Source organism: Cheilinus undulatus, linkage group 19, assembly GCF_018320785.1.
Source record: "Cheilinus undulatus linkage group 19, ASM1832078v1, whole genome shotgun sequence".
Classification (NCBI taxonomy): Eukaryota; Metazoa; Chordata; class Actinopteri; order Labriformes; family Labridae; genus Cheilinus; species Cheilinus undulatus.
Window position 1 is genome coordinate 18,814,232 of NC_054883.1, and position 116,822 is coordinate 18,931,053.

The 116,822-nt window shown below is 41.5% G+C and overlaps 1 protein-coding gene across 2 annotated transcripts; it reads right to left on the bottom strand.

Moving 5' to 3' along the window:
- Nucleotides 1–518: 518 nt before the first annotated feature.
- Nucleotides 519–85,136, bottom strand: zeb1b (zinc finger E-box binding homeobox 1b). Of its 2 annotated transcripts, XM_041813937.1 has the most exons (9): nucleotides 85,047–85,129; nucleotides 37,767–37,858; nucleotides 30,023–30,178; nucleotides 18,724–18,885; nucleotides 17,063–17,265; nucleotides 14,493–14,598; nucleotides 12,376–14,081; nucleotides 6,589–6,769; nucleotides 519–4,710 (listed from the first exon to the last, which is right to left on the bottom strand). In XM_041813937.1, the coding sequence occupies exons 4-9, from the start codon at nucleotides 18,821–18,823 to the stop codon at nucleotides 4,088–4,090; spliced, it is 2,919 nt and encodes a 972-aa protein (XP_041669871.1). In that variant the 5' UTR covers nucleotides 18,824–18,885; nucleotides 30,023–30,178; nucleotides 37,767–37,858; nucleotides 85,047–85,129; the 3' UTR covers nucleotides 519–4,087. The 2 variants fall into 2 exon arrangements, with proteins under 2 accessions (XP_041669871.1, XP_041669870.1); XM_041813936.1 differs by lacking the exon at nucleotides 37,767–37,858 and having other exon boundaries at nucleotides 85,047–85,136.
- Nucleotides 85,137–116,822: the final 31,686 nt, after the last annotated feature.

A 116,822-nucleotide genomic window follows, 5' to 3' on the forward strand; every position in this document is an offset into this window, starting at 1 on the left:
TGTCCTGGGGGACTCTCTCACTAGTCTCCTTCTTGCACGGTCACTCAGTTTGTGAGGACGGCCTGATCTAGGCGGATTTACACATGTGCCATATTCCTTCCATTTCTTAGTGATGGATTTGAATGAACTCTAGGGGATGTTCAGTAACTTGAGACTTTTTGTATCCATCCTGACTTGTACTTTCCAATAACTTTTTCTCTGAGTTGAGTGTTCTTTTGTCTTCATGGTGTAATGGTAGCCAGGAACACTGATTAACCAGACTAAGTGCTCAGTTGGTGAAAACAACATCATGTTTAAATGTGCTACTGTTCAATTACCTTTTTGATTATATTACCTTAGGGTCAATCTAATAAAAGTAATCGAATTTCAAGTTGAAAAAATATAATTAAGGGGATTTTTTCTATACACAGTGGCGGGTCTTTTTGCCTCGAGAACAACAGAAGGGTTATATTTAATGTAGAGTGTGCAATAACTTTAATTTTAAATGCATTCAGTAATGACACCAGAGGAGACCTAGCCATTTGTAATTGATGTATTTTATTGTGAGATGGGGAGTCATAAAAAATAACAAAAAATAAAAGAAACAACCAAAAAAAAAAAAATCACTATAAAAAAAGATGATGGTGTTAAAGGCAGGGGGCATATAAAAGTGGGCATGGTCTTGACACGGACATATAAAGTAACAAATTGGCACAAATAAAAACATAACAACATACGTCAATATTATTTTGGCTTGGCAAAAAAGGACAGTTTGTGTGGTTAAGGATAATCCTTCAATAAAACAGCACACACTCATGCTATTAGACATACTATTAGTTTTCAAAAGTTCAGTAGCTTCATATTAGAGAGGGCAAAGAAAACTAAACTAACATGAGTATGGATGCAGAGGTCACAGGTTCCAATTTTCAGGCTTTCAGGGAGTTTCTTTTTTCCCAAGGAAAAACATCATTTTGTTTGTTCGAAAAACATACTTCAGTACACCGGAGTCTCATTTTCCAGGCCTGCAGTTATTTGCCTTTGAATGTTTTTTTCCATACTAAAATATATTATCGTATTAATACAAACTACAGTATTGTACACTACATAGTGTAATAAATAACCATAAAGAAATATAAAAAAATAAGACACATAAATATAAAAGTTCTCTAGGACTAAACAGACATACCCATCTCTGTGTGGGCGGGGATAATACTGCCATTGCTGAAAACATACAGTACACACACTGAAACAGAACAACAGAAGAGACACAAAAATAATACTGACAGGTAAAAACAGGTTGAATTAAACTCCTGGGATTTTAGATTTGCCTTCATTTGTTACCTGAAGAGACATCAGAGCGTGTCAGGGTGCATTAAACAAGTGCACTGAATAAGCTTTGAAAAGGCAGGACACAGAAATCAAACTTCATCCATTAGAAAAACATGTGCACTGAGATTCAATAGCCGCTCAGATTAAGAATAAAGAAGCTCTGGTAAAATCTATGATACATGAATACGTGGTAAGCCAGACTCTGCTCTCTCAGGTGCAGCGGCGAGCCAAAGACGACAGTATTTCGGCTTATTGGTTGATCTGGGACCCGGCGATTCCTGATAACAGCTGCTAAGCTTCAACAGCAATATTCAATGGCACTTTGATATGCATGTTTCTCTTGTATTTTTTGCATACGACTCAGAGTGGGGGGAAGGAATAGAGAGGGTTGGCGTTTTTAAATCCCCTTCATGCTCTCTGTGAACGTTAATAGTTTGACAGTTTGGGAAAATAAACTTATGTTACTGAAAGCTAAAAAGATGGTGAGCTATTGTTGCATCTGTGAGAGACAATTTTCTCTAACACCTGTTTTTGAAACCAGAAAAATAAAACTGCACAGGGACTTACACATAAAACAGTGAACGTAAATGTTAATGTGTGATTTAAAAAGGTGTTTTTTCACCTAAATGGATATAAATCTAACAGGGTTTTCTAATGATTAAAACTTTTAAAGGCAATTCATCTCAGAAATTCTGCAGTTAATTGTGATTAATCTCTTCTTTTTGCTGCGTTTTGAGAATCCAAAGTTTTTTAACTGTTTTTGTTTCATTTTGGATTTTTACTGTTTCACACCAAGGGAACTGACTTCATGTTTGGAAACAGGCCTGCTTTTATTTTGAAAGAAAATAAGGAACCATAGCTCGATTGAAGATTTTGACATTAGCTAAGCCATGGGAGAAAATACTTGTTCTGGATTGGAAAGGAAAAAGGAAAAAAATTAACACAGATGACTTTTGAGTGTTTTTAAAATGAAATAAGGCATTTAGGAGCACTAGTGGACTTGTTTTACATCCCCATGGCTGCAGGGACATGCTGCAGTGACCCAATTAAAGTGTGCTGAGGGAACAATTAAGCATGTGATCGATTCCATCCATTCATTATCTACACCACTTATCCTATTCAGGGTCAAAAAATGGGATACATGGGTAGAGAAGGTATTTTAATGGCAACATCTATTATTTACGTGTTGGTGTAAAAAAAAACAGAGGGACATCTAATGCTCTCCTATGGGGTCAATTTTACCCACTTGGCAGTTCAAGGTATAAATGACCATTATTAAAATTTGGATTCATGCAAGCAGATTTTTTATGTCACTAGTTGCTACACAACTAACTTGTAGGAAAACTCTTTGAAATTTTACCACTATGAGGTTGGACACAATTAATGAATGACCTCAGGTAAATTTGACCTGATAGCAGTTCTTGTATTTGAACCATAAATCTTAAACTCTTACACGTGTTTCCTCTTGGAGCTAGCCATTGCACCATCCCAATGATGCTATCCATGCCTTCATAGGAATGATTTCTCTCAGGCCTTGAACTTGGGTGACTTTTCAGGGACTTAAGAGATTGAATCCATGCTGGTTCATCCAATATTGAACTTCTTTTTGTCTTTTTGTATTTAACAAATGTGCAGGCATTCCTTCTACTTTTTGCTGCTGTTCTGAGTTGCCCTGCATCTATGTGATGTGCCTTTCTTAATCTAAATATTGAGCTTCTTCTTGCCAATGGTAAGCCTAATTAATCAAAAATCCTAAACACTAGTAAATAGATAAGCCAGACTCACTCTCAAAGCTATGTTTAGTCCAAAAAAATCAAAACCACTTATTTGAACCTTAAAGGAATAGAAAATCGAGGGTAATTTCATAAAATAACTGCTTTATTCCGCTTTGACTGGCTGTTTGCCTCATCCTGGTCCTCATTTTAAGCCCAAATCATCTGCTAACTGTATCTTTACTGTGAGATAGAAGCGTGGTATGTACCTTCTCAACTCTACCAAGAGAAGAAATAAGCAAATTTTCCCAAACTGTCAAACTTCTAAAAACACGGTATGAAAAGAAACTCAATGTGTCTAAAAGGAACTAAGTGAAAAGACCCCTCCTCACTCTGCTTTGTTTTCTTCTTAAGGCTCGCAGTCCAATCAAAAAGAACACAAAAAGAAATGTCATGCTAACATCAGCTAGCGTGATGGCGTGGTGTATCTAGTGCGGTAATACTGAAGGGTAGAAACACAACTGTTCAATCCATAGGTAAACCAAGCCACTTGTAGTGCACAGGATTTTTCTTATTTTCCTTCCAACTTAATAAAATACTGACTTTTTTTGTTCATTGGCAATAAAAAGGTATAGAAATATCTCCCAACTGTACAGCTTTTAAAGGTTAAAATATGAGTGATAAAATTAGTAACACTGATAAAAAGAAATGATCCAAGGTGTTTTAGTAATAAAACATTATCTAAAACGTGTCGGCTCTAGCTTCCAAAGTCTGTATAATGCATTTCCTTCATTTGTTAAAATCCATGTTCGTCTCTATTTTTTTTTTTTTTTTTTTTACAAATGGATTCTTCTAACAGTGAGACATCATTCTCCTGTGGAAAAGTCACTAGTATTTTTTCAGGCACACCTGGATTTCTACACAGTAGTGAACTGAAACGAACAGTCAGAGCGACCGGACATCATCTCCTGCGTTCCTCCTCTGCGTGAGGAGAGGAGGAGTCTGATTGTGTCTCGTGGAGAAGTCTGGTTCCTCTTAAAGTCTCCTTCTTTCTGTGATGTCTCCTTCTAGTCTTCAGAAACCTTACTGTTTGTTTCCCCTGCACTCTCCTCTGTCACTCCTTCCTCTGCATCCATCGTCTCCACTTCCTCCCCCAGCACCTCCTCCTGCCTCGTGTCAACTTCTTCTTCCTCCTCTTTTACTTCCATCTCTGTCTCCTCCTCTGCTCCTTCCTGCACCAACACTCTCTCTATCTCCTCCTCATTTTCTCCTCCTTCGTCTCCTATCTGCACCACCTGGATGTCATTCATGTCCACTGCACTGTCCTCCATCTCCTCCTCTTCCTCGCTCTCCTCGTCCTCTCTAGTGCTGCTCCCACGTTCATCCGAGTCCAGCAGAGAGGGGCCAAGGAGCTGGCTCTGCAGCCGACTCAGAGCCTCCATCTCTGCCTGGACCTCTGCGTCATCCTCTGGGGGGCTCCCTGGACTCCCTCCCTGGCCCTGTGTCTCCTTCTTGCAGTAGGAATAGCGGTGGTTCATGTGCTGCGAGTAGGAGCCCGAGTGGGAGAAGCGCTTGCCACACTTGTCGCATTGGTACGGTTTCTCCCCCGAGTGGAGGCGCATGTGTTCGATCAGGTGGTGTTTGTGTTTGAAGGCCTTGCTGCAGATGCCACACTCGTGTGGTCGCTTCCCTGCAGGGAGAGAAAATAAATATGCATCAGCATCTCTTTTTGAGGGAAATGAAATAATGCTGAGTGAAAAACCACAGACATGAGAGGAAAACAATAAACACTGCAGAGTGATGAAGTTCAGGTATCACTTCCATATGTCGGACTGCTGAAGAACAGGAGTTCAATAGTTTTGACAAACTATGCCAGACATATGGGTTTGGTTGGTAGGACTTTTAGTGGATTTTAACAACTTAACATCAAAGGTCCAATCAAAGAGGCCTCATTCATCAACATCTTCATAAGACTTTCCTCAAATGTCTTCCCAAGAACATTGGGCCTCATTCACCAACTGTTCTTAAGAAGAAATTTCTTCTTAAAACAAAATCTTAGAACAGTCTAGAGCAGGGGTTTTCAAAGTGTGGGAGAGTGAGTCTCTCCTAGGAGAAAATTACTCGTTTGGTGGACCCCCACCCACATAAAGATTCAGATTGAAAAAAAATCAAACAACCATATTTTTAAACATTTATGTCTAATCTTTAAACATTTTTAACATTAATATGTGGTGATGGGTGAATCCATCTGCTTTGCAAGGTTAGTTAAAAGGGTTTTCAGAACTAACTCTTCTTTAGAACGGTTGGTGAATGAGGCCAAATGCCTCTAAATCAGGAAATAAAAACGAAGATCTCCTGGTGATCATGTACGTAAAAAACACGACAGACTATCTGAGACAACAATGGCAGAAAGGGCTCAACATTTACCACTAAAAAATAAAACTAAAGTAAAGCACAGACACTCTAAAATTGTACTAAAGCACAGTGCGCATTAAATTTGCTTTGCTACTGTCCAGTGCTGGGAAATACAGTTGTTCTTCACTTACTTTGCTTTTATTTTGGAAAAATTAGATTTTTTCCTTATCACACGTGAATAAAAATGCAAGCAAATATGCACTCAGCGCTGCTGTTTGTGGAAAAATTTGACTAATAATGCCTGTAATACGTCTTTTGTAATAAGTATTTTGGTTTTGTTCTTCAATTCAGACTTTCCAATAAACAGTGGCAATAATTCTCTTTAGAAATAGATTTTTCATAACAGTAGGATTAAGATCTTTATTGTCAACCTCTCAGCCATCAGCACTTCTACATGCCATGCTTTAAATGAGCTTATTTTCCCTAAATATACTCAGAAATTCTGCTATTTCTATAATTTGCTGTTTTCTTTCCTTCCTGTTTGGTGTCCTGTCCTGTTTAATGTAAAAAAAGTGAACAATAAGTAGAAGGAAGACCAATCACAGTAGTGCAATCAGTGAATCCCCCCACACTGTTGTGTAAAAGGTTGAGGCTAAGGTCCATGACAACATCTATCATCAATGTATCCAAGGAGAACATGTCAAAACAATACAACAAAACACAACAAATGCACTCTAAAACCTTCAAGGAAACTTTATCCAGGCAGGGTGCAGCTAGTTTCACCTAGCATGAGGTCATTTGGAGCTGAAAACTGTGTTTGCAAGCCAGGTATCAGAGCAATAAAGAAAAAAAAAACGCCTCAGAGAGCGTTGACCTGCACTTGGCCACAGAATCATCGTCTTAGAAAATCCAAATCACTACCAGAGCTCGCCTCTTGCAACATTTGGTGCTTCACATGAGAAGCTGGCAGTGCAGAGGTGGGGAGTTGGCGGAAAGAACTTCTCAGACCTCTTCTGTGCATGTTGAGTAATACCTGCTGGAATGGAGGTGTCCACCCTTCGTTACGCTGAAGCTCAAAATCCCCTTTTTGCTCACGCTCTGACTCATCATTCCCAGGAGTGGACAGTACGTGATGGTGAGACAAGTTCCGGTTCTGATTTTTTGGGCCATGTTTTCATGTAGGGCTGGGAAACATGCAAGAGTTTGTATTTACCTGTGTGTTCGTATTTGTGTCTCAGCAGCGAGCTGCTCTTCTGGAAGATCTTGTCGCACAGGTCGCAGGCGTACATGCCGCTTTCCGTCTTCTTCATCTTCTTCCTCTGAGGGCCTGAGTCCGAGTCGTTCTGCTCCTCCATAGTGGATACGCCCTCTGAACCCGTGTCCAGCCTCTCCTCCTGGAGTAAAATGAAAAATCATAGATGAATGAGTAGGAATTCAAAATCAAGAAGTGATTCAGAAGCGCAGTTAACTTTTAAACCTACTCTAAATTTAGATTAGATTAACATTTCTTTTAGTTTTATTCACATATTAGTCATTTCTATTGTTGATAGTCATACTCTGGTTTTAGTCATTAAAAAATCCTTATATTTCTATAAAAACTTAAAGTGAAAATTAAGAACATATTCTCTTACTAGAAGAGCTACAGAATCACCCTACCTAACAGCTTGTGCTCTCTCATGTAAGCTTAAGTGTTTTCGGAGTTTTTGTCACCAAATATCTATTTTTAGCTAGTCTTCATCTAGTCTTCCCCATGGAAAAAGGTAGTTGACTAAGATTTTAGTCACTCCTCAGAAGAATGTCCACAAAATGAGACACATATAGTCCTATCACTACTCTTTTCCCTTATGTAAGCCAGAATGAAAATGTATTTTACTGAACATATAATGAAGAAAGCCTTGCTGGGTTTGATTTAGAAATGTTGTTACACGTTTTTGTGAAGAGGAGCATGCTTTCACTCCATCATTTAAAACACTAGGCACTAGTGGTGTAAAGACAATCCGATATGGATTGGTTAACGGATTTTGACATCAGCGGTCCGAGTGCATCGGTCCGTGGAGCCCTGGATCTGTAAAAATGCGGCACGAACCAGTCTTTGGACCAGTTTAAACATTATAGATCGGTTCATTGAGGCTCTGCTGCTTGGTTTGATAGCTCGTTCTGCCATGCTCTGGCTCAGCATCTATGATGTCGTGCAACCCGCGGTGACCTTTTACCTTTAAACAAGAGTTCTGTTTGCCATAGGTGCTCGCTAGGTAGCTGGATGTGTTTCACTGGTTGTTGCCTAAACGAAAAGCGATCAAGGTCTACGGCAGCTCATAAATTTCATCTGTTGAGACAGCGGAGCCAAAGTTTAGCCAAGATGCTAAGACTAAACGCAGCAAAAACAGACCCGAGCATAAACAATTTTCTGAGTTAAACTCAGGGGAGTCTTCATTTACCCTAACAGCCCCTTTATTCACAGGGTTTAAAACTGTATTGGTTGTTGGGGGTGATTGATTTGGTGACATAATCAATGCGTCTGAGCCCACTGATATGATATTAAACAGAGAGGACTTCAGTGAGATGGAGATCAGCTGTTCTCCAGTGAATTAATTCAAGAATGAAAACAATCAAGAACGGTCAGATACACAGAGAAAGAAAATAACCATGTTTTTGCAACATGTACTCACATGAAGAGGAAACATGAAAGGAAAAAAATGTATAGACAGCTGTTTTAATTTGACTGTTTTCAATATTATTTTAACCCCTTGTTCTCCTGTACTAACAGACACAGAACTCTGTCTATCCAAATCTGCTTGTGACTTTAAATTCATTTTAATTTGTGCTTCTTGGAAAAAGGTGTACTGTTATTGAGATTAATAATGCTAAGGAAGTTACAAGTACAGAAGGACAAACATGTACCCAATTTAATGTCAAAGTAAGACACCTGGTCACCTGGGTGTGATGAAAACTTTCTTCAACATAATTTCAGAATGTTAGCACAGGAAGCCTGGCATTTAGTCTGTTTTATAAATAAGATCGAATAAACTTCGATTATTATGAAATTATCTTGTTTGAATTGAATCATAGTCTGTGAATCGAGATTTGAATCAAATTGTCTTGAGAAGGAGAGATTCACACCCCACCTAGGCACAGTTTGCAGCAGAGCTTTACAGCTGAGCAAACTGTCCGTAGAATATGTGTTTGAAATAGGGCTGTAAAAAATAAGGAGAGCCAAAAATTAGAGTGAGTGATCTGCTTTGCTTTTATACCACAAATGAACGGAACCAAGGTTTGTTTGGAAACAAACCGAGGCCCCCCCCGTTTAAAGCGGACTAGAGGTCACTTGTTTCGTCTCTCTAATGAGACCAAAATGGGGCTTTTTGGGCATCAGACAAGATGATATGTTTGCCTATGGTGGTTGCAGCATCATACTGTGGGGATGCTTCTTGGCAGTTGGCCCTGGAGGGCTTGTAAAGGTACACAGAAAACAAATGTGGCAAAATATAGCAAAATCCCGGAGGACAATCTTATTCAGTCTGCAAGAGAACTATGACTTTGGAGAAGATTTATTTTCCAGCAGGACAATGACCCGTAGTACACAGCAAAAGCTACATAGAAATGGTTTAAGGACAAGATGAATATTCTGGAGTCAGAGCCAAGGCCTCTATCCAATAGAGAATTTATGGCTGGACATCAAAAGGGGTTCACCACGATCCCCGTTCAACTTGACAGAGCTTGAGCAGTTTTGCAAAGAAGACTGGAGTAAAATTGCAGTGTCCAGATACTGTATGCAAGCCTAATTGGACGTATCTACACAGACTCACTGCTGTGATTGCAGCCAAAGGTGAATCTACCAAATACTGACTTGAAGGGAGTGATTATTTATTCCGTCACTTATTTTACATTACATTTTTATATTTAATGGACATTACTTTGTAGAAATCTGTTATCACCTAGACATTAAATAAAAAATATTCTGTCAAAAAAGCCAAATCAAATTGACCATGAATGATTTACAGAATTAATAAAAGGGTGAAACATCCAAGGGGGTAAATACTTCATATAGCCACTGTATACATGTAGGAAAAGTCTGCAGCAAGCAGTCTACACTAGATCTGTTTGAAAATGTTCCACACATTAAGTTATTAGTAAAAAAAAACCTCAGCAGCTCCATCAGTAACTCAGTCTGGCTGTGACCAAAAATCGTTCACATCTTCAGCATGTGTACTCCAGGAAATGATGCCCTGTCATATCCTACTCACAGCTCTCTCTGGAGGGAGTTGTGAAACAGCACTTAACCAATATTTTCCTTGCTCTGAAACATATTATGAGCACACCTACAGCCCCCCTTCTCTCCCTGGGCTTGTAAAACTCATCACTGCTGCAGTCAAAGGATGTGGGGCGATATTAAGGAGAAGATATATAATCCACAGTGCTCTTTTTTATAGGCCAGGTCTATGCCAATCCACTTAACACAAAAGTATAATACAACAACAATAAATCAATGAGGCCAGCAGAGGTGTGCAGTTTAAACAGATTCCAGCAGATCAATAGGGGCTCTGCAGCAAAGTGCAGCCTCACGTCCTCCTGGTGACAGCACAGGAAGATCACTCACATGCACACGGATCTACATCCATCATTACAGGCCCATTAGGTGTCTCCACAATGAAGAACTATTAAGGGCTATCATTTTTACAAAGCGCTGAATTCTGACATTTCTATATATGACTTATTGATTAGATTTTAGATGCTTCAAGACTATCTATCATGTTCTGTTGCCTCTAAACAATAAGAAGTAATGATCCGGACTGAAGGCTTTGACTGATCACTCCCAAAAGAGAAAAGCCAACTTGATTCCAACCCACTTACTTCATAAAATGGCGACCAGATTAGACACTGAACGGCAATTCATTTGTTAAATAAGTTTTCTGAGTAAAAGTGGTTTGCAGGAGCTGGACCTCTGAAAGGCTAAGGAAGCTAATGAAGATGCAGACATTTTAAACCAAGTATTTTCCAGACTGTATTATAAACAGTGACTAGTTATGGACCAATTACCTACAGTGGTCATGCTGCGTACGAGGTCACATGGTTATATTCCAGGTCATATGTCATAGAATCATTGTACTTTGGACTACTGTTTTAATGTCCTGATTAAAAAGCGACCACAAAGACGGTGAATGCTCAAAATCCAGAAGGATAAGACCACATTTATGTTAAAAACATGTTTGATTAGACCCATTAGATGGATGCAGTATACTCAGAAAAACAGTGGAGCTTGAAGAAGCACAAAAACATCAAGTGAATTTTATTGCGGGTTTACTTATGTATGAAATGAGTATTAATGTCTTTGCAAGCCTTGAATTAGTTCCTGAATGCTAGCATGGGCATCAATCTGATGGTAGCTAATGGTTAATCAAACTCCTTTTTCCTGTGAAATGGGGTTGAAAAGCGACCAGTATTAACACCTGCACATTTATGCACACAATTGGAGTGGCAATATCTTGACTTTGCTTAAATCTCTGCTTAAGAGGAACCAGCAAACGATAGATCTTGGGTCCTCAATACTGACTTTTTCCCAAGTTATATGTAATTTTTGAACCAAAAAGCATGGGCATTTACTACCAAAGACAGTGCAACATTGGGGTGCAGATGGCATAGCACAGGGGTCAATAACATATTGACCCCTGGTGGTGTAAATAACATATTTTTGTTGAAATATTTTTATTTTCTTTCAAATGTATATCATCTTTGGGCTCTAACAGTGAGTTCAGTCCCTATATGGCAGTCAGCCACAAGGGGGCGAATGAGATATTTTAGGGGAATATTTCTGTGGCCGCCATGTTGTCCATCACTGGGTTTGATGCTAATATGCAAAAGCTGACATAGAAAACAACCATTTTTTATCATGAATGGACTGGTAAATACATATTAAACATATATCGTATTTGCTAATAATGGCTGACAGGTGGATTTCTGAAAAATGGATGAAATATAAAGCCATTCCTGATTAAACTGTTTCAAGCTGCAGGGAGTTTATTTAAAGAAGAAGGAAAAAAGATACCTGAAATACCATAACATATTTTTTTTCCTCTGCACGTGCTCTGAATTTGATCATTTTCAGGGGGCCCAATGGGAAGATGTTGAGGGCTTGATGTGGCCCCTAGGCTGCTAGTTGATGATCACTGGCATAGCGGCTTGGTCGTACTCTGTGTGCGTGGCAACCCAGCTTAAAGTCTGGCCTATTGCTTACTGGCATGTCTCTCCCCAATCTCTCCTCCCTGTTTCTGACATCATCCACTCTCCTTCTCTATGAATAAAGGCATAAAAAGCTGAAAAGATATATCTTTAGAAAACAGAAAAACATGTAAAACGTTATTTACACTATTAACCTTTTAAAGCAGATGGACAGGCTATATTTTGAATCTGTTTTCAGGCAGATAATCTTGCAAAGTGTCAACCTGATGAGCTCCTGGTGGAGAAGGACTGGACCTATCAGCATCACTTAAGGAGAAAGAGGCGGTAGCTACAAGCATTTTTAGTTGTACTGCAAGCCTGAAAACAATGGTCTTTTAAGTCATACTTTTTGCTGCTTTGATTAGCCTTTAATGAATGGGCCAATCATAGCAGTTGGAAAGTTCATCCAATCATGTTCCATTTTAAAAAAAAAAAAGGTTCTGCCCTTCCCAAACACCGTCTTTGGGGTGTTGCCCAGGTGGATGTTCCATGAATATGTGAAGAAGTCTATCTGACCCAGCAGGTTAGTAAACATCGTCTCTTTCCCTTATTATGCTAAGCTAAGCAGTAAGCAGACAGCTATCCTTAACTGGTTTTAGTCTAGTCGTCCTCATGATAAAAGGTAGTCAATAGACCTTTTTAGTCATATTTTTAATACAAAATCACACTGATAAGAATGGCATGAAGCTCCTGATCTAACCCCAAAGGATATCAACATATTTGGAAAATAGTCATCAAAGAAAGAGGAGCACATCTGCTACTTCGTAAAGAATAAACTGCTCACCTTGATTCCGTTGAGGTGGATGGTTTCCTGGGTCTGGGTCCCTGCTGGACTGCTTGCTGTAGTGGTATAGGAGTAAGCCAGCTGGGGAATCAGGATAGTCTGTTTGTTGTTAGTGGATAGTGCCCGTAGGCATTGCATTGTGGTCACAATGTCGAGGGGTTTGGCACTTGGCTGGCTGGCGTACAGTGCGATGGGGCTGCTGCCCATGGCTGAGAGTGGCGATGCCTCTTTCTTTGTGCAAGTTAAGTTAAGGGGTTCATCTGCATTGGTACCAGAGCCAGAGGGAGGGGAGGGGTAAACACGGGCTTTAGCCACCTCTCTCTCCGCCTCCTCCCTGGCGGGCTTTGGCAGCGACAGGTCGAGGGGTCCCTCAGTGCTCTGGGAAGGCTTGGCTGGGATGGGACCTCCAGCTGTAAGGTTTAGTGGCGAAGGGGAGGCTGGCGTGCTGTGACTGCCGTTGACCTCTGCTGGGGTTGCTTCTGTTGGACTGTCCTGGTTCACAGAGGGGCTCATGGCCGTGTCCTTCCCTGGGACCAGAGACACCACACTACTAGCCTCACAGGTGTCCTCCTCCTCTGAGGGAGGTGTAGGTGCGCCCAGGGATATCTGGCCCTCCTGCATTTTGTCAAACCACTTCTTAACCACATGGATGGGTAGGCTGACTGAGTCAGAGATCTTAGCAAGCTCATCCTTGGTGGGTTCTGCGTTTAAGGCAAAGTAGGCCTTGAGCAGGGACAGAAGGTTCTTGGGCTGATGGCAGAGTCCTCCCTCTGACAGCAGAGCAGCAACAGCAGACTCAGACTTATCTAGTCCTGCTCCATTTAGCCTGAGACCGTCCTTCTTGCAGTGCTTGAGGGCGTGGAGAGCTTCCAGCCCCCCGGGACAGTTATCACACAGGAGACAAGTTTTAGTGGTCTTTTCCTCTTTTTCTTTAGACTCTTTGGGCCTGGAGCCTCTCATGGTGAGATCTTCAGGGAGTTTCTGGGACTTGAAGGTATCTGTGGCCTGAGTTAGAGAGATCGGCTCAGGCTCTTGCTTTAGGTTTTGGGCTGTGATCTGGCCCTGGTTGGGGTCCAGACTGTAGTTTATGATGATTTTTGCATTTCCATCCTGACCCACGATGGGCAGACTGATGGCTGAGATGAGTTGCTGCTGTGGGGGATGGAGAGTTCCAGTGGTTAACCCCGAGTTTATCTGCCCTTGTCCTTTGACGTTGCTCTCTAGCACCTGGCGAATGACATTTCCATCCACCGCCACTTTCAGTGCATTCTGCAGGTCTGCCAGGTTGATGCTGATGGGCGACACCAGACCCACAGTTGGCAGGACCACTGCTTGCACTGTGCCCTGCAGAGGGGCCGCTGCACCTCCATTGAAAATCCCTCCATTCATGGCGGTCAAAGGTGGAGATGTGATCAACGCTGGCTTGTACTCGTAGTCCACAGGTTCAGTCTTGATCTGGTTGAGGGGCAGCTGCTCCTGCAGGGGCTTGCTGTGCTCCAGCTTCTCTCTAATCTGGGTGCGTAGGACTGAGGGCGGCGTGGGCAGCACCGGTGATGGACCCTGGTTTTGGGCTTTGGTGTTCCCCGAGCGTGGTCTGCCGTTCACTGAGATGACGCTGATGCACTTCTTACTGCTGATGTGGGAGCTGTATGAGCCTGAGTGGGAGAAGCGCTTCTTGCAGTTGGAGCACTCGTAGGGTTTCTCTCCTGAATAAAACCACAAAGAGTAACAGATAGATAGAGGGGGGAGAGAAACAGATATCCATTAGTGAATGAAGCTAAATGAGCAAGCTGGGCTATGAGCAGGATGGCAGGAAAAAGCTCTAATGCATTTCAATGATGCTTAAACGTTGATGTAATGGCACCATTGGGAAATGCCCTTCTCTAATTGCTGTCCCTTAATGCCAAAAGAAACACAATTATGGTACATTAAGGAAAAGCTCACAATGCACTGAAACACAATAAAGGAGATCTAACCACAGAGACTGGTCAAAACATAAATAAAACACAAATATTGGCTCAATGGACATTGAAATGTCAGTCCGGCCAGGATTAAACAGTTGTACACACAAACCCATACACAGTATGCTGCCATGGTGACAGAGGTTGTCCACTCACCGCTGTGGATGCGTAGGTGCTCCTTCAGATGGTGCTTGTATTTAAATGCTTTGCCACATTCAGTGCACTTGAATTTACGATTGCCTCCCGACTGTGTGATGTGTCTCTGTCAGACAAGGAGAGAGAGAGAGAGCGTGGACGTTTAGTGAGCTACACAATGAAAACACAACCTTTGAACTGCTACTAATTCATGTCACTGTGTCATTAATCAATCGGGGGCAAAGGCTCATGTTTATTTATCGTGTTTGGAAGCGAGCTGCTGAAGGAACAAGACTTAAGCATCCGTGTAGGTTTGCATAATTTAGAATCACTTTCTCAGTGAATAATTACTACAGCGCCACAAGTATGCCACTGAAACTAATCACAGGTAATGAAGTAGTGCTAGAATGTTTGATAGAATACACGTGTAGTGTGCACTGAAATGTTAGTGATACTACCATATTACTCCGAGTGGAGCATAAATGTTAATGTTTAAGAAGAGACAAAAAACATGGACATAATCACGCTTTCATTAACTTTTAAGTAAATACCATAAAACTTCAAAAAAAAAGCCCCAGCCCAATTTGAGGTCCTGTTTTATCCGGAGGGCAATAGTTTTTCAGGACTTTAGTGCCTCTGCTGGAGAGATAGGACTGTGGATAGAGTCCAAAACCAGGGGAGCTGGATGACATGCAAGTAAAAACTAACCCTCTTTACTCAAATTTCACATGATAATTTTTTAGCAATGTTCCAAAGATTTTGAGAAATAAGCATGTTATCGTGGGAAAAGAGGCATTGTTATCCCAAGCCAGGGTCACTGATAGTTAACATAATGAATTGAAAACATCTATTCCAACCTATTATGAAGGTAAAAATATGTCAGTATGCTTTCTAGGGGCTTTTCTGCCACATTTTCCCACATGCATTCACGACCCACTGGAAACAGGTTTGCAACCCACCTTTTGGTCACCAGTAGAGAACCACTGGTCTACACCAAACTCTCTGTTGTGGCCTATTATAATTAAAAGCAGCATTAATCATTATACCTCCAGTATTATTCGGGCCATTTTTGTACAAAAATGTGAGTTTTTCACTTTTGCATTGTGATAATTTTGTCTGTGTTGCTGCAAATGACATGGCTTTTTAGTCGGAAGGTTGTTTCCTCGATACATTTCAGATTCCAATTTTTCAAAGTTTACTCAGTAAAAATGTAAAACCCCAAAGGTCCACTGAAAAAAAACGCCAACCAAAAAACTACATAAAAATTATTTTCCTTCAACTTCTTTGACATATTTGGGCCTGATCTATGCTCTAATAACCACTAATCTGCACATGCACAACATTGCAGGATATTTTGACAATTAAAGCTAAGTCTAACATAGAGGTCTTGTTGCATTTACAATTGAAATAGTTTTGGGATCAAAAATAGAGGGAAAATGCATCCGCACACAAAGAATAAACATGGACTTCAAAATCAATCAAAGAAAGACAAAATAAAGCTAGTTTACATGACAGCTGTGCAGTGGGTTCTTGTATTGATGCACAAAGCAAGATCAGATGAGTGATTTGTAATTTGATTTGTTAGATAAATTACCAGTTTCCACACAGCTGAAAGTTCTGTTTGTTGTACATTATAATCTTATTATCTTCCACATCTTTTCCGTGCACATGTTTTGTTTTAAAAAATAAAGGCCCCTCTCATATTATATGTCCCAAATAAAGGCTGGTTAGTTTTCTGTTTTAATTTGTAAACATCTTCCTGATTTTATTTTGTAATCCTGTTTCCAAAAAGTTAGGATGTCGTGTAATTTTCTGTTGCATTTTTACGGGCGTATCAGTTAGAATTTAAAATATATATGCATATAGTCTGTTGTGTGGTGTTGAAACCCCTTTATGTCTTTACTTCAGAAAGACTTGGCCTCTCTGGGATGTTCTCTTTATTCCTTGTCACATCGCTAACCTAAGTCAAGTTAACCTAATTTTTCCCAAAATTGTATCAATATTTCATTTTCCAGTCTTTTGTTGCCGTCTGTTCTTTGCAGTTGTTCCAACTATTCTGGACTGTGTTTCTGGCATCAAATTTAAAACAGACATACATTCACAATAATGAAAAAAAAACCCCACCATATTCTGATTAAAAATAGCATTTCAATGTTTTGCATATCATCACATTCTGTGTCGCTCTGTTCTTTGTAGTGTCCAAATTTTTATGGAAACAAGGCTATAGTAAGTCGTTTCATCTGAATTTTTTTGTGCGCTCAGTATGTGTTGCCTTCAGTAAAACCATTTAAACCCCATTGGTTTGTTTAAAAAACCTGTTAAATAAATAAACTTTGATCGTAATAATTCCATTAAACATAACATTTTTGTTTATGTAACCCTATTTTAAAAGCATTAGAGCAGTAGTTTGCTCTCAAAAGAGCATTTAAGGTTAAAGATAAATTTACAAACATTATTAATCAATGAGAGCAACATCAAAAATGTTTAAATCATTAGGATATCAGAGGATATCAGAGCAGTAGATGTTCAGTTTAGGGGATTAGTGAAGGTGATTCATTTGTTTACAGCCCTGATTAGTTGGTTTTATCTACCTGATCCCGTCCACTCTTGTGGACTGTCATGTGCCTCTCCAGTTGAGCCCGGTATGCGAAGCTGTAGCTGCACTCGGGGCAGTTGAAGCTCTCCTCGGTCCTCTCGTGCCGGTACTTTATGTGCTCCTTTAAGGAGCTGTAACGCTTGTAGCCCCGTGCGCAGTACGGACAGGTGAGCAGCTGTGAGAATGAATCAGGGGTTCCTGGGGAGAGAGAAAACATAGAGGAGATAATGACTGGTGATGATAATGACATGTGTGAAAGTAAAAGGGGGCGGGAGAGATGAAGGGGTTAAAAACACACGAACGCTCTTTGATGTCACACAAGGTCGGCCACAGTAACACTCCTCTGCTTTTTCACCAATCTGTGACGGATCCACCCCCACAGGTAAATAACACCCAGTTAACCAAGGAGATGAAAGCTGATTAGTGATCCATAGTAACTCCTTCCTGTCATTTTATAAATACAACTCTGCTGCTGAGCAATTACAGCCTTTACTAGTCTGATATCTCATCATTTGATTGCCCATTGTGCTTCAGAGATGTTTTAAAAACACCCACGCATGTAGGTTAAAGTGAGCTTTGTAAACATCACAGCCTGTGTGGATCTCTGTTGGTTAACAGAGGGTCTCAGTGGCTCGGCTCCCACACAGGTAAAGCATTACTGCGTTAACAGGTGATGTATTAAGTTCCCTTTGGTACAGGTGAGGGCCTGGGGATGGGAACGCACAGACATTATCGCACAGGTAGCTGTGAGTCAGAGCTCACACTGACGTGACAAATTTACTCAGGTGTTGCTCTTTCTCCTCCTCCTCCCTCTCTTTTTTCCTCTCTCTGCAGCAGCAGGTAAAAGCCAAGTGCCCTGGAGCCATAAAGGCCCAGTGTGCTGCACTTAACAAATGGTAGTGTGTGTAATGATGTCGGAGAGTGGCGTTAATGGGGGGAGTTTACACCTGAGGTGAGAAGGGGCGCAGGTAGAGCCGTTCCCGCGGGGGGCAGTAATTACCAGGTAGGTGCAGTAATAGTGTGAGAGCTCAGTGACTGTGAGCTCTCAGCTGGAAATAGTCTGTGTGAAATTTAGGTACGCTGTATGCTGCCTGGGTGGAGGCATCATGACATTTAGTTTGTCTTTTTGATGATTTTTACATGCATCAGTTAGACTTAAAGTCAGTTCGACTGTCCAGAACAGAAGGTTTTCAGTGACTGTACTTTATATGTCTGTAACACTTTTCTCCTCCCTACATTGAAAGAATTAAAAATTTGACCACATTTTTAGTGTTATTTTGTTTTTGTTGACTTAGACTATGACTTAAATGTTCTTTGGTGATTAAAATCTGATGTAATGTAAGTTTAGTTTTCAACAGAGAGACAAAATGAGACTTAAATGTCAGTTTTATCAGTGTATTTCAAATCAATTAAAGTGATGATAGGGAACTAAGATGGTTCTATGGATGGCACTTACTCTGATGACCATTCAACAGTCAGAGTTTCCCTGATGACCATTCAACAATCACAGAGTCACTCTGATGACCAGTCAACAGAGTTACCCTGATCACTGAACAGTCACAGAGTTTCCCTGATGACCATTCAACAGCCACTGCCACTGAGTGACATGCAGATGACGACAGGCAGAATTCAATAGATATATAAAAACCAATGTACCATTCTCATCATGGATGCTAGCATCAGGCGTGTCCTGGCGTAGAGGCTCATCTTCCGGGGCTTCTGGGTAGATGACGGCCGTGTCTCCTTGCTGGAGCATCTCCTCCACAAGGGCGTCTGTGCTCACATCATCCTCAGGGTCTGACACACAATCCTCCTTCACTGTGAGGCAGCAAACACACTCTCATTACAGTCGAAAAACTATCATTGATTACCCTCTTGCATGTTCTTCTATTGATACAGGCTGTGCATATGAAACTAATACCTTTGACCATGAAATGTGATCATACAAAAACGTCTCAGAGTCATTGTACTCATATATATTACGATTCTCGTTGGTGACAGGTTCACTAAGCTGGAATGAAGCTGGGAGTGAGATGCAAACATACTAAATGCTGCTGTTCACAATAGGATGAGGAGACTAATTACCATCATAGGCCACAGGCTACTGATTGAGCATCATGCTCTTGGCGGTAAGCCTTTATTCACAATGTTAGGTAAGCTACTTGTTAAAACTAGGACTGATAATAAGCTGATGTATCCTGTCCTGATATGTTGCAGAGGATTGATATCACACACCAGGCTTTGCTCTCAGGAGAGGCTTGGCCTTCAGACTGTGCTTAATATCCCAGCAAATGAGAGGCTGCATGTGGGAGCTGAGCGTGTTCTTTCTCCTCATCACATGAGCCTGGCTAGCAGGCTAACGAGCACTAATTACCGAGCTGTGGATTATAGGAAGTGTAACCTGAGGATGGAGTTTAGGATACAGGAAAGCTTCCTTCCCTCTTTCCGTCCCTGCTCGCCCAGAGCTTCCTGAAGTAGACACCGGAACCAAAGATTGTGTTTCGAGCTGTATTCCTCTATGGATACGTTAGTGTGCCTATGTGTATCATTACAAAGGATAATTACCAGACTGAGCTACCAGATAAAAGCAGAGTTAGGCTAATGTAGAAGCTGTGGTGCTGTTTAGTGTGCAGATGTTGGACAGATTGATTTAAAGTCCCTCCTGCTTAGAGGAGATTTGAGAATTGTGTTTTGTGAATTGTGTGTGCTGAAAGACGGGGCCAGCTGTGTTTTCCTCAGAGAGGGGAACAGGTGTAACACTTCATGACTCACCGACCCACACTGAATACCAGTACTCTTACATACAGCCCTGCTCCAGCTTCCTCTGGTGCACCTTAACAAAGCTGTGAAACAATACGCACAGTCATTTGTTGCTATGGTTATTAAAGACCTTTAACAGAAACCCACTCGACTTCAACAAAAAAAATCAGAGATAATTAAGGATGTGTGTTCAGGTGCTGAGAAAGTTGAATTTTGGAGTTCCCGTCCTTGATTTGAAGGCCTTGGTTTTAAAGCTTCATATGGATGAGCCCCAACCTTTAAACTGTTTTATACTCAGTGTTGACATGCTTTATGTATGAAGCTCAGTTAGTGGCAGAAAGTTAACTAGTGTTAGCTTGTGTTCAATTCACATGATAAAGTTACAAACCATCTGGATTCCTTCTCCATCTATTATGATAGTTCATCAGGACAGGACAAGTTGTCCTTTAGTGAAGATCTAACCCCTAGTGATGAGCTGAGGTGTCCGGTCATGTACTCACTGTCAGCTCAGTGGGTCAGCTATTCAACCAAACAGCCAGTTACACAGATCTGTTATTTGGCCCCTTCTGTGGTACTGTAGAGACATGCAAGATGCAAAATTCAAGATAGCTGAGTCTGTGGTGGGGGATACTTACTTACTATACTTACTTATAACTACTTATAAATATTACGTTTTATATCTTACTATGTTTGTTTGCTAGATGCTACTAGGCAATAAATTACAAGCTTCACCTTTAATGAAGAGTTTAAAGCAGTGGTTTTCAACCTTGTTTTTGCTCAAGGCACACCTAAGATCAAGCCAAAATTTCAAGGCACTCCAAATCTGTATCTAAACAAAATGGCCTAAAACAGTAAAGCAAGCATATAGCATTAGTTCAGGCAGGCCACGGAGTCAAGCACTGCTATATAAACCAGCTGATTTGCTTTTAAGCACGCTATTGGCTAATCCCACTCATGCTGTTGTATTTAAACTGTTCTAACCTGGCTATGCTTTGCTGCTTCCTCTGCAAGCCACTTCTTACAACCCTCCTCCACCCCAGCTCCTCCTTCCAGGAACAGCCACATATGAATAACAGCAATAAGTGCATGTGTGTTTCTTGACAAAATGGTCCTGACTGAAATTAAGTTATTGTGTAGTTGCAGTAATTATGTATGATTGTACAAATTGCTACGCCACATTAAGACTTGGCTCCACCATTTGAGAAACACTGGTTTAAAGTATGTTAGAAAGATCTCAGTCTTTATTAGTCCTGCTTTATACATTATATATAAAATTATCAACTTCTGAGTTATGAGTCAACAAGCATCTTTGACAAGGTTTTTCAACAGAAAGCTATACAAGAACTATACAAGCTCTGTACAGCTATCTACCATTTACAAAAGGTGACTAAAAACTGGAGTTCTGTGGTCTTTAATGACTGCACCATGTCGGATTATGCAACAAATATCTTGTCCCTTCTTGGCAGACAGCCTTGCCACACTGGTGGAATTACTTTAGATTAATATGGCTGGAGGGAAATGCTGATGTGACTTGACCAAAGTGGGCTAAAAGGGACAATAAACATGAGGGTGATGGGATAAAAAGATAAATTCAATAATTATGGACCCTCATGATTAATGTATTAATGCTGACAGTATTACTTTTAACCATTCTTGTGAAATTCTTCATCAGGTTTCTAATGATATATGTATGTTTAATTGATTTTAGGGTCTTTGCTTGTTTTGTTGTAAGACACTTTAATTTATTTTTGAAAATTCTATCTAAATCAAGTATTATCATCATAAGTTTGTTCCTGATATCTATAATTTTCAGTTGGCTCAGATGAAGCACAGTATTGATGTAATAATGATTAAAAATAAGAAGTAGAAAACAAGCGAATCCTGGTTTCTGAGATGCAAAAATTTAGACTGGAAACTAGTTTCTAGTGGCTGTGAAAACAGAAAAGTGATACTGGACAGTTTTACTAACTATTAGAGAATGCCACTGGCCAAAAAACTGCAATCAAGTGGGCATTTGTGAGGCATACATTTCAGAAGTTACAGCTTGTTTTTTTGGCTGCCTGCTCTGATAATATGCTGGTGAAAACAGTTTTATTCTATTACTTATTAACCCACAAAAACAACAGGAAAAGTATGAAAAAGGAGGGAGAAGTATAGTAATCCCTGAAGCAAAGCTTTAATATGAAGTTGTGTGCTAGTGTTAATGTTTCCAGTGCAAACAGAGCAAAAGTGTTGCTCCGTCTTTATAGGACAAAAAAACAATCCATCCTACTACAAACTTCTCCTCTTCATTTTCAGACAAACAGTCTACCAGCTGTAGCCTTGACTTTAAAAAAATGAGAAAGCTTACAAAGACAACAGATAAATGTATATCCAAGCTTGTCAAACCCTCCGCTGTCTCATATTTGACCCGGTTGTCTGGCTTGTTTACAAGCTACAAAAATGTTGACTGTAATAAAGTGCTGATCTGACACTGTCTGTCTCCGATCCCCTGCTCAAAGGCAGCATCCAGACACTCAAACACACCTTTAGGCTACTAAATGTTGAGCATGTGTGTGAAGTAGAGTCCCAGTCGGGGGCTTTTGTGTGCCAAAGGTATGACAGGCTGTTGTTTCCACTCCTTGTGTTTGTCTCTCTCAGCTCTTTGGTAAGTAGAGAGGGGCCAGAAGGGTTCTCTCTCTCTCTCTGAGGCGGCCCCGTGTTATCAGGCTGCTCCCCTGACATGAAACATCACACAGGCCATTTATGTGCTGACGCAGGGATGTGAATGCACCACTGCACATGAGGAAAATCAGTTCAAAGCGCCCCACAATGAAGGCCCCCGGGAGGCTGTCGGAGGACATTCTGTTGTTTTGGTTTGAAATAAGGAGCGATTTTGGCTAAATTTGCAACCCAACTTAGGTACAAAAATCACCAGACCACCCACTCACTTCCTGCCCCTTTCTGTCATTCCTTCCCTCCCAAATCTCTGCAACATTATACAACAGTCTCCCATGTTGCATTTCCTGTCCTAGCTGACCTGTGCCCCTGCTGTTTCCTGTAGTCGTGCATCAGGACTTGTTTGTAGATTCAATCTCAGACTAGAGACATCAGCGACAAAACAGCTTAAATATTCCTCAGTCGTTCAGAAATGTTGTTTCTCTTTATCTCCTTTCATCAGGAGGTGAGGTGGATGAAACATGTGAGGTATTTCCAAATCCTCCATGGTTTGCTTATCCTTCACTATCATGAATTTGTTCTGTGTGTCGCCGCTGGACAATCACTCCAGCTCTCAGGGGATTCCTCCTTCCTGTGCAGAAGGGAGGGTCACTTTAAGTGTCACACCATGACATATAGAATGCAGGAATGTAGGTGTTTCTGATGCACAAAAGATTTCCAAAAAACATCAAATCTCATCGCTGCATGCCAGGGCATAGGTGAAATAAGCTGCATTGCAGCAGGGTGGAAAGAAGGATGGATGGGATTGATGGAGGGTTGGGTGGGTTATTGTGGGATAAGGGAAGGGAAACGTAAAATGCTGTAACTACCTTAAAGCAGCAGCTGCTCTATGTTTACACTTTTGCTTGCGATGTTTGCTGCAAAACAATGTACGATATGTGTTCAAATCAAAATTCAATAATTGTTAAATTGTTAAACAAAAAATAAGCTGCATTGCATGGGAGAGGTTGGAATATTAAAGTGCAGCACAAGTGCCATCTAAAATGCTTGAGAACTACCCAGCCCATCTTCTAGGCTGTGTTTCTTTGCAGTTAAACCCAGCCTTTCACTCTCATTAAGTGCAACCTCATGGTATCAAAGCTCTCCAGCCCAGCCCTGCCTTTTCTGAGATGTAATCAAGCTTCACAACTCATCAAATATAAAGGAGACGCCCTCCCAGGTCAACACTCTCTCTACCTTTTCCTCCCTCAGAGTTATTTAGCCTGTTTAAGAGGAGTTCAGGCTGCAGATTACTGCACTGACACTGCACTGTTCTACCACTACATAATCATTTAGGAGTGAATGAGTAATGACAGCGAGCAGGGGGCCCATGATACTGTATAATCAAGAGGAATGATTCACAACAAGAGGAGCAGTGAGAGGGAAGAGGAGCATAACAGAGAGAAAGGAGAAAGAGCTGAAAAAACCACCTTCCCCTTTTGGAGCGCGGCCGTCCCAGGAGACGGGGTTTCAAGGTTTTAATTTGAAGAAAACTGGGCTCTTGCTGAGGAGAAGATTAGTGGGTGGTGGTCACTTTTCATGGCTGCTCCAGAGACTTCTCTGTTCTCAGGAGTGAAACCAACACAGAGAGAGATGAGAGACGAGTGTTTGTTTAAAGGACTGTGGCTTTCTCCATGTTTCAGCAGTCCGATCCAGAGCAGAAAGCATAGTGTGTATGATAAGAGACGATGGATGGAGATGGTGGGCCTCATTCAACAATATCGGCATAAGATTTTCCTTTCATTTGTTCTAAAGAAAGTTTTAAGAGACACATACAAGGGATTCATGACCCATTCTTAATCTGCTGGATTGTTCTTACCTGTGCTCTTAACATGCTGAATGCCAGGTGCCTATAAGCTGGAAGCTTTGCTACATTTCTTCTAATTAGCAAACACCCCGTTTATGCCTATATAAGTGCGTAATGTGGCAGGGCAGTGTACAAACACAGAAGGCACACAGGAGTGAGAGGAGAAGCAAGCAAGCTGTCAGGTCAGGTATGGGAGCATAGTTGGCACTTAGCTATGCCAAGCTTGGTCCTGTACTGCTGTACTGATAGCCATTGTCCAGGTCTGGGCCAGACCCATGCCCCATGTCTCCAGGTATTCTCCCAGCTGCCCTCTCCTCGACTCACATGGTCATCCCCAGCATCTGGACCCGCCCAGCAGGTTCTTGGCAACCAGTATGCAATGAGCTGCATCAGGCCCAGTATTAGCTTACTCTTCCAGCATTAGACACATGGTCTGGCAAACGATACACAAAGATGCGCCAGAGGGAAGTTTTCACAAAGGAGTCCAGTTAGCACCTCTAGCCATCAGCCAACATCCTCACAAGAGTATTTTAAGACTGGAAGGACCAAGGGTCAAAAGGCTCTGACTTCCCTCCACATGCTCAGATACCAGGAACGCCACACTGTCTTGCTCAGTGAACCCATCAACCCATGTGCGAGTCCAAGCCTGCGGTTGATCTCTGCAGCACAGTCAGCGGATTGGCAGTGCCAATCTAGATGAACTGCTCTACAACCTTCATGCTCTCACGATTCACAGACGCAGATTCTTTGGCAGCATCCAAGGCATCCCTAAATGCCTTGATCTTTGTTTTGGCCCAGGAGACGCGCATTCCCAACGTTTCAGCCTCCTCATTTCGGCAAGTTAGATCCTCCACAAGGACATTTACAGTCTCTGCAAAGATCACAGCATCATCAACAAAGTCAAGATCAGTCATCTGGACATCGCCACAGTTTGCCACCCCTGTTACCTGCCCCATCACCCAGTTCATACAGGCACTGAAGAACCTATACATCGGTAATGTTTAAATTTTTTTTAACTATTAACTTTGAATTTTAATGGAAGTAGTCCCAGGATGCACATGCATATTTTCAGCACTTTCAAGTGACCTATTTCAGTGCATTTCTCCCTCATTGTGAGAAATCCATCCATCCATCCATTTTCTATACCGCTTATTCCGTTCCGGGTCGCAGGGGGGCTGGAGCCTATCCCAGCTGTCATTGGACGAGAGGCAAGGGCAGGGCTTACATATAGAGACAGACAACCAGGCATGCTCACATTCACAACTACGGCCAATTTAGAGTCACCAATTAACGAAGGATGCATCAATCCACTTTTTTTCAGTTCCGATCCAATAAATCTGTGCTGATACCGATACTGATTCCAATATACATATATATATATATATATATTTTTTTTTTTTAACAATTATCATTGTTGTTGGTATAATGTGTGAGGTTACATGAGGCTTTAGTAAACCACCCAGCTCCTCTTATTAAAAAGCAAAAAGAAAAAAAAAAAAAAAAAAAAAAGAAATGGATTTAAATGTATTCCAAACAAATTTATTTGAACTACTACTAAAAATAAATATCAACATTATCCAAAAAACAACAACTGATTATAAGTTATAAATCCCTGTCTATAATGCTCTATAATGAACCTCCCGCCACTAGAGACCACTGTAGCTTCAGTCAGATATCTGATCTATTAATTATGTCCATATCGGACCCGATACCGATATTGGAGGGGTCGGTCCCATCCCTACAATTAACTTAATGAGCATGTTTCTGGTGGTTGGAGGAAGCCGGGATACATGGAGAGAACCCACGCGTGCACAGGGAGAACATGCAATCTCTGCACAGAAAGGCCCTGGCCCTGACAAACAAGCGACCCTCTTGCTGTGAGGCAACAGCACTAACCCCTGCACCGCCATGCCGCCCAAGCACAGCGTGAGAAATCTATGAATGAAAACAGAACTCCAGTTTTCTGTTTAGTAAATACGTCTTACAATGTTCCATTTTTATAAAACAGCGGAGCTGGGCAGCGCCGCACTGTACTTGTCATATTGTACTGTTGTTTTGGTTGAGAGCCTCCTGGTGGTGGAATTTTACACACTGTATGTTTAAGTCATGTATTTTTGCATATCGTTTAATTAAATCAAAAATGTCAACTTGATACAAAATACAGTAATTAAAATCTCAAAATATCAATTTTATTGTGTCATTCATAATCTTGCATATTTGAGTGCTGCTGAGTGCAAAATTTATGATTTTATCCTGTAAAATCGACAATAAAATAATTTTTAAGATTGCTCTGGAGTGTTTTTTGATTTTTCTTATCTAAGAACAAGTCAGAGATAAGAAAATTTTGGTGAATGTTAGAATCTTCTTTTTTAAAAAAAAACAGTAAAAAGAGGGTTTTAAGAGCACATTTCTTTTAAAGAACAGTTGGTAATGAGGCCCAGGGAAAGAGCAAGAAGGATGATATATAGCAGTGTTAACTGTACTGAAAATAAACTTTAAAAGTTAAGGAGAAAATAAAAGTGTATAAAGATATATTCAAGCAGTAATTTAGCTTAAAATTAAAAGTAAAGCTTCAAATGAAGATAAAATCACAGTCAAAATCTATAATCACTTGAGCTATATGAGCTAGAATGTAAACATACTAGGATGTTGTTTGAGTCTGCAAAAATACTGATCACAAGTGTAGATGTCCACTCACATGAATCTTAACTGTTGTGTGCTTTGCAGTGATCAGGCATTTTAAGTACAAATACAGTGTGCTGAGGTATTATCAAGAGGGCTTTGCGTGTTTTCATGTGTGCACATGAGTAAGAGCTAAAGAAAATATGCCGGATCAGGCATAGCTGTGGAGTGCAGCCAGCACCCTGAGCTGTTTCAATGTAACTCACGCTTTGAAGTGTTTAATGTTCACGAGCCGAGGCCAAAACCAATGACATTCTTCTTCCTCCAACTTTCCCTTAATGCTCAGAGGTACAGCTGGAGAGCAGCGCTGAAAATGACAGCATGGTCTAGGGAATAGGTGGCTACTCCATCCACAGGTCTGTGGTTAAAGTTTGTGTATGTGCATGTGCAAATGAAACCTTGCAACTGAAACTGACTGAGGTCATTTCATAGGAGAGGAATTTCCAAAAAAACCCTCCCTAAACTGAAAGTAATCGTTTGCAGGACATTTTTGCATGTGCTAATTTGACCTCTTGCTAAATCAGAGCCCCCCTTGGCTTCACACATCTCTCAGCCATGAACACTCCAGCCAAATCTGCAAAGAGCAACACCCTAAAACAATATTCTTGTGGCTGAATATCTCACTGCATCAGGGCTTGTCATAGTGTTATAGTACATACTGTACTTGGCACAGACCTGAAACTAACACACAGAGATTTACACATGCAGTGTGAGGTTAAAAGAGCAGAGAGGAGGCCTTGAGCTCAGATTGAAACACCAACATCCTTCAGCACCTGCGATTGTTGTTTGGTGGTGGTGGGGGGTGACATTCGCCCTTCCTGCTGCAGTGGGCTGCCTCTGATGTCACTTCCACACAGTTTGAGGTAAAAAGAAGTTCACGGTGGCCCCTCCAATGCCCAACCGTGCCATAAAGCTCTCTGGCTGTGGGGCTATTTTCTGTGCTTGAAGGTCTCTCCCTCTGCTGGCATTGTCTTTGTTTAATATCATGCTTCCTGCCTTAGTTGGAGCCTCACCACGTGTAGTACCTGTTTCCTTACGCTCTGTGTTTCACAATGAGACAAAAGCCTGGTACTTAGTGCACAGATGTCAGTGGGACATTTCTGAACTTCACCTTAATCTCGTCAGCCAAGATCAAAACAAAACAGCAACAGTCAGAATACTGATGTCATAACAACATAAGGAGGCTGCAAGACACATTTACACTTATGCTGCAGGCATCTCAAAGTAATACTTTTTTCTGAGCTGAGAAATGAGATAAAAGCCACTTTTCCAAAAGATGTGGGACACTTGCTATAAAAATATACATCTTAAGAAGTTCTGATACTTAAGATGAAGTAGAAATCTGCCAGAGTAGTTTGAATGATTCTTTGAGCATCAAAGACTTTCTTCATCTCGATAAACTGGCACATATCTAAGAAAAATATCTGGCACAAAGTGAATCAAGAGCTGTTATCCCCCAATGGCATCATTTCACATTCTAGGAATATAAAGACTTTAACACTGAGCTGTTCTCTCTCTCTATATATATATATCTGGGGTAGACAACTTGGAAAAAGCCTCATTAAGTTTGGTGGATTATAAGAGTATTCAACCAAGAAAATTTTCAAGCCTGCAAGCTTTGGCTCATAAAGAACTCTGCTTATGCAAATAAAGCACTAAAAAGGCAGACAGAAATGCAGATGAGGATGTAGATTATTACTTTAGTTGCAGTATTTGCCAACTGTTTTTTAAAGCCAGCCATTCCTAATATTTATACTTGTAATGGGACAGACAGACACAACTTCTTTATTATTACCATGGAAATGTTGGATGTTACATACTGCAGCATGAGCTGCTCCTAGAAGCTGCTGTTCTGTTGCTGTACCTCACTCATGTTCTGTGTTGCTTACATGTGATGGACCACAATTATTCTTACATCAGTAGTGAGTTAAATCACACAAGCTCACCCCCGTAACGCCAGAACTCCAACCGGTGGAGACCAGGCCCACCGCTCAGCATTCCAACCTCTGCCGCTTACTTCTCATAACAGTCCAAGCTTTATGTCTCATAGATGAAATTCTCTTCATGAAGGGGAAAAGCTATAAAAAGTGCCTTTACTGGATTGTGCTGTGAGCAGAATTAAAATGCTTACATCACTTACCAGGAGGACCCCTATAGAAGATATATTGAGTTATGTGGATCTTGGCAGTGCTGGTTTCTATCATCATATTTTGTTATTGTTTGATTGAAAAATCTCTGGTGCATACAGTGCATTTTCTTACATTGTTATGTCTAAATAAAATGACTTACAGATTTATCAAAGGCAAAGATATTTTGTTCAAGATCTTTATTAAATTTATTTCTGTCCTGGCAAAAAGAATTTTGAAAGCTTTGACAATGCCCAGGCAAGGTTTCAAGTTTCAAAAAAATCTTTTTTTTTTTTTAAGGTCACAAAATTTACCCCTCTTAGACAATTTTATATTGGTCTCAGAGGTCCCCAAAACATGCCTCTGCCTGTTAAGTTTTCTGCTGAAAAAACACTCCATTTTTGCAAGTCTAAAAACCCCTGTGTTTCAGCCCTGCTCAGAACAAGCTGTTTCTGTGTTGGTGGATTTAAATGTTAATGAGCTGTCTGACTCCGCCCTCTCATGAAATGGATGTGGCTCAATGGATGTGACTCTCCTGACCCTCCTCTCACCTGGCAGAGGAGAGAAGGACCTAAATTGGCAGATTTCCTTTGAGACAAGAGTTGACAAAAATGGATGGCCACTGCTGAGGTCTATAGTCCTCTAAGTCTAACCTGCAGCTCCTTTCCTGAATGTCCTCACCTACTGCCTCTGCCCACTTTTATTTCTCCACCCACTATCTGATCAAAAAGGGAAAAGATTGGATGATAATAATTTTCTTCCAAACTAAATATCCATCATTGAACACAGAACGTTGTGGAAACAGAGGGTAGGAAGATAAGGTGTGGGTTTTCAGTGTGTGATAAGGAGATAAATGTTCCCTTGAGTGTGAGTCTGGTCTCACCTTCGTCCCAGCAGTGCTCCCTGGGGTGCTCTTCATCTGGCAGCGTGCTTTCGCAGTCGGCCCCCTCGGCCAGATTGCCCTCCTCCTCCACGATGTGAAGCTTGTCCTCATCGTCGGACTCAGAACCGGCCTCCACCACATTGTTGTAGTTTGTCACTGTGAGAGAAGAGATATAAGGGACAGAGGTTAGAGCGGCTCAGTCTACTCCTTAAATAAGTCTTTATAGGGGCGGGATAAGGTTACGCACATTCAGTATCATTTCATCCTTTAATAAAGATAATGTGGGCTGTTTTTCATGCGTGTGACCGTTAATTATAAGCTCTGAATGTGAAAGGCCAGGAGTCAGGGAGGTTAAATATGTGTACAATGTCATCTAAATGTCAAAACTATTAAAGAGAGAGAGGTCAAAGAAGGAGATGGTAGGAGCTGTTTGCATCAATTAATAACACTGCAGAAAAGTGAGCAGTGTGCAGAAAGCCTGAGGGTTTGGTTTCAGAAGAAAATGTTGTGATCCATTTATGATGCCTTATCTAACTGATTCTATCCATCATGTTTGTGACTAAAGAAAAGGTGGGAAACCAGCCTATGTCAGCATCATATTCAATGTTCCTTAATCTTTCTTCAACCCCTAAATAAGATTACAAACAAATCATTTTCTTTGAAAATTTCCAGGTCAAATTTTGCATGATTTTTTGCAGGAGTAAATGCTGTATGCAAACTGATTCTGAGGCTGTGTCTCCCACTTCTAGTAGGATATGTTACAATAGCTGATCCTTTTTCCTCACTGACAACTTATGGTTTCATCATCAGATATTAAAGCACGAAAGGATAAAACAATGATGGCACTAATGACAGAGAGAACAGTGAACGGTTAAAGAGATACAACAAGTGATATTTCTGCTTCCTCTGTGCGGCAGAAAATAAAAAATCTGAGAAATACATGAATCAACAGTGAAAAAACTCTGGAACAACAGGCAGCATGTTGAAACAGAGAAAAATCACACATCCAGTATCAGTGTGTGAGATCATTAGAGAGCAGGCTGGAATGGTCTGTGTTTAGTGTGCTACGTGGGAGTCGGTGTGACCTGGTCGGTGGTGTTATGGGCTGAAGGAGCCAGGAGACACAGAGACAGCAGCCTACAGAGAGGGTTATTACAGGGAGTAAATTTCCCTGACTGACTGTCCGCTTCACGTTTGTGTGTTTCTGTCTTCTTTTCATTTCCACCCAGTTCCTCCATCTCTCAATTCCACCTGTGCTACTTCCACCCACTCTCCTTCCATCTCTCCCCCCTCCTCCATCCCTCTGTTCCACTGAGAGCTACAGATCCTCGCAGAGGCCAAATCAATTCTCCAGTGAGAGCAGCCCAGTCAGCACTGAAAACTAGCTCTCCAGCTACTTTATCCCACATCACTCACACCACCTGCATTCACTCTCTGAATATGCACCGACAGTACAAAGCACCTGAGCTGTTCTCTCTCTTTCTCTTCCCTCACCCCCCAGCCCCGCTCGCCCACCTTTTTCTGAAGTGGCTGCTCAGGAGGTGTATCTGTGGGAATCACGATCCTCAGTCTCAATCAATGAGGATTGTTTCTCCCTCTTGCTCCTCATTGTGTGGGTCATTACAACCGCTGGGTATTCATGCAAACTCGGTAGACGTGCAATAGGGTTCAGACTGAGAGGAAAGGTGGGGGGATGGGGGTGTGGGGAAGGAGCAGGAGGGAGAGGGGCTGTTATTTGGTGATTCATTCTCTGGGTTGGCACCACTGTGCCGCAGCTGAAAATCCTATCGAGATCATCAGGAGGGCTTTTTCATTCTCAAACTTATTTCTCTTTCACACTTTTTTCTCACTCCATAATATTGTCCAATATTTCCCCCAAATGCAGTGTCAAAATATGCCACCAGAGGGCTCTAAATCAAACCAACAACAAAAGATGACACCAAGGGTAGCAGTAAAAGATGGGCAGAGTTATGCCTGAATTTGTTTATATTAGAGGTGGAGTCAGTCATATTAGGAGTAGATATCCATGTCAATGTTGCGTAGCTCAGCCCACAGCTCCTGCAGACACCAGACATCCATGAACATTGGCCTAAATCAGCTATAAATACTGGCCTTTATCAGCTGTAAATATTTGCCTACATCAGATGTAAATATTGGCCTTTATCTGCTGCATGTTGGACTATATCTGCTGGAAATATAGGCATATGTCAGCTGTCAATATTGGCCTATATCGGCTTAAATATTGGACTATATTTGCAGCAAATATCTACCTATATCAGCTGTAAATATGGGCCTATATCAGCTTTAAATAATGGCCTGTAACGGCTGTAGATATTGGTCTAAATCTGCTGCAAATATTGGCCTATACTAGCCATAAATATTGGCATTGACTGTAAATATCAACCTATGTTGGCTGTAAATACTGTAATATCCGCGATGGCACTGTTACCAGCTAGCAATCGTTAAAAAAAAAAAAAAAAAAAAAAAAGTAAATATTTTGCTACAAAAAGGAAAAAAAAAAAATCCATAAAATAACATTAAGCTAAGATATTGGAGTGGTTTTTGTAATTTTTAGATCTCTATTAACAAAGAAATTTACATTTGTAGCTTGATTTCTTCCCTGCAATTTGCCACCATACTTCTTTGAGTGATAACCCTTAAGGGAGCTCCAGGAACATCTCAAAACTGAGGGAGATAAAGCCCTGGAACTCGCTCCTCAACTCAACTCTCGAGAGAATTGGGATAGCTCTCGTACTTCGCAGAAACGCGCATTTTGAGACTGAGGGTTAAGATTGAGGGTTAAGGGGATTCAGCCATATTATTCCCTTTAAGCTTGATGAGAGTGCTCCTTATTTTAGTTTTAAAGAGGCACATTCCGTTCAGGGTGGGTGACGTTCATCTTTAGCAGTCTGTTTGAAGCTCTTAACAAGCAAAAGAACAACTGGGAACCTGGGAGCCACAAAGTGGGGCTCTCATTCAAATAAAATGGAAATTAATTAGATTTATAAAGCATTGTGAGACTGAGTAAAACAGTGTGTCCTTGTTCCTCCTCTCTCCCTCCCCAGTTCTCTCCATTCTGTCACTGCGACTCTGCCAGGTGATGTATTGTCCGTTCAGAGCCCAAACAGGGTGCAACACTTCATTCTGAAACAGAGGGTGCTTTAGGATGAGTTTTAGAGGCTGTTTGGGGCCACAGCCACTCAGGTGTGGAGCTGAGGTCAGCAATTACAAAGGCAACACTCTCGGCCAGCAGTGTCAAGAGAAAATGATCAAATATAAAGCTGTAAAGAGAAAAAAAATCAATGCGCTGGTGTGCACAGGCGGGAGGTGGCAACCGTCAGCAGGACAATAAAAGTTGGAGCTGCGAAGTGGAGCAAAGGTTGGATGGAGGGAGACAGAGTGGAGGATCTGTGCTGGTGTGGGGGGTGAACAAAGATTGGTCTCTTTGTGCCAAATGGTTGGCTGTGTTGAAACAAGACTGTGTGTTCCAACAGGAGATGTAACACCTAGCATCAACAAAGGCTGCGCTCCCTTCTGGCTGACCGGCTGAGCGTTTGGACAGCTGGCCTCATTAGCGCTAGCATGCTAGCACACAACAGGAGGAAGACTCCTACGCAGCCGAGAGATCGAGCATGGGTAGGTGGAGGAGGTGAAAAGCTTACTTCTTAAAGTTTGCTCTCTTTCATAGGTTGCAGAGTGTTGAACACCTGAGAAAATAAGAGGCTGAAGCTGTGGCTGTGGTTTAACGTTAGTCTGTAACCCTCAGTCGTAGATCACACCTTCACATTCCCCTCCTACACAGAAACTGTCTGTGGATCTAGGTGATAGGACACAATCAATGCAAGCTCAATAGTTTCAATTTTGCATGCCTGATTATGACTTTCTCCACCACAAGCAGGCATGCTGATTTCATGATTTGTGCAAAAAGAGCTGAGCCTTCACAAAATGCAAATGTGGATCAATATTTTCATTAAACACAAAGGTACCAGCCCTCCACAGATAGAAACATCTATTTTGCAGCTGGCTGTCTGATTTTATGCCCCAATAGTAACATATTAAATGACTGATGCCAACGCCTCTTCAATTTCTCCACCCTACACCATCACTCATCACCCTCTTTCCTGTTTTCAAACTTCTCAGACTCCACTGAAAGATGGTGCCAGACACTGCACGTCAGCTACACTTGAATATTTCTGCTAGATGGAGAGCCGTGTTGTTATGACACCTGCCAGGCTGTATCAATTACCAGCAGATGAATGGATGACTGGTGGGTTACTCCCAAAACAAGCCCAGCGTTCATCTACTGAAGGAGGAATCACCTGAGCAGACTCATCATCAATGACCTATCAGAACTGAAGAAGACGTGCTGCACATTCTTGACACTCTTTAAAATCTGGAGATCATGCTGAACTCACCTTTACATTCATGCTATAGATCCTGACCTGGGTGATGAGTAAGATACATATTCCGAACTTCAATCAATCTAAACTGCAGCCAAACACAAGCACCAATATTGATTTTAGAGCAGAAAAGTGAGGATGTAACTTATATGGTGGCTGATAGCATACATTTTTAAGCTGGAATAACACATTGCATAAAACATTGGTTATTGTTACTTTTCTACCAGGCCCCTCTTTGGTAGATACACAGTACTGTGCAGAACTTTTAGCCATGCTTTGGCCAAAAATTGAGGCTGAAGTAAGATGTAGATGTGGTGAATAAGATGCCTGAAGGCACTGTTGGGCAGGAAGGAGGATTGACACAACCCATGTTGTGCTCTGGGTGTCCTTGTATATTACCAAGTGCATGGAAAAATAATTTGTTGAAAAAATAACAATGTCCACACCTTTAGGGTTGATGTGGTTAGTGCAGTGGTTTCCAACCTTTTTCTGTGTAGCACCTCTTACTTGTATCTTAAAAAATGGTAAGCTACCTGCTGTCAAACAGTAATTATTTACAGTGCTAAAAACCCCAGTAAACCTGGTCCATACACATTTACATTAACCAAAAAACCTCATATAACCCATCTTTTAAGTGTGTTACAATGATTTGAGTTAGTAAAAGCAAACCTAATGTTGACAACTTCAGACCAGAAAAAGCCCTAACATCTTTGGCGCCCCACCTAGCGGGGCCAGGACCCCAGGTTGGGAGCCAATGGCCTGGGGTACCATCCAGGCAGGGTTGCCACAAGCCACTGATTGTCTTTTCACTCCAAAGGGCCCAAAAACCGACAGCAATCTCTGGGCTTACCAGGAGTGAAAAGACAAAAGAGACACCTTGGCTGCCTGTGACACATGTGTCCACATGTGTCCAGTTTAACCTCCCCCTCTAGGATAGTAATATTCTATTAGAATTTTTGAAATAATTGTCCAAAGTTGCCCTTGAAGTTTAAGTAATTTACTTGGAATATTGGAGGGGATTTGCTCTAGAACTATGTAAACATATCTTCAAATTTTTGAAGGGGGGGGGGGGTCGGGGTCTTTTTTTTCCCCTAATCTTTAGGCCTGCTGGATGAAGACCAAATGTGTTTTGAAAATGCAATCCCTATGTAACGTCTGGACAATCTAAACAAAGACAGAGGTGGAGCCGTGTGAGGCATGTAAATTAACTTACATGGCCCCCTAATAATTCCAATTCATGTATTATACTTAAGGTTTTTGCACAATGAATTTGTTTTTTTGACAGAATCTGACATATTTTATCAATGAAATACTTATCTTGTGTTATTCTTGTTTGCATTTTGATTCTGAAACTTTCCTCTGTTCTCAGTATTTTTGGCACAGGTTTGATTTTTGTGTTTTCGTATTTTTGTATTTCAAAGTGATTGAAATGACTAGTCAGAACAGTGGCTCCTTTTAATCCCCATCTTGTTTTCTCTTGCTATGAAACCTCACTTTAAGCACCATACTTTGCCTCTGTATTGTGATATCAGCAGACATCAGTGCAGATGCTTCCAAACACAGAGGTGGACCAGATAGATAGGACCGCCCGTATCTGGGCGTCTGTGGGAGTGAGCTATCTGTTCCTGTGAGGCCCTTGAGGAGTGACTGACTCTTTTATAGCTGAGCTTTAAATGAAAACATACACAGCTTGTGAACAAACACATTAGCCTCAGTAGACATGCTTTTATCTTGATTCATTACCTATAAGGACATCGGTAGAAACCAAACCTTTACGTCTTGTGTGCAGGCCCACAGCCCCATACCAGAAGGTGTGGGAGATATGTGAGGAATGTCCAACCAAAACACTTTTCCCTGAGTTTGACTCTTACACAGGCAGATCAAAGAGCAAGCTCTCTCTCTGCAGCTAATTTCAGTCAAATGAGTGACACATCTTCTCAGGTCTGCTGTTGCTCTGCTTCTGATTAGACACATTGACTCATCCAGAGCAGCAGCAACTATTTGTCTACCTCCCTTCTGTCTCTATATTTAGATTCAGCTCAGGCTCCCTCATTGAGGTACGCCACTTATCTGCTTCTGAGCTCAGGGCCAGGCAGGCGGCGGAGGAACTACCACAGGCATCCTCAAAGAGTACAGACTCTGCCGTCACACAGTCTGCCCTTGTGGCTCTGCGATGCCATTTTCTCAGGGAAGCCAACCACTACAAAAAAAACGCAGCTCCAACCAAAGTAAAACAAAGCCATGCCATTCAAAACCTCAAGTATGCCGTCTCAAGGTGAGGCGCCTCATTCAGCACTGAGGTAAACGTCGCTGGTTTTGTAAAAACAACAGCCTTCCTCCCACAGAGTCAGGAAGGTCAACTTGAGTGGTGATAACAAAACAAAAGAATTGGGGATTTTTCATGCTAAGCTTGTTCACAGGCTGCTTCAAACTTGTGAGGTCTTTTAGGTCAGCCTATTGGGAGATATAACAGTCAGTTAGCTGGAGAGGGCACTAGGGGTCCCAAGAGACTGCTCCCTAACAAGTTCAGACTTGTCTGGGAGCTTATGCCAAGTCTCTCCACCACAAGTGCCTGCCAGCCATACCAGAGAGAGCTGGTCACATCGAGGACCAGTCATATTCTGGACAGAGTCTCCATAGATACACAGCAAAACAATCTCAAAAACTCCCCAAACAACATCAAATGTCTGTTAGTCACTGCTTTGAATCAGGCTGAGAGGGCAAAAGCAGAAGCGTGGATATAAAGCAAAAATAGAATGAGTACTTCTGAAAATTAGTCACCTTTGATGCAGTTCTGCCACAAACACTAATGTTCCAGTGACTTTTCATTTATTTATTTAGCCTTTACTGAGCCTGGTTAGACCAACTGAGATCTCTTTTTTAACTAAGAACTGACTAAGAATGGCAGAAATACAAAGCTTCAACAATAGTCAGACTCATACAGCACACATTAAATGACATCAACAATCATAAATCATCAATTACAACAGGTGCAGACAAAAAATTTAGATTCAAGACCTTCACGAAGGATTTAAAAACAATCAGACACGGGCTATTTTAGATGCACCCCTGAATTCAATCCAAGCATGATTAAAATGACTGTATTTATATGGAACCGTGACAATCGGGACATGCCAGTATCTCAATTTTGAGAAACACAGTTTTGCTACCTTGAGAACTCATTCTACCTGTACAGGCGCGACTTTGATAAAATTATAAGCTTGTGCTGATGACAGCATTGCATTTAAATGTGCTCATATTTAGATAAACATAAACCAAAAAAGTTGATTTTCCAGCCATGAATGAACCGGGAGTGTAGTTAAATCTGGAAACATGCAACTCACGCCATGAGTTAATGACAGTTCACAGCTTTGTGAGCCAAAGATGGATAGACGACATTCGGTACGCATCCTAGGAAACGTGTCAACACTCTGGCCTGAAATGGAGCACAGTGAAAGTTCAGACAGGAAGACTGTTTCATTCTTTAGTCACCACTTGGTCATATCTCTCCCTTTTCAATTCTTTCTCTATTTCTGCTCTGGTGATCAGCTGGTTATCGGTGTTCACTCTCTCAGCCAACCAGATTCTGCCACAATCCTGTCCTACCAATCATGCACTTGCCTTATTATAAATCTGTCATTCTCTCATTCACAGTCGGCCTGTTGTTTCATTGTGGATGCTGCAACCCTTCTCCACCCCAGCTACCTCCATTCAGTAAGTTCATCAACATCTATTCCAGATCCTCACAGGTCTCCTGCTCATCTCATCCTGCACACCTCAGTCTCCACTTCTAAGCCACCTCATTGGTTCCTGGGCCAGCTTCTCCAAAGTCTGAATTGCAGGCAGCATCATCAGATGGCTTGATTCGAGCATAATGGCTTGGTCTAGACAGCTGCCACCATGGCCAGCAACGTTCTAAAACAGTCTCAAATCTTTAGTCAGAACTGGGAGTTAGAAATTCCTAGTCTGTGAGGAATCTCAGTGCTCCATGATGCAAACTGTCTAACATAGACAGACTTTGAGAAGATGCATTTATTTATAAAACATCACCATTATGGGAAAAAGGGAGGATTAACTAATCTTTATTTGGCATAAAAGGATAAATAGGACTTTTTCTGCAGTAAAACCTTCAGCTTTTTGATGACATACTGAATATGCAAACTTAAATACACATTTTGGGAAGTAAAAACCCGGAATTTTAAAAGAAGATACCAACTAGATAGATTCAAGAGAAAAATTCAGCTCGGAAAATAATACATGGATTACACAAACAGTTATTTAAGACTATTCGATCAAAGTGAAAACCTATGACAACCTGTGGATCAGAGCTCTACAGGAATGATTTCAGAGGTGAGCTAGAAGACAATGGGCTCTTGACTTTCTAATGATGCCGATCAAGGTTTTAGCACGTGAGCTAATGGGCCTCGGCAGGTCACTCATCTCCCATCAGATGAGCACTTTCCATGATAACACTAATGCTAATGGAGACTATTGTTCTCTTAATCTGCATGATGACACTGTGAAGTGTAAAGGAAGTCAGGGGGTGTTAATGAGGAAAAGCAGAAAAGATTTGACTGTGCCTCAGAGAGCGTGGAATGCTTTTCAGAAAAGAAAATGACTAATCCTCTCCTATTATGTGCTTTGCCTGCCACGTGCTTTTATTACTCAGGGTTAGTCCTAATAGTGCTGTTGTACCTAAATGACACCCGGATAATAGACTCTGTTTCTACTCCGGGGAAGTCGCAGGCTTTTCTGGCTACAGACGATGTTATTTCTCTGCGGGGCTAATGAGCGCCATGATGAGCCACACATTCTGTTACAGCGGGCATCCTCAGAGAGTTGCTGCTTCTGGCTCCTCTCAGCTCTTCTAAATAAGGCCAGGTGAGCCGGTGGGGACGGGAGGGTGTGATCACACCACACAAACACTCATCCACAGCTATTCCCGGGCCACCAAGTTTACACTTGTCTCATAACCTATGTTTATGTTGGAGGTGAGACAGCCCCATCCAAGGTAATAACAGCGGTACACCTAAGTGAGAGTGGAGAGAGAGTGTTTTATATGTTAAGCTGTTCAGAGGCATGCTTGGTATGTAGAGGGCTTTCAGTCATTATGGTGGTCACATGAGAGTGGCTTCATATCATAACACACAGGTAATAAACATTAAATGGTAAATGGACTTGAGCTTGTATTGTGTTTTTCTAGTCTTCTAACCCAGTCACTCCACATTCACACACTGGTGGCAAAGTTTGCTATGGATATTTGGCCATCAGTATTAGCTTATCCCATTCTTACCCATCTATACACAACTGGTGCAACAGTGGGAATAAACTGATTCATTTCTTGCCCAAGGACACATTGGCACTTGATTGTGGGAGCTAGGCATTGAATCCATGACCTTCCAGTTGCAGGACTGCATAGACCTCCTTACATTGACTTAATTCATTGTGTAGCTGGGAAAAATCAGAATAATAGAATCCTGTGCAAAAGAAGGGAGTTTCTCTAAGGAAATTCTAAATTTGGATGCTTCATACCAAAGCTTCAGGAGCAGAACCACACCTCAGCCATGCATCTTCCTGCGTTTCCATATACTCAAACCTGCACATCTCCTCCCTTTCATACTCTAATTCAGCAACCCTCCCTCCCCTTTTCTTCTATTGGTTCCTGGACCAGCTTCTTCATTTCTCCCTATTTAAAAGGCCACTTTGCGCAAATTTTGGTGAAACAACATGTCAGAATAAAGGTTAGATATGCTGCAAACAGGGCTGCACAGTTTTAATATTCTATATACTGTTTCAAACCTCTCTCCAGGGCTAGACTGAGACAAAAATTCTGTTTTGGCATTTTAGCCTCTAATATGTGCTCTAAAATTTAGTCAAATATGACACAACAACCTCAAATACTCCACTGATAGCAAACACAATGATTGCACTGAAAAGCACACAAAGAAAGAAGTGGAAGTCATAGAATTAAACTTAATCTGAAAATAACAGACTTGGTGTGCAAAAAGCTTAAGTCTTCTACTATGGCTGCCTCCTGACATAAAACATATTTGAACTGTCTTTTAAAGCAACTCCTCAGTGACACTCATCTGTTTAGGTGACATTAAAAGTAACTCAGAAAGTCATTCCATGCCACTAAACTCCCACAAACACATGCATCTGAACGCCACCCACTTGTAGTATCTACTTCTCCCCCAGTCGTTCATCAGGGAAGAGGCCTGCTCCAGTTCTCCAACACTCAGCAAGTCTACGGTGAGAAAATTCTCACCAAGCCAGCCAGTCCAGCGACACACCAGGTGACATGGAGAGCAGTGATGTAGAAAGCGTATGAACAGAGAGGGACGACAAAAAGAGGAAACATCTGCTCTAGATTCTGGTAAACCCAGAAAACCTACAGTCACGCTTCCGACAACCACCTTCCTTCTGCTCTACATTTGACCTCTATCTGTCTTTTTATGCTCTTACAGTTGATCTGGTACGTGTGTCTCAGTCAGTGCTGTTAACAGACACATAAACCATGTAAAAACACTTTTACTTGGCTTGATATCATTCAATGATCCTGGAAATCACTTTGAACCCCAACAGAAACATAAATGTTTAGTCGGCACAGGAAACCATCAGCTCACACCTGGATAAACATTTGTTTCCCTTCTGTTAGCGGCTGCTTCAAGTTAAAACTAAACCCTCCCTAATACCTGCAGCCAGCTCACAAACACTTACATGGCTAATGTTGCGTTAGCATCCGTCAAACCTCATTGCAGTGTCGCAGGCAGAATGAAATGTCCCTGTCACCTTCATGTCAGATCCATTCATGCAGCAGCTCCACACTGATCGCTTTTGAAAGCTGAACAGGTCATACTCTAGTTTGAAAATTGCCAGTTTGTATCTAAAGTTGACACTTTGAGTGAAGGCTGTGTAAAAATACGATTAAATCAACTTCCCCAAAGGTTTACTCAGTCTGTGTCAATGTAGTCAGTTACATCAGGTGCATCAGGCTGTGGCTTTTCTCTCTGATCACTTCAGCTCTAATGTTAGCAGCATGCCCAGATCAGCAGCGTGGAAATCATCCACTCATGCATAAAGGCTACTCTATGAATAAATGTATCCAAACTGTGATGATCATTTGTCATCTGCAAGTGGGAGGCCAAACTTTCAGCAAGCTCTGTGTGCTGTCAGACAACAGAATCCAGTTTCATGTCTAGATCCAAACCCTGACATCGATACAAGCAGGTCAGACAGCGCAGCATTTTTAAAGCTACAGCTAATATGCTACAAATTTTTACAGTCTGTCTAAGGTCTAAGTCTAGGAAACCACAGATACCTGATGGTACATCAGGTTTAAGATTTATTCTTAAACAAAGTCTGGCAGTATAACTCTATAACAAACTATACAGACTAACATGGCTATGCTAGCTTTGTAATTACTAAATAAACCACTGTAGCTAAGTTAGCTTCAGCAATGTCAGCTTTTGAAAATGTAGCTAAAGGTAATGTAGCTACATAGTAAGCATATCTATAGTTTTAGCTATGTTAGCAAAAAAGCTACACTAGCTATGAAAGCTACATAGCTCTAATATCTGCATAACTTAAGTAGCTAATGGAGCTACTTAAGCTACGCTTGCTGCTTTAGAGTGTTTTCATGAAGGACAAGTTTTTTTTCCTGTCACCGGCTGTTTACTCAGCTTTACTGAACATTTATAATCAGGTTTTGCAGATGAGGTTTTTTTAACTCTTAACTTTTGGTGTCCTTACCTTTACCTTAACCCTTACCCTAACACAAAACAGAAGTTCATCTCAATCTTATTTTGAAGTTTTACCATTCTGAGATATACGGTGTCAAGTTTTCCTAAAGAGTCAAGTTATAGTTTGACTTATTAGTTTTTTTGATTATAAATTAAATGGCAAAACGTTGCTCATGACTGACTATCTTCATGCAAGATGGCTTACACAAGTATAAAGTAGCAATGGTGCTGAGAAGCATGCTTAGGATGAGCTCTCTAACACTAAAATTACATATACTTAGTGTAAATGTATTATAAACACAAGAAGAAGAAGAAAACCAGGACATTGTTTAGTATCATTTCCACAAGCAGCACACAAATGCTCAGCAGCATGGTCTGAGATTCCTTCACTGTAAAGCCTGAGGACCGACAGCTGAGCTGGGGCGCGTCGAGGTGTGTGTTTAAATATATGCAATGAGCAACAACGGTGTTATCCAAACCTGCCTGTTCGCCGCAGGTCTATATTAGGTTAGTGTAGCACAGGGCTGTTGCATTTTAGGAGCAGGTGACTGGACATTCCTGCCTGTATTAGGCTTGACAGTTTACTGTGGGGGAGTACAGAGCAGGGAGAATTACACCGGCCCATGAAGGAAGGAGGGAGGAAGGGAGGTGTGCTGCAAAATAATCCTCCAACAACACAATCTCATTTACCTGTACACCTTAGTAATTTAACACAATATCTGAGTTCATTAAGGTGATAAAACAAGACTGCCATAAGCTCTGTCACATTTTTATACCTGACAACTCTTCCTGTAGTCGAGACTGTTTGTTATGTAGATTAATACAAAGATTACCAGTCAGCAGGGAGAGAAAAGAGGGCACAAAAAGGTAAACGCAGGGCCGTGATGGTAAAGTGGGAGGAGAGAACTGCTAATGGCTTAAAAAGACAAAGCTGGCCTGTCACAAACGATGCTCATCTGAATTGATGTCTGCCCCGGGGAGGGAGTGTCACAAAGTGTCACAGAGAAAGAAGGAGCAGAGAGGAGAGGCAGAGGCTGCTAAAAGATGACATAAAGGGTTAAAATAAAAGAGGAGACCCAGTCAGCGAGAAAAGACAAAACAAGGAGGTCTCCAAAATTATTAAATTGAAGGAAAAGGACGTCATTTATGTGGGTTTGGGCATATTCAGTGTTTGAAAGCACCTCAGTAAAGGTCAGTGGTTAAGGCTGTGGCTCTGGCTGACAGATGTCTCTGTGAGGGGACAGGCTGGAGGGCAATATTCTGCACACTGGTACACACATGCATGGACTACGGCTGGATTAAGCAAATTAAACAAAATTTAGGCATATTCCCAATATCTCCTGCAGTTTTAAAATCCCTGAAATGTGTCTGAAGTTATATATATATATATATATATATATATATATATATATATATATATATATATGTATATAAATATATATTTGTTTTGCAGCAGAGAGCAGAGATGTTGTGCTCAACACATCAAACAAGTGTCATTTTTTAAAGAATAGTGCAGTATACAAAAAAATCCAACTTTCCTTTTTTGTATTTCTCTTAATCAAAATGATAATGACATAACATGACCAATCCCTTCAATAAAACAATTGAAATCACATTTTTAATATATGCTAAAATAACAGCAACAAGATATTTTTAACAACAAGAATGTGCATTTTAACTAATTCATTTAGACATTTGTCAGTATTTTTTGTCATCACATACCATAATCAGCCATAATCATTATAAAACACCTGAATATGCAGTCAATAGTTAATGTAACACCACCAGAACATGTAAATAACAACTGGCTTTGACTGATGTGATAATGAAACGTTCAATTTAGGGATGCAAAATATTGGAATTTTTGTCCAATATGCCAATATTTTTAAAATAATTGTAGCCGGTATTGATATCGATAATGACATTTAAAGGTAGTTCAGATTAAAAACTAAGTTGTTAAAACACACAATTTAAAGTGTGAGGTTGGACAGTTTAACAAATTTCAGTCTTTAAACAGACCATTTTGGTGGTTGAATTGTCGTCCTGATCACTGGAATGTTTGGGCGTGACTTTTCAGATAGTCACTGCACTGCTGTTTCCACCTACTGTCATTAATTTTAACAATATTTTCCTTCTAAGAGCATAGATCTATTAGCTCCACTTTTTTTGTGAATAGGATGCTTTTCTGATGTCTCTCTACATAAACGCTGGATAGAGGTGATGTCTTATGATCCCCAATGAAGTTGACTTTCGAAGCAGCTCTTGAGCACCACAGAGTGGCACATTAAACAGCCTCAAACCTCCTCAGTCTGGTTAAATTAAACCAGTGGTTCTCAACTGGTTAAGCAAACCACCACCCACATTTGGGTCCAGACCCACGAGTTGAGAACAAAAGATTAAACTAAACATCTAAAACTGGTCCAATAGCCAGCTTACACAGTGAGAAAAAATGAATGCTGCCAAGCTACCAAGATGTATTTTAAAAGATGTGCAGTCAAAATGACTGCCGGTAATTTTTCTAGGTAGAAGTGATCATATTTATTTTGCCTTTGAAATACAGACACTGTTAGGGAAAGTCAACAGCAGCATTTTCAAACCAGCAAAGTTGAACGTATTACAAATGTGAAAACAAATGCATAAGATGAGAAACTTAAAACATAACTGCATATTAAATCCCATTACTGAAAGATAAAAATCATAAATAGATTATTTTTCTGAGCTATTCAGCCTAGCACAGACAGGTGGACGTGCAGAAATGACAAAGATCTGCTTTTTTGTTCATTAATTGCATTTAATTTTCCAACCGCTGCAAAACCTCCATTTAGAGCAACGAGGAGGTCAGTACACCTCAGTGAAGTCCTGTCTGAGATCCGTGTTGACAACCTACTGTGGCTTCACTAATTCTGACACTAACAGGGAAAAGTGCAGCGAGAGCTCTTCCTTTTTGTCCAATATCCTCCTCTTTGTGGCATTTCAACAACAGCTGACTGCGCTCTCATTTCTCCAGAATGTCAACTCTGTCACAAGACACCCGGGGCCAAACGTCGCGGTGAACCCCTGACACACACATAATCAAACACAGCGCCTCGGGCTATCGCTCAGTTGTCACAGTGGTTTCTTGTTATTCATGTGAAGCAGGGAGAGAAAGGGGTTAACGCCATAAACTTACATCCACAAAAGCTCTTTTGTCACCTCAGTCCTTCACCAACACCACCCCCCCTTTTACATCCTTTCCTTTCTCCGCGGGCAAAGTGGCTTTTCTCCGTGTGATCAGGAAGGGTTAGCCCCCCCCCCCCACCCCCTACCTCTCCCTACAACACCAGCCTCCAGGGCGAGCAGCACCGAGGAGCAGTCAAGCAGTACTGCTCACACCATTACCCTGCTGTTAAATGACCATGTGGGTGGACTACAGGCGGCCTGTCGGATGGACAGACACGAAAAATCTGTCTTGCTAAACTAGGCGTGGAGGAGTGAGTACACGTGTGTGTTTACATGTTTAGGCATTATGTGAATTTGGCAGGTAGGATATGTTCATGAATCCAAGTCAAATACAGAGAGCACAAAGCATCTCACACATCCAACCAAACAAAGAGGAAAAGCTCTGCTTCAAAGTGTAGCAAAGAGCTGAAATGCCAGCAACATTTCTGTCACTAGCCTAAAAATATAAAAGATGTTCCTAATCCATAAAAGAAGCAATAGTGCAATGAAAAACCCAACACTTTCAGCCAATTAGCATACCCCATCTTCTTATATTGTCCTGTTTATTTAGGCAGCCAGAGTTTTACATCGTTGCTATTGGCAATACTTTAAATAATCTTTGAAGTTCAACATTTTGGTAACAAGAAAACCCGGGACCTTCTTGCTGTGAGGCAACAACTCAGTGAGCTAACCCCTGCACTGCTGTGCAGCAATCTTGTCACATATCTTTATCATTTTCATTTTATATCACCTCTTTTATCATTTAATCTACTGTTTCCTTTTGGTTTCGTTTTGTTTCATATTGCATCATATCTGCTGTATTGTTAAAGGTTTTGTCATTGGTTCAGGATCACAGTAGAAAAAGTTGATGTGGGAACATGTGTGCTTCAAAATAACATCTTGCTCATGCTGCAAGACATCATCACATCAGGTGTGAATATAAGAAGAGTTAAATGGATCCACTCTGCCCCTCAGCTCAACACCCTCTCTCTCCACTATAACTGTATCTACTATGACTAAAACATAACAATGATTTGCAGAACATGGGCGGACAGATGAAAAATCACAAGCTGAGAGCACAGCAGCGTTGTTAATGCACCCTCTCAACACTGTGCTGATTGGCAAAATGGCTGAGGCAGCAGGTAAACGCAGGTCATCATGTATTGATGTATTGATGGCCCTCTTTTTGTGCATTACACCCCCAGGTGCTGGGATGGTGCGTGGGCGTGTGTCTGGTTGCCACCGGCCCGAGAGACCATTAGTCCGCTGTGTCAGAATTCGAAGGCGAGTATCGACAGTCCAGCTGGGGCGATCGATAGGCGCAGATCTCTCACTCCCCTCTGCCGTCATGGTAATGGGTCTACAGTGAGTCAACACTGCTGCTTTAGGACTCCTGTGTACTCTGTTATATCATCAGTTACTGTAGCGTATTCCCATCACTGTAAACAGGAGAGAAATCAACTGTTGCTTTTGTACAAGGCAGGAAACACAAGTGAGTCAGCCATACTTCAGTGCTGAATTGATGGATTGTGTTAGAGTAGTTGGACAAATACAACAACAAACTAAACACTCATTTCTGATTGTACGTAAGCTACAAACATCTGTCTTGTCCTCCGTTCAGCTGACTCATGTTCTTTTCGTTCTGCTCAGATGCTGCTCCCTGAGGCTGAGGGATGGAGGCCAGACCAGGGTTTCTAAAAGCCAACAGGGTGGGTCCTCGATTACCAAAGCACACTGCAATCACTGGACCAGGCTCACGGGACTATCCCATGTGATGTCACTCATGATGTGAAGTCACTCAGGAGGGAAAGGCCAGATGTTTTTGGGATAAAGCACATGCAGTGACATCCAGTGTCCACAAGCAGAGACTAATTCTACACACAGATGATAAGTGTAACAAGATTTTAAATGCAAATATTGGAGTTTCTCTGCTGGAAAACTGTGGATTGTTCCCTCCTGGTGGGGAGTGAGTCCTTGCCGCAAGTGAAGTTGTTAAGTATCTCAGGGTCTTGTTCACGAGTGAGGGTAGAGGGGAGCGCGAGATTGACAGGCAGATTGGCGTAGCATCAGCAGCCGTTGTGCCGGAGCGTTGTGGTGAAGAGGAAGCTGAGCCGAGAGGCAAAGCTCTGAATTTACCAGTCAATCTTCCTCCCAACCCTCATCTATGGTCATGACCTGGGTAATGACCGAAAGAATGAAACCGTGGATACAAGCGGCCGAAATATGTTTCCTCCGGAGTGTGGCTGTGCTCAGCCTTAGAGATAGGGAGAGGAGTTCAGACATTTGGAGGGTGTTAGGAGTAGAGCTGGAGACCTCGTGGAAGACCCAGAATGCGCTGGAGGGATTACATATCCTGTCTGGTCGAGGAACTCCTTGGGATCCCCCAGCAGGAGTTGGAAAGTGTCGATGGGGAAAGGGACGCCTGGGTGGACTTGCTCAGCCTGTTACCCCCCGACCCAGCTCGGGATAAGCGGATGAAGATTGATGGATGGAATATTGGAGTTTAAAAATGCAACGAAATAGAGTGTTTTGGGCACAACTTTGATCACTAAGAATCCTCTGTAGGTCTACTCAGCTTGATTACATAATATAAAATCAGTCCTTCTACATTTTCCCTTTTGGTTTGTATTTTTTCAGGAAGGCCAGATTGACAGAGAGTGCATACTGTAATTGGAGTTTGACCAATGACAGCCTGCAGCCCTGGAAGCCCTGATCCTATCTGGAGCATTTCCTCAAAAACATCTTTCTGAAAACTCCTCAGAGCCATAAAGGCAGGGCTGTACCCGAGACCAGCACGGCCAGTAGAGCTCGGTCTTTGTTTCTCTTAACAGTACGGTGGTTGAACTGGGTCAAACAGAGCAGTGTAAGCTCCCTGTGGTTCAGGGGGAATTCCACTGGGCAGAGCGTGACCCTGAACACTGGCCTTCCTGTTCCACTGTGGTGATGCGCTCCGTAGCCGAGAGGAAGAGCGAAATAAAGACAGTCCTGTCTGCGCTCTGGCTCGTCTTGTCACAGCAGCAACATGAGTGTGACTTCTGTTGATTATGTGTGTGTTTGTTTGCACCCGTGTGCAGCTGTTGTCAGACAGATCAGTGATAACACTGCGGCTTTTAATAAACTCACCAGGAGCATGGATGTGTTAGCGTGTGTTTGAGAGGGTGGGTGCAGCGTACTGAGAGACTGTGGCGTGTGATTGATGGGAGCTTTAGCACAGTAAACACATGCACACAGTAACACAGTACGTAGGAAGTGGGTGGAGAGAAGGGTGGTCGGATGCTGCAAAGCTCAGCTAACATTATTCATCCACTGCTCATCTGTGAGAGTTGAGCCCACCGTCCCTCATATTGATGAGCCAGGCGGTGTGTACCGCTTACTTTATTTACCTGGCTACACAGAAACCATAGGAGTCTAACATTAAAGTTTCTGTTAAGTCATAGAAAATCAGTGTTTTAGGTTTGTTGTATGAGAAATGGCTGAGCTATACACCACCAGGCCACTTTTCATTTTGTCGACTAAAATGTCAGTGGACTACCTTTTTGATGATGTTGATTTTTGACAGTAATATACTGCTTTTTAACTCGTGTAGGCCTTGGTATCAAACCCTGGTACCAGCATGGTACCGGTACTAACATATCTGATACCTGTCGGACTGAAATACTACACAGATTTTAGTGGTTCATTTCAGTACACACCACCCTGACAGTCCCAAAGAAAAATGAAAATAGGTTACGGAATAAGTGTTATTTATGTCTGCTTGCTTCATTTCAGCAAAGCATGAATGCCTCGTAATCTTTTACCATCTCTGATGCAGTACACAAGTTTTTGCTAGAGCCTCTTACATAAAAAGGTAACACCTGTTTCTTTTTCCTTGCCTATGATCTATTGGAATCTTTTTTTGTCATTTCTCTGAATCAGTTATGATTCCAAGACAGTTTTTACTCGCTTGGCAACTTTTAACACACTTTGTCTTCTCTTTAAAGTATTGATTTGGCTCCAGTATTGGAAGAAACCCAACAATACCCTTCCCTACAAAAGACAAGAATGATATCGATCAAAAGACACCTTCTGCAGGTAGAGACGTTTGTTCCTGTTCTAGAGAAGTCAGGCTGTTTTATTGCTCCTTTTTCTTCCTTGGTTTTACTTTCAATCTCCTGGACTTTTTATTTGCATGATGGGGTGATTCAGAGAGAAGAAGGCTGGGAGAGGGCGGCTAAGCCGCAGAGAACGCAGGGAGAGGGCAGGCGGGGAGGAGGAGAGGTTATTTTGGAGTCTCTGAACTGTAATCACCACCTACAGCTGCTTCCTCCCAGGTGCTCCAACTGGACATCAGCACAGAAAAGAAGGGAGAAAGTAAAGAACAGAGAGAGCTGCAAACCCACCAGAGGAACAAGAAGTACTCAAAGAGAAGAAGATGTAAAATTAGCCAGAATTTCCATCTATCACTACATAACTACCCTTAACCACATTCTAATATCTCCCTGTTTCCCACCGCACACATTGCAGTGAGTTTCCACATTTTTTCTCATTCTGAGCCCCTGCAGGCAAGGGGAAGTTTTATCTAAGGAGGAGAAGGAAGGAGGAAGTTGAAGAGTCTATCACAGAGCTGACACAACACTTCCAGTACCTGACAGAGAGACAGGAAGGTGACTACTGTCAGAGGAAGCCAGTCAGGGCTGTGAGTTATGCCAGACAGAAATGTGACTCGCTCAAAAACAGACAGTGACACACAGGTGAGAACAGAGAACTAGCAGCTTATCACAAGTCTGTTGTTGGAAGAAGTTAATAATCAACATCTTTGTTGTGTTAATGAGTTAATATAAAAAAAGGTTAAAAATGTACTTTGTATATTTTCCCAAAATCCTTGCATATTGTAGGATCTTGGTTAAAATACCCAGGATTTTATCTGTAATATTGAAGTCCAAAGCACTCCATTTTTTGTCATTTCTTTTTTTAAATAACTAAAAATGTCAGGAAAACCTAAAAAGTAAGGAACCTTGCCAATGTTTTTTGCAACAGGCCCTTTGACAGGCTCAGCCCTTCTTGGTTATTTTTGCTAGATTAGAACCTACAGCTCTGGAACTGTTCACAACCTCAGTTTCAGGGTGCTCCTCATGAACATTTACTCTTGCCAGGTCATGAAAGTCGACTTTCCTTGGTAGTGCCCATCAGGTCTGCTTTAAATTGCTCTGTGCACATCATATTTTCTTTCTATTCAATAAAAAGAGCACGTTAATGTGAAAAATGTCACTGTCTTGATCTAACAGCGCAAAAAAGGTTGCAAGTGAGAACTGAATGTGTGAATAAAGTATGTATTTTAAGCCTTATGCACACCAGCGGCACTTTTTGACACACACTGTTACATTCAAAGTCCAATAGTTGTTTACCAAATGTAATGCCACTTTTTTTCCAAGTCTTCACTTGTTGTTTTGGGGTTTTTCAGATCATGGGAAATATAAAAGATCTGCTGCATCTAAGTCTTTATTCTTACACTGAGGCAAAGTTCATAGAAGAATCTCAACAATTATATGTAAATTAAACTGAGTAGAAGGATTCTTTCAGTTGTTGTGTTTGTCTAGCAAAGGTACCAAAGGAGAGAGAGAGAGAGGGCTCTGATTGGTGGGTCAGCAGACCAACCAGAGGGCCAACAAATTGCCACTTTAGATGGTGTGCACCAGTTTGTATGCACTGTTTAGTAACTAAAAAATAAGAAGTTACAAATATTGAATGCCTAGGACTTGAAGATTTGTTGCCGTGGCAGAAAAACATGCATCAATAATGTGTGATTTCTTCATCATTCAATCGTAAGCTTGTGATTTTGGTGACAACTGCATCAATTGAATATTTTGCAGTTTGATTTTTCTTTTTGGTGGACTCATTCCTCTGATTCTTGGGGGGATTGTGGACAGGCCAGGAGCATTTGTTAGAAAAGCCTGATAAAGTTGCATAATATGTGACCTCTAAAGCTTGGCACCTTTTTACACTATGATCAATGAGAAAAAGGAGATTGTATTGTCTAAAAGAAATGCTACACGAAAGTATCAAACATTTTGACATGTTTGTCTTTGTGGGCCGTAGAATTTAAATTATCAATTATTGCTCTTCAGATATGATGAGAAGTTTGCATTAGATAACTTGTCTGCAGATCATAAAGCTTGTAGAGTACATCACATATTGTACAACAGAGGTACGGTGCTTATGTTTACTTAATTGAACAAAGCTGTAATGCCATGGAGATGCGTGTCTGGTTAATGAGATAAACTAACAGTGTTAGCTGATTAGCTGGCTCACCTCATCCCAAGGCTGTGTAATGAGATGATGATGCCTGACTTCTGCTACCTTTATCACAGTACTAACCTCAAGTCCTGTCCTGATTTTGGATTCATAATAACATCTGCACGTCCACAAAAATGAACTATACTGTATGTGGGCTTACAAGGTATGACTCAAACGCATTAGCGCTGAAAACACAAGTTAATGTGCATGACAGAATAAAAAGTAACCTGCACATGCATTACCTCTGATGCTCTAAAGTGCTTCACCTATGATGTATGCTCTAAAAATCTTCCACTCTGAGACTCAATCAATCATGCAACTAGCAGGCGCACCCACCCCCAGTTAAAGGTGTTGCTGTGGGAAGACTCAGAGGCCAGAAAATACATCACACAGAGGTTCATATGCATTACAGCAAAAGCTGTGCACCAAGCATCTTGTGTTCAAATAAAAACCGTCCATATGGAAGGTTGCAGGCGTGTCCCTGTAAGTCATCCATGGCAGCCTCCCATTATTGTCCAATAAAAGCAGTTGGCGCCGTGTTAGCTGCACATGTCACCACAACAAGAGCCACTGTCTGCTGCATTTCCAGCCTGAACACAGGAACACGATGAATTCACCAGCAAATGTGGATTAATAACGTCCTTAAAGAGGATGCACAAGCCCAGTAGCATAGCAGATTATAGTGAGGGATAAAGAGTGATGGGGGATGGAGAAACACCTGAAAAACAAATGAAATCTACAATGCATTCTCATGTATAATGTATAGAAGGCAGTCTGCTGTAGTGTTTAAGTCTGAGTTAGCAGCAAAGACTGGGTTTCATGTTCGGAAGACAAAGCAAACAGCATATGAAAGGTCAAAAATCTCTAACAAACACAAGTCTAATGAGTCAAGGAAATTTAGCCAAATACAACAAATACAAATTGTGCAATGAAATACCTCCACACAGACAGGCTGTGCCATGGACTCATCAGCCTGTGAACAAAAAACACTGGAAATAACAAAAAATGTGGGGGGGGCAAAAAAACCCCAAAAGGTTAATCTTTGTGTTGTCATCCAGTCAAAGCCGGCGCTCCAACCTGGCCAAACAAACCTGGCTGATAAACTCACCGGTGGCATCAAAGCCTCTCAGATTAAAGATTAGTATCAAATCAGCCCATACACTGCAGCCATGGACAGGCACCTGCTACTTTACTGTAATGCCCCTTATCCACAGGGCTGCTAGGGGGTGATCACTTAGTGTTTGTGTCTGGCACTCTATACACAATAGCTTTTCATTAATGAGAAAGGTCCCTATGTGACAATGGGATATGGTGGGGGATATCTGAAAAATCCAGACTGTTGTTGTCTGCCTGATGTTTGTGTGAGTGACTGTTTGACAACATGTTTTTCACAGATGATGAACACACATTTGAGTGTTAATGTACATCTGCTCCATGGTTGTGTATACGTGTTTCTGTCATTGTTTCAGTAGTAACTATACAACCTATACAACCTAACTTAACTATACTACTATACAACCTATAAACAGGGGTGTAACTAGGGAATTTGGGCCCCCAGAGAGAAATCACACCTGGCTCCCCTTAGCAAGCCAGGCAGGCAAATATTTCTGCACTGTTTTGCTAACATCTATGCATTTTTATGTTTTTCTGAACTATTATTTTCCTGAATCAATGAGCCCTATTTTTCTATGATTAAATTGAATGTATGTATATCATTTCCTCCACAGTACTTTGGGAGTTTTATAAGCCCTTTCTTGCTCTCTGTCCTTGCTTTCCTTTCTTTCATCATCCTCATATTGTGCTCTGTCTCTGCTTTCTTGTATAATGTCTCTCTTCTCACTCTCTCTACCTGCTTTCTTCTCCTCCATCATCCTCATCTTGCTCTCTGTCCCTGCCTTCTTCTCCTCCATCATCCTCATCTTGCTCTCTGTCCCTGCCTTCTTCTCCTCCATCATCCTCATCTTGCTCTCTGTCTCTGCTTTCTTCTCCTCCAGCTTCTTTAAAAGAGATTTGTGAAGAGGTTTTTCCCTGGGTTTGCCTCCTTAGTATTTTCATTCTTTCTTTCTCTCCTCTTCGTAAGGGCCCCTGATTTAAGGTGTTTAGGAGCTCCTCTAATTTACAGTCACCTTCCTTCTTCCCTCAAGCCCCCTACCCTCACCCCTGTGCTACACCCCTGCCTGTAAATCTAACAAAATCAGAAGAAATCTTGATAGTCATACAAAAAACTTCATATTGTTTCATGAGTTGAGTGTATTGTTACATCGATAATCATGAAAAAAGCATTTTGAGCAGAGTGTATGGAGCCGACACTACAGGAGGACCACAACTATACTGAAGCCGCATGCAAAAGCCACACTAACCGACTCTGACTAGATTTTTTCATGACATACAGCATTACAGTGGCCCAGTGCCAGCCTCATCCGTACCAAAACATACTGTCGGAGTGCAGTTTGCTGCCTCTCTGCCCCCGTCACTCTCCTCTGCCAGCAGCCGTGTGAGGATTAAAGGAAAATCCTGACCTCCTCATCCACCTTTTGCTAATGCCTGCGCTCATTTTAAATGGCTTTGATGAAACTAACTGGCTGGATTACTGCTCAGGTGCTCATCCAATCCCCCGCCCACATCTGCGGTACATACCAAAACATACACACTTTGCACCCAGTGACCCACATTCTTCACATTTAAACAGAAATGGAAATGCAGACAGAAAGCACTGATACACTAGTTAATTCCTCATTTTTTGTAAAGGCATCTATGATTGGTGTCCACTTTAGTCTACAGCAGGTGTCACACCTAAATGTTTCCGATCATCAAACAAATTGTACTATTAGACAAAGAAACCCTAAGTAAATACAAAATGCCCCTCCAAACCTACCTGCCCCCCCTTGTTAAATCATGACTGTGACAAACCCTTTTTTTTTTTTTTTTTTTTGGGAAAGCCGAAATCAATTTCACTAGCCACATTCTGGCCTGATTACTACCACACCTGCTGAATAAAAAAATATTTAAGACAAAGTGGAGTAGGCTCAAAGGTCTTGAAAAGCAACACATTATAAGAAACATAATCATTGACATCTATCAGCCATTTCTAAGGCTTTGGGTCTCCAAAGAACCACAGTGAGAGCCATTATCCACACATGGAGAAAACTTAAAACAGCGGTGAATCTTTTTAGAAGTGGCTGGCCTACCAAAATGTCTCCCAGAGCACATCAAGGACTCACTTAGGAGGTCACAAAGATGCATAATGCTAAACGCAGCACAAACAGACCCGAACATAAACACTTTCTGAGTTAAAACTTGGAGAAGTCTTCATTTATCACTGTTACATCACTGTAACAACACCCCCTTTATTCACAGGGTTTACAACCATAATGTGCTGTTGGGAGTGATTTGCTGTTTCAGGACCTGAACCACTTGCCTTGAATTCTTCTCTCTACCAGAATATCCTGAGGGAAAATGTCCGGCCATCAGTTCACCCAGCTCGAATGCACTTGGGTTATGCATCAGGACAATGATCAAAAACGGACCAGCAAGTCCACCTCTGAATGGCTTTAAAAACCAAATGAAGGTTTTGGAGTGGCCTAGTTGAAGTCCAGTCATAAATCAGACCGAGATGCTGTGGTATGATCTTAAGCAGACCGTTCATGCTCCAAAAAAACCCTCTAATGTGCCTAGATTAAAACAATTCTGCAAAGAAGAATGGGCCAAAATTCCTCCTCAGCAATGTGAAAGACTCACTGACAGCTATCGCAAATGTTTGCTTGCAGTTGCTGTAGCCAAGTGTGGCACAGCAGGCAAGTTTTAGGACTATCTTATAGCTGTTGTGATTATAAAACCAAATATACTCCATATACTACAATATACATTTTCTTCCTCACATTTTCTGAATTCAGTAATACTCTGGGGACTAGTAGGGAAGCTGTGAGGGACCTGATGTGGCCCCCGGGCCGCCAGTTGATGATCACTGGTCTACTGTATATGCTGATATTCAATTTACCTGCTGTGCACAACACTCACACACATCCTCCCTACACTGTGAAAATTCCTGCAGCAGGGCAGAAATGCTCACTCCTGTCTGTCTCCCCGCTGGAGTCGCTGGCGTAGCACTTTTCCTCCGTTTTCATCACCATTCTTAACCTTTATCTCCCTCCTCTCCTCCCATCGTCTGCTGTCCTCCTCTCTTTATCTCTCTCTCTTTTTTTCAAATGGGCTCCTTGCAGCGAAACAAGGCTGTAAAGGTGGGAGATGCTGATATTGTTTGGCCTGTGTGCGTGCACTCTACATGAAGTAGTGTATAAGAGGAGAGCCCAGGGGCTTATTTCCATGGGTAGGTTTGGGCTCCCTGCCAGCTAAATGGCACTGCTGGAGGCATTTGTGTGAGTGTGTATGGTATTGTTTTGTGCCTTTGTGTCTCTGTTTTACAGTGTAAATATTTTAAGATGATTGCATGGTACTTCAAGTGAGGATATGGAGGTTTTACCACCTTTTATGTCACTGTGAAAGAAGCATGAGACTGAATTTAATACACAAGGAAACACCTGCAGACCTTAGCTAATTAAAGTGAGCTATACTCTCATCATTTTACTCAAAAGCATTTAAAAGCACACACGTCAGAGAAATGTTATACAAGACTTAACCTGACTTGACTTCTTGTCACAAACCGGACTCCAAAGGTATCAGGAGGGACCCAGCATGCATATTTCATTCACGCCCACCAATCAGTTATGTACGGAAGACTAGGTAGGTACACTCACACTGCGACCGTTTGTCTTTTTAATGGAGGGGGGTGAACATCAGCGACTACAGGCAGAGAACAACTCTCATGCTCCTTTAATGGGAATGAATAAAGGATGAGTCGGGGCTCAGACACCAGGTTAAGACGCTGTTTAGCACCTCTGGCCCAGCGCCCGGTGTAGGAGGCAGGGATGGAGGACAAAGAGAGAGATGAGAGGAGGAAATCAGGTACGATATCAGGGGGGAATTGATGGGCTGGTTAGATGTATAGTTGGCTTAACTGAAAAAGGTCATAGGAAGGGGGCATTACACATATATATGCACCATTTTCCAGTGACCACTTTATATCTGCAAACCACAAGGTTGTCAACAATTTCTACTATTTTGCGTTGAAAACAATTTTTGTTTTCCTGGCGCACATGGCTTGGCTTGCGCCCATGTATGTGGACAGCCCAGGTTCAAGTCTTGCTTTGAAAGAAACCTGATTTTGTTTTGAAAGAAAATAAGGAACTTCGGGTAGATTGAAGATTATGGAATTTATTGTAAAACGATTAACACAAAGGCTAATCTGTTGCAAATGCCAGAGCCTTTTTTGATCCCAGTCTGTTACTGGTCCCAGAGAAAAAGGTTTGAAACAACGGGCTTCATCGTTCAAAGTCAGTACTGTTAGCTTGACTGCAGAGCCTTGCACATGCACAGCAGGCCCCTGAAGTGTACCCAGGTTGTCATACTTTGAAGCATTGGGCCACAAACCAAGCTGTCATATCTGACAAATCTGGATTGAGAACTTGTTGTGGTTGAGATGATGGAAGGGGATTTTTTCCACATTAAACTCTGGCTCACAACGAAGCAGAAAAAGGCAGAGAAAGCCTCTTGTTGACTCTGAGTCTGGTTCCATACGCCTCCACAGACCTCACCTCTTTGATCCACCTTTGGAGAAAATGAAAGGCGTTGAAAGAGAAAAGAAGCAAAACAGGGACCTTGGAAGAAGGATCTGAAGCGGTGACTACAAGAAACTTGTGCTGGTTTTTTGGGGAGAAGGTATAAAGGGACAGGTGGTGGTGGGACACTGCGCCACACTAGTGGAGCTTACTCAGCCGACAGTGTGCTGAGAGAGCAGAACAGGCTGCGGGATGGTGATGGCTAAACCTGCCAGTTTGCTACCTCAGACGCAGTCATAATGGCTGCCACCTGTCCCTGGGTTACAGCAAGTAAAAAAGACCTCATGGCAGCAGCTGGCAGCACCTGTGCTCAACAGTCAGGTCACCACATCAAAACATGGCTGCTACTGCTGGGTGGAGGGGGAGGGTCCTGAAGGAGCCACATATAAAGACATCAGAGAGAGGTTTTCAAGATGTATTTCTCTCTGTTCTGAAAGCAGAGGCTGTATGGAGAGAGAAATGCCTCTAGGTGCCAAGGCAGGCCAATGAAGAAGAGCCTGAACCTACAATCTTTAAAGGCCAAAAAGATGTGATTGTTAAAAGAAGACAGAATCCAGAACCACAAACTATTCATGCTAAATGTATATGTCATGAGTATGCAGTACCCTCTGAATTCACAGTACACAAGGTATGAAATGGTAGCACCCTGCTCGTACTAAAACAACCCAAAATGCACTGCAGTTCTCAGACTATACAACAGCGGAGCTTGCCAGCCAAAGACAGACACAAAAATAAAAGTAACCATTGTGTAATATGCTTTAAACACTAAAGAATAACACTGAGTAGCTTCATTAATAATGAATGTATGCTTATCATTGTTTAATTAAGAGATGCCCTGGTTGTGAAAGTTAGAGCAAACACCGATGCCATTGTTTAAAACAATATTTTAGCCAATGGTGATGCCATTTGTCCAACAGGTGACTTGAAACTCTTCCATGTCTAAATTAAACTAATTGGATACTACAGATAAACACTGGTACATGTACATGTACATGTGACCAAAGTCAGTGGATTTCAATGCATTAGTGCACCCCTGGTTGAATTTTAACAGACTGCTACATGCACTGATTTGTTGCTAACTTAGCCAAGCAGCTTGGACTGGAAATATACGGTACTGTGCAGAACTTTTAGGCATGCTTGGGCCAAAAATTGACACTCAAGAAAGGCGAGTAACCCTGAGGGTACCACTGGGTGGGAAAGAGGATTGACACAACCCCAGTCATGCTCTGGATGTCTTTGTATATTACCAGGGGCACTAAAAAAATAACATGTTTGAAAAATAACAATTTTCAGGAGTCAGGCATGGATGTTGTGAGTAAGTATAGTCTAAGGCAGAGGGGTCTGGGCACCCCTAAGTCAGGTGCCAAAGATTTCAGGGAGGGTACAGGACCCTGTTTGCTTTAATTATTATCTCTATATTGTTTATTTTTTCCTCCAGAGTTTAAAGTGTTCAATATTCAAATCTAAATTAAGAAATCGTTATGTTAAGTTGGGCTCCATTTAAGGGAAAACTACAGTAAAGCAGGGTATACTTTAGGGCAGTGGCTCTCAACTAGTGGGTCAGAACCCTTTTCAGTGGGCCGTGAATGTTTACCTGGGACCAAAAAAACTGTGCCAAAACTCTATATAATCATGCTTTTTTCCCTCTGTTTGTAATGTTTGGTACTGTCTGCCTTTTTTGAATTTGATTGGCTGAAAAATATCAGAAATTTGCACTGAAATTCTTCATTAAGGAGCAAAGTTTGTGTTCTGAGTTTTAACCAGTTCAGAACCGCTGCTTTAGGGTGAAGCTATCTGTGATTGCTTGGAGCTGTAAATGCAACTTCTCAGTATGGTGACTCTTGGCAAAAAAAAAAAGAAGAAGAAAAAAAACAATATATATTGGCAGACATCAAATAAAAAGCCTCAAACTGTTAAATCTTCCTTTTTTTGCTGACCATGATTGGTAGCAGTGGAAAGAGAAGTTGACAACCAATCCCAACAAAGACAGGATGAGGCTTGACACTTCATACAACACCTGATAGTCTGAAACACAACACTGGCAAAGAGATAGTGGCGCTATAAGAGTCAATACCTAACGTGCTCACTAATGATCATCACTGTAGCCCACACCAGCAGCACATAAAGCTCCCTTTCTACCAAAAACACAGAGTAACGTGATGGCGGCCTCCTGCACTTTCATGCATCTAAACTCGGGGGAGTATTTGAGGAGCTGAGGGTGATGGCTGCTGCCATGTGACACGGTGTGAGTGCATCTTATTTTAGAGTGAGAGGTTGAGATAAGGTGTTAAAAGGAGGGGAGGGAGAGGAATGCTGAGCTGTCCTTGTAAGCCTCAATGCTCGCTGGATGTCATCTCCACTCCCAGGTTAAATTCTTTGATTACATCTGTTAAAAGATCCTCTGCAAAAGTCTGTCCTTTTTTCTAGGGGAGATACTGACCTCGACAAATGCTCCCTCTCCCCCTCTTTTCTCTGTCTCTCTCTCTCTCCTCTGTGCCCCACACAGCAGTTTATTTAGCTGCCGTGTTTACATTCCTGTTCAGTCAGCCTCTCCCAGGGGAGGATGACTGGATCTGAGCTCTAAGGCTGAGCCGCTCTCTCTCTCTCTCAGGGCTACAATCGGTTACACGATCGCTATGATAGCGCTGGATTTTAGCTTAAAAAGAATTACACGAGGAATGATCACATTATGAGTCAAATCAGAGATGAAAACACTAATTAGATCTTATTTAACTAAGAAAACTAAACTGGATGTCCATCTCTGGTTGTCACAGTAACATGGGCAGGGCCGAGGGCAGCTAATTGGATGGAGCTACAGGACGTCCTGATTGCTCAGGTCCCCGGCACTTCACCCTTCTCATCATTAGACTGACTGGCTCCTGCGGCCTCCGGCAGAGTGCTGTCTGCACGCCCTAATGACCGCTGACTCACTCAGCACGCAGCAGCAGCGCCGCCACATTAGTCCAGCCCAGAATAGCCCCAAATAAAGGGGGGGGGGGGGGCATTGGGATGAGAGGCGCCCCGACAATCCAGTAAGACATAACTCCAGGCCACAAACCATGCTGTTGTGTATTCTACTAATCTCACCTGATTTTGTGGTCAATTTATGTCTACTTCTGCATATTCTGCTCTGGTTTTTGCTTTTGTGACAGCTCTATGTACCTTTTCAAGCTTTACAAGACTTTGCTAAATTAAGTTAATGTTGAAATTAAATGGATTTCATTGACTTTAGTGAGAGCTTCCATCAGTCCTACTCATGCCGCAGTGACTTATGACACTAGACATAACTGGATATCACAGAAAAATATTGAAGTGTCCACACTGATAATGAATAGCCACTCACATGGATTTTGTTTTGCAAGGCATCATGTTTTTCTCTAATAGCGTTCAGAGATGCGAGCTTTTTATGACAATTCATCAAGTTATGAAGGAAAAATGTAATAACTTGTGTTTTATGCTGTGGTAATGAACCATGGCAGGGACTGAGCTCATTTTCCAACACCAGTAAGTGTTGATTTTTCATTGACAGTTATTCAGAGCTGAAAAGCGTGGACAGGAGACATACTTTCAATCCACCGGTGGTGCTGTCCAGACCATTATAAACAGAACTTTTGCATTTGTAGCTACCAGATTTTTAAACGTCTGTATAAACACTAGGGCTGCCCATAAGGGGGGAGAATGGGCACCCATGAAAGCCAGCAATCAACCCTGTGGTGCAGTCAAACTCTAGACATCCTTTGTTACAGGGTAACATGGGCTACAAGAAAATGTGTGCTGCAGCAATGTCACTTAAAATATCAAATAACGGTTTAACTAAGATTTTTATGTGACATACAGTAAACAATAATTACTTAGAGTTTTTTTGCACAGACCAAAAACGTGAAAAAATAATCACTCCATGACAAAAAGTCTTCAAAATACTCACATTAACAAAAAATATTAAAAACTTTTTAATATTGGTTGTCTTTGTGCCATTATTGAAAGCAGTTCCTGTCTGCAGTGACACAGAGGGCCACATCACAGGCTCTCTGTCTCTCTTTCTCTCAAATTCGGGACGTCTCCTGCATGATCTAAGTGTAAAGAAATGCACAATTTAGCAAAGCATGATGCGACAACAGAACAGCTGGCCATTGGTTGTCACAGCCCATGTGACATCCATATTGGTAACTAATGCTAAGCTAGCGATAGCAACGATTAAAAAATTGATTAAAAATCTATTCAAAAAGACATTAAATGTTGGGGTTTCTGGTGTGGACTTAATCTTTAAAAACCTCGGGAAGTCGCCTGAGTTTCAGGCTTGCTAGAAAAGCCCCCATAGGGGCTATGCAAGCATAGATAGCATCATTACAGCGGCACAACAGCTGGCTGCAAGAGGGAAGCTGAAAATAAGTGGCTACAATTTTTGGTTAAAAAGTTATTTAAAATAACCTGTGTCTCTTGATTTCAGACTGAGAGGGTTAACATACAGTAAGGTTGCTAATGTGAGTGAGTTGTGACATGGAGTAACAATTTTTTGGGTGAACAAAAAGATTTAATTTTTTCCCAATTATGAAACCCCTTGTAAAATCCATTATTTTCCATTTTAAACCGTTTTTGTCTCATTTAGGACTTTTCTACTATAGTAACCTAAAGATAAGTTAAAATAACAGGATAAATTTCCTGTGTGCATATAGACCTGCTTTTATTTTGAAAGACAACAAGGAACTTCAGTTTTGTTTGACTTAGGATTTTTTGCCTTAAACTAAGGGTAACAGACTTCCTGTTAAAAAAAAACAACTTTATTTTATTTTAAAAGAAAATAGGGAACTTCAGGTAAATCTAAGATTAGGAAATTAACTTCACCATGGAAAAGGAACTTGATATGGATTGAACAGGAAATAAAGGAACAGTTTTTAAACTGAAACAAGACTTTAAGAAGCAGTCATGGACTTATTCAGCATTCCTGTGGCTGCAGGGAGACGATGCATTAGCTCAAGTTAAAAATAACGCAATAATTAATTTTTAACTTATCTTCTTATTTTTCTTCTATGCTAAGATGAGTTTAAGAAATAGAAAATTCATGCTAGCATTTTAATTCTAGTTACAGTTAGAGTCTAGTTAGCTTAGCTGAAGAGAGAAAATAAGTTAACTCCATATGAAGGTAGTAAAATAGACCCAGCAGCACCTTCAAAGCTGTTTGAGGTTCAGTACTGTAGTTTTATGACTTTGGGTTGTTACTGTGACTTCAGAAAAAGTAACTACACCCCTGCCAAGAAGCCCATAAAACGTTTATTAAATAATCTACTCTTTAAATTTTTACCAGATTAAATTAACACCATACAAAGTGTTTTTATTGGTGTTTATTAGAGGCAGACTAATGCCTAAAATGTTCAACTAGAGGACAAAGAATGCTTCCAAACTATTTGATATTTCCATTTAGTGCCAGAGTAATAAATGAATTATCGCTCTCTCTAAACGAAGCCAAACAATATAGAGCCTGGCTCAGCAGATAGCTACGGGTTAACCAGGCTGTAAAACCCACATGATGGCTGGACAGAGGCCTGCTCTGTGTTCGACTGACCACAGGGGGTAGGAGGAAGCCAGAGAGAGGGAGGGAGGGAGACAGGGAGGGTTTTGTGCCCTTGTCCTTCCAATAAGAAGATAGCAGTAAATCTCCTCAGGCTCCCAGTATGACAAGTGCTTGCTTCATTGTGTGGGTGGGAAAATAAATGTCATTAAATGATGGACAGTACAGCCCTAAGGGGAAAAATAAATGAAATAATAAAGGTAATTGGTTAACAAAGAGGACAGGAACCCATCTTTCTGAATGTTTACCTGTGTGTGTGACAGAGAGAGAAAAAGAAGAGCGAGAGGCCACATCTGCTAGGGATTTGGGACAGGGTGATTTCACCTTCTGTCAAAAGAGCGAAAGAAAGAGAGAGAGAGGGAGCAAGTGTGAAAGAGACATGGCCTGTCTAAGATACGCCAACTGAGTGTAGCATCAGCCAAAAATACTCCTCCTAACAACTCAATACTGTGTATTGATCGTGCGTAGGGCTTATGCAACACCACCACCACCTCAGTGTACAATTATGGTGAAATCAGTGTGTGCACGCAGAGGTTTGCACGGCAACCTGTGTGCCCTGTGGAGACAGAAAAGCAAACTCTAGATGTGTGCCACAGGGTCTTTAAATCAAAAGGCACAATGTGAACTAATGGCCTGGAAAAACTGAGAGAGATCTGTGCTCACATGGGCCCTTATAGAGAGAGAGAAACAAGTGGGGAGGGAGCACAAAGGAGGTGGGTGGAGACGGAGGGACACAGGGGTGTAAAATGTTAACAGGGCTCTGAGAAGGCTGCGGTTATGGAAATGACTGTGATGACAAATGTTGAATGTGCAGTTTCCACACTGGGATGGCAAAATTAATTAATGACTTAATCTTTATTATATATGCTTTTAAATGGAAAACTTTTCTGTCTTTTCGCTATGTGAAACAGGGCAGTTGTCATCTCATGGGTACAGCTGTGTGTTCAGTAGGGATGGGGATCATTCATTTTTATTGATATTGATACTTTTATCGATACTTCTTATTTTTCAAGTCCTTCGCGATACCACTATTCATACTTTTCTATAGTTTGGTGGAAAAACAAAATAGTGGCAAATATTTGCACTTGAAATGGTCTTAACTGAGTAGAGCTTGAGTTAAAAAGCTATGATTTAGTCTGTAACTTCTATTTTATATCCCTCAAATATAAACACATTCTTCATATTCACAACTGTATTTATTAAGGTTTCTTGTCAATAACTAAATTTTCCTATTTTTATGTGACATTTGAATACATCATAACATATCGTATACAGTTGTCTAATTTACTGAGTTTACCTGAATGCATCATACTCTCCCTCTCAGCCTGTTAAGCTTGCTAATTAATTTCAATTCTGCTGATTCCACCATGGATTTCTATACTGGGTTAATACTTTTAACAAACAGGAATTGCTACAAAGTTTTGGAGCAATTTTCAGCATTTATCTGAAGGAGCTAAAGAGAGGGATATGAGAGCATGTTACTCCCAGCACGTCACGCCGGCAGCTTCTTTATTCCTAAAGCCGACAGCTGAAGGTACATTCTGGTGATGCACAATATTGATGTGCTTTTAGTTTATGTTCCCCTTGAAAGAACTGATGTATGTTTTCACAACAGTTATATCTTAAAATGATGTTACGTTACAGAGCCTGTGAGACTCGATACCAGGATCGATAAGCTAAAATGTTATTGATTTTCGGGTATTTCAAAAACACAGCGTTTCAATCCCCATCCCTAGTGTTCAGAAACACATAGCTGGAAAAAGTCCAATTTGCACCCAGAATTCTCAGTTTACTGCAGTTTATGTGTGCATCTAATTAACCAGTCTCAGTTGGAGAGTCATTTCTCTTTTTGTTTATCACTGGAAGGGCAGTGCTATACCTGGGTGGGCCAACCAGTAAAACTGACACCCATGGAAGTATGGTACGACCCTTTTAATCATTTTTAAACTGCTGTGAGGAAGCTGTTTTCCTGCAGCATTTGATCTCACTTGGCTCTTTACCTCAGCTTCCTTATGCTTCCTCGTTCTGCTATGGATCAACATGCAATCCAGTCTTGCTCTCATAATGCAGTAAAATCTCACAAAAATGTGTGCATTTACAATATATATAATCATTGTTGCATTGTCCGGTGATGTCACATAGCAAACATTTTGAAAATGATATGTTGCAGCAGAATGAGTGACAGAAGTCTGTTTCATTAGTGCATGCCTCGCTTCTTTTCCTCTCCTGGGACACTTGAGCACACACCCATTTGGTCAGGTGTGACCGAATAGCAGAGGTGACAGACAACGCCGTGTTTCCCTCACAGATGGTAGCAAGCACACCTGTGCACGGCCCATCCAGGTGTAGCTGTCGACATAAGCAGCTTCCATGGTCAATAAACTCATCCATAACTCCTCCTGCACTCTTTGTTTGCATGCTGTAGAAGCGTCTGATGTGCTCTGCATTCTGCATTCTGCTTTTTGTCTTAAACAAGGTTTTATCCTCGAGTAGATCACAACGGACCTGTGAGGGATATTTCAAAAGTTGTAAAAGACATTTATAAAATATGCTGCAGATGAGAATGATTAAAGATTATCAACCACAGAGAGAGGAGAAGAGGTGGTACCGCCCAAGGTAGATGTGGGTGTGGATAATATAACTGAAGGTGAGCAGATCAAAGTTGTGCATGCAAATGTCAAAATAAGTTTCAGAAAAAGGAACAATTAATAAAACTAGAGAATATAATTTCTGAAGAAACTGGGCTGTGTCTGCTAGAACAGTAGAGTAGTTATAATGTAATGCTCTAAAATATGATCTCATGTATTATAAATCAAGTGATTAAGCCTACTTCTTAAATGAGTGTTATCATACACCTTTACCTGTTTAATGGATAAAAATTAGTTAAATAAAATTAAATGAATATGGTGTGACTTAAAAGTTTGCCTTGATATGAGGTGTCTAGGACAAACCAATTCCCTGCATTAGACCCTGAAACTAAGCAGTGAAAATAATAATTAAGTTTGTTATCATTAAGGATAGGGGTGAAGTGGCAGGGAAACACTCATGATTCCCCATACCCTCCAAATCATATTTTGTTTTGGTTCTGAATGAAAGCCTGTCTGTCTGTTTCATAACTCTAAAAGAGATTTAGAGCAACACGGCGCTGAGGTTGGCGTTCACCTCTGGAGCAGAAAACCAAACTAAATCAGTTGTGAGACATGTCTGAGAGTGGTACCGCACAACCACCTTCACTCATCATTGCCCATCCCTGCTCTTGACCAATCATCGACTCCTCCCTCTTCTCCTCATCCTCCTTCATCTCCCCTCCTGAAACCCAACACAGCTCCATTTCCATCGGGACTCTGACGGGAGCAGGGAGACGGCCGCGCTTAATCGATAGTGCCAGGTTGCCAAGACAACCTTGATTTCCTGTCGCCGCTTTCGCCTAGCGTCGGTGATTGCGCCGGGTGTCTGTTGCACCTGCCGCCCTCTCCTCCTCCACCTCCCCCTCTTCCACTGTCTCGTCAAGCACTCCTTATCCCCTACATCCCCGCTCCCTCCCTCCCTTCTCTGGACGCCACCATATAGCCACCATAGACAAAAGAGGGAGACAGTTATACAAAAGCAAAACGGATTACACCCCAGAGGTTGGGTTTGATCAATCAAAACACAGCTTTGAGTGCTAGGCCACATGTACTCACTCACTGTTGCATGCAAACACAACAAACACAAGCGCCCTGTCATCACCAACAAAAGCCAGCACTGACAGCTATCATATCTACCTTGAGGGGTGATGTCATTTCACCTGGGGAGCGTTTGCTATCAGCCCCTCTGCTACAGGACGGGTTGGCACATCCTGTTTTGTTTTTATTCATTAATGGAGAGCTCATTAATCGTGCCTGATAACGAGGATGTGGGACAGGGACATGATTAAGGGGCTCTCTCTCCTTTAGCTAGGCGCCCTTGGGGATAAACAGCCCAGAGTGCGTTTGATGCTGTGTGGGCTGCATGTTAAAGCAGGTAAAGGACACACAGACAACCACAGCTATCTCTAGGACATCTCTCAGATGGGATATTACACATTTTCACTTTTAAGAGATTATAGCCAGAGTCAATGAAGTCACTTGTATCCCACAGAGGGTTTAAGAGTCTCTGCATGAATCTATCTGCTGTAAAGATCTAACTTCATCAGGATTCCCCTTTAGGTTTCAGTTTAATGCTGAGGAAGGAAGTTTTGACTTCAAATAAATCTCTGGTGTTGTTTTTAACTTAGCAGTATGCTGGGATGTTGACCCCTAAGCTTTGCAGTCTTCCTTTAAAGAAAAATCACAATAGACTCACTCCTTCAAGACGCTGCAAAACTGTGATAAAAGTAACAAAATGATTAAAGAAAGTCAAAGAAGTAGTTATTTTGTTTGAGTATCTACTAATTTGTCAATTCAGTGGCTCCTAGAATTAAAAAGACATGAGCTAATTTCTCAGTCACAAATGCTGTAGACTATGAAATTGTTGATTGTATGTTAAGAGAATAATTTGATTTTCTATGCTCTACCATGTGCTCTGTGTGTACATGTCTGTCTCCATTCTTCTGTCAGTTTGGGTATTAATTGATCAGTTTCACTTTCACAGTGTCAGTGACTGAGAACTTCAGAGAGTTGACGGTTACCTCACGCAACAGTGAAGGTTTGTAGGACAATTTTAAAATAAAGAAATTTGATGTTTATAAAAGTTACCTTCAAAGTAGAAGTAACAGGTGGCTGTTCATACCAGTTTGGTTACAAATGTTCATGTTGATATTATTAGTGATGGCTATTCCACATTCACTGACTGTGCCATGCTCTGCAGTGCTGTGATTTAGTTTGAATGAAAAGCAAGCAACTTTGCAGACTGGAAGCATGTCTCAAGTGCCGGGATATGCAGCACAACCCTAATAAGAATGAGACAAGAGGGCAGAGATCACTGAATAAGTGGAGCTCACTCAGGAGGAGGATGGATTATTTAAACCATTTGGGGTTGATCTGTTATTCAATTTAACATGATTCCATGACTTTATTGCTTCCACCATGCCACTGACATCGAACTGCTGCCAACAAGGTGGAGTACTGCTTCTGGGACACAGGACCTAATGGTTGCATGTTGAAATTGTAGGTTAGTGTCAACAGCCCAGGTCTGCACTTTGCTGTATTTTAGTATTACACGATTAATTTCATTGCAATTGCAATGTCAGGCATGCCTTGATTACTTAATTGCATAAAAGTCTGAAGCTAATTTTGCATTAAGAAGAACTTGAAAGGTTTACAAAAATGTCTGCAGAAAGACCTTCAAGTTTAAAATTTTGCCACTACCACTTTGTATTTACAGTTATTTTGAAAGCAGCGCTGCAAAAACATCCGATTGTGTATTTTTTTATGCTACATACGCCCAGCTGTTATCAGCTGACAGGCTGATGCTCGAATCACTACTCCCAACCCCACTCAACCAATCACAGTGCATGTTTAGCAATAAGGGGGTGTATTTAAATTACGTCTCCACTCTTACTTATCCCTGCTACTCCTATGCTACTCCGTTGCTGCTGTCTGAAATATTGCCCCCTCCACCCCAGCCTCCTCCTATTAAGTCTCCATGTTGTATCCTATCAAGTCTCTATGTATTTACCCATGTGGGGGATTTTGCATGCACTCCCTGGAAAGTCTAAGCAGGCTGCTTGGCTAACCCAGGGAGTACTCTGAAAAGCAGAGCTATAACGCCAACTCTAACTGTATTCCATTTGGCAATAAATGGTTCAAATCTATGACGAGAGTGTTCCTGACTGAATTGCCCAAAAATATTATTTTTGGCTTATTTATTTCCTCTATTTAATAAGGTTACTGTAAAGTGATATCTATCATAATACAGTAGAGCAGCTTTGCTAAGAAGATTCTCAACAATAAGCCAAAGTTCCTTATATAATTTAAAACCTTTCACTGGTAAAAATAAGACTTTTTTTTTAGACTTTTCAAGGATCCGAAGGAACCCTGTCTATACTAACAGTTCTCACATGTTGGGTCAAGACCCAGAAGTTGGGTGGATTAAAGTTATGCATAGTCAGGGGTATAGGTCCGAACATCATTACTTCTGTAGCCTAAAATCAACTTAGATATCTGAGTCGCATCACAGTTATGATGTTCCCTTTACAGCCTTTGATTTTGTTTAGTTAACACCTGGATGTTTGGATGAGAAAATGACTTATAATTAAAAAAAATAAAAATAAAAAGAGTTACATGTGAGTATAAAGAAAGATAAACCAAACTGAAAATAAAATTATAACACTAAGCTTGTCTCTAAATATATCAGAACTAGCCCACGAATGTAATGGATGTAACTGATCCACAAAAGCGAGAGGATGTTATGACGTCTCAGGCAAAGAGCAGAGATCAGTCTGTACATACACAAAGGCTCTGTAGAACAGCCATGGCTGAGTCTTACACACACATTACATCCAATCTGTCTGGACCAGGACCTTAATCCCCTCTCCACAGCCACGGAGACAAGCATACAGTAATCCTCTATATTTGTATATTAATAGCCCGAGTCTCAGGGGGGCCTCTCTATATATCGTGATGTATGTTTTATTAGTTGGATAATCTGCTTGTCGATCAGCGGACCTGGTCCATTTAAATCTGGGTTGTAATAAAAACACAGCCGGCCCTGCCGGGGGGATAAGCTCCCCAAGGACAAGAGAAAGAGCATGTCCAGGTTCAATAGACTCATCATCAACAATAAACAGCTTTACATCAGTGTTATCTGTCATGGGGCAATACAATTATTAGGTGGAATTCAGCCCTGGGCTTCACCCCTTCCTCAGAACAGATAAAGCCCGGCTCATGTTTAAGCCTTCTACCTTGTTACTGTAATGCATGCTTCAATCAACTCTCATGCCATTTCTAAGGGTGCACTTTAGAGATCATTGTGTGTGTCCACAATAATCCTGCCCTCTAAAGGGGTCGACCCTTAGATACTCAGGTGGAACAGATTTGGTTAAAAAGCTGCTCCACGTCTGGAGACACAACCGACTGAGTAAAGGAGAGTTCAAGGGTGAGATTCCTTTGGATCTGAATCACGTTAGAGTCCTCTACTCACCTCTCAGTCCGTCTAGACGCTGTGTCACTGCCACACCCCGCCGGACATCTGTCCTGATTCAATAGATTTATCAGACAGCCATTCGATTAGAAGGGCACTGCTTTAAATTAGCCGGCGAGTCCAGGACTGATGGAGGTGGGTTGGACAGGAGGGCCATTACAGCCTTGGGGACGCTGTGTCTCCTGCTTACCAATGGTCTACAGTCGCCAGCAATCATTCCAGGTACAAGGGCTGCAGACAACTGCTGATGTAATTAACCTGGCCTTTCATATGATTTTCTTTTTACAATGTTTACACTAATGCAAAGGTATGTAGCACTAGCATGCAAGCTGAGTTTTATGGTAGGCATCAATCAAAATGACTTCCACTGTGTAAACAAACAAGCTTTTAAAACATCTGGCTAGGTGGGACTGAGATAGAACAAGGAAGGCACCCCAGGGAGATGAGTGGTTTTCTTCTGAGAGCTGTTGATTGCATGAAAGGATGGGAGAAAATGAAACAACAAAAAGGAGAGGAAGAGCCGAAGTCAGAATTCAGAGGAGGCCAGGAATGCACTCCTAAACCACTAGGACAGAAAGACACAAAATTGTGGCCTTTAAACGCTCTGAAGCAAGACCATGTGACTCTCACGGGGTAGTCTCATGGGAGCATCCCCCACCCCCGATCTCCGTGATGGACTATAACAACAGGAAGTCAGCTTGGCCTGCAGCATCACACACCACACCTACAGATAACTGCTCCGTCTTTTCACACACTGCACATATTAACCCAGAAACATTCACACCCATGCAGAGAAACACAGGCACCCCTGCTACAGCTTTCCTCATCAATCACATGCTACATTAGCAGCAGTCATTTATCAGTCATCAGAGCTATGCCTAAGTTTAATCCCTCTAAAAGTGTGCTGTGTGGGGCAGAAGAATCAATGGCACGCTGCCCACTGCTGGCGTTGGTGGTGAGGGAGACGCGCTGCAGCCTGGCACTGAAACAAGGAGAGACCAAGACTGGCAGCAGGAGGGGGGGCTTTTCAGTGACTGAATAGCCCTTGTTTATCTAGGCCCCTCTGGGAAGTCAGGACACTGCAGTGAATAGGAGCCAGTTAGCAGCAATGGCATAATAAGACCAGGGAGGGGGACGGGGGTGATTGAAATTCAACACAGACTACTGTCAAGACAAACTGCCCATGCCAGCTGTGGCAGCAACTCAAAGAGGCAAGGGAGTGTTTCAACAATACAGCAACAACATTTTACTGCCATTGCTTGCTCATCAAATTACAAGATGAGGGATGGACTTTAATATTGAAATGGTAAAATAAGACTGTGAAGAGGACATGGGCCATTGAAATTCCAAGCAAGCTACTGTCACAAGAACTGGCCTTGCCAACTTTGGCTAAGATTTAAAGGGGAGACTGTAACACCATGATGGCACTATGTAACCAGACTTAGTCTTTGTACCAATGCTTGCTCATCAAATGGTCTGATTTGAGGTTATTCATAAAAACAGGAAAACAGTGAAGATAAAGTACTTTTGCCATCAGTGGCAGGAGCTCAAATGACCTAAGGGCTGTTGATTATGACGGAAATCTGGGGTTTATTATTTGGGAACAACAAAACCGTGATGGGGCATTGTTTGCTCATCAAAAATGCAAGTTGAGGGGCCAGAAATCTTAGCTTGAAGATGGGTAAATTAAAGGGATATTTTAGTATTTTTGAAGTTGGGTTGTAAAAGGCAGTGGTTCTCTCAGGATCCACCAATATCTATGATAACAAATTGCGACACGGTGGTGGCCACACCAGGATTTTTTCTCCCTTTATGCCCACAGTAGCCAAGGCCTCAGTGCAAGTCATTGCAGCACGGGATTGTGTGTTGTCTTAAATGAAAATGATTTCACTCTGGAAGGTACGGTTCTTCTTTTTATACCATGGCAAGGAACAAGTAGTTAGGAACTCCATATATTTCGCTGAGGCCATTTTTGACAACTTCAGGCACATTACAGGAGGCCTACCAACTCACTTCCTATGATTCCAGCCCAAAACATGACTGGAATCACCTCCTTGTAACCCTGTTGGGACATGGTGGTCATCCACCAGCCATCCAGAACTGGACCATCCAGTATAGCACAGCATTCATTAGTGCAAAAACAGTTTGAAATTCAGTTTTCATATATTTCTGAGCCCACTGTAATCATTTCTCTATGTGGGCACTGGTCAAGCCTTGTGGAGGATCCTGCATCAAGAGGTTCTTGGGACAACAGAGGCTACTCATCAGTGGTTTTTTTCACAGCTGCTCTCTTAACACAATGAATCTGGCTAACAGAAATGTTCCTTAAGATGCCTTTTTCAGAATGAACATGTCAGCACTGAATCACAGAAAAACTTTTTTTCTATGAAGATTTTAAATTGCCTTTTGACTACCACTGAGACATTGCTGGCTCACCAGAAAAAAAAAAAAAACGTTAGAGAGGTGAAATCTTACATTCAATGACTGTACAATAAGAACAGGGAGAGTACGGGAGTCATTGAAATGCAACTCAGGCAACTGTCCAGACAAAGTACTCTCACTAGTTGTGGCAAAACCTCATAGAAGCAAAAGGGGGCTCTGGGCCATCCCAATAAATTTGATGAGCCATTGCTTGTTCTTTAAGAATACCATGAGTGGTTTAATTGTATGTTAACCGAGCAACTGTTGTTCTACAGCATGGGAGAAGTGTTCTTCAGTGCTATTTCCCAGTCTTAACAGGACAGTGAGGTACTCTACGCTCACAAAAAAGAGACCTTCTCGTTCCCTGGCTCACACTTCCATTTACAGAGCCAGATCAGAGCGTCTGAAAAGAGCTGCAGTTTTTTTTTGCCCTCTGTGTGGTGTGAATCAGACGGGTCTACAGTTTAGCAGTAGCATTGATTCTTTTTCTAGGCTTTCATTTTTCGGCCCCCAGTTTGAGGTCTCCACAGCTCCTGATGAGGAGCCTTAAATAGGCTGCCACAGGTGCTGGGGGCCGGGAAGGTGAAGGGGGGGGGGGTGGCCCTGGATGGGAGCAGAACCGCAGGAAGCCTCTTGTTTTCACAGAGATAAAGGGCTTTCAGGTTGCATCCTGGGCCGTAATCTTTCACACACTTCCTGGTTTTGTTCATGGCAAGGCAGAAGAAAATGACAAACTAACCTTCAACCTAAGAAGCTGATCGATAGCTTCTGATGAGACAGGATGTATGTCTTGAATTGGTGGATTTAAAAAGTGTAAAACGACAACGAGACAGCCCAGACTTGACTCTAAGCCGTGTTCATTAATAACTCTTGATCAGGGATGATTTATGGGTTCATTTATTCCAAGTGCTGGTTCATTAGCAGCGATGATTATAAAAGTGTGCATATAATTTCTTTTCTGACCTCGTCATTTGCTTTTAGAGTACAATTAATATTGTTCCTAGCTCTTACATCCTAATTACAGAAAGGATAACGCTCACTTTCTTCAAATTCAAGTTCTGCCATAACCAGTCACTTAGTGCTGTCCTTGTGTTTTAAAAGATCCATTAAATAGAAATTTGCATGAAAGAGGTTTATTGAAAAGTTGTGTTGAGTGCAAACTTCAGAAGAAAGGCTAAAAAGCTCGCATTCCTCCTCTTCTCTGATTTTAACTCTCTATTCTGAACATGTCCTTCTTGAGAAGGCCAACACTTGACCGTGAGCCACACCCTGTTCTCCTGCCAGAGGAAACTTTCAATCTCCCTCCCTCTCTTTGGCTCTGGCTCTCTCATACTTTTGTCAGGTGTTATTTATGAGTGCTGTATAGTGGAGTTGCTGCATGCCTCCAGCACCTGCTGGTGTTAGAGAATCAGAGCCAAAGCAGCTGCCAGAGAGAGGAATGGGAGACAGAAAGAAAGGAAGACAGCAAAAAGGGACCAAGAGTGTGAGAGAAAGAACATTTAGAGTGACAGAAAGAAGGTGAAGGCGAGTACCTGACTGTGTGGTAATTGAAGGGGGCGCTGTTGATGTTGTAAGCACACTGGCATGCAGCTCATACATTATGTAACTAATGAGTGTTGTTATGATGGAAACAGTAGGACACAACAAACAAACAAGTGATGAGCAAGCACTAATTAATAGTGTCGTACAACTCCAAACGTGATCAATTAAAGGCCATGCTTCATTGACTTGCAGGCAAAGGCGCCGGCGCCAGTGTAACAAGAGAGGGGAGGGCCCTGTCAGTGAGTATGAAGACAGATGTACGACTGCCTAGCTGTGGGGATCCGAGGGTATCTTCTCTCCTCAATACCTACTACACACATTAAACCCACACATGTATTTATGGAACGTGCTAAGAGAGGCCACTATGTTTTGACTGTAAACACCTGAACGCTGGCGGTGGTGAGCTGAGCCAGGACAGGTGGAGTAAGGGTCAGAAGTCACTGGCTAAATTCCAATTCCCAGAGTCATGGAGCCAGGGTAACAAAAAAGAGGACTCTGCTCTTTGCTCTGGGTCGATAATGTGTCACAGGTGATACAGGTTGGACAAAACATCAAATCTAAGCGGTGTACTAAATACAACCCAAGCTATGCACTACTGTACCTTGTTTTGTTGATGCAAGTTTAAGTGTAAGGTATTTCTTGAATTCTGGCCAACAATGAGTCTCTTCAGAGGCAGACTTGAGATGTTTAAGGGGCTGGGGCAAAAATAATAAAAAGGGCACCGGCTGTATGCTGTGGGGCACCAGAAAGGTTCTGCATTAGAAGCTGCAATACATCTATGCTGAAATACCTGAAACCCTGGTTAAGATTAAAGCTTTTTTAATAATGTGATTAAACCTACCACACCACTGTAATAAAAAAGATTTAAAAAACTATTTTGCTATTTATTTCAAAAGTACACAAGAGTTGATGTTGGGGACACCTGACTTAATACCAGGGAAATTATGGCACTTTATCAGCTTTTCTTTCCTACTGGGCACGTTGTTTTGTCCACCTTACTGTGACAAGAGGGCATTTTGTCATTTTATGTTCACTTCAGCAGCACCAAAGAGGGCATATTATCATATTTTGTCAACTTAAACAGCAACAAAAAGAGCACTTTTTCATATTGTATCCCCTTAATGGGCACCAGAGAGGTACTTTGTCTTGTTTTGTCCACTTCAGTTGCAACAAAGAAGGCACTTTGCCACATTTTTCAACTTAAATGGCACCAAAGAGGGCAATATATCATATTTTGTACCACTGATGGGGGTCAAAGTGGGCACTTGGTCCTATGTTGTCCTCTATACGGCACCAAAGGGGGCATATTGTCATATTTTATCCCCTTAAGGCCTCTCAAGAGAGCACTCCTGCCATATTTTGTCTACTTACAGGGCACCAAGAGGGGGTACTCCACCATTTTATCTACCATAAAAACATCCATGAGGGCACTTTGGTGGCATTTTTTCAAACATAGGGCCCCAGAGGGGTTTTGCCCCACCATCTAAGTCTACCAGTGAGTCTCTTTAAAACTCAGATTCATAAAATGGCACAAAAACTTCAAGGCAGAAATTCAAAAAATATGTTTCAAGCAACAATTTACTATAAAAATCTATCTAATATCAGTCTAGTTACTACACTAAAGACAATAAAGTTAAGGCTGTGAATATCAGGGATAGCGCTTTCTTTATTCCCACACTATTTTTCATTTTTGATTCACAAAGATTAGGCTAACTGTAGCTTTTTTTAACAGCAGTAGAGTGTGGTGAGGCTTGGCTGCCTCCTTGGGTTATGTCCCACAAGCGGGGGTCATGGGGGGCTCAACAAAACGCTCATGAGTTAAATGGAGCGATGTGGATGCTCCATGCCTCCCTCCGCTCTGCCCTCCCTTCTGTTTTCAGGCCGCCCATTCTCCTCTCATTAATCCTGTGTGGATGTTTATCCATGTTGACGTTCAACATAGCAGCCCGCCTTCTTTCTGACTAACAAACAGGGTGACTAAGGTTTTTTGCTGTAGTTGTCACAGGGCTGTGTTAGCCTCAACTGGCTAGCTTTTAGGATGGAGGGGCACTCGATTTGTTAGTCACATCACAGGCCGGCTGTGTAACTGAAATCGGTGTGTGAATATGAATGCGTACCCCCTCAGGAGGGTCATTATCAGTTGTGTGTGCTGCGGAGAGGAAAATCAATATGGTCATCATAACAGGCTGGCAAAAAGCCAGCCCACTAGACTGCATTCAAAGCACAATGCATGGCAGCGGATTACTCCTCATCTGATGTCATCTAATTTCATCCCTGTAGACAGAGACGCTGTGGGACCATAATAAGGTCAGGCACGTTTTAAAGAGACTAGACGTCCAACATCTTTAACAGAAAGACAACAGAAAGGATTATTAAAAAGATGCACGGTCAGGTGGTCTGGAGTGAAGCTCCTGCAGAGGTTTGCCCTGATGAGTTTTTGCCACAAACACAAGCTGGCGTAAGAGCCCCTCACCAGGCCCGCCTTCTGCCTATTGTGTCAGTCCAGTCTTTTTCATTAACCGCTCCACTGAGGACCACAAGGAGGGGAGGGAGGGGTAGGAAGGGAAAGGAGGTGGTGGTGGTGATCATGGGGGGACAAGGAGGGGTCTGGAGACAAACCCAAAGGGACTCAGAAGAGCAGCCTCCAAATACATGATTAAAACCACACATCAACAGGCAGCTCCGAGCCCGTACACAAGCCCGTGTACACAATATTTACCTCCACCAGGATGGCAATTTAGCTGTAATCTCTCCCCCAAGTATACACAGGGGCAGAGAATATTATCTTGCACCCCCATGCTTGTGGGAGGGGGAGACAAAGAGGGAACAAGGGACAGAAAATGAAGGGACAGAGTTGGAGCAATTGTGAGAGTCATCTTACAAGCACACCTGTACACCTATGACTCACTACTTTGGTGTCAGCAGAGGAGAGGAGGCTTTTCTGCCCTGTTAGCATACATGGTACACTTAAGTGAGCTCTCGTCCCAGCCCTACATGGCATACCTGTGACACTTTCAGTACAGTGTAAATTTTGTAGACTGAAAATGTCCACAAGAACACTAGAGGAAGACTAGATAAATAGATCTCTGGTGATGAAAATGGACAAAAAGTAGGTTTAGTTTTCATCAGGGAGGCTAAAACAAGATTAAAGTGTTAGCACTGGGGTGTTGCACATTCAAAATCCAACAGTGTTTTCAACTTGTTTCCATGTGCGACACCTTTCTTCATCACATACTTGAGCTAGTTCGTGAAATATAGGGGCTCATCTCTGATAGTATTAGTAGAAGTGTTTCACATTTGAGAGAAAATTTGTGTTTGGTAGATTTTTTCTTATAGTTGTAACAGTGCTTCTTGGCAATAAGTCTTATACTGTTGCAAAGCCTGTTTATTTCCCTTGTATGCGGTGCCATGTTTCTAAGGAACATGCATTTGTGGGATGAGCAGCAGAGCTGAGAATGGGGGTTGCACCCATAAAAAATGTGCCAAATCTTGTCTGCCAATGCCAAACTCTTAAGCTTATTTTGTGGTTTCTATTGACTCTTGTTCTGAGCTTCTGGTACCCCCAGGTGTTGACAATAAGGTGCCTGATTGTCATCACTGGAGGCAATATTAATGCAAAGAGATATCAAGATGAGATTCTACAACCAGTGGCAATCTCATATCTCCAGTTCTGTACTGAACTCTGTTGTGGCTTGGGAGTGAAGAGGATGGAATGGCCTGTCAGCAGTCCTGACCTCAACCCCATTAAACACTTGTGGGATCAGCTTGGGCGTGTGTTCATGCCAGAGTAGCCAACTCAATCACTTTGGCAGCGACAAATGCTGGTTGAAGAATTGGATGCCATCCCACAGCAGTGTGTGACCAGGCTGGTGACTAGTATGAGGAGGAGGTGCCAGGCTGTTTCAGCCTTTAATAGTTCTTCCACACGTTACTGAGGCTCCTGTTTGATAAATGAATAAATTGTTCAATTACCAATATGTCTTGCTTCCTCAGACTTTAATCTTCCAATCCACCAAACAACACCAAGTAGTGGTAAAAACATGCATTGGTAAAGAGCTGGCACATTTTTGATGGGTTCAAGCTACATACTCAGCTCTGCTGCTCATCCAACAAATGCATTTACCTTACAAATATGGCACAATTTAAAAGATAAACAGGCTTTCCAACTGTATAAGATTTATTGCCAAGAAGCTTTATCACATCAAAGAAATAATCTATCAAACAAAAATTTACATACATTTTGTCCTAAGTCTATTTAATCTAGAGGCAAAATTTGTAAAAAGCTGCCAAAATGACACTGTTTCAGCATCAGTTTTTATGGTTGAGCCTGTACAAGCTGTTACTGATCAGCACAACCCACTCAACAGTAACAAACATGTCAGTGTGGATGCTGCTCCACAGGTGTCACATCCAGGAAGCAGACCCGGTCCAGTGTTCGTTTTGGCAGCTATTTTTAATGTAATTCTTAAGACTCATAAAGATCCATTGCATTTTGACAGATTTACCCACAGTGGAGTAATATTGTGGACTTTGACTGTAACATTTTAGTCTTGATTAAAGTCTCCTTGACAATAATGAAACTTATTTTGGTCAGAGTTTCACTCATCAAAGATCTCTTTTAGCTAGTTAGTCTCATCTTTCTCACGGAAAAAAGTAGTTGCATTATGGGTTTTTTTCACAGTTTGAGTTGATGAACTCAACACTGCACTGGTCTGCTGTTCTGAGGAGTGGTGGTGGTGGGGTGGGGATTTTGCTTCAAATCAACGGTTATGTTTTTATTCAGTTCACTGAGCTGATGCCTTGCAACAAGCCCACCGCCCAATCCTCATATACCCCCCCATCCTCGTATGACCCCCCCCCCAATATTTTTGTCCTAACAGAAAGTGTTTGTGATCTCGATGGCTGGATCACCATCAGTTAGGAAGCCTCCAAGGCGTGTGGCCCCCTTCACATTGTCCTGTCATGCAGACCAGGTTATGGGGAAACTCCTGCCTGCTGTGCCAAATTAAGCCTTCACCCTGACATTAAAAACGGCGTACTGGCTACCGCACATGGCCACATAAAAAAAAAAAAAGTGACAGAAATGCCACAGGGATGCGTTGGTGTTAACGTTAAGGCAAACGAGCGTGACACAGATGTAAGCAACATTTCCAAGATAAAAATGTCAAACAGGGTGCTGCAGAGCAGGCCCTTGAGGGCCCGCGGGCTGCGTGAGAGAGGGATTTGATGAATTCTGCGAACGTTCCGCGGATTCCTCCCTCGCAGGGACCTTTGGGAAAAGAATGGGTCATATGCAAATGGCATGCACAGTATGGAGGAGAAGTTTCCCACAAGCCGAGTGTGAAAAGGGCTCTCCCTCCCCATGCCGGGCCGCTGAATGGGCCTTTTCTTCTGCCACTGAAAGTGTATGAGGTAGAGCAGGCAAACTGCAAAGGTAACTAGGCTCTTTCTCCTCAGGCTTTCTCACTAAGGCCTGAACACACAATGGTTCATTTAGGCATTCAGCCACACAAACCCCAATAAAGCACATCCAAGCGCAGTTAAGGGGGTTACTGAAACTGACTCTGGGTTTAAAACTCCTTCTTTACGGACAGAGAGCACCTTTTTATAGGCTAATGCTCTCAGCCTCCGCGGGAGCAGCTAATCATTAAGCTGCCTTTACAGAGGTGGGAGTGTGGTCGTACATCACATCAGTTTAATTCCACTGAATGGTCAGATGAGGTCGGGTCTTTTCCCACCCTGATGGGCATATTGAAGGATGAAACTCTGCCAGGAACATTTTTATTTGGTGAGTAAAATAGAAAACAGGTGATATTAAGGATTTTTACTTGAGGCATTTTGGGTCATTTTGCTGCTCCAGTATGACCCTGAAAAACAAACAATTCTGGGAGATAGCTGTCACGCATTTTAAGCCTTTCATCTGGCCCTCGGTTGTCACCTGTTCTCAGATTCTTTAGTCACCTCAGCCACTTCTCACCAACTCTCTCCATCCCCCCTTTCCCAAACTCCACAGGGAACATGGAGCCCACAGTTTAAGGGGTCAGGGGATGGAGAGAAGGAGGGAGCGGAGAAAAAGCTGCAGCTCCGACCCCCCCAAACCCCTCCTCCTCCTTTCTCTTCCCTTTTCATTGAACAGACTTAAACACAAACACAATTGGACATGCTGGAAGCCTCACAATGGCACAGGGGGGGAAAGTGAAGTCATACTCTAGGCACGCATGGGTGCCTAGGTCAGAGGGCAATCAACAGCACCCCTGGCTACTGTGTCTTAACCCCCAGAAATAAAGGACGAACCCTGGAAGGAGGAGTGAGAGCCGGAGAAGAGACACAGAGAGAGGGAGAGAGAGGGAGCGGAGGCGGGGGGATTTTCTTCTTACTTGGCACTTTCAAATGAAGCCGCTGAGGAAGTTGGTGAAAAGCAGGGAGATAAATGAAAAATTTCCTCCTCTGCTAAAGTCTTCACACAACAAGGGTGGACCTTTAAATGTAAGCAGATGTCTCTAAGACAGTGAAGTGGCATGTGGAGCCACAGAAACAATCCCCACCTCCTCAAAAACCAAAACACTGAGAGCGTTTACATGGACTTTAGTATTCTAGTAGGAATGGGTTTAGTCATTTAGAGAGCAAAATGAGGCTTTTAACATGAACTTAACAGAAAAAAGAACTTGTTACAGATGTAAAATGAAACAATTGGACAGTAAAAAGGTAAATGTTGGATAACACAGGGTGCAGATGACTTCTGACTTGTCCGCTGAGCTGTCTAAGAGTTTTTACAAGTGGAATGAGACATTAAAGAGCAGTGGTGGACTTTTTTACATCACTGTGGCTTCAGGGAGACACTTCAGCAGCTTAACTAAAGTCTGCATGCATAGGACATTAAGCATGCAACTAATAGTGGTTGCAAAAAATTAAAGCACTAATTAGCAGGGATGCTACAATACCGATACCAGCATGGGGTATCTGTGCCAATACTAAGCCTCATAAAACACTGCAGACATTGTACTCAGTATCATTCCAAAGCATGACGCTAGCCTCTCAGTATGTGAGCACGCTGGTGCCATGTCTGCACTTTAGTGAAATTTTCACATGAATTGGGACGCCACAAGTAGTGGAGAATGAAACTATACATCAGTAAACTGTCAAGACGAGGGATGAAGGAGATCTGATGAAAATTAAATGAACTTTAAAATCATTCAACAACAGTTATGGACTTGAATTAATTGCAATTAAAGCAATTAATCTTGACAGCCCCAATTTAAACATGTGTCCAGGCCAGGTGTAACTTATAAAAATAAAATGTTTCCTATTGGTGCTGTATCTTGTATATTTTTATTCATAGCATGCCATGTTTTATTATGTCTGCGGGGATCTTTGCACTAAAAGTAGCTTCACTGAAGACATTTCAGGCCTTTGAGAAGGTTAGACCTTGCTGTTTAGGCCAAGGGTTCTCCCTGGGGACTTTCTGGATATTAAAATCTATTTTGATGCTATTTTAATCACTCTTAGCCTTTCAGTTTGCATTTAGAATAAGCATTTTCATCACTGAACGACATATACTTCTTATGTGTCCCCACTGCAATGGTGCTAAATACTACTAGTGCTGGGCTCATAGTGGTTAACGTCGGTCTTTATTATAATATTAATAATTAACACTGATTTATAATAACAGGCCACAACAGAGAGTACAGTCTTGACCTGCCCTCTTTGTAAGGAATATTGAGATAACTTCAGTTATGAATTGGCGCTTTACAAATAAAGATTGTTTTTATTGTATGCAGACCTGTGATGGCAATATCTTAAGGCCTCTTGGAGCATGAAGCCCCGGGCAGTGCCCACCTTTGCCTCATGGTTAAACCGCCTGTGTTTCCTAATTAGGAGCCTTGTCCCAGTGTTGATCAGACTTGGGATAAGGCGTTTAAATGCACATAGAGAAAGCTGGTTATTCACATCTATGTTTATGTGATAAATTCAATTAACAAGGGTGCTATTTACTGCATCCATGTAGGAATGTTTCCTCACTACTTTGCAACACGACTGATCTAATTATACTTATATCTTATTTTAACAAAAAGACTATCCATAAGCTTGGCTGAGGCCACTCTTGTGCCGGTAGTCAACAACTGTGTGAAAACAGGGTGAGGTGTATATGTGACAAAGTTCTCCAGGTGTAAAAAACGTGTCTCTCAAGATTGTCATAAGAGCTTTCTAAAACAGTGATGTGACTGTGATATGAATGTTACCAAAGTCCATGTAAAGACACTTTATCTCGAGCTGTAGTGTAGTTTTTTTTTATTGTTCACCATTAATTTACAGTGTGTGGTCAACAGTTTCTAGACAGGGTGAGAGAGTCCAGGGCACTAAGTATAGTTTAAGTATAGTTTTACCAGGCCAATAAACATGCTCTTCCACATAACATGACTTGTTGCCAAGTGCCGAGCCCACAACCTCATTTTCCTTCTGTGATGGATGATTCATCAAGGTGCAAGTGCCTCAGAGAGAGAGGGAGGGATGGAAGGAGAGAGCCGAGAGAAGCATTAGCGGATTAGACAAATCACTCTTGTGATATTGTCAAATAAATAGAAATCCTAACTACCTGTATGCATTTCAGGTTGTCTCAGGAACAGTGTTCTGCAAACATTAGCCCTGAGTAAGGGTACAAAGCTGTCCCAGCACAGCCCCTGTTTATTTTTACAAAGAATGTTAACACCGGGTGCATTCCTCTATTCCCAAATTGCTGTGTTAAATTACCGTTGCAGGGAACGGCTGCTATTCCTGAGGGGAGCTGACTGGGGAGAAGTGACAAAGGAAGCTGCAGTATCCCGCCGATTGCAAACACCTGTCGTCCTGCAGGCTGTTAACACCTCTCTGTTTACAGCGGGGAATGGAGCTCACCTTGATCTCAGCTCCCTCTGTTAGAGCCACAGACCTGGCACAGGTGCTGACCACAACAAGCTGGGTAATTAATTATAAAAGCCCATGCAATGAGGAATGACTTTATTATTTCTTTTAAATATTAAAAGTACGGCAAAGTTGACTCATGGTGCTCTGACAACATGCAGCAGCCTTAAGGAATTCCCTTTAGAAAGCAGAGATGTTGATTTACATAACACATCAGCTGCTTTGTCAAAAGGTGGTAGGAAGTAAGGACTTAAAAGCGGAACCTGATGGCTCTTTGAAGCAAATGCTAATGAGCCAAACATCTGTTTCCTTTGGGATGTGACTTTAAATATCAATAGAGATGTAGCATTAGTGGGAAACGTTTAATATAACCCTGTTAAAATGTTAAGAGTAAAGAAAATGCAGCTACAAATAACAAGTCAAAGTCTCCTGAGAGTAAATAAGACTCCCTTTCTCTACTGAGGCAGAGATATCTACACCTTGACAGCAGGACCGTTATCTGAGGTGTGTCCACACCACATTTAGGGACGAAAATGCCTGAACATAACCCATAAAACACGATACGACGATAGCACCCAATAAAAATATGCTACTCTTAACATCACTCCTCATGTATCCAGAGAAAATTCACACGCACAAGTAAAGACAGTTGAATATCCACCCACGGAAAACTGTTTTTAGCACGACAGAAAAGTGGCAGCTCATACTCCCAAGCGAGTTTCACCATCCCGTATCTGATAAACCGAATAACGGTGTATTTCCTGCATTACCCCAGCTCTTTTGAGCTACACTGGGTGGCACAACACATGAGTATGACTAGCTTGCTTGATGGACAACACATGTTGTCACACCCGCAAAAAAAAGCGTCATTTTACAATAAAATAATTTAAAATAGAAACGTAAATTTACGCTTCAGCGAAACGTGGCGATAAAGAGACCTAAACAACTCGCATCCGTTAAATGTAGCTTATTTTTTGAAAAGCCCGACAATTATAAACAGAAGCGAAATAAAGTAGAAAATATCCATGAAACGAGCCGTAAGCTTCTCTACAACAGTATTTCCACACCTCGATAACGTGCGTAAAACCCGTTAAGCCTCACAAACGGAAACGCAGATTATGTCCAACCAGGGTTACAATCCACTTGTGTTGTAAATGTACATTCTGTACTGAAATGAGCGAAAAAGAAGAGATAAGACGTGTGTTTGAAGCCTTGCTCGAGTCCACGGTCCTAAGAATCAGGATTCCCAGCGCGCGACTGGAGAGGATCCGCTCTCCTTATATGGGCACAGCATACAAACAGCGCGTGAGATATCCCTCGTTTCCCCGGAACCTCTGTTACCCCATCCATGTTTCAACTAAGCTTTCTGTCCTTACTTTTCCATCAGATTACAGTTAAAAACACTCTTATTGAACGGTTAAATCAACACATAACATAAACGCTGAAATAAGTTTGAGAATAAAGAAAGTAAAACGTGCTCCGGTAACAGAAACTCCGCTATGTATTCCCCTTTCTGCCGTTTAACATTAAAATTAAGCAGTCGATACTGCTATAAAGTAAACAACAGCCAGGGTTTAGACACTAAATATTGCGTTTTAGCTAGTGCAGCAACAGTGTCCTGTCGCTACCTGCTCCGAGTGAGCAAAAGAAAGAAAGAACAAACCAAACAGTTGTTTCTCTTCTTTTTCCGTAACACACAATAACTTTCAGTGCGTATAAATCAAAATAACAGCCATTATTAATGTCATTTCAACACAAATAGAGTAAAACAACGAGTCTGTCGAGGTCCGCATTAACAATCAGGTAGCGTGTTTCCCTCAGAAACAGGTCCGAGTTCAGTGGTGGGCTCAAAAACTCGGAAGAATGAAACTAAATCAATGAATGGAGAGTGTATAAAGCGGTTAAAAGTGTGTTAAAATGAATAAATTAGTGTAAACTGGAGACAAAAGCTGCTCCGTTTATTACAGGGTGAGGTGCGTATAACGGTCTCTAACGGTGCAGCGGACCGCTAGGCGGAGGGAGAGACGCGACCCAGGTATAACGGTACACCACATAGGGGCTCTAATACAGCGCTCACTTGCTACTTCCCAGCACTTTCAGGGACCAAAAAACCGGACCAAACTTTTCGGTGAAATAACCCAGAGACAGAACAGTCTCTAAACCGTTTCCCCAACACAAAAGCTCCGCGTCCAGAGTACTTTTACTCACCGTTGTTCCTCCTCGGGTTCGCCTGCTTTCTGCGCTTACACCTGGGGCCATCCGCCATGATCCTTTCGTTGTGTCTAAATGCTGCCGGAGAGTCACCTCCTCTCTCACCCCCTCTCCCCCCTCCTCCTCCTGCCGCCTCCACTTCACCTCCCCTTCTCCGCACCTGGTTTACGACACTCAGCTTTACGACATCACCTTCCCGCACCTCCCAGACCCACGTTTGCCAGGACCGTCCATAGTGAGAGCTGGAAGTGAGAGGGATGACTACATGAAGGCTGTACCTGCCCGACCTTTTACTTATTCACCGTGGACTACGGAAACAGATTCTTCTTCCTGTCTGAGGTATAAACATAGGTGGTAGAGGCTACTTTGTGAGTTTCAAACATCAGACATTTCTTATCATCAGGGGTAAACTTTACCACGTCAAGGACCCCCATGTACCATCATCCACTGCCTGAAACAACTCTTTTTTAAAAACAATACTAATTTCCTCGGTAATTATCACATAGAACCAGCAATATTAACAGTAAAACTATTCAATATATATAATTATTTTATTATTAACAATGAATAAACTTATTAGTTTTATTAATGTTTCTTATGCAAGCAATTACTTTCTGTCATCAGCAGTGGCAGTAAACTTAGTTTTTGGAATTTTTGTTTTGATATTCATTTATGGCATTTAATATGTCTTCTGGTTTGTTTTATACAAAATTTAAAGGGTTAAATTTTAGGTATAATTTTAAAATGTTACTGTCAGCAAAAATAATATTAATATATTTATTTATTAATTCATTCATTTTCTCAACCCCTCTGGTGCCTCCTGGTGACCACTCCCACTTTGAGCTGTACCTGGACTTAATTATCTGAGCATAAAACAGTCAGATATTCATTGTATTTTTATTCATTTTGCCATTTTAAAATAATTTCTCATAACTAAGGTAGTCAAGATTTATCCTTTATTATCTGAGGTCCACTGTTAGGGCATTTATTCATTTATTTATTTTTATTTTTATTATTTGCACACTCTATTGCCTTTCTCAACCTTCTTTGGTTAAACCTCACCAGCGTCTCCCTGCCGCATCATTATAAGAAATAAGTCCACCACTGCTCCTGAAGTGTGGAAAAAGGAGCTTTTCATGGATAAAAAGGGAAATAACAAAACAGTTAAAAGGTGACTGTTTAATAACACAAGGTGCAGATGACTTTTGACTTGTCCACTGAGCTGTGTGAGTTTTTAAAAAGTGAAATGAGACTTGAAGGAACAGTTTTTGATTTATTTTACATCACTGATGCTGCAGGTAGATGCTGCAGTGGCTTAACCAAAGTGTTCTGAAATAGAGAATAACGTCTGTTATAATAGTAATTAAAAAATGTAATGTGTACCTTTTATTAATTGCAATTAATGCTGACAGTCCTGGTAAAAAAAAAAAACAAACGCATTTACATCCCAGTGGTGCTCAGAAAATGAAAAAATATATATAAAAAAAATAAAGTTTATGTTGAAAGCCTAGCAATAGTCTTTAACAGTAAGCCTGCAAGCAGTGACGCTCAGCCGCAACATTATTTAACTGCAGAGGATGGAGGATTGAAAATATGTAATTTCTTTCTCGGTGAAGAATCAGTGGTTTGATTATTTATTTAAATCAAAACTGTTGCATTTCAGTTATCCAGTTTAGGTCTTTCTTTGCTCTTCAGTCGCTTATGTTTGAACCTGCAAGAGGTAAGGACTGCCACCTTGAAAACCACAGGATTACATTACCCCAATTTGTTCACCTGACCATCGTACAGAGATTAGGTTTTATTTTTGTTTGTTTGTTTTATTAAATTTACCGACCTAATAGGATTTATTATTGTGCTGTTTTCTCTCTTTTTTCTCTAACCCAAGCTGATTGAAGATGTACTATTTTGCGACATAATCAGAGCACATTATTTTATTATTAGCAGTTCAAATAAAATACTCACTAAAAAGAACAAAAGAACAAGATGTCTGGAGTCACTGGAAGTTCAACCAAAGTGCATTGAAGGCAACATTGTTCAGTTGCCATTTTTACTCTGAAAAACTCCTTACAGCCATGAAGACTAAAGTCAAACACCAAACTAAGTAAATGCATTTAGCTTCAAAACTTTGATTTACTGGCCTGTTACAAATTGTAGGATACTTTCAAAGTAGAAATTATAATAGCTGGTTATCTAACAACAGGAACAGTTACACAGCTGTCATTGGAATATATTAGACTCGCATTTATAGGCTCCGTTGAGAGAACTCGGGGCTGCATATGTCTGCCCACCTCTGCATCATAGCATATCACAGTGATGCCAAGAGATCTTCTTTGGTTCAGGACAGTTTTGGTACATTTATGTACGGTAAACCCTTATCTTTCTTGTGATCCCTCAGCCAACTTTCCCCTTACTGAGTAGGCAGGGGTGTAAATTGGATGGCAAAAGCCACGGCAGCTATATAATAGAGCTGCATCATAACAGCATGACACAGTCTATACACTAACGTGCAAGAAAACTAAGTCATGAACGTACTCTCTTGAAATCCATGGGTATATTTTGTGTTGTCCGTTATTCCTGCTATCACACAGAAAGTGACGATTCTTTCAACTGCACCTCAGTCCGTTAATGACATGTATGGTGCATTTCCACCAAGCAGTCTGGTTTGTTTCAGTGCAGGTACAGGTACAGGTTTAGCATGGTTAACCCTGATATTGCTTGCATTTCCACAACCAACCAGTTTGGTGGGCAGGATCTAAGCTGAATGCCAATAGCCGCATCAGTTAACACATAGGAGAGGCAGTGATGACTTCTTTCAATCAAACAGTGTGTCAAGCTCCAACACTAGAGGGTCACATAGATGTCAAGCTCCGCACAACAGAAGGGTGCCCAAAAAGTTCAGTTATTTTGTTACACAGTTAAACCCAAAGAATTGCAACGAGACAAGTTGGAACTTGCTTGCGATGTGCCGCTCTGCATCCTTGATGTTATTATTTCTAAAACTGACGGCGTGATTTTTTTTTAACAAAATATTCTACTTTGAACAAATAACAGTCAGCCTATTAATTTAAGAGTTACACATTCCCATTTTACATTAATCTGCTTGTAATGTCCTTATACCAGCTGATCAGGGGTGACAACATCAGACAGCGTGATTCAAGCATGGACTGTAGAAAGAATTGGACAAAGCCTGTGTGATGTCAGCCGTCTGCTTACAGTAGGTGGACTCAAACAGTTCTTGAAGCCAATCTACAGTGGGCTCCATATTGAAATTGCTGTCTCAACCGAACTTTGATTCAACCTAACGTCCCGCCCACTAAGCTCAACTTCCTGTCTAGCTTTCATTCTGGTTGACAAAAACATAGCTTCTGCCTGTCAAGCTATCTGTCAATCAAATGAGAAATGCCAATCAGTGTGCAGCGAGGTTTTTCCTAACCAGGCTGTAAACCAGTTTATTTTTAGTGTAAAAAACAGCTTTTCAACGTGTGTTCAGATGGGACTTCCGGTGTTCCTGCAGCCAGCCTCAAGTGGACACTTGCTGTATTGCAAATTTTTGCACTTCTGCATTGGCTTCATTTTTCAGGATCGGAGGTTGCTGCTTGGATTCAAGCTGTGACGGCTCAGTTCAGACAGCTGCCACCGTCGCCAACAACGCTCTAAAATGTTGTCGTCATGTTCTGAATCTTTGGTCTGAATCGGTCTTTAGAGATGCACAAATTGTGAAAATTAGGGCCGATACTGATATTCAATTCACCACTTCTTTTGGTGAACATTTTCCCACTTTGCCATCATTTTCTCTTGTGTTTGACCATGAAAACAGACCAGAGTTTGTCCAACAGGTGACTTCAGCCAGTAAAAAGTCTTGTTTGATTCAGGAGTTATGTGTGCTAGATGCAGGATCTAATTTGATTGGAGACAACAGATAAATGTTGGCTAATTTCCATAAATGCCAACAACTAATGTTTGTAAGCAGGGCCTCTTGATAAATCTGTGCACCCCTAGTGCCTTATCAGTGGAAACACAATAATTGCATGCCGTACTGATCCAAACTGAACCAAACCGCTTGACTTAAATGAACCGGTGTGTTTTTGTGTTTGTAGCACAGAAGGTTATCAACACAACAGTGCATGTGTCTGTGAGTGTATTAGAGAAAGGAAGAGGTCATGAGACTGTCATCACTGATTCAATCCTCCACCTAAAGAAAGACGCTGCTGTTCTCCTGAGCTGAGCTCACTGCTGCGGTGAGGCAGACAAACCTCCACACACACAAAGAGACACACACAACACTTAGCACTCCAGGCTCTGTGTAAATAGAAAAGAAGAATCCTGGATCACATGTTTGGGCTGAATTCCTTTAGGGACCTGTAGTGAAAGGAAAGATGAAGTTTAGCACAGAATGAAATGATGCTTCAGGTCCCATGACATGCAGTTACAGGTCAGAGGAAGCACCAGTTGCTGCGAGGCTGTGGCTGTTTTTAAAGGAGATGACTGTAAAGTTTGAGCTGCCAGGACCTCTGCTATGTGAGATGTTGTCATCCTGCAGTCTACTGTGGCAGTAACACTGATTAACCCGGTTTAAACTCAAGTTAGGTGTCCAGTACTGAGTGTTAACAAGAGATGGGACATTTTTCAGCACTGGAAAGTTTTGGAGTTCATTTTAACAGCTATTTTAAATTTAGTCTTAGGGTGTACTCACACTAGGCCATCCGTACCGTGCCGTATTCTAACCGTTCTGAAGCCCATTTGACCCCCTCCCCTGTCCCTCCTTTGGCCCACACTCACACTGCTCAACGCATCCAGGCCTGGGCACAGATACGTCACGCGCCGATGTCATTGAACGAAGCGTCCACCATTGATGAATTTATACGTGTTGATGACTCATAAGTGTTGTTTTTTAGGCTGTAAAATAGCAACAGACTTATACGATATCTGATCTGACACCGGCGTTATTCCAGCTGACCTGGGATCAGTAGCTACGTTGACTATAAAGAGCACGTTGAGGAGAGAGAGAGAGAGAGAGAAAGCAATTCAAAGCAGAGAATTATCGCTCACAGCATATAATCTGGAGCCTGATCAGAGTTCCAGGCACTTCTGATGAATGAAACCCGGACTTTTTAACTTATTTGAGCCCCTACAGCCGCTCTTCTGTGTGTCCATATACTTGCTATCTGAATCCCCCTGGAATTCTTTTACGCGCCATGAACTGAGCGTTTTCTCTGCATTTGGATGCCTTTCAGCGCTGCACCAAACAAGCTCTCATGTCACAAGACAGCCTGTGTCCAGAGCAGGATTAAATGATTAGATAAAAGATTTTTTTAACGGTGATGAGAGCAATTTTGATGAGGGCATGAGGTGAATGCGCCTCAGGATTAATAAACGATGCTCCATTCAAACGTCAGCGATCAAGACCACAGTTTCACTTCTTGGTGACATGAAATAGAATTAGAGGTAAGTTAATTCTGTGGATGATAGTTTGGCATTATGATTTTATAATTCGAGAGGTTAAATCAGCCATGTGATTAACCCCGGCACACACTTGTCCGCATAATTGGAACTCTCCTTTACGCACGGATGAAAGGTGTTTGTTATCCTGTGAGCTGCTGTTTGTGACTCAAACAAGGGGAGAAGCTTTATTTTACAAACCAAAAATCCTCTTACAGTCATTAAAGCCCAACTTTGCCAGAAACTGGTCAGAAATGTGGATTAGACTAGGATCCTGTTGTCTCTAGCATGCAGCTGCTGCCTGGTGGGCTCTCTGAGGTGGGTCCTCTTGTTGTTACTTCACGCTACATCACATTGTTACGTCCCGTGCTTGTGCTCCTTCATTTGCATCTGTGCCGTGCCTAGGCCCACCTCGTCCATCCATACCGGGGCTGCGTAGCGTGCCGCGCCGAAGCACGGAACGATCGCACTCACACTGACTAAACGTATCACATTTTAGGCTGAAACAGGCCCAGGCATGGTACGGATGGCCTGGAGTGATTATAGTTCACAAAAACTAAAAAACACTTTAGTCCAGTTTTAGTCCAAAAAAATGACTTACATTTTAGCCAGAACTTCTAGTTAACACATTGATTCTCCTTGTCTGACTGTGGTGCAAATCCCATTAGTGTGGTATCCCTGCTTTCTACAGCTGAAAGGGAAAAGAGCTACAGCTTCTCTCTACCTAACAAAGTATGCGCTCTTCTATTATGGATTTAAATGTCATGGTTTTGTTCAACAAAATTAGCACTGGCGCCTTCTTGCTATATATGTACATCACATTTACAACAAGTATGTACAAACCCAAATCAAAAAAGTTGGGGCACTGTGTAAAAAGTAAATAAAAATAGAATGCAATTATTTGCATGTCTAATTTGCAATATAAACAACATGTTGAAGATACTGACATAATTTAATATTTTATGACAAATATTAGCTCATTTGGAATTTGATGGTAGCAATATATCTCTAAAAAGTTGGGACAGGGCAAAAAAGACTGGAAAAGTGTTACTAATAAAAAACAGCTGGAGGAGCATTTTGCAACTGATTAGGTTAACTGGCAACATCTCAGCAACATAACGAGGTATAAAAGGATCATTTAGAGAGGCAGAGTCTCTCAGAAGTAAAAATGTGCAGAGGTTCACCAATCTGCAAGAACTGTCTAAAAATTGTTGAACAATTTCAGAAAAATGTACCTCAACATAAAATTAAATATCTCACCATCTATAGTACATAATATTATCGAAAGATTCAGAGAATCTGGAGATATCTCTGCACAAGGGACAAGGCTGAAGGTCAATATTTGATGCTTGTGATCTTCCCTACTTTTTTTTAGATGTGTTGCTACTGTCAAATTCAAATTGAGCTGAGACTTTTCATGAAATGGGAAAATCATATGTTTTTTATACCATATTGTGAATAAAATGTGGGTTTATGAGTTTTGAAAATCATTGCATTCTGTTTCTTATTTTCAACACAGCACCCCGACTTTTTTGGAAAAGTGGCTGTATAAAACCAAACACATGATATCATGTCATAAGCATGTAGCCTTATGTGACAAATACTGAATACAGAACAATCAGCTTATCATTCAGCTACATGTGACAGCTTGTATACATGCGATGGCAGATTTGTGCTCTGAATAATTCAGTAGCAGCAGAGCGGTCCAGCTCTCAGGGCAGCCTGCCCAGACACAGAGTAATAGTTGTAGCATAAACAACACCTCCACGCTTGCTCCAGGTGGCCTCTCTGTCCAATAGACAGTCTGTCTGCCTGACAGGGACACTGTGAGGGCCGAGGAAAAAGATGCCCAAGCTCTCTTGCTGCTTAGTCTGTCTTGATGAAAGAGGCCCCAGAAACAGTTTGCATCAGCAGAGATCAACGATGAGACACTAGGCTAACCGTGCAGCCGTAGCCATGCTCCCTGCTCTGGAAAAATAGGATGCTTGCTATCCAATGGAAAGTCCACTTTTTTCCCCATTTTCCTTGGATCACACCGCTACTAGCATGAAGTCATTTTTCAACGTCTGTGGAAAACAAAGAATAACAATTATACCACCACTAGTAATATGAAATAGCCTGAAGACATCTCTGATGTGTTTCAGAGGGATTGGAGTGAAACCAGGTGATTTGTTTTCTCTGGCAAACCTCTGTGTACTTTGTACCTGAGTGACTTCTAACAGCCATAAATGAGAAAGACAATGAGGTGCACACTGCCCCCTGGAAGTAAAACATTCTAATCATCAGATGAGGAGACCCAAAGTCAGGTTGGTGTATTTTGTTTGCAGCACAGCAATGCGAAAGCAGCCACAGGAAGGGGGTAAAAAACACCCCTAAATAACTCATCCGTTTTCACCAGGCTTTTACTGAGAGCTGAAATGACTGTCAGAATTCATTATTTCATAAATAAATGCACATTAAAACTGGTAAACCCCTGAATAAAACAGTGTTGAAAAGGCTGAATTGTTGTGTTAGTCTGGCTTGCACTCTGAGTCTGTTTTATTCATTTGAAATTACAGCACACTTTCAGAGAAAAACTATCTCATGTTTTTGCTAATCATGTTTGCACACTGAGGCTGAAACTTTCGTCGGTCACTTTTTTGGACCAGGTTTGATTTTTGTGGTTTTTCACATCCGTCCAAGTCATTTAAGTGGATGACCGATTATTCAGAACAGAGACTGCAGCTTCTTTCTCTCTTTCTTCCTCCTTACCACTGAAACTTTACCTAAACACTGTGATTTGCCAATGTATTATGTGGATATCAACCATGGAACATAATGGATAAAGGCCAAAACTCACAGCCACGTAACACAGAGTAACTGAAAAGTTGTGCTCCATCGTTCCAACTTGGAACATGAAGATTTCTGTCAGGATGGATGGACCCAGGGTGATTTTTTAAGGCGTAAAAGAGATGCTAGATCATCTTAACAGCTTTCCTGTCTGTGCAGTCAGTGAAAAAGTGTTTGCCTTGTTCAATGAAATGCACAGTGAGTACAAAAATAAACACATGGGACATGTGACATTTTTTTATTGGATTACGTGGACCTGAAAAACGAATCCGAAAATACCGGACTCAGTGTGAATGGTCCTTAAAGATCACCATGTCAGACTATACAACAAATATGTGTGATCCAGACCCATCACTGTATGCTGTCTTCACCCCTGTCCCCGCGAGTTCAGCCGGACCTTGGTCCGACAGAAAGAGGTGGTCTCTGTCTGGACCAAAATGAACGGTTTATGTCCAGAGTGAAAACATTATTTTGAAAGGTTCTGACTTCCGTATTATTGACAGGAAATTAAGGCATTTGAACAAGAAAAAGAAATCCAACACCAAAACAAAATGAGCCATGGAAGCACATGGGGGGCAGAGGAGACCAGATGTGTTATTAACATTTGGTTTGATAATGTTATCGGGGGCCAATTGAAAATAAAAACAAAAAAATACAGAAACTTTCCAAATCTGTTCTGAGAGTATATGAAGATGTGTGGTAATCTGTGAATTTGCAGTACTTCCATAAATCACACCACTCACTTTCTCACCCAAGTCAGTGTTGCAATGGCTAATAGGATTTCATACTTTCTTCTCCTTCACTATCTATGAAGATCAAGTTATCGTCCAATGATGAGGCTCACAGGGCAAACATGGGCTAGCTGTACGTAGTGTATTGGTAACAGTAAATCAACAATAATATGCAAGTGGAAATTACTATTTCATTGCCGAGAGGCACCCCCACAGTGTGATGCTGCCACCACCATGCTTCACAGTGGGGATGATGTGTTTGTGGTGATGTGCAGAGATTGTCTTCCGCTTGACCATGAAGTCTTCCACATGCATTTTGGTGAACTTTAGTTAAGATTTAATGTTTTCTTCAACAGTAGATTTCTCTTTGCCACTCTCTCATAAAGCTTTGACTGACTGAAGAACCCGGGCAACAGTTGTTGTAAGCAGAGTCTCTCCTATCCCAAGCTTGTATGCGGCCTGATCTAGGCAGATTTACACATGCCTTATTCCTTCCATTTCTTGATGATGGATTTAACTGAACTACCGAGGATGTTAAGTGCCTTGGAATTCTTTTCATATATCTATCCCCTGGCTTATACTTTTTAATATCCTTTTTTCCATATTGCTTGGAGTGTTCCTTTGTCTTCATGGTGTAATGGTATCCATAAACACTGATTAACTAGTGACTGGACCTTCCAGACACAGCTGTCTTTGTACTACAATCACTTGAGACACTTAAGTCAGTCACTTTAAAGGAGGGAATATTCATGCAATCATTTATTTTAACGTACATATTTTTATCTGATTGGAGTTACTTTGTAGAAATTTCCCCACACTGGAAATAATGAAAAATAGTACATTTTTATAAAATGAATCCAATTTTATTCCATTGAAAAACTTCATTCCTACAGATGCTCATGGTATAATTTAATTCAAACAGGCTTCTCTGTGACTTCTTTGGGATCTGGTGGACGACTTTGGGTCAGAAAAGTCAACTACGAGACATTGATTTAATTTAATAAAAGGGGTGGATTTTATCATGAAGGCCCTGCAAATTTAGGTGCAATCAACCTGAATAATGACATCAGCAATAAAACAGAGATGGTCTTAACTAAAGTGGGCCATGAAGTACAATCAAAGGCTCCTGCTCTTCCTATGGGGAGTTGAAACCGAGGCAAGGCAGAAGGGGGAGAGAGTGAGGGATAAGCAGCCATCCTCCACTACATTAAGGGATCATGCTGCTCCCTGAAAATGAGTATTGATCCTCTTAGGTCCAGGATCGTTTAGGAGATTAATGTGAGTAGTGGTTGAGCTCCATGCTGCTCCACGCAGGACCAGGGGATCAGCTCAGTGGGACGACCAGGCCAAAGCAGCCTATCAGGGAGAGGGGACAGAGGGGCCGGTGTGCAGATGAGGAGGGGAGGGGGCCTGTACCTCTGCTCACTCTGTGCCATCTGGGCTGTTAGCTAAGAGAATCAGTTGGATGTCTAAGCGGTCGGATGGGTGGGCAAGAAAAAAAGGAAGGCAAGAGAGTGTAAAATAGAAACAGTCTGAGGGGAAAAAGCTCTGAGTGTCTGAAGCAGGCAGGAGAGGTGGAGAGAAAGAAGCAAGCAATAAAGGAAATGAGAGTAGAGGAGAGGAACAGAAAGTGCAAGAGGAGGATGACTGAAAAGGTACAGGCTGCCCTGCTCTGAATAGAGAGGAGAAGCAGGAGGCAGTGATAGAGAGAGAGACACGGCAAAGACTAAACTGCTTAATCTGTCCCAAGAGACGGCAGCTAAATGTGAGGTCCTCCTCCTCCTCCCCTTTCCAGAGAACGGCAACCCCCACAAAGCACTATCATCGCCATGGCACTCTGCTCAGCTGCAGCCGGAGCGGTTATCCACACAAAAAAAGATACATACACACTTTTAAAGTGCTCAGGTGGAGCCTACGCTGCAACTGATACTGTGGAGAAGAGAAAAGATCAATTTCAGACGAGAAGCGGAGCCACAGCGCTCGCTGTGAGAATGTGAAGAGTAGAAGACAGAGACAGGTTTTGATTTATTAATTCTTCTTTATAAAATCTGGCTTGCAGCAAATAAACAGATCTTATTTCTAGCCTGAGAATTTTCTCATGTCTCTGACTCTCTCTCTAGAGGTCATGTCGGCCCCTTGGGGAAACTCCAGAAACAAATATCAGCTGAAGTAGCTGAACGTGTGCTGTCAGAGCCTGAAAGCCAACAATGCAATGTTTTGAGCACAAGATGTCAATCTCTGTTTTCCTCCAAGAAACCGGGGTATTCTCAACTCATTTCCTTCTTCTTCTATGGATTTTTCTCAAAGCAGGAAGGAGCTGACACACTTGCTGGAGGGAGCCACACCCCAAACATCTTAGTCTGAGGGAAAGGTGAATAGGACGGAGAAAACATAGCGCTCAGACATCTTAAAGTATGCTAATAATCAGAGACAGCTGCATTTTTCATCTCGAAATTGGGAATCCTAATCAGCAAATTGATGCAGTTAAACATATCTTTAATGTCTCTGGAGGGGTTTAGAGCACGTATAACAGCCTGTTAGCTTGGAGGTACAATGCTGTGAAAAAGTATTCCCCCCTTCCATATTTTATTCAGGAACACTCTTGTCATACATTTAACCATTTCATTGCATTGGTTGTACAGTTTTACTTGGCGGAGAAGGCTCTGCTCAAAAGATGCTCCCTGTGTTAGTCAAGCAGCATGCTTTGACTTTCCAGGGAGTGCATGGCTAAAAAAACCTCCATATGGATACCATCCATCCATCTTCTATACCGCTTATTCGTTCGGGGTTGCTGGAACCTATCCCAGCTGTCATTCGGCGAGTGGCAGGATACAACCTGGACTGACCGCCAGTCAATCACAGGGCTGACATATAGAGACAGACAACCAGACACGCTCACACCCACACCTACGGCCAATTTAGAGTCACCAATTAACCTAATGAGCATGTTTTTGGTGGTGGAAGGAAGTCGGAGTACCCAAAAGGAACCCACGTGTGCATGGGGAGAACATGCAAACTCTGCACAGAAAGGCCCTGACTGGGAAGTGAACCAGGGACCTTCTTGCTGTGAGGCAACAGAGCTAACCCCTGCGCCGCAGTGCAGCTCCCCATATGGATACATTTTTGAAAATGCATATTGAATACAATATAATTGGTTGAAAAGCAATTAATCCTTAGTAGCATGAATCTGAACATAAGGGTGCAACAAGCTTTATGCTATAAAGGAGGAGGCTGGGGTGGAGGAGGTAAAGCTTTGCCAGCAGCTGCTTGATGCTTCAGTATAATGCAAACAGGGATTACTGAGAAGTATGTCATATTTAAATACATCGCTGTGTTGAGAGAAAGAGCTGATTGGCTATGGGCTGGGAGGCGGTAATTAGGATCAGCTGGCCGTCAGCTGATTACGGCTGGTCATATGACTACCTTGTCCTGTATGAACTAACACTGAGCTTCTTTTTTTTATGTGTACTTGTCTCACTTTAATGTTTCAAGTAATCAAACAAATGTTGGTATAAGACAAAGATAAGCCGAGTAATTACAAAATTCATTTTTTAAAATGATGATTTCATTATTAAGGGATAAAAAACATCCAAACCTACCTGGCCCTATGCTTCATTATGAATTAACTGAGATTAGTCACATTTTTTTAAAAAATTGAGTTCAGTTTTACTAGCTACACCCAGGCCTGCTTACTAAGCGATTATTAGGTGAAGTAGGCTAAACAATATAAGCTCCAAAGAAATTCTAAAGCAGATAAGCAAAAACGGAATTGACATCTATCAGTATGGGAAGGCTTACAAAGCCATTTCCAAGGCTTTGGGATTCCAGCAAACCATGGTGAGAGCCATTATCCACAAATGGAGAAAAATTGGAACAGTGATGAACCTTGCAAGGAATGGCCAGCATACCAAAATTACTCCAACAGTGTGTTGACAACTCATTCAGGGCATTGCTAAGAACCCAGAACAACATCTAAAGACCTGCGGGCCTCACTGGCCTAGTTGGTGGAACCATAAATTCTGCTCTCTCCCAGAAAATCCTGAAGGAAATTGTCCTACCACAGTTTGGGACCTCAAGCTCAAGCACTTGGGCTATGCACTAGGACAATGATCTGAAACACACCAGTGAGTTCACCTCTCAATGGCTTGAAAATTGAAGGTTCTGGAGTGGCTTTACATCTGATTGAGATGCGGTAGCATGACCTTAAACAGACCGTTCATGCTCAAAAACCCTCCAGAGTGGTTGAACTAAAACAATTCTGCAAAGAAAAGTGGGCCAAAATTCCTCTACAGTCATGTGAAAGACTCATTGCTAGTTATTGGAAACGCTTGCTTGCAGTTGCTGCTGCCAAAGGTGAAACATCCAGTCATTAGGTTTAGGTGGCAATTACTTTTTCACATGGGGTCAGGTATGTTTGAATGGATTTGGTCCCTTTATAAGTGAACTCATCATTAAACAACTGCATTTTGTATTTATTCTGGGTTATCTTTGTCTAACACCCCGAGTCTGACTTTTTTTTGTCCTTTTTCATTCCAACCAAATGCATATTTTGAGTTTCTGAGCTGTATGGAGACTAATCTTTAACTGTGTATTTTACCCAACAAAGGTGAGAAAAGAAGGTGTGATTAGTTTGAGGGTTTTACAGACAAAGAAGAAGTTGAAGACACTAACTGTTGCATAATATTGGCTGGCTTGCACACCCGCATGTCTTCAACACCCACTCTTTTTAAACTTCAGCTTGTATGACTGAAAGGTTTTTTTGTTGAATTGTAACTTCACAGCCACGTTGCTGTTGTTGTGTAGAAGCCCCAGACCCACACAAATATAACCTAAATGATAATATCAGCGCTATTTTTACAGATTTTGTAGAGCCTTTCAAGCCTGACATGACTTTACAGAGGTGTTTTCATTGGCTGATTCTCACTGCATGACAAATAATCAAATTAATCTAGTCAAATCAGTTCAGAGCTCCTTTAAACGGAGTCAAAACTAAGAAGAAGAAAAATGTCCTTTATTTTCTCCCACTATTTTTCTTCTTTTTATGGGTCCAGAATGAAAATTAGATAATAACTTTAAGGGAGGACTGAAGGACAACTGGGATGAAGCCTCCCCTTCTGATTCTTCGAGTTACACAAACAAACATAAACTCCTACACTCCCATGATTCCACAGGGGTGGGTGGCCACGGGGCCGAGAGCTCCTGACCTGTGGATGAACGTAATGCTGCCTGTCTCCACGGCACGCCAAGATATATACTTGTTTTGGCTAGCTGGATGTGTGTGAAGTTATCCCAACACGTCCACGTTCACACACACAGCCCTGGACGCTGCAGACAGGCTTGCCCCCGTCCTCTCCCTCCTCCTGTGACTGTCAGGAGGAGACAGCCATCCTCTGGTGAGCCCAGCGTAAATTTATATTGTATTTATTGGAGCGCCTGTTGCATTTTACTGTTCATTTGTCCTTGTGGCTGGAACAGCGTTTGTGCGCTATGCAAAGACGTCAAACTCAAGCTGTCAAGGCGTTATTTTTGGAGGCATCTTCTCTCACAGATGAAACCAGCGTGTGGTGAAGTAAGACATGTGAGCTCAGAGGGACTGAATTAAAAGGATGATGATACTATTTATATAGCTAGTTTTTGTGCTTCTATCTTGAAAACGTTTGCCCAATCAAATTGCTTTTACGCTGCATGGAAGTTTCGGTGTTTCACCGACATTAAAAAAAGAACATCAAGGTTACTGAGGCTGATCTTTGAGGTTGATGGGGACTCAAACAACTTAGCAGTAAAACTGTTCTTAAGATTCACTTTATCTCAAACAAAACAACCTTGTAGTCTGTAGCAGAACCAACTTTGTAAAACAGAAAAGGAAAATATTTACAAGTAGGCCCAATAAATTACTGTTTAATACCCTGTATATATGCTGCGTTGAATTTACATCTGAAGTTGGATCAAGACAGTCAGGCTGCAGACCGCTACTGTGAGATGTTGCCTCTGTCAGGATGGAAATATACGCTAAAACTTTCTAAAATAAAATGGTTTTAAACTTTCATTAAGGATGAGGGTAAGGGTTAGGATGCCAAAAGTAAATAAACGGACATGCAAAAGCTGATTACAAAACTGTAAATAAAGCCGACTAAAAAGTCTGCTTTCAAGAAAATAGCGTGTCCTCCATGAAAACAGCCCGACACAGATAATGTAGCTAAGGCTGAAGCTAACAAAGCCACATAAGCTACTGGGTAATAAAGCTAAAAACTGCACTTTAAACCCCATTGAAAATTTCATAAAGCTGTACCTTATTCATGAAAAATAGCAGCATAGCTAATGTAGCTCAGGCTGAAGCTAACAAAGCCACATAAGCTACTGGATAACATAGCTAAAGACTGTATACTTTTAAGACCATTGAAAATTTCCTAAAGCTGTACGCTATTCGTGACAAATAGCAGCATAGCTAATGTAGCTAAGGCTAAAGCTAACAAAGCCACACAAGCTACTGGATAACATAGCTAAAGACTGCACTTTTAACCCCACTGAAAATTTCCTAAAGCTGTACCTTATTCATGACTAATAGCAGCATAGCTAATTTAGCTAAGGCTAAAGCTAACAAAGCCACATAAACTACTGGGTAAGATAACTAAGGACTGTACACTTTTAACCCCATTGAAAATTTCCTAAAGCTGTACCTTATTCATGACAAATAGCAGCATAGCTAATTTAGCTAAGGCTAAAGCTAACAAAGCCACATAAGCTACTGGATAACATAGCTAAAGACTGGACACTTTTAAGACCATTGACAATTTCCTAAAGCTGTACCTTATTCATGACAAATAGCAGCATAGCCAATGTAGCTGAGGCTTAAGCTAACAAAGCCACATAAGCTACTGGATAACATAGCTAAAGACTGCACTTTTAACCCCACTGAAAATTTCCTAAAGCTGTACCTTATTCATGACAAATAGCAGCATAGCTAATTTAGCTAAGGCTAAAGCTAACAAAGCCACATAAACTACTGGGTAAGATAACTAAGGACTGTACACTTTTAACCCCATTGAAAATTTCATGAAGCTGTACCTTATTCATGAAAAATAGCAGCATAGCTAATGAAGCTAAAGCTGAAGCTAACAAAGCCACATAAGCTACTGGATAACATAGCTAAAGACTGTACACTTTTGAGACCATTGAAAATTTCCTAAAGCTGGACCTTATTCATGAAAAATAGCAGCATAGCTAATGTAGCTAAGGCTAAAGCTAACAAAGCCACATAAGCTACTGGATAACATAGCTAAAGACTTCACTTTTAACCCCACTGAAAATTTCCTAAAGCTGTACCTTATTCATGACAAATAGCAGCATAGCTAATGTAGCTAAGGCTAAAGCTAACAAAACTACATAAGCTACTGGATAACATAGCTAAAGACTGTACACTTTTAAGACCATTGAAAATTTCCTAAAGCTGTACCTTATTCATGACAAATAGCAGCATAGCTAATGTAGCTAAGGCTGAAGCTAACAAAGCCACATAAGCTACTGGATAACATAGCTAAAGACTGTACACTTTTCAGACCATTGAAAATTTCATGAAGCTGTACGCTATTCATGACAAATAGCAGCATAGCTAATGTAGCTAAGGCTAAAGCTAACAAAGCCACATAAACTACTGGGTGACATAGCTAAAGACTGCACTTTTAACCCCATTGAAAATTTCCTAAAGCTGTATCTTATTCACTCTGTTTTAATTGACAGACAATGCGAGACCTTGGAACAGTGCTTGTGTTTTTCAATTGTTATTGTGAGTCCTACTGTTGCACTTTAAAATGTGATCTACCTCTAATTCTTATTTATTGTGTGTTCTAAAATATTATTTTTTTGTTTCTTGAATATGTATTATTCATTACGACGTGTGCTGCTGACCTCTTTGCCAGGTCAACCTTGTAAAAGAGATCTCGATCTCAATGGGTTTTATCTGGTTAAATAAAGGTTAAATAAATACATAAATTCATGTAAAATAGCAGCATAGCTAATGTAAAGGCTAAAGCTAAGAAGAAAGCCACATAAGCTACATAGTTTACGTAGCTGAAGTCTGTGCATCTTTTACAGTTATGCAAATCTCCTAAATCCATATCTCATCATAGGTAACAAAGCTTTAGACTGTACACTTTTAAAAGTTTAGCAAATCTTGTAAAAGCCCATATTTTATTCATGTGAAACAGTTTGATTAGTTAACAAAGCTAAAGCTAATGAAGCTACATATGTTAGCTACTTAGGCTACCAAGGTAACATAGCTAAAGACTGTATAACTTTAATTCCTGTAAATCCTCTAAAACCCTGTAATTCATTCATGTAAAATAGCTAGATTAGTTACCATGGCTGAAGCTTATGAAGTTATCTTAGCTACCTAAGCAATGTAAATAACATAGCTTAGGACTGTACACCTTTTTTGGTTTTGAAAATCTCCTAAAACCCCATATTTTATTCATGTAAAACAGCTAGATTAGTTAACCAAGCAAAAGCTCACGAAGCTGTTAGCTACCTAAGCTACCAAGGGAACAAAGCTAAAGACTGTACAACTTCTATAGTTTTGCAAATCTACTAAAACTCCATAATTAAATCATGTAAAGAAGCTAGATTAGTTAACATGGCTAAAGTCATTTTGATATGCTGTGATTGCCGACAAAAGGTTGTTCAAGGTGGAATAGTCGTATTCATGCTGTGAATTTTGGAATTGATTACGTCTTTTTTTTTCTACTTTTAATGCAGAAACTTCGGCCCATCAACACCCTCGTCTCCTCCATAAGCTGTGCACATAAGCTGGAGTTACAGCACTATATGAGGTCATACATGAGAAATTCAAGGCTGTAGGAGCTACATTTGTCTGTGGAAAATTAATTATTCTCAGCAGGTATCTTACCTATGATAAGACTGAACAAGCAAAGCATTTTTGTGTCTATATGTGCTGTGAAATTTTACGATGTTGACGAGAAGGGGGCTTTAGGGATGAATCCCTCTTGCACACCCATATATGACATAAATGTTATCATGATGACAAAAACACAAAAACAATGAATGTGCAGCACTGTCCCTGTTGTAGAGTCAGTAACTTTAGAAAAAAATCACTTTAAATTGCATGACTTAGAGAACAGTTGCTTTTCAGAATTTTTTGCCACTCGGCCCAGTAGAGCAGGCATGTTGCACACTGAAGTGATGTGTTTGTGTACCCTCTATAGACAGCAAGCGTGCTCTGTGGGACTGATAATAATGGAGCCGTTGTCACTGTTGAAAGCCATCAAACTATCAGATCATCTTTGAGACTGGCATTACAAGGTGGTAAAGTTACATGTTGGTGCTTTAAGATTTGTTAAAGTTGTGTTCTGTTTTAGAGCAGCATATTTTTGGCAGCTTTAAAAGGAAGGAAAACTTGCCATGCAGGTTTAAACATAACACTTAATTTGGCAAACGGAATTCATTTCACCTACATTGTATTTGAATGTGGGCAAAAATCTTTGGAGATTAAATCAGCAAACTCAACTGAGCAAATGAAGCAACAACTTTCTGCATTACTTCAAACTTCTGGATTCCATTGAGAATTTAAGCATTTGATTCTGATGGCAGACTTTTGGACTTCTTTGATTCAAAAAAATAACCCATGGCAGCTCCCAGAATGATTGATGTGGCCTTTTGAGGCACATTAATAGTTTGTGTTACTATACATGACTCTACAATACATCACATTTCCATTACAAGGCAGCACATTGGAGACTGTGTGGTTATACAGGTATAATGGTGAGGCTCTACCAGTGAACAGCGTGTGGGTGGTTTATGTTTGTGTCTGTACTTCTGTTTCAATCCGTGATAGGCCACTGCTGTTTTCACTGGATGAATATGAATACCACACACCTACTCTTTTCCCACACACACTCGCCGAGCATCAGAACATTTTTCTCAGTACATGAATAGCGGCGGAGCACTTTAAATGAACATCCAAAATGCCAGCCAATTACTCTGGTGTCCCTTTGCTCAACCTCTCCATATTAAGCCCCGCTTGTCAAACAGATTGTCTCCGGTGCTCCGAGCAGCCTGCCGCGGTGAAACAGTTTTCATTAAGGGAGGATTGCCATGGGCCTTAGGCTGGCGGCTTAATGTAATTTCACAGCTCAGCGTCCGTGTGGCCACTTCAGGCTCCAACAATGGCCACCCACACCTTTACAAGAGCCAGCACGAGGTGCTGAAAGGGTGACGGGCTGCTAGTAACTTTTAGGAGTGAAAGGGGAGCCCCAAAATGAAATTGCAGCACAGGAAGTGACTGCAATAATAACATAACAGCCAGTAAGGCTTTGGAAATAAACATGAAGAGAGATAGTCCTCATTTAGAGTTTGTAATGAAAGTGTTAGGAAGGGGAAACAGGGTACATTTAGTCATCTGATTTGGAAAGTCTTAAAAAAGCAAGTGGGATTTTAGAAGTTTTATTATGCAAATTATCAGTGATGCTTTCCAAGATTTGGTTTAAAAACTGAATTCCTCTAAAGATTTTTCTGGATGAATTTAAAAAGGAATGCATTCTGAGCGAAACCTGCATGAATCCTCACATCCTAGATGTGAAGTCGTATTGTTCATGTATCTGTTTCAATAAAAATGTAAACATCATTTCAGTTATGTAAATGAACAACAGACTTATATTTACCACCATAAAGTTACTACTTTGTATAATGATGCTTTTAAGATATGTAGATGATGAGTTTTGCAACCAGAATTCCAAAAAAGTTGGGGCACTGTGCAAAATTTTAAAAACCCCAAAGGCACTGATTTGCAAATCTCATAAAGCCATATTTTATTCACTAAAGAACATGAACATCATGACACTATTGCCACTCTACACCAATTTTGCAAAATTTTAACCTGCTTTTAATGCTTTAATACATCTTTGCAATTTAAAACCTATTTTTGTCCATTTTAACCCTTTCCACCACTTTTTTCTGAGTGTTTTGCCACTTCTAAACCAATTCTTGCCTCTTCACATCTAGCGTTGCCTCTGTTGACCCATTTTTGCCTCTATTAACCACTTTTTTTTCTAATCACATTTTACACCCAATTTTGGCTGTTTTTGCCCATTTTTGCCCATTTAAACACATTTCACATTTTGATATGCTCATTTTTGTTGAGTTTAACCAATTTCTGCCTATTTTTCTGTCTCAGTTAACCCTTTTTGCTAGTTTACATAAATTTTTCCTCCAATTTCACAAAATTTTCCACCCATTTTTGCCAATATAAAACCATTCAAGCCACTTTTTAATCCCATTTTACCACTCTCTATGCCGTTTTTGCCCATTTAACCCATTGTTGCAACTCTGCATATTTTTTGCCACTAACCCATTTCTTTCTTTTAAATCCATCTTCACCACTTTTTCTTCAATTTTTGTCATTATTAACCTATTTTAGCATTTTATAACCCATTTTAATTCTGGTTTTAACAAAAGGCTATTAACTACACAAATGAGAAAAAAAAATAGTTGTTAATTGATAAGAATGGTTATTATTAAAGTTAAATACAAGATATGGATACCATAGCTTAACTTTACATTGGACCATGATTTTGCTGACCTCTATGGGCCCCCAGTCTGACTGGGCCCCAGAAAGCTTTCCCATATAGATCCCTTTATGGGTGAACATGACTGTTCTTGATTGTGCAGGGCTGTGTTCAACTCCTTCAGGTACAGTGGGGGGTCCCTGGTTCTGGCACCTTTATTTTTGGGGTCATGGAAAGGTTGAGAACCCCAGTTCTAGGCTGCGGACAGGCCATTTCCCCACCCAGAATCTTTCACTGTGAAACTATGCTGTTGTTATTGTTGGTATGTGTCTTGCTGAAATAGTCAAGGCCTTCCCTGAAAGAGACGTCTGGATGGGAACATATGTGTGCTAAAACCTCCATATACTTTCAGCATTGATAGAGCCTTTCCAGATGTGTAAGTTGCCCATGCCATAGGCACTAATGCAACCCCATACCATTAGAGATGCAGGCTTTAAAACAGTGCTCCAATAACAAGATGTATGTTTCCTATCCTCTTTAGGCTGCAGAACACAAAATCTGTGGTTTCTAAAAGAATTTTTCAAATTTTGATTATCTGACCACAGAACAGTTTTCCATTTTGCCTCAGTCTATTTTAGATAAGATTTGACCCCAAGAAGATGGCAGCGTTTCTGGATCGTTTTCTCATATGGCTTCTTCTTTGCATTATCCAGCATTAACTTGCATTTGTGTAACTGTGTCGACAGGCAATGATATCTGGAAGTGTTCCTGAGCCCATGCAGGGATTTCCACTTCAGAATCATGCCTGTTTTCAATGAAGTGCCACCCTAGGGCCTTGTACATGGAGATTTCAACAGAACTTTCGATGATATTATGTACTGTATGTGTTGGGACATTCAATGTCTTCACAACTTTTCACTGAGGAACATTTTTCAGGCACTGTTTCACAATTTTTGGATGCAGTTTACTTCAGATTAGTGAACCTCTGCCACTCTCTACTTCTGAGAGACTCTGCCTCGCTAAAATGCTCCTTTTATACCTCGCCATGTTACTGACCTGTTACCAATTAACCTAAGTAGTTGCAAAATGCTCTCCAAGCTGTTCTTCATTAGCACCACTTACCTTTCCAGCCTTTTGTTGCCCTGTCCCTTCTTTTTTGAGATGTGTTGCTGCCATCAAATTCCAAATAGGTAATATTTTTAATGCAATGGCAAATGTCTCAGTTTCAACATCTGATATCATGTTTTGTTTTGAATAAAATATGGGTTTATGAGATTTGCAAATCACTGCTTTCTCTTTAATTTACATTTTACACAGTGCCCCACCTTTTCTGGAATTGGGGTTGTGTGTGCACAGTGTTCCTTCTTCAGGACTGAGCTGAAAGGTGTAAGCCAAGCATGCACCAAAAGTCCCTGGTTGAAACATGTGGAGAGCATCAAACAGCACAGCGACATCTGGACTAAACTGAGAGTGAGATAAACTAGTGTTTCATTTTCATGTTTTACAACTTTGGAAAGTGCGAGAGGGCCTAGATTTCATGGCTCCAAAGAGCAACAAAGTCAGACTTTTGGAAACCACATCCACTCATGCACATTCAAAACACAGCCCTGCTATTCAGCCAGGAAGCATAAAATATTTAATGTAATTTGTACCTTCCGTTTCATTTCCTGTATCTCAGCTGACTCTCTGTCATAGTTTTCTCATTCTCCCCTGTTCTCTGAGATTAGTTCAGGAAGAGATCTGATTTTAAGCTTCAGATGAGCTTTAAACTCATGTTTGATCTTTAACAGCATTTAAAACTTCAGAAAATATTTCTCAGCAACAGTTTGATTAGAACTGATAGGATTTTATGTTTGGTTTTAGGAGGGAATGCATGCTGGACTATTTCTGGCAAAGGAGAAGCAATCATGATTATCTGGAGCATCATCATTTATGTAAAACTACAGCTGTGTTCAACAGTGTTAAACTAGTGAATATGTCTCAAGTTATTGTCATAAAGACACCTATGTCTGGACAGTCCAGTCACTGGTAATTCAGTTCTTCTGGCTACCATTACGCCATGAAGACAAAGGAACTCTACAGACAACTCAGAAAACAAGGTTATTGAAAAGTAGAAGTCAGAGGATTGAAACAAAAAAAAAAATCCGAGGTACTTAACATCCTCCGGAGTTCAGTTAAATCCATCGTCAAGAAATGGAAGGAATATGGCACAGATGTAAATCTGCCTAGATCCAGCCATCCTCACAAACTGAGTGAGCGTACAAGAAGGAGACTAGTAAGAGAGGCCGCCAAGACACCTGTGACTACTCTGAAGGAGTTCCAAGCTTCAACAGACCGGAGAGACTCTGTATACAACAACTGCTGGCTGGGTTCTTCATCAGTCAAAGCTTTATAAGAGAGTGGCAAACGGAAAGCCGCTGCTGAAGAAAACTCAAATTAAATCTGGACTACAGTTCACCAAAATGTGTGAGACTCCGTTCCATGGTAAATCGGAAGACAGTTCTTTGGTCTGATAAGACCAAAATGGGCCATCAGACAAGACACCAAACACTGCACATAAACACATCATCCCCATTGTGACCCATGGTGGTGGCAGCATCATGCTATGGAGTTGCTTCTCAGGAGCTGGCCTGTTTTTGTAAGAAAAAATGTTTTTCAAAAAAGCCAAATTATATTGTTCATTATTGATTCATAATATCAATTAAAGTGTGAAACATCCAAGAGGGTTAATTTTACAACTAATCTGGTTAACTGGCAACAGGTCAGTGACATGACTGGGTAGAAAAGAAGCTATTTCTACAGCGTTTCTCAGAAGTAAAGACGCAAAGAGGTTCACCAATCTGTGGAAAACTGCATCTAAAAATTGTGAAATAATGTGAGAAAAAATGTTCCTCACAAAAGTTGTGAAGACTTTGAATATCCCACCATCTACAGTTCATAATGTCATCAAAAGATTCAGAGAATCTGGAGAAATCTCTGAGCCAAAACTGTAGAGCAGCTAGAACGGGACAACATTCCTCTCCCAAAACTCCAGCAACTGGTCTCCTCACTACAGGACTGTTGGTAGAAAAATAACATGGCCCTGTCCCTACTTTTTGGATTTATGAGATTTACAAGTCACTGCATGTTTTGTATTGACATTATTCACAATGCCCCAACTTTTTTCGAATCAGGGTTGTAATTTTTACCTTCCTTTGACATGGGCCCTTTTAGCGAAGCATCCTCTCTTCTCGGCTGTTTCCTCTCATGTTAACAGACACACACTCTCGGATGTGACTTTCATGATGCCAGACAAATTACACCTAAGGCACCTGAACCATCTGCTCATCATCCAGAGTGTTAACTCATTACATCCCTGTTTGAGAGAGGTTATCTTAAACTAAAGAACAAAGAAATCAGGTATACTCTTCATCTGGATAGAACAAAGTCTACGCTAAAACAACAGATGACGCAGTAAATGAGTCAAAAACGACAATCAGGCCAACCTCCAGATTATGAGTCACGAGCCAGAGACGCTCATGCTTATTCAGTGTATCCACTGAGGTGTGCAGCCTCTTCATTTAATATTTCCATAAGGTTGCATATGAGTGTACGTCAGGCAAGCCCCGTAATAAGAAGGTAATGTATTCTGCGCCAATGGCAAAAAGGTACGCTTGAAACATCCCTCACAGGAGCAGCAGTTTCCAACCTGACAGTGGACACATACATAATTAAGCCAACTAAAAAATGAATATTTCATCTCAGAGCATTTTCATCTCCAAACATCAAAACACCTCAACGTCTCACATAATGAGCAAGGTAAATTACTTTTATTCACAGAGGGAATATGCAACAAGGAGCACTCACTCAAAAGACCTCGCTTTGAAAAGAAGACACCTATTTTTATATTTTGAATGCACTTTTTTGGTTGTAAAGGGAAATGCGGGTAATTCTTTCCTATATTTGTTAGCCTTAAACCCTTTCTAGGCTGTAATTGTGTTATTATGTTATATTACAGTGTCAGCCCTTAATGCTTTGGAGCCGTATCAGGCTATAACTCAAACTGACCTGTAATTCATGACATGTCATCCCCGAGTCGCCTGAGGACTTTGGTTTTACAGAAATGTGGGCACATGCCAAGAGAGAGGATAAATAATTCCATAACCTTGCAGTGGTTGAGTTTTACTAGTGTGGTCTTCGTAAGCGTACCTTTTTAGGCCAAATCGTCCATTTATGTGATGGTATAGAGGCTCTCAAACGTCTGACTTTTCCAAAGTAGGTTGTAAATTACATTGCAGAAGCTTGAAGTGGATGGAAAGGCAGCTCTGTGCAGTGCCACAGCAGCAGAGAATTACTTTGACCATCGGTCCTGACTCAGACTGGCTCCCTGTACACCTTCATAGATGGGAATTAACCTGCCACCGCTCGAAACGCTTTACTGAGCACTGGTCGATACTGTCATTATCCTAAAGCAATTCTTAATTCTATTTGGCCCTGAGCTAAAGATCCTTGTATTGATCACAAAGTCGGGATGCCACAACTACTTTTTTCCAGAGTTAAGACCTATTTCTGTTTGCTCCATACAGCCGTACACCAAAGAGAAAGTCATATAAAAGTTTTTCATACTAAAAAGACATATTTCAGAGTGAGGAGGAGGGGGCACCTGAGGATTTAAGCTGCAACAGAACATTCAGACCATCTTCACTTTTTTCAGTTTTGATATGTTGCATCCTGATGCTACAGTCAAAAAATATCCTTTTTTATTCTCATTAATCTACACTGAGTACCCCATCAAGACAAAGTGAAAACAGAATTTTTGACATTTTGCAAATGTATGAAAAATAAAAAACTGAAATATAACTTTCACAAAAGTATTTGGATCCTTTGCAACAACACTTGAAATTTAGCCCAGATTTCTCCAATTCCTCTTGTTTCTAAGCCTTGATTAGAGTCCATCTGTGCCAAATTTAATTGGAAAAGCACACACCAACAACCAAGCCATGAGGTCAAAGACACTGCCTGCCACTGAAGGTTCCCAAGAGCACAGTGGCCTCCATAATTCTCAAATGGAAAAAGTTTGGCACAAGCAGGAGTCTTCCAAGAGCTGGTCACCCTGCTAAACTGAGCAATCAGGGAGAGAGTCTTAATAAGATGGGTGACCAAGAATCTAATGGTCACTCTGACTGAGCTCCAGAGATCCTGTGTGGAGATGGGAAAAAGTTACAAAAGAACAACCATCACTGCAGCCCCCCACCGAGGGGCTTCATGAGAGAGTGGCTAGACTTAAGAATCTCCTCATTGCAACACATGATAAACTGTTTGGAGTTTGAAAAAAATAAAGGCCCCTGAAGGACTCTCAGACTGTGAGTAACAAGATTCTCTGATCTGATGAAACCAAGATTGAACTGTTTGGCCTAAATTTTAAACATTAGGTCTGGAGGCATCTCTCATGACTTGCCCAATACCATCCCCACAGTGAAGCATGGTGGTGGCAGCATCATGGTGTGGGGATTTTATTCAGTGGCAGGGGCTGAGAGGCTGGGGGTTGAGGGAAAGCTGAATGGCGCCAAGTACAGAGAATGAAAACCTGTTCTGCAGTGCTCAGGACCTCCGACTGGACTGAAGGTTCACCTTCCAACATGACAGTAACCCTAAGCACACAGCCAAGACCACACAGGAGAGGTTAAAGACAAATGTGAATGTCCTAGAGCAGCCTAGCCAGAGCCCTGACTTGGAACATCTCTGAAGAGACCTGAAAATGGCTGTCCTCCGACGGTCCCCATCCAATCTGACTACAAAACATATGAAAGCCCACTTTTTGCACGCTTTCACACACTTCAAGCAGGCTAATCGCCAGAGGATTGCTACAGTGTTACAAGGAATTACTCGATAATTAATACATTGTATCTAGATATATACTTCCTTGATATTAACATATTTCCAAGTTATTATTTGTTGAATGCCAACTTATTACTAGGTAATTACCACTGTTTTCTTGAGAATTCATTAGATGATTACACTTATTACTATAAAATGACCAAGTACTGACAGAGGGACCTGGATGCAGACAAGACCTCAGCTTCATACTGGAAGTCGGATGAGCGCCGCCATATCTAATCTTCTCATACCAGAAGTCACTTGAAGTGAATGTCCCCTTCCTTGTTTCCTTCATACACGGCTGCCATATATTAGAGGCAGTTCTGCCACACAAGGAAATACAAGCGGAAAAATCACAAAAATTAAATTTATTTTAATTAATCTATTTCGGATCCATATTCACGTATCACTGAGCACAGACATACAGTAATATGTGACAGCAGATTGACTGGCTGGCTGTACGTCGCAGTTGCCGCCATGTTGCCAGAGACAGGTCCGCTTTGTAAGGCAATACAAGTGGACGTGGAATATGCAAGTTTCCAGAATAAAAAGCACAAATGATCACATTGGTCAACCAATAGTGAAAAACAAAATCAGAATCCACTTTCTTGTACTTTCTCAGTTAAATGAGGAGGTCCATGAGCTGCAATGGTTCAGTTCAAACAGCTGCAACTGTCCTCTGCAATGTTTAAACCGGCTGGAAATATCAAAACAGTATAAACACAATTCGCTCAGAATCAACAAGCTACGACTGTAGCTTTGGCCAAGCCAGAGTAAGAGAATATGAATCCTTTAAAGGGAACACATTTAAACCTTTTAAGAAAAGTTTGTATTGGTCTCAGAGGTCCCCAAAATATGCCTGTGAAGTTTGAAGTTTGTTGCTGAAAAAAACACTCCACTATTGGATTTTTGCATGTCCAAAAACACCCTGTTTCAGCTCTGCTCAGCTTGAGCTGTTTCTGTGTCTGTGGCTTTAAATGTTACTGAGCTGTCTGACTCCGCCCCTCTCAGGAAATTTATGTGGCTTAATGGATGTGGCTCTCCTGGTCCTCCTCTCAGTTGGCAGCTGAGAGGAGGGTCAGGAGAGGAGGGCGGAACTTCCTTCCAAGCAGGGAGGGCCAAACGTACCTGGGGGCGGGGCTAAATCCCCACATGACATCATGAGGGGAAATCTAAGAACAGCTTTTTTCAGCGCTCTTTTTCTGAAAAGTGGCGAAGGGGGTGGCGGGGGGGTGAATTTTTCTGGTACTTGAGGGGATTGTGGACAGGCCGGGGGCAGATATTTTTGTTAGAAAAGCCTGAAAAAGAGATTTTTGCACGTATATCCCCTTTAAGCGACATATGCAATATTCTCCCTTTTCTTTTTGCACATTTAAAATCAAGGATTACCTGTCAATGGACGAGGCTTAATTTCAATGTCAAAATAAAAATTAGCCTGTAAGTTTGTCTGTAAAGTCACAAGGCATGAATGCTGGTGGGTGATACCTCTGTGTTTCATCAAGGGTTACAGAGAAAAGGCAACTCTCTTTCATATCCTGTTTTGGGAGATGAGAAATATTGATATTACTTGCCGAGCACTATCAGCATGAAACAGAGCCTTTCAGAAAAGCAGCAGTCATAACACCTGTACTGAAGTTCCTGATTACAAGCCTTTGTTCTCAGGGCTGGTGTCACTGCCTCTCAGCGCGTCTGTGTTTGTGTGAGACAGAGAGACACAGAGAAATCCTGAGCAGCATGAAACTGAATGTCTTTTTCCCTTTCTGTCTGTCTATCTGTCACACACACATAAAAAAACAAACGGTCTGAGGCAGAAAGCATTGCCACCTGCCACAGACGATACACTGAGGCCTGTGACGGTGGTTAACACAACAGGACATGTGTAGCCCCAGGTGACTCAAATTGCAAAACTAACAACAGCATGCTTCATTGCACAAAGACCATGGTGTGAAATACCGGCAGAAAGGGCGTGTGTGGATGAGTGTGTCAATTTAGATGTAGCTCTTCTCAGTATGTGTGTTTATGGGCATGCATTTGTGTCACAACAGATACATCCTGTATTCTTATGATAAATATGCACTTCATTAGTCCTTAATATGTCACAGCGACTTGGATTAGAACAATGACTCTTCTCACCAGTGTTTATTGTTGTTAGGATGTGACTGTTGACTTCTGCTGTCCTTGTTTGCACGTTGTGTTTTAAAAAGCTCAATGCACTTAATAGGATATACAGTCATGTGCATAAGTTAAAGGCATGAAGGGCACTAAGGATTCACCCAGGGCCTTATGTGGGCAACAAGTGGGCAACAAGCTTGACCTTGGCTGTCACTCAGTAGCCAAGGTCAAGCTCAACAGAATCTCTCTTCCTGGCCCTTTTACCTCTGGTAACACACCTGGAGAGCACCTGCAGTTCTCAGGCCCTTGGGACATTCACAGCACCAGGGGCTCGTGGCAACCGTACTTCCTGTCTGAGTGATACCCTAGGCCATTGGTTCACAACCTGGGGTCTGGGACCCCCTGGGGAGTGGGTGGGTGGGTGAGGGGGCACAAGAGATCTCAGGCTTTGTCTGCTCTGAAGTTGTTAATAATAATATATAATAAATTTTATTTATATAGCAGTTATCAAAACACAGTTTCAAAGTGCTTTACAAAATGCATAAAATAAAACCAGATAAGCAGGGACAGATTAAAAACAAGAACGAACAACAGTAAAAAGGGGATGATGAATACACATAATAAAAATGCAACAAATATATTAGGGAGGGGGTGAGATAGATACAGTTTAAATAGCACTCAAGATTAACAAGGATTTTCAATTTTAAGAAAAAGCCTTCCTAAATAAATATGTTTTAAGCTGAGATTTGAAAACTGGGAGTGAGTCGGTCAGCCTTATATCCTCTGGTAGAGAGTTCCAGAGTTTAGGGGCTTTTAAGAATAGATCATGGCAAAACTTTGCTTAGATAGTTCATACAAATGTCTTTTGGTATAATAAACATATGTAAATTTATTTTCTTTGGGTTTTGTCTATGAAACTATGAAAATTGATGTTGATTTTTGACAGTAAACAATCACTTTGGGGCATTTTTGTGCCTTTATTTGATAGAGGAGGACAGTGGATAGAGTCAGAAAGAGGGACAAGAGCAGGGGAGAGACATGCGGTGAAGGGCCTTAGGCCGGATTTGAGCCTGGGCCATCCACATACATGGGGCGCGCCTTAAACCACTAGGCCACCTGCGCCCCAGATATAAGTAGGGGGTAACCTTGCAAAGCAGATGGATTCATCTGTTTCCGTGTTTCTCACTGGTGAATGCATCTTGCAAAGCTCCCATCTGAACAGATTGGGTCCTGCAAGAAAGTGACAGGACCAATCAGGAGTAAGAGGCAGTACTTCCGGGTGTGGCAGAGTCATGGCATAAACAAGCAGCACCAAGAGGCCGGTGCAATATGGTGGAAGATTAGCGTGGATGCTGCTATGGTGTCAGTTTTATCAGAAGTTGACGACATTTCTTTGTTAAAAAAAGAACAAAGAACAGCACTGAGTTGTTTTCTTTGCAGAAAAGGTATTTTTGCCCTTCTCCTGACCGGATTTGGCAAGAGTCTAATCGTCACGTGTTTTGTTGCTCTGATTGGCCTGTAACAATGTAACAGACAGAACGTTCATCCATCACCCTCTGAGTTGTTTTTCAAAGGCTCTGCCCTTTCCCAAACACTGTTTATGGGAGGTTTTCCAGATGGAGGTGTGAAACAAATCCCTCTGGCATGCCAGATTAAGTAGGGGGAGGCTCCAGGAAAAAAAGGTTGGGAACCACTGCGCTAGGCCATGCTTACTCTCCATACTCGGCCCTAAACGTGTGGACTTTGTTATATTTTTTTCAACAGATTATGTTCCAATCCCGGGTATGCAAGGACATCCAGAGCATGAGCAGGATTGTGCCAGTCCTCCTTCCTCCCTGATGGTGCCCTCAACTGGCATACTTGCCTTACCTCAGCCTCAATTGTTAAGCCCAAACATGCTTAAAAGTTCTGCACAGTGCTTAACTGACATACCAGATGGATTTGTTTCACACATCCATCTGGAAAATCTCTAATAGACCAAGTTTGGAAAAGGGCAGAGCCTTTGAAAAAAAACTTGGAGGGTGATTGGATGAACGTTCTGTCTGTCACATCTTCACCAGCCAATCAGAGCAACAAAACACATGACGTCGAAGCCGCTACCGAGGTGTGTGTGTGCAGCTACTGAGGAATAAACTCCATAGAGAACTGCATAACACAAACCATGATGACTTTAGACATGTCAGTACATGACTTTTGTCGTTTTTGAAAAGAAAACAACTCAGTGCTGTTCTTTGTTCTTCTTTTAATAAAGAAATGTCGTCAACTTCTGATAAAACTGGTGCTTTAGCAGCATCCATGCTAATCTCTTCCGCCATAGATGCACCGGCCTCCTGTCGCTGCTTGCATATGTCACAACTCTGCCGCTCCCCAAAGTACTGCCCCTCAATGCTGACTGGTCTTGTCACTTTGCCCAAATGGTTCAGAGCTTTGCAAGATGGATTCGCCAGTGGGAAACACGGAAACGGGTGGATCCATCTGCTTTGCAAGGTAAGCACAGTGCTATATAACCAAGAAAACATTACCTACTATGTAACAATATCCTGCTCTGGCATTAGCAGCAGTTTGCAGCTGTAGACCTGGAAACTATACCCTCGAAGAGACAAAGCAGAATATTTTTTCCTCTGCAGTCCAGTTCAGACCACAGATTGTGATGCAACCAGACCATGCTAAATTTGTTGCAGCTGCAACGGTCACTGGCAATGGTCACAGCTGTCTGAACTGAGCTGTTGCAGCTTGAATAAAGCCATCTCATTATGTTACCTGTGATTCAAGTGTGCAAGTTGCAGACAGTTGGTTGCAGAACATTGCATTTGAAAAGGGAAATGGAAATCTCATTTTGATCAGCTATGAAAAAACCACAAATATCTGTTCAAAGTACAATACTCATACTCACACTGTGAATTTTGGGAAAGGTTAAATCTGTCTTCTTTTTAAACACTCCTGTCTCCTAAATCTGCTGCACACAAAAAGTGTGGCACAAAATGAGCAAATACATGAGAAATTCAAGGCTGTAGGAGTTAAATTTATCCATGATAATAATTATTCTCAGCAGATACCTTCCTTATAACGAGACCTAAGCATTTTTGTGTTTATTTATGGCATTAAATTTTGCTGCCACCCTACGATGGCGATGACAAAGGCGATTTAGTGAGTCACTCTTGTGTCCCTGTGTATGATAAAAACCTTATGCAATATCATGATGACAAAAACACATGAAAAAACACATAGTGTTTACTGTTGTTTGGTGCAATGGATGAGTAAAGATACAAAAAATACTTTCAATGCACTAA

Bases quoted from the DNA above. Each gene is read 5' to 3' on its own strand.
- zeb1b (XM_041813936.1), bottom strand. From the start codon at position 85,104: ATGGCGGATGGCCCCAGGTGTAAGCGCAGAAAGCAGGCGAACCCGAGG. The intron at 17,266-18,723 runs GTACATTGGTTT...CTCTCTCCCCAG, and splicing joins TAGCATCCATGATGAGAATG to GAACCCCTGATTCATTCTCA. The intron at 14,082-14,492 runs GTGAGTGGACAA...GGTTTTATTCAG, and splicing joins GCACCTACGCATCCACAGCG to GAGAGAAACCCTACGAGTGC.